We start from the raw sequence: 144179 nt of genomic DNA, 5'->3' as shown, positions 1-144179 counted from the left end.
CAAACATTAACTACCCGTACCCATCTCTAACTAGCAATACACACACTAACTACCCGTACCCATCTCTAACTAGCAATACAAACATTAACTACCCATACCAAATCCAAACTACCCTAACAACCCATATCTAATTCAAATAACCAATATTAAACCCTGACCAATACGAAACCTTAACAACTAACACAAATCCTAATTACCCATACCGTTCCATAACAACAAATGCAAAATGCTAACTAGGCATACCTCGCACGATACACAACACTTTAGAGGCGCTGTTTTGACTATGGCCATTTTGGCGATGACCTTTTAGGTGCAAGGTTTTAAGTCAGCGGTTCTCAATCTTTTTAGCTCCCAACTCTGCTTATGTTAAGGCCTTAGCTCGTTTGCTTGGGCCCCTGACATTCAACCAGGCACATTCGTGCTTACAAGAAATAAATGACTCACTGGTAACAATGTAAATATTTAATGATATGAATATAAGTTATAATGACAAACTAATGGAGTAATGACATTGAATTTGGAACATTCTAATATTTTGAATTTTTTAATTAAACAATAATTCTACACTTTGCTATCCGACCACGTGACACACAAATGCTCGCAATCACACCAAAACACACTGCTGAATCTAGTACTTAGTGTAGAACTCTAATCCCATACTAACTCCCAGTAAACACAAAGTAAAGACAAACTAAAAAGGCCTAGTAGACTATCACTATGGCATCGAAACCACTGCGAAACGCAGTCATGCATTAGATACTCACCCTAAACAGGGAACACAGAAGACTTTCAACAAACGTTACACCAGCATAACAAAAACACTCCATCAGCTTACAAGCAAGGCAACAAAAAGAAAGTGCGTTTAAAAATAGTGCACTTAATACACATTGGTGCTAGAATGCCATAATCTACGCACCGACAACTCCCACCTCAAAACTATTTTGGTTTTATTTGATATTGTACGAATAATAGTTTGAACTCTAACAAGTCAGAGTATCAGCCGAGAATACAACGAATGCTTAACTCCTCCATTATCATTAGTACTAGCTCCCGCGGACTTTTTTTTAGTTCATGAACAATACTATTATATATAGATGACATTTTCAGTTAGAGATCAATAGCACTAGGTCACATAGACATTTTCAGTTGAAGAACAAATTGACTAGGTCCCGTGATCACTTTTCGTTAGAAAACAATAGTACTAGGTTAATTGGACATTTTTAGTAAAAGAAAAATACTACTATATTCCATGAGAAATTTTCAGTAGTAGAACAATAGTGCTAAGTCACGTAGACATTTTCAGTTGTAGAACAATAGTGCTAAGTCACGTGGACATATTCAGTTGTAGAACAATATTGCTAAGTCACGTGGACATTTTCAGTTGTAGAACAATAGTGCTAAGTCACGTGGACATTTCCAGTTGTAGAACAATAGTGCTAAGTCACGTGGACATTTTCAGTTGTAGAACAATAGTGCTAAGTCACGTGGACATATTCAGTTGTAGAACAATATTGCTAAGTCACGTGGACATTTTCAGTTGTAGAACAATAGTGCTAAGTCACATGGAGATTTTCTGTTGTAGAACAATGCCAGTCTGGCCTGTCATAGATAAACGTCTTGAAAATTATTTTTGGTCATAATTTAAACTACTTTATTATTTTTTTGAAAAAAAATAATAGTAACAAATAACATTTAAAAAATGTGTTTAACAAGAAAATAAAAAATATTTTAAAAACAAAATTTATATTGATTATAATCGCTTCAGTTTATTTGTATTAGTCATGCAGTTAAATGTGTAACAGATCTAGACTAACAATGTGATTATAAATATTTTTACAAATTTTCTTTATTCAGAGCTATTTTATGCCTTTAGCTTTCTCAATACGCTATGATGATCATATCACTTGAATAAGCCAGTTGGGAAACTTTGGGAGGTGGGGGTAAGGAAGAGAGAATATCTTGTGGGATTTTACTATAATTTCTTTCTGAAAGCAAATTTTAATCTTGATCCGATCTTTTTGTCAGACAGACAGACAGACACAGTTACTATAAGTTTTGTAATAAAAATTGTCTAATAAGTTATATTAAAGGATCAATGTTGACAACTAAATAGAATACTATCAAAATAAGCAAAATATTTTTTAAAGCAAAGTTTTTATTACGAGTTGTGATATCAATTAATATGGAGGTGAGGTGTTTTAATGGTTATGGTAAATTTGTTTTTTATTTTAACGCTTCTGGGTCCATAAATCTCTGTTGGGTACCTGAGCTTATTTGTTAAAGTATTTGTCTGCTGTATGGGCAATATGCTAATCGCGGACGACGCAGTGGTAGTAGCACACTCACAAAATGAGCTTCAGTTACTAATGTCCCTCTTCCCTTAGGCCTATAAAGAGTATGGCTTAACATTTAGAACGAAAAAAAAATGTTATGGGACCACCTGACTCAGCACCAACATCCATCCCCAAAGACAATAGCAAGCTGGATGCCGTCAATGAATTCTGTTATCTTGGATCTACAATTCAAGATGACCTGTCTCTAGAAGAGGAGAGAAAAAAAAACGCACAAGGAAGGCTGCCTCAACCCTCGCTAGACAAGAGTTTGAAAAAAACAGAAGCTCACTACATACAGAGACAAAAAGGAGGACTATAAGGCATTCGTTCTGAGTACACTATTGTACGGCAGCGAGTCATGGACAAGGCAAAAGAGAAAAATAAACTCATGCCATTTTCGCCGTCTACGAATGATGAAAATCAAATGGAAAGAAAGAGTGCCCAATACTAAGATCCATGTGTGAACAGGTATTCTCAGCATCTTTACAGTCCTCAGACAACGCCGCCTGCACTGGCTTGGACATAGTCGCTTGATGGACGACAAGCGCATTCTCTACGGGCAACTCACGTCTTACACAATATAAACTGGTCACCTCTGTTACATGGATGTAATAATAGGGACCTTAAATTAGTGAACATTGATACTGATCATTGGGAAGACATAGCCCTAGAACGCACTAGATGGAGGAGAAAGTGACAAAAAAAAGCTATAGGCAGCGAAAATAATGGGCCTCAGCTCTGAACGAAAAGCGTGCCTTACAAAAAAATGGCCAGCTCCTCTACCACTAAAGCGAAAGCCAACTTAATCTGCGATATTTGTGGACGAGAGTGTCTCTCTGAAATAGAGCTCCACAGTTACATGAAAAAAATGTTCGAGATGAACTATAGTCGCTCTACGACTGAAGGAGGCTTACAATAAGGCGCTTGGAAGTTTTGGTAGCCACATGACACCTAGCTCGTTAACCGTCAGGTAAAGAAAAAAAATGTCCTCAAAATCATCTGCCTTATAGATCGCAAGGTCTAAAAAAAGGAACAATAATATATCTGTGCTATTATAAATATTTTTACCAATTATTTTTTGTTTAGCACATAAATAATTTTTTTAAAATGAAAAACCTTACTTTAATTTCGAAATTTCGAGGTTACAAGCCTCCTAAAGGTAACACTGTAACACACTAACCACTGTGCCATTGAAGTGCTTATAAAACCTTCTTTTTTATAGTTTTCTTTTGTTCGATTCAAAATGTACAGTGGCAGATTTTTTTTTTTTCAAAGTAATAAGGGGACTAATTTAACATAAACTTCATCATTCAGGTACAATTTATTTCCCTTGTTCGTTACCAAATAATATGATTAGTTAAAAATAGTCTATAAACTATTTTTTTTATTTGATCCGAAATCTGATGTGGGAAAAATAACGTGTAGAAACTTGTTATCAGAGTGACAGACGGACTTTGTAAAAATTACTTAGAAAAGATTTGCAATTTGATTTTACATAACTATTGGTGCACAAAAATTATTATATTCTCTTTATATTCAATGGCTTGATACGTACTTCGGTATTTAGTAGCCCAGACACACCAAAATCTCTCATTTTAGAAAATTTCACATCTTTATAATTCTCTATTGACTTGAACCAGGTTGTGAATACGGTGACAAAAAAGAAAATTGTCAATCATATCACTGTGTTAAAGAAAAAAGGACATGCTGTGGCACTTGTAATTACGGTACACCTTTTACCCCAAACACCAGAAGAACAATACCAACGAGGATCACATCAAAGAAACCACTTCTGATTCGTAATTCGCCAAAAGTGTTAGGAGGTAGGCCAATTTGGTACGTCTATTGTTCACGTTACGCATCTGTATACATCTGTCTAGTCTAGATCAGAGGATAATAAGAAGGAGGGGGGGGGGCGGGGGACAAGCGTGCATGATGCATCGGGCGAGGCCCTCAGGGGAGGGGGCGCCATACGCAGCCTATATTTTAATTTCATTGTGATGTTCATAGAAAAATTGGGGTTGGGGCGCCAATGATTTAATTTCACGTTTTACTCACTACACCTTAGGTCTAAATATAATGGTATTATGATTATTAGGTACTATGATAATGAATATATATTTCGACAACGTTGGATAGCATTTTGATTGTAAACACTGTAGAAGTATATCCGCTCGGTTAAATCAGACTATACAAAAATGTATCAGATTGTATTCTTTATTATATTAGAATTAAACTTAGTAAAATCACTTTTATTCCGACATGTCTTGACCTTTGTATTTTACTTTTAGCGTTTGAGGCACTTATGTTCAGCTTAATTAACATGAAATGTAACCCCCTCCCCCCCAAACACACACACACATGCATAATAATAATAATCTTTACGGTCCGTAAGGAAATTTCTAATACAATTTGCGCATAACAACAAACAAAACATTATATAACTATAAAAAAATGAAATGTACATTCACACCAGACTCACTTATAATTAACATTCGAAAAGTTTATATCACATTGTCTCTATTTAATGATTTGATTGCCATAGGAAGAAAGAGTGTTTGTGTCTGTTTGTCTTTGCTATCAGTGTCTTGTATCTCTTTTGTAATGGTAAAATCACAAAATCCTGACCCAAAGGATAATTTATTTTTTTTAGATCCTTTAAGCTTTTTTATGGATGCTTTTCTCAAACAACTGCCTAATAGGATTTTTGTGTTTTTTTTTGCTAATGATTTTACCAGCAGCATTTAGGATTCTATGTAGTATATTTTTATATTTTTATTTTAAAGAGTCTACCTCAAAAAAACAGGCATCGGAGGGGGTTTAGCGATACTGTACAGCAGGGGTGGGCAACCTTTTTGTATCGAGGGCCGCATTAAGACAAATTTGGGAATTTGGGGCTGCAAATGAATCTATTTATGAACTTACAACTTAAAAAAATACGCTAGTTAACTTTGTTTATTGTCTTTTTAATTCGTACGTATACCGTATTATAATTCACTTTTCATTTTTTCACACTCCCAATTGAGGAATTACAGCAAGAGTTAGCAATTTGTGAAACCAATTTTAAGAATTTAAAAACAAATTGCTATTGTACTTTTACATCACAAAATTTAAACACAAATTCCAGTTGTACTTTATTGTAAAATATTCGACTGTTTACCCTTGTGCGTAATGTTCCGAAACAGTGAAACTAGGTTACTAGTTGTTATACTTGTGACTGCTTTCAAATTACAGTCAGTCAGCATCGACCTGTGATTACACTTGTTTAGTTTCCACAAAACAATACTTGTTGACATATGTCTTTGTACCCAAATAATGTAAAAATTTAGCAGCAAACTTTATTAAGTGTGGAAATACAGCTTCTGGCACCCATAAACCCTGTTAGAAGTACTGACTTGAACTTCTCGTTCAGAAGTTCTTTGAAGAGCGTCTGAAAAGCTAAACAGCTGTGCGAACTTAAGTATATTTTATAAGTCTTAATTGGAGCGTAACAGTGTGCGAATTTCGGATGTATTTTTATACTTCATTGGTCTCTAGATTATGACACTAATAAATAATAAATATTATTACGATTCCCTCTATTATGCCTTCTGTAAACACTGAACAACACAAAACAGCTAACACAAGAAATTGACAAGAGTTCCAAAGTACAATGTGGTGGTTTGATGACCCAATACATCAACAGCCTATACTTCGCAATTGGCTACACTAACACCAAATGTTTAGATGTACTAAACAGAACTACCTACTAAACTCTCCTAGTCTCACTGTCTACTCTAAGACAGCTACATTCTCGAGGACTCACATCGTGCCGCACTGTCTTGTGTGCCTTGCTGACCTGGACTAAACTTCCTTTTCTTACACACTGACACTGGTCTGTGTAAATATTATATGATATAACGTCATTGTTTGTTGTTTATGTTTTGTGCGAAAGCAAAAGGATTGAGCGAAAAAAAAAAGATAGTTTTTCTATGTCTACTAATAATCACAGTCTCGTTATTATTATAATTACTTTTAATTAATGTCTACAGCATGTTAATGTTAACATGGGCGTAGCCAGGGGGGGGGGGTTTGGGGTTCAACCCCCCCCCCCCCGAAATGAAATCCCCCCCCCGAAGGGGGGGGGGGAGTCGGAATTTAATGACTGATTTTTTTTGCTTTGATTATGTTTATTTTAGGTGAGTTTTTAATACTAAACCATCACTTGCCCCAGCACAACCAAAGGGGTTTTTACTTTAAAACCCCCTACTAGGGGGGTTCGAGTTTAAAAACCCCTACCAGAGGGGTTCGAGTTTATAACCCCTACCAGAGGGGTTCGAGTTTATAACCCCTACCAGAGGGGTTCGAGTTTAAAAACTCCTACCAGGGGTTTTGTGTTTAAAACTTCCTACCAGGGGTTTTGAGTTTTAAACCCTCTACCTGGGGTTTTTGCAGTTAACTCCCCCTCTTCTATAAAACAAAACAAAAAAAAATGCAAACGAAAATCTACTAATTCCAAGAGCACAGTTAAGGAAGATTTTGATTTTAAAACCCCCTCTAAAATTTACAATAAACCCCCTCTTCAATATAAAAAAAAAGCTAATTACACACTCAAAATGTTATGAGCGTAGCTAAATGGGTTTTGACTCAGATTTGAGTTTAAACCCCACTTCAGCGGGGTTTGAAGGTAAAAAATACCTCTTTAATAATAAAAACAAAGCAAATTATGCATTTAAAATGTTATCAGTGTAGTCAAAGTGTTTTGAGTTTAAACTCTTCTCCAGTGGAGTTTGAAGCTAAAAAGTACTTCTTCAATATAAATAAAAGCAAATTACTCACTCTAAAATCTACGAGCGTAGCCAAAGGGGTTTTGAGTTTAAACCCCCCGCCAGGGGGGTTTGAGGATAAAATATACATCTTCAGTGTAAGAAAAATAGCAAATTACGGACTCAAAATGCTATGAGCGTTGCCAAAAGGGGTTTTGAGTTTAAACCCCCATTCAGAGGGGTTTGATGCTAAAAATACCTCTTCAGTATTAAAAAAAAGCAAATTACACACTAAAATTATTTGAGCGTAGCCAATCTAATCGGGGGTTTTGTGTTTAAACCCCTCTTCTACAGATGGCTTTTTTTTTAAGTTTAAAACCCCTCCAGATGGTTTTGAGTTTAAGATCCCCCTACAGAGCATTTTGAGGTGGAAAACCCCCAACAGAAGATTTTGACGATAAAACTTCTCTTTTCGATATAAAATCTAAAGCAAACTACAGTCACTTAATTCCAAGAGCGTATTCAAGAGAGGTTACACATTTTTACCAGTGGCAGGGCTCCATTAATAAACTGCAGTGAATAGTCATCTGCCGAAATTGAAAAACACAAAATGTGGCTCAACAAAGATGGCTAAGACAGATTTTAGGAGTCAGTTATAGAGATCGGGTCTAAATCAAGGAAATCCTATGCCGAACTGGGAGTCGACCCATTAGTAGGATTGTGAGAGAGCGATGCATGAGGTTTGCTGGACATGTTCTTCGACAAAATAAATTACGCATAAGAAGAGTTGCAATGATATCCTAGTACAACTTGACGCCACTCATTCATGGAGGCCTCATGGCAGGTTGTAAGAGGCTTCAGACATTACCAGTGACAGATTTTTATGGAAACAGCTTGACGTCAAATGCTCCGAACGGCGCAGTAAGAAAGCACATTAGGTTTTTGAAATAAAACTTTTTAATAGCAGGAAAATGCAGTGTATATACCTTAGAATATGCAATTTGTTGGCTTTCAATACCAGAAATAGAGCGTGGCGGCGGGGCTTCGCCCCGCGCTGGTGGAGCTCCTAGCGCTCCCCCCAGGCCCCTTGCTATTAATGGCGGGGAATCTACAATTTTATGTAAACAGCTTAACAGCAAATGCGCCGAACGGCGCGGGAGGGTCTAAGTCAGTAAGAATATCACATTAGGTTTTTGAAAAAAAACTTTTTAATAGCAGAAAAATGCACTGTAGATACCTCAGAATATGCATTTTGCTAGTTTTCAATATCAGAAATAGTGCTTGGCGGCGGGGCTTCGCCCCGCGTTGGGGGAGCTCCTAGTGCTCCCCCAGACCCCATTGCTATTAATGGCGGGGAATCTACAATTTTTCCCCTAACTCATGGAAGAACCTATTCTAGGTCACAATAAACGTCTTCCGAAAGAATGAAGGGTTAGAATGTTGGCCTAATAAAAATAATGTACACACACACATAAATACATATAATTTTTTTTTCGCGAGGGGGGGGGGGAAGAAAAAAAATCCCCCCCCCAAACCCCCCAGAAAAAAATCCTGGCTACGCCCATGAATGTTAATATTTAGGGTTATCTGTATATGACAGATTTAAATTCTTCTCAAGAAAGCAGAAAGATGGAGAAACGTTTGAACAGTATTATACTGAGTTAAAGAATTTGGCAAAAGAATGCAAGTTTGAAAACCTTCAGGTAAACTTATCAGTGATCAATTGGTATGGGGCATACAGTCGAATCGAGTGAGAGAGAGACTTCTGACAGAAGTAGACCTAACTTTAGAAAAAGCAGCAAACATAATTCGTGCTGACGAGCATACCCAGAACCAAATGATATATATGAAAGGACTAAACGTAGACGCTGCTTATAAATTAAAGAAGACAGAAAATAGAAAGCCAGTCAAAACTTCACAGGAAAAAATGGCAAAGAATCATGTAACAAGTATCATTAGAGATTGCAGATCTTGTGGTGTATCTCATGGAAAATTCTATTGCCCAGCATTCGGACAGACATGCCGAAAATGTAAAAAGAGAAATAATTTCGAGGTAAATGTCGTTCGAAACACTTCAAGGCTGTTGATTTACTGGAAGATGAAAGTCAGACAAGCCAAGTAAATGAGTTGTGGTTTGAGGCAATTGGTACTGACAACAATGTCAAAGTTTGAATGGTTGATTACAATATTATGGGAAAAATAGTAAAATAAAGATTTACACAGCAGCACAAGCTAATGTCATATCAGAGTCAACTTGGAACACTTTAGAAACTGATAGCCAGTTAAAGCATTCAAATACTACCCTACGAGCATTAGGGAATAAAGCATTTGAGCTGAAGGGAGTTGCATCGGTCACATTTAAAGTCGACAATGTGGCGGTCGAAGATGATCTGTATGTAATCAAGAAAGAAATAAACTCAGAGTTTAAGGTATCAAGACACCTATTGCTTTGAAACTATTTGAAGCAAAAGAAAACGTCGAAGTGCATGATGTCAAGTTCCACGAGAGTTGATGCAGAGAAGTAAACTAACAACTCCTAGGTCAGCTTCTCTATTGCATGAAGATGATAAACTATTACGTGGTCAAGAGCAATTGAAATCAGAGCGCAACAGAAAAGTTTCCCGAAAGTGATTAGAAGACAAAATAAATTCGTCGCAAAACTGAATCTGATGTTAAACTAAGGTTATTGAGAAATTATGTCAGAAAGGGTTGGCCAAAATTTAAAAATCAAGTGCATGAAACAGTGAAAGTGTTCATTTAATGACAGTATTTATGAAAAGAATGGAATATCCCGTACTATGATACCGATGAACACATTGAACAGCAAAATGTTAGACAAAAAAAAAACAGATAGTTATAGACCAACGTCTAGAAAATTTCTTGTGCCGGTCAAGACGACCAGAAGTGGTCAAATTTTTAAAGTTCCTACTAGATATCAGTCTTAAAAACTTTAAATGGAAGAATGTGTTAATATTATATGATATAACTTCATTGTTTGTTGTTAATGTTTTGTGCCAAAACGGAAATAAAAAGATAGTTTTTCTATGTCTACTTTGATAATCAAAGTCTCGTTATTATTATCATTACTTTTAATTAATGTCTATTGTCTAGAGTATGTTAATGTTAATATTTATCTGTGACAAAGAACAGGTCTACGCAGGCTTTCGATGACATAACCCAACCACTAGTATATTTCCGTGTACTTGTAATACAGCCCTTTGACCTGCGATTTTCAGTAGGTCGCACACACAATAACCCTATCGCTCCGCCACAAGAGTTACAACACTGTATCTGTATCTTAATACTGTGTAACGAGGCCATGGGAGTAGCAAGGAGTGGGCTCTTGGGGATCTAACCACCACCCCCCCCCCCCAAAATGAAATCCCCCCCCCCAGGAGGAATGTGGAGTTTTATGACTGATTTTTTTGCTTTGATTTTGTTTATTTTAGATGAGATTTTATGTTAAATCATCACTTGCCCCAGCGCAGCCAAGGGAAATTTGAGTTTATAATCCCCCTCAAGGTGGTTTTGAGGTTAAATCCCCCACTCTTCTATAAAAATAATTAATGCAAACGAGCCACCTAATTTTATAAGCGTAGCCAAGTGGATTTAGAGATGAAAACCCCCATCTATTTTTGTATGACAAACCCCACTATTCAAATAAAACAAAAGCTTACAATAGTCATCATATTATTTGAGTGTATCCAGGAGGGGTTTTGTGTTTAAAACCCATTGCAGAGGACTTTAAACAACCTCCAAATGATTTTGATTTTAAAATCCACACCAGCAGGGTTTGAAGCTAAAAACCATCTCTTAAAAATAAAATTAAAGCTAACTAAACACACCAAATTCTACTAGTGTAGCCAAAGAGGGTTAGACTTTAACCTTCCCCTCAGGGCTCTAAGTATAAACTCCCTCCAGATTGTTATGTGGTTAAAAAAAAGTCTTCATTTTTATTCTTAAGTAAACAATAGTAACCAAAGTCTACAAACATAGCTAAAGGGGTTTTGAGTTTTTTTTTTTTTTTAAAGAGTTTTTTAGATACCCCACAAGAGATGGTTTTAATGATAAAACTTCCCTTTTTGATATAAAATCTCAAGCAAACTAGTCACAGAATACCATTGGATTAGCCAAGAGAGGTTATACATTTTTACCAGTCTCTGAGCTCCATTTAAAAGGTGCAGTGAAAAGTAGATTTTTTTTAACTTAACATTTTAATAATAATAATAATAATAATAATAATCTTTATTATCCGTAAGGAAATTTGTCTTACAATTTGTGCATTACACCAAACAAAAAACATTATAACTATAAGAAACCAAAGTGTACATTCACACCAGACTCACTCATAATTTACATGTGACAAAGTTTATACCAGATTGTTCTTATTTAATGATTTGATTGCCAGGGGAACAAAAGAGTGTTTGTGTCTGTTTGTCTTTGCTTTCGGTGTCTTGTATCTCTTTTGTGATGGTAAAATCAAAAAATCCTGACACAAAGAGTGATTCTTTATTTCGAGGATCTTGTTAGCTTTTTTATAGATGTTTGTCTCAAACAACTGCCCAAATGGGGTATGTTTTTTGCCAATGATTTTGCCAGCAGCATTTAGGATTCTATTAAGTTTATTTTTATTTTTAATGCTCAGATTGCCATACCAGGCAGTGATATTGAAACTTAAAATATTGCAGATGTGAGCGTGATAAAACATAGCCAAGGCCTTTTCGCTAACATTAAACGAGGACAGTTTTCTTAGTAGTCGTAATCTTTGCTGCCCTTTTTTGCTGATATAATAGCAGGATAATTAACTGTAGACACATCAAAATATGCATTTTTTAAATTTTAATGCCGGAAATAATTCTTTGCGGCGGGTGTCTATATGGGTGATGTTAAATGAATGTGAATAATTGTTAAATTAAAGTGAACAATTAAACGAAATAATTTTTAGTATGCGATTCATGAATGAATATAAATCTATGCCTATCTCAACTTGGCTTCGCAGCTTTCGTAAACAAATGTAGTCTCTTAAAAATGCTTTAGAAAACCAAATTTGAATGTTTATTCGATCAAAATATGAAATGAATGAACCATAATCAGTATGTTCATTTGTTAAAGTATAAAACTATCAGTGCAAAGAGAAGTTTTATCATCTTAGAGTTGAATTAGAGATTTAGATCTAGGGATGGGATTATAAAGTAAACAATTAAACGAATGAATTTTTAGTATGCGATTTATTACGGTATTGCCTCTTGAAATAGTTTTCGTCAGGAAATCTGTAGTCACAGATATAAGGAACTAATTTATGTAAAAAAAAATGGTTTTGAAACACACATTTGTAGGTTAATTTTATATTACAATGAAATCAATGGATCTTCTTTTGTATTTTCGTGTGTTAAAGTAAAAAACTATCTGCGCAAAGTGTATTTCTTAAAATTAGATCTAGATCTAAATCCTTTCGATTTTTTCTCATGTCAACTTTGTAGACATGGCCTAGATCCTTAAAATACTATAGCTGTAATAGAGTCGGACAACTTTATTTTTTTTTTAGGGTCTTAAGTTTGTTTTTGGGCTACAATACATACACTACGGTCTAAGTCTGTACCCAAGAAACATTCCTGCCAAGTTTCATCAAGATTGGTCAAGCGGTTTTGATGTCTATTAGTAACATACATACATACATACACCTTACATTCTACTTTATAATATACTAGACATATGTTACCCGCGACCCGCGGGTCTTTATTTGCTCATTACTTTCGATATAGTCACTGAGAGTGTTTTGTAAACAATTAAACAAAATAATAGAGTAATAAGTAAAGCGAATGTGTCAATGTAAAAATAGTGTGAATGAAGCTACCAAATCAAAATAGCTAATAGGCTTAAATCTATTTTTTTTTCAAATTAAAACATTTGCTTGTAGGCCTACATATATTTGATTAAAATTTGAGATGAATAGACTAAATTTTGTATGTTCATGTGTTAAAGTATAAAGTAGATCTTGAGGTAGACATAGATTTCAATCTACACTAATCTAGAGTTAAAAATTGGCTTTTATAGAGTTCATTCTGTTCTGAGCATGCGTGAAATTTTTTTCATGAATGAATATAGGCCTATCTCAACACGGCTACGCAACTTTAGCGAACAGCGAACGAATGTATTAAAAATGCTTTAGAAAAACAAATTTGAATGTTAATTTGATTAAAATATGAAATGAATGGACAATAATTAGTATTTTTATGTGTTAAAGCATAAAACTATCTTTGCGAAAAGAAGTTTTATCATCTTAGAGTTCAATAAGAGTTTTAGACCTAGGCCTAGGAATAGACTCAGTCTCAGTAGAGAGATGTGTTAATGTGTAACCATTTGCCTTGGTAATGTCTAATGAAAGAATGTTCGCCAGGAAATCTGTAGTCACAGATATCAGGAACTAATTTATGTAAAAAATGCTTTTGTCACCACCTCAAAGTTGGTGCCATAGAGTAGAAACCCTAATTCTGTATTGTGTATGTTAATTCCATATTGTGAATCTTATTCACAACCCATGTTACACTAAGGTGAACACTTTTGACCTTAGGTGAACCAGAGAGTTAAAGGCAGTCAGTCCACATAGAGATCTGGTAGCAAGCACTTGTATTGAGTCACTTAAGATATAAGCAGTAGAGTTAGATGTTTAAAGTAGTTGGTTATAGAATAAGTACTAAGTTGTGATATTCGTATATTACTGTTGGATTAATACTGACCATTCCTGGGTCGAATTGTATGGTGTATTCACTATGTGGTGTTATATTAAACTTATTGTATCTGCTACACCCAGCGTCATTTCATTATTCAGTGATTTGTAACAAGAACCCAATGTCACCACCACGCCTACATTGATAACCACAGCCACATTCAATACTATATAAAATCACTCAGTGACATTTTTGGTGTCAGAAGTGTCCAAAGTGCAAGTCATTTATTGTCAGAAAATGACATCTTTGGTGTCAGAATAGTGTCAGAAGTGTCAGCAAACGATATTTTATGATATCAGAAGTGTCAGATCTACTAACTTAAAGGATTTATGAGCACCAGAGGAACAAGTCAAGAATTTTTTTCTATTGCTGTCAGAAGTATTTTAATACTACAGTTACTTACAGTAACATTTATACTGATATTTTTTGAAGTTGGCAAGTGAACTATTTAGTAAACACAGGAAAAAGTAACTCTAGAATTTTTTTTACACAAATCATGACGCCTACATTGATAACGAGCAAGAAAGCTAAAACCTGATTATTATAGACTCTACTATTTTTCTCATTTGGTCGTTCAGCGACACATTCAACATTATAGAGATGACCTAGATCTACATTTATTGAGACCAGCACACAATTTTTCAAGTGAGATTCACGTGATCCAAGAGTGACATTATTCATTATTATTATCTTCAGCTAGTCTAACACTCTAACTCTAACAGAAAACAGAGCTGAAATTGAAAGTTAACTGTGCCTACTATTTCAACTTGTAATTCAAGATTGAACTTTACATGAATTGCAACTAATCCAGAATTTATTAAATTTTTTGACTACACACTTGGTATGTAGATCTACTACTACATGTCATGTTGACCTGCCATGACACAGTTACCATTAGCAAGCTATTTTTTCATCTGTGATGAACTGAACAATTTGAACTGTTCCTGTCTGAGCTGTATTTTCAACTTTTCCAGTTGACTACTGTCCTAAGTGTCATTTATCTGGAAGCCTGATTTATGTGGTTGTACTTTTACACCAGTTGAGATAGCTTTAGGAGCACAGCATTGTTCAAAGTCACTTTAACATCCTAAGCGAAAGAGATCAAACATGATATGCTGAGACAACCTGGATACTACAGCCTGTGTGGGTGAAACTAGACAACCGTGATACTACAACCGGTGTGGGTGAAAATCTAGTACTACAAGTCATTCAAGTCATCGTTTGAAGACAGCTGATATATGGTCAGTCGAAGTAGCTGACATATTCAAGAATCATCTACATCGAGTGCTCGTCATAATTCTAATGACACACTCCTATTGTCGCTGTCTAACAGCACATTTAATAAGAGAGCGCTCTTACTCTTAGACCTCTCTTGTCGTCACTACCTAAGGTCATTTTTAGTTATTTATATTTGTTTCAGCAACTGTACGAAACAGTGGATTACCTATCAAGCACATGAATTATTTATTGGATTACTTGTCAACTATATGAATTGTTTAATGGATTATCTGTCAAACATATGAAGTATTTATTGGATTACTTATGAACTGTAACATTGTACTGTGGATTTAACAAGTGGATTACTTATGAAATGTAACATTGTACTGTGGATTTAACAAGTGGATTACTTATGAACTGTAACATTGTACTGTGGATTTAACAAGTGGATTACTTATGAACTGTACTATTGTGCTGTGGATTTAACAAGTGGATTACTTATGAACTGTACCGTTGTGCTGCGGATTTAGAAAGTGGATTACATATGAACTGTACCGTGGACATATTTTATGTGGAGCATCACCGGAACTTTATGTACAAGTCAAGCATCAAGTGAATATTTAAGGGAAGTAACTTTAATTACCTTTAGTATTAATGAATATTGATTAGTTCTCTTGAACTACACCACAATTTTTTTTCATTGTTTACATTTGTATTTATATATACATTTGACTTTAGGGACTAAATTTAATTATCTATTGAGTCTGAGCATTTATATTTTTTTTCAAGTAAGCATCCAGGTATTGGTAGGGACTCTTTAGATAAAGTAAATACTTGATCGTATAGCTGTATTAGTCAAGTTTGTATTTCGTCAAGTATCTATCATATTGTTAAACTCTTGTATTGATATTGTCTTGTTTACATCTGTTGAATTTTCTTTTTGCGTCATAGTTATTTCTCATTGTAATTCTTTTGTCTACTATTTCTACTATCTTGTAATGTCTCTTTAAAGCAGACTGTTTAGTATCTATAGTGTATTTATGTTTGTCTAATTATTTACTTATTGATATATATATTTATTTTACTTCTTATTTCAACCTATTTTTTATTATTATCAACACTACACTACACACTTGATACACTATGGGATATATTTTGATTTGAGATTGTGACAAGATTGATTGTATATAATATATACTTTGAGCACATTGAACTATTTGGATACTATTGATACATTGATCACTATTTATCAGACTAATAAGGCTCACATAATTGTGAATTACTTGTTGCAATAAACTTTTACATTGCAAGGGGAGATACTAGAAATACATAATCACATAATTGATCAGTAAAGTATTACATTACGAACTAGACAAAGTACCAAGAATAACTTAAGATACCTCATAACCTCAATTGTTTCGCACAAAATATATATCTACTATTATCTGTAATTGCTATTTGAGCAATAATAATTATTTATCGTACAATATTCATTTACAACTACCTAGTGTACACATATCTATTAATTAACTATATTACTAATTGGAATCTTTAAAAATGGCTGAGTATGAAAAACTAATAGAGATAGTGGATAAACTAAAGTTAAAAGAAGATGATAGAGCTGCATTCATTAAAATTGAAATAGATAGAATTAGAGTAGAAAAAGACAAGCAACGGGAAGAAAGGCTACATGAAAGAAGACTGAGAGAGAAAGAACAAGAAAACTTAGAGAAAGAAAAAGAACGCCAGCATGAAATAAAATTAAAAGAACATGAAGAAAAAATGGCAAAGCTAGCAAAAGAAAATAAAGACAATTCAGCAAGTCAAACTTCATCTCATCATCAGTATCATAGCAAATTTAGGAACTTTGATCCAAAAGAAGACACATTAGAGAATTTCATTATTCAATTTGAATACATCTGTCAAACAGCAAATATGAATAGTGCACAAATGGCTCAACAACTTCTAGCTAACCTAAGAGGTGAACCACTAAACATCATCGACACACTAACTATGGAGCAAAGAAAAGACTACAACACAGTAAAACAAAGACTTATTGAACATTTTGGCAAAACGGAGGAGCACTATCGAAAACTTTTTAGGGAAATAAAACTAGCCAAGAATGCAGATTTAAAAAGAACAATACATGACATGCGCCAGAACATGACAAAGTGGCTACAACTCGCAAACTGCAACTTAGATGACCCCAAACAGATCTTAGATTTTTTTCTCATTGAGAATGTGCTAATTAATGTTACAGATGCAGCATTCTCATTCCTGAAGGAGAGAAAAATAAAAAATGAAGCTGAATTGATATCAAACTTAACAACATACAAGGACTCCCACCCAAACATCACCATTGACAAAAGGGAATTATACAATGTAGCTGCAACAGTGACAGAAAACCATCCAAGAACTACAAATAAATTTAAATATGCCAAGAGCATACAATGTTTTTTCTGTGGCATATTGGGTCACACCAAAGCAGAGTGCAGAAAGAGAATGGCATCAGAAAAACAGCAACATGTAAATAGAAACCATAGATATGGAAGACATAACAGAACTTTCCAGAGCTTCAGTCCTAACTATAATAGATCCTATCAACAACAATATAACAGAAGAACATGGCAAAGCTACAGTCCAACTAACAGTAGATCACATCAAACAAACAGAAGATGGCAAAACAACAGAATGTCTACAAGAGATCAATTTCAAGATAGACAACATACTTACCACAATAACAATCATACCAGACAAAACATAGCAGCTGTAGCAACTGAAAGACCAATAGAATATGAAACAGTAGCATATATACAGACAAAGGTAGCCAAATTAAAAGTGTATCCTGCCTATGTGGATGGCATTAAGGTATATGCATTACGTGACAGCGGCTGCACCTCAATCATTGTAAAGAAATCACTAGTAAAACCTGAACAGATACTTGAAGACAAGGTCACACTGACTTATGCGAATAAAGACTTATGGGAAGTATGTGAAACAGCATTAGTTTTCATTGAATCACCATGGTTCACTGGTCAATACAAAGCCATAGTAATGAACAACCCAGCTGAAGAACTAATTATAGGAAACATAGAGAATATAGTTGAACTGTCTGAAGAAGCCTTAGTAAAATGGGCTAATAGTGTCAAGCAAGAAAACATTGAGTTAGCATCAACTACAAATTCTCAAGAGCACAACAATGTCAGTATAAATGAAGCAACTAAACATAATCAGCCAATTACAAATACAAATAAAATAGATGTAGAATGTCAAACTCATTTGCTAACAGAAGCATCTAAACTAAATAAAGATTGCCAAACAATTAACACACAAACAAATGATAGTGAAATACAAACAGATGAAATACAAATAGATGATAAAGATAAAGCTGAAAAACAAGAAATACAAAATGACATTAACACTAGCTCACCTAAAGTAATAATAACAGAGGAAATATTAGCCTTGACATTTAAAAATAGCAAACAGATAGAAGTATATGATCTAGAAGTCAATTATCAGGATGTTGTATGCATAGTTGATGAAGAATCCACAATCACTTTTGTAGAGCCCAATTTAGTAGAAAAAGAAGATTATTTGAATGATATAGCCATTGTAACCTTACCAAACTCTAGAAAGATAGAATGTAAAACTGCCATTGCTGAAATCAAATCACCATTTATAAAAGGGAAAATAAAAGTTGTAATACTTGAAAATACTATCAGTCCAGTAATTATTGGATCTTATCCAAAAGTTAAAGTGCATCAAAAGCCAGTAATACATAAAACAATATGGTTTTATGACCTGTCTGATTCTGATTTTCAGAAAGAAATTTTTCAAATAGTACAAGATATAACTTGTGATTTTGGATATAAAAAAGTTTGGAAACATCCAGAACTTGGAGAGTCAATGTGGGTACAAATAAAAAACTTTGGCCATTACAAAGAGTTATTACATAAAATATATGGAACACCAATTAAGGGACTCACAATTAACATCAGTGTTGTTGACTTAATACATCGCATCTGGTAAACATTGAGCATTATTCTGTAAACATTGAGCATTATTCTGTAAACATTGAGCATTATTTTGTAAACATTGAGTACTATTTGTAAACATTGAACTAGAACTAAGACTTCATTTTTTTTTTAAACTCTATTTGTAAACAAACTTTGGAATTTGATCACTACATTGTAACCAACAATTTTTTCACATTCTTTTGTCAACAAGAATAACATTTTAGTGCTCAACAATGTAAACAAACATTGAATTATTCAGTACCTAGCTTAATTTTTTTCCATACAATGTAAACATTATTTTTTCTCATTGTATTGAGAACAACTTGGACAAATTTTTTTTTCTACAGCTATTGTAAACAAGATTGGAATTTTTTTACTATGTCATTTATCACAATTATATAACTTAGTCACATTTTTCAATACTATTGAAAAAAGGAGATTGATTCATAATGTAACTTATTTATTCAATGTCAATTAGTGTAATTAAATATTGACATACACTTGTAATTTTTTGAAAACATTTTTGTCAAACTATTCTTATGGACTATATTTTTGTAACAATCATTGATGTAAACAAGAAGATTGTTGTACAAACTTTTTGATATTTCAAGTGCTGAAAGAGACACTTGATATTATTCTTTTAAATTGGACTTACACATTTTTCACAACAGATTAAAATGAATACAACTAAACTAGTAGGATGTTATGCTTGTATATATATGCTTGAACAAATTAATGTAAACTCAAAGATTGTATCACAACTGACACATTTTCTCAGTTGAATCTTTTTGACAAAAGATTTTTTTGAACTTTGTACTCAATAATTATTTGATAAACAATGTAACATTAAACTTTTGCCATTACTAGCTACAAATTATTTGAACTGTCATATGGAGAAATACTTAATTGAAACATAAGGTGCATGTAACAAGCACTATGAGGGATACTTATTACTTTGATTTCATGTTGATACTTTTGATCCAATATTTTGATATTTGAATTATACATATTTACTTGTGTAATATTAATGCACAACAATTTTTTATGGAGATGTCAAACCTCATATTGAAGTAAACAGATACATTGAATTTGTAACAATGATCATTAATCAATTTGATCTTGAATTTTGACACATATATTTTGAATTTTTCTATACTTATCACTTACATATTGAGACTTACTTGTAACATTTTCTACATATGTACATATTGTACTATTGGTGTCAAAAAACCAGACTTCTAAGATTGCTATAGTGTCAAAGATTTTTTTATAAATAGATATTGTGAATAAAAACTTGTATTAATTTTTCACATTGTGACATAGGAGATTGTCATTGAAATTTTCGTCACACTTTGCACATATTATTATGAAAAAGACTTGTAAATATTAAACACATTTGAATATTGATGTATATATTAGAACTACATGTAAAGAATTATTTGGGATGTTAAGTATTTGACTCAGAGAATTATTTGAATTGCCTTACAAGAATATGATGAATTAGAGAATTTTGCCCTTGTATGAATTTTTTTTGATTCAGCAAATATTTTGTGTAACACTGTCATATTATATATTTTATTGCAAGTTTGTAGTTCTATTTGAACTCTGCAATTGTACATTTCATAGACCCCAAGAATTCCAATTGATCCTACTTAGGATAATTATGTCGTCAAGCTGAAAAAAATTTCTTCAAAATTTTTTTCAAAAGGGGGGTGATAGGTAATGTCACCACCTCAAAGTTGGTGCCATAGAGTAGAAACCCTAATTCTGTATTGTGTATGTTAATTCCATATTGTGAATCTTATTCACAACCCATGTTACACTAAGGTGAACACTTTTGACCTTAGGTGAACCAGAGAGTTAAAGGCAGTCAGTCCACATAGAGATCTGGTAGCAAGCACTTGTATTGAGTCACTTAAGATATAAGCAGTAGAGTTAGATGTTTAAAGTAGTTGGTTATAGAATAAGTACTAAGTTGTGATATTCGTATATTACTGTTGGATTAATACTGACCATTCCTGGGTCGAATTGTATGGTGTATTCACTATGTGGTGTTATATTAAACTTATTGTATCTGCTACACCCAGCGTCATTTCATTATTCAGTGATTTGTAACAAGAACCCAATGTCACCACCACGCCTACATTGATAACCACAGCCACATTCAATACTATATAAAATCACTCGGTGACAGCTTTTGAATAATCTAGTGGATTGGATTTAGATGTATGTTAAACTTAGCTAATGATCCTTTCACGTTATTTCTCTTTCGCTACGAAAATAAAATTAGGTTTGCGAAAATGGGTTTACCCGAAGTCGATACATTCTTATCTATTAAAAACAAAAAGAGCGATAGCTTTGTTAAATGAATGGATTATATAAGTGACCAATTAAACGAAATAATTTTTAGTACGTGATTCATGAATGAATATAGATCTAGGCCTATCTCAACTCGGCTTCGCAGCCTTCGTAGACGAATGTAGCTTTAGAAAACCAAATTTGAATGTTTATTTGATCAAAATATGAAACGAAAGGACTTTAATTAATATGTTTATGCGTTAAAGTATAAAACTATCTGTGCTAAGAGAAGTTTTATCATCTTAGAGTTGAATTAGAGTTTTAGATCTACGGATGGGATTATAAAGTAAACAATTAAACGAATTAATATTTAGTACGCGATTCATTACGGTATTGTCTAATGAAAAAAATGTTCGTCAGGAAATCTGTAGTTACATATATAAGGAACTAATTAATGTAAAAAATGCTTTTGAAACACTAAATTGAAGGTTAATTTTATTATATAATGAAATCAAAGGATCTTTTTTTGTATTTTCATGTGTCAAAGTAAAAAACTATCTGCACAAAGTGTATTTCTTAAAATTAGCTCTAGGTCTAAATCCTTTCGATCTTTTCTCATGTCAACATTGTAGACATGGCCTAGATCCATAAAATACTATAGCTTTAATAGAGTCGGACAACTTTATTTTTTTTTTTAGGGTCTTAAGTTTGTTTCAGGGCTACGATACATACACTATGGTCTACGTTGGTACCCAAGAAACATTCCTGCCAAGTTTTATCAAGATTGGTCAAGCGGTTTTGATGTCTATAAGTAACAAACATACACCTCACATTCTACTTTATAGTATAGATATAATAATAATAATATATAAATAATATATACAGGGGGGGAATCTAAAAATCCACACCGAAAAAAAATCATATCGTAAATAGAGCTTTGCTCTTGTAATGCAAATGTCGTGAATTTGATCCTGATTGGCCTTTTTTTTTCTCCTTTTTATTTTTGTATCAATAAAAATATATAAATAAAATAGGATTTGATTTAAAAAAAACAAAAGTCTTTATTTGCCCTACAGATGGTGAACCAGACGATTTAGACTTGAGACAGACCTTTGTGCTAGCCTTAGTGTCTATACTGTGACTATTGTTCGAGATACATTCTCGAGGACTCACTTTGTACTGCACCGTCCTTAATGCCTTGCTGTACTGGACTGAACTGTTCTTTCTAAAACACTGCCTCTGGTCCACGAAGGCTATCGATCATATAACCATAGTTACCATACTACTAGTCATATTTGCGTGTACTATTAGTACAGTCCCTTGCACATACACAGCCGCTGACCTGCGTCATTTACCTGAGTGACTTGTGCCAGTAGGTTGCTTATATTTTAGCCTTATCGCTCCGCCACAATAGTTTCAACACTGTATACTAATACTGTTAAGCTGAGCTGATTAATTGGCTGAACGTAAAATGCTTGTAAAATATTATACATGTTTTGAATGTTGCTTCAGAATTGAAGATAATTTACTTCCTAGTCTCAACCTCCAGCAGGAATACAGAGGATGACTGCGGGCAGGGTATAAACCCGGGACCATCACCACGAGACAACCGAAAGACAAGACCAAGCATCTATCCTGCGTAAATAGAGCTTTGCGCTAATAACGCAAATGCTGTGAATACGATTCTTATTGGTCATTTTTGTCTATTTTTTTAAGCAATAAACATATGAATGTTTAATGTATTATATTATTTATACATAAAATGGGGTTTAATAAAAAAAAAAAAAATTTTACTTTGTTTTCTCTACAGATTGTAAACAAGGAGATTTAGACTTGAGACCAGAACTGTGTCATGACCCTAGTGTCTGCAAGAATTATTTTTTTCTATGCTGTGAATATTGTTCGAGATATTTTACACTTCCAACTAGAACAACCATTGCACCTAATGGTAGAACATTTGTAAATGCATATATGAACGAAGACCTGTGGTAAAGCACTTGGCTTTCGAATTTCGGATCCCGGGTTCCAATCTTTGGGATTTTTAATTTTGGGATTTTTAGGGCGTCTCAGAGTCCACCCGGCTCTAATGTGTACCAAACATTAGTTGGGGAAAAGTTAGGTTGGTCGGTATGCATGACATAATCGCTAATAGTAAGCCACATAAACAGATGACCTTTACATCATCTGCCCCATAGATCGCAAGACCTGGAAAAAAAACTTTATGTATCAACGTCACACCAACACACACACTCACAGTTTAGGTTCTTTAAATACATATAGTATTTTTTTTAATGAGTTTCTGTGCTGCAGGGTGTAATAACTGTATAGAAAACATGAATATTAATTAAAAATGTCATTTAGTTTATAGGATCGCAATTTATTAAGTACTGGTTTGAAGGGCGCTGTTGTTAATTCGGTTATCATTTTTTTTAGGATCCTAATCAATCAAATGCTAGCTGTAACGGTCACTGTTATTAATTGATTAGTCAGTTTTTAAGGATCCTAAATCATTAAGGTTTGGTTTAAATTTGAGGGTCAGTGTTGTTAGTTTAGGTGTTAACTGTTGATCGATCCCAATTCATTTAGTGCTGCTTGTCAGGGTCAATACTGTCAAGTCAGTTGTTAGCTGATTTGTTTAGACTTGTCTGCATACATGTCCTCCAAGAGCCATACGTAAACAATACAAAATCAAATTTGACTTAAAGAGACATTCTGTTCCTAATAAGATTTGCTTTAGTAGAAACAGTTGTAGGTTCACTACTATTTCTAACTTGCATAAATGATTTAGGGGGAAAAAGTCAGACTATTTGCAAACGATAGCCTACTGTTATAGCAAGCAATAGAAAAAAGAATACTTCTAAAATAAAAAAAAAAAAACTTGTTAAAACGTTTAACCAGACAGACATACTGATAGAAAGACACACAGTATGAAAGAGTGGGATGAAATCATCTTTGTAAAAACAACGAAAGATACAGAAATTTTACAAAGAGAATTTAATGATGCATGAATAGGAATGGTATTGGAGCATGTCTTTCTACCTAAAAACATGTCAATTATTAAGAGTAACAAAAAAACAACAACAACAAAAACAATGACCTTCTCAAATACCAACGTTGTAATTAAATTATTTTCGCTTCGATTGGTCTTTTGAAATCGAGATAATTTTTCTATTTTTTTTTTTAAATCACGGCATCTACTATATTTTATCATCTCACAACTTATTTGTAGAAACAAATTTAAAAGTTCCACTTTAAGACATGCAGTATTAATGATAAACTGCACAAAAAAGAGAACCTTGTGCTTTGTCACAAGACTATTTAAAATATATATTTACTGGGGACCAATTTCAGATTTTAAACCTGTTGATTAGTTATTCTTTCAGATTTTTCAAAAATAAAAAATGTTTTAGCAGACAAAAGCATCTAATTTTTTATTTATGATTTATTCTTAAAGTCCAATTATAAAACAACTCTCTGTACATAGTTTCTATAACTGTCCTTTGTATAAAGTCTCTATAACTTTCCTCTGTATGTAGTCTCTATAACTTTCCTCTGCATATAGTCTCTATAACCTTGCTCTGTATATAGTCTCTATAACCTTGCTCTGTATATAGTCTCTATAACTTTCCTCTCTTTATAGTCTCTATAACCTTCCTCTCTTAATAGTCTCTATAACCTTCCTCTGTATGTAGTCTCTATAACTTTCCTCTCTATATAGTCTCTATAACTTTTCTTTCTTTATAGTTTCTATAACCTTCCTCTGTATATAGTGTCTATAACTTTCCTCTGTATATAGTCTCTATAACCTTCCTCTTTATATAGTCTCTTTAACTTTCCTCTGTATATAGTCTCTATAACTTTCCTCTCCTTATAGTTTCTAGAACCTTCCTCTGTATATAGTGTCTATAACTTTCCTCTATATATAGTCTCTATAACCATCCTCTTTATATAGTCTCTATAACCTTCCTCTGTATATAGTGTCTGTAACCTTCCTCTGTATATAGTTTCTATAACTTTCCTCTCTTTATAGTCTCTATAACCTTCCTCTCTATATAGTCTCTATAACCTTCCTCTGTATATAGTCTCTATAACTTTCCTCTGTAAATTTTTAATGTCATATTTTCTTGACTAATGACCATCTCATTTTATAAAAAAAAAAAAAAATCTCTTTTTCACATGAACATATAACTATTGTAATAAATTATTTAAATGATTTAAATGACTATATATAAATGATGTTATATAGCACAACTTTCATGCTTAAAGCATGCTCGGTGCGCTACGGTCTAATCTTTTTTTGTGCTGCCTTTAGGCGCTCATTAAACACAACTCTGATTAAACTAGAGTTCGCTTTGTTAGATGACTACGGCGTATTCTAGAGGGATAGACCTCACAGACCTCACATTTACCTCACAGCCACACATTGTAAAATTTAGTTTGGCAAGCAGATAAACTTTTCGACCGTGATAACGACACAATTGTTTACGAACTATCCATGTATCTATTCTTCTTTCTAAATATGTAAATTTTTTTTTCATGAATAGCAATTGGATATGTCTAGTTTAATGCAAGTTAATAAATAGGCCTATTATCCAATGCCAGGACATTGAAATAAATATACGATGTCATGTTAAGTAATATTTTTTTTTCAGTCACAACTACCACCAAGAAAACTTCACCCAAAGGTAGTTAATGAGCCTCCACATGCATTGACTGTGACATTGAAACCTTTGTAATAGTGTTAATATAAAAGTTGAATCCTAATAGCAAGGCAAACTATTGCTGAAAAGACGGAAAGTCCCACATCTCTGTACTTTTAGAGTCGTCAGGTGAACGTTAACTCTACAACCAGAGCAACCCTTAGCTTTCCGCCAATCGTTTCCGCATTCGCTGAGGCACGATATCCAATAATGATATTCCTCTCAGAGAATAAAGTCCAGCGTCGGGTGATGATTATGGGTCGCTAAACTGAGAGGCGATAGTGATGGTCATTATCATGGAGTATAGATTGTACATACCAGACGTCGTAATGAGCTATATGTATAAACTTTGAAAGGTCTAAAATAGTATGATGTCGGATTTTCACTATCTTTTCCAACTTACAAAATCTAAACGGGACGGAAGGATAGACGGACAGACATTTCCCACAAAACCAATAGCGTCTTTTCCGCTTTCGGGGGCCGCTAAAAAAGAAACAAATGACGTCATAGCCTATTGAAAAAAGCAGTGCAATCAGATTGTGAACATTTTTACTACTAAAATAACTAACTGTGACATATAGACGTTATACTGTGTAGTAATGTGTATATTGTTATTCTCTGCAGATTGTTCCTCAGGAAACTTAGACTTTTTACCAGAACTGTGTACTAACATTAGTATCTGCCTGACAAACCGATCACTGTGCTGTGACTATTGCTCGCGAGTGGAATATTCTACAGTCTCATGGACCCCCGAGATAACTACACCCAAAGGTAGTTGATGAGCATGCACTTGCTCTGACTGTGACATTTTAATCCTTGATAATATTTTAAATATAAAGTTGTAATTTAAATCCAAAATGCAAAGCAGACATATTAGTGTGTTATTTAAAACATGAAAAGTCGCAAATCTATGTACGTCATACCCTTTTAGAGTCGTCAATTGAATGTTAACTCTAGCAGAGCAACCCTGGGCGTTCCGCCAATAGTTTTCGCCTTCGCAAGTTTTTACTGCGCATGCTCCAATTCCGAGGTGAGACCTTAAATAATACTAATTCCTTTAACAAACTAATGTCCAGCGCAGGTGAATATTGTTGGTTGTATCACATACTGATTTAAAATTCACTGTGGCATGAAGTGAATTTGTAGTCAGTCAATATCTCGTGCACTATTTCACAAAGAAAATTATTGGTCTGTAACTGACCACAAGGTGAAAACGTTAGTTTACTGTGGGTTGCAGCAGAGTAAAGAGACATGTTATCTCTCTGCTATGAAATATATTTTGTGAAGTTAAATTCGTTTGATCATGTAGATGTACTTATGTTTGATGATATTCAAAATATTGCTTTCTGTAATCTTATGGCTAGCTCAGCCAGGATATATTTTATTATAAAACTTATTGTCTGCTGATACCTGCGTTTATTTAGTGTATTCAGAGATCTATGTAGTTGTGTAAGTTATTAAAATTATTCGCGATAGCTGCACTAAACCATTACAAAAAGAACAACCAGGTCTACTAATACTATACAAGACTACATACTCAAGATGACCTGCAGCTAACAGGTTACATGTCGCGTAACTGAGAAGCAATAGTAATAATTATTAAGGAAAATAGTAAATAGATTGTAAATATTGTGACGAAGTAATAAGCTATCGGTCTAAACTGCCCACAGGTTGTGACGTCGCAGTAAGCGTTAGATTTTCTGTAACGATTGGTCTCGACTGTACACGAGATTTTTGACATGTTTCGAGAGAGGAAGAGTAAATAGATTGCGAAATTAGTTTTAAATGATTGTAAATTAAACAATGTTTACCATACATGTGACAAAAATGTGTATGACAAATAATGTATATCATATGAGTGATACTTTTTGTGTACAATATGCTTGAAAAACTATTTGCCTGAAATGTGATAAAATGTGTATCATTGTAAATAGAGGGGTGTGTACTTTGCGTAACAAAAAAAAAAATCAAATAAGCTACTTCCCGGCAGACAACAGCTATGTCTATTTCAGAGTCAACAAAATAGTTAATTATTTAACTGTATAGAATTTAGCGCTTGTTATGTATAGAGAGAGTAATTCTTAAAGGACTACGGGCACGACATGGCCTAAATTGTGCCGATGTGCCTAAACTCAAAACTCAAACCCGATTCCAAGCGCTTTACCCCTCAGCCAAAGCATCTCCATATATTCAGTTAGCGTAAACTTACATTTTCTACAATAATAATTATTAACATATTAACATTAAAATCCATACATTCAAAATTAATAACATGTTACATGTAATAAAGAGAAACTAAAAAAAGATTATTCTTATAAAAATAGATAAATTGGCAACACGAAAAAAAATGCTTGACCTACTTTAAGCTACAGTTGTGTACAAATGACTTAACAAGACTTTCCCCTCGCAAGTAAAAATTAATTTCTCTATTGTCATTTGTCATACAAACTAGACATAGATCTAGCTAGATCTAGACTTAGACTAAGATATAGTTAGTTATACAAGAAAATGGAAATCAATAACTATTAGCTAACATGAAAACAAATAAAGCGTCTAGACCTGCTGTTACACAGCTAGATTACTCAAAGAACTAAGCAATGAGCTAGCCCCAGTGTTTAAAATATTCTTCAGGCATCGCTTAACCAGGGCAAAGTACCAAAACACTGAAAAGAAGCTAATGTCACCCCCCTATTTTAAAAAGAAGAAAAAAACTGACCCAGGAAACTACAGACCAGTATCAATTACCAGCATCACATGTAAAATCCTAGAACACATAATATGCAGCAACATCATAAACCACTAAGACAAACATAATGTCCTCACACCATACCAACATGGCCTTAGGAAATATAGATCATGTGAAATACAACTAATAGGACTAATTGATGATTTTCAAAAGGTTTAGATAATAGTGAACAAATAGATGCTATCTTACTAGATTTTTCTAAGGCTTTTGACAAAGTTGCCCACCTAAATTTGCTTAAAAAAATAAAATATTTTGACATTAATGGTCCATATTGCATCAGTAGATTAACGATTTTCTGATAGGGAGAGAACAAAATGTAATAATAAATGGCTCTAAATCAACACCGATAACATTAAACTCAGGAGTACCACAAGGAACAGTATTGGGTCCACTACTATTTTAAATTTACATAAATGATTTACCAAATTGCATTAGTTCAGGAACAAAAGTCAGATTATTTGCAGAAGATTGCATAATATATAGAACAATAAAAACAACACAAGACACAGATATTTTACAAAAAAAATTAGATGAATTACAGAAATGGGAATCAAATTGGAGCATGTCTTTCCACCCAGAAAAAATGCCATTTGTTAATTAAGAGTAACAAAAAAAACAACAAAACAAATTAATTGCAATTATCTTATTCATGGTAAACCAGTAACATAGACTAAAAACGCAACATACCTAGGAGTTATAATATATGAAAAACTGTAATAGAATCCCCATATTGATGAAACTATCAAAAAATCAAACAAAGCAGTTTATTAAAAAGAAATATTTATAAATCAAATAAGAACATAAAACTAAAATGTTATTTAACCTTGGTTAGGCCAATAATAGAATATGCATCCTATTTTTGGGACCCCTCAACTCAAGAAAACTATAAGAAACTAGAACAGACACAAAAAAGAACAGTGAGATTCATAACAAATAAATATTTGCATTTGACTTGAGTAACACCTTTAGTGAAATCACTAAATTTAGAAAGCCTTTAGGACAGAAGACTCAAAAGTAAAGTAGAATTATACATAAAACACTGAAACATAAACTTGAAATACAAAAACAAAATTTAATAAAATACTCTGAAAGACACAAAGATAAAGGCACGTTCCTCATCCCATATGCTAAAACAAGTTTGTACAAATATTCCTTCTTCCCTAGTGATATTAGAGCATGGAAAGGGTTTCCTGAGCTAGCCAGCAAAACCAGTGACTTGGCAGAATTTAAGTCATTGGTTAATATTCATGACTAAATGCATGTCACGTAGGACGTAATCATCTTCTTTTTTGAAGCAACGTCTTTATTATATAAGTTAATAAGATATGATAAGATCTAGAATCTTATCTTTTTTTCTTATCTTATATAATCAAGATCTAAGTCTATGTCGAGAACTAGATTTAAGTCTAGATCTCAACTAGATCTAATTTTAGATATAGATTTAGATCCAAGTCTATATCTAGATCTATTAAGTCTAGATCTCAACTAGATCTAATTTTAGATATAGATGTAGATCCAAGTCTATATCTAGATCTATTAAGTCTAGATCTAGATCTAGAATTAGATATTGAATCTTGGTATAGAATCAACTATATCTAGACTAGAACTAGTATTTGATGTGCACGTTTATTCTTAGAATTAAAAGACCTAGGCCAATGTTATAATCATGAATATTCGGCCTTTTGTTATTGGGTAATGGAGTACTATGTTGTTCGCATCCGATTCATTTGTTAATGTGATACTATTGTTTACATAATAAAAAAGAAATCTCCACCCCCATGCAGTCAAAAAATAAGTTATTGTCTTAATAATTAAAATTTTGCTCAAATTATTAATATTTTATTATAAATATATCTAGATCTTATTTGTATTTAGTTTTATTTAGACTATCGAGTTTTGGCTTTATAATGAGGATATGTCAAAACTGTGCGCTATAAAAGTAGTTGGTTATTTTTTAAACTTAAAAGTAAAACGGAGTTAATATCAAAATTCTTTAAAAAAAAACAACATTTAAATCAGTATTCCATTCAATGAGTTAGTTAATAAATGAAAAAACTATTTTTTAATGATCCATTGACACTTTTTTATATTGTGACCTTAGATTCAGGAAACAAATGACATCATCGCCTATTGAAAAAAAGCGGTGCTATTAGATTACGACCATTTTTACTACTTAAATAACTAACCGCGACATATAGACGATATACTGTCTAGTAATGTGTATATAATTGTTTTTCTCTGCAGATTGTTTCCCAGGAGACTTAGACCTTTTTCCAGAACTGTGTACTAACATTACTATCTGCCTGACAAACATATCACTGTGCTGTGACTATTGCTTGCGATTGCAAAATTATAAAGTCACATGGACCACCAAGATAACTACACACAAAGGTAGACCTTTTACCAGAACTGTGTACAAACATTAGTATCTGCCTAGTCGTCCCCTCAATACCACCGTTTCCACCCGGGTGCCACGATAAGGCAGGGCAGCGAAACCTGGGCGTGAATCCACCAAACTTCTAAGAAGAAACAATTGACATCATATAAAATAAGCAAGCGACAATTAAAGAAATACTGAACAAAAAATAAAATTAAATAAACAAATGACGTCATCTCCAATTGAAGAAATCGGCGCTATTAGATTGTGAAGATTTTTACTACAAAGCTAACTAACTGCGACATATAGACGATACAATGTCAAGTAATGTATAAATATTGTTATCTCTGCAGATTGTGCCCCAGGAGACTTAGACTTTTTTCCAGAACTGTGTACCAACATTAGTATCTGTCTGACATACCGATCACTGTGCTGTGACTATTGCTCGCAAGAGGAGAATTATACAGTCACATGGACCACCAAGATAACTACACCCAAAGGTAGTTAATGAACCTGCACTTGCTTTGACTGTGACAATTAAATCATTGATAAAATTTAAAATTTAAAGTTGTAATTTGGATCCAAAGAGCAAAGCAGACGTATTAGCATGTTATTTAAAACATTCGACTTACATCACAGCCTTTTAGAGTCATCAATTGAATATTAACTCTAGCAGAGCAAACCTGGGCGTTCAGCCAAACGTTTTAGCCTCCGCAAGATTTTACTGCGCATGCTGAAATTCCGAGGTGAGACCTTAAATAATGCTAATTCCTTTAACAAACTAATTTCCAGCGCGGTTGAATATTATTGGACGTGTCACATACTGGTTTTAAAACTCACTGCGGCATGAAGTGACTTTGTAGTCAGTCAATATCTCGTGCACTTTTTCACAAGGAAATTATTGGTCTGTAACTGACCACGAGATGAAAATCTCAGTTGACTGTGGGTTGCAGCAGAGTAAACAGACATGTAACTCTCTCTGCTATGAAATATATTTTGTGAAGTTAAATTCGTTTGATCATGGAGATGTACTTATGTTTGATCATATTCAACATATTCATTTTTGTAATCTTGTGGCTATTTCAGCCAGGATATATTTTATTATAAAACTTGTTGTCTGCTGATACCTGTGTTTATTTAGTGTATTCAGAGATCTATGTAGTTATGTAAGTTATTAAAATTATTCGCGATAGTTGCAGTAAACCAGTACAAAAAGAACAACCACGTCTACTAATACTACACAAGGCTACATACTCAAGATGACCTGCAGCAAACAGGTTACAGGTCGCTTAACTGAGAGGCAATAGTGGTCATTATTAAGGAAAATAGATTGTAAAAATTGTGACGGCGTAATGAGCTATAGGTCTAAACTTCCCAAAAGGTGTTACGTCGCATTCAGCGTTCAGATTGTCTGAAACGATTGGTCTCGACTGTACACGAGATCTTAAACATATTTCGAGAGAGGAAGAGTAAATAGATTACAAAATTATTTTAAAATAATTGTAAATAAAACATTATGTTTCATCTGTGTGATCAAGATGTATCATATGTGCAATAAATTTTGTGTATTATATGTGTGAAAAAGAAGGTGTATAATATGTGTGAAAAAGAATGTGTATCATATGTGTGACAAAGAATGTGTATGCTATTGGTGATAAGTATTGTTTATACGTTTCTTGCGCTTTATCATGTACATAAGGTGGCAAGACCACACTTTAAACTGCGATGTTTTTGCGGACGCCGGTATGGACAGTAGGGAGGGACCTCTTAAGGTCCGACAGTTATGCTGGGCAGGGCCGGTACCCAGTAGGGGAGACGAACGTATGCAAAAGGCAGCTTTTTGGTGAGCTAAAAGGTGGTCGACGTAACAGTGGCGCCCTACGGAAACGCTTCAAAGACCAGCTTAGGGGTAAACTTTCCTTGGTTCAGAACCTCGTTGCATGCGGCATCTGAGCGAGACTGCTGGAGGTCACTCACGAAGGCCACGGATTACACATTTTAGACCAATAGAAAATCCGCTGAAGAGGATAAATGTAGACGACGAAAAGAAAATCTAAATCGACCATCTGTGGACAATGATTATGCTTGCCCTGGTTGTGGTGAAATATATAGGTCAAAGCTGGGGTTGCGCATCCGCGAGAAATACTGATTTCTCTCTAATCTTCAAACTCGAAGACAAGCCTTATCATTTTTGGCATCCCCCGTAAGGGGAAAAAGCCGCTATTAGGTTTGTGCAAAATGTCCGTCTGTCCGTCTGTCTGTCTGTCCGTCTGTGTCACTGTCTTAGTTGACATTGCATGATCTAAAGTTCACGTCATGTTAATAGTTTAAAAGACACGTGAAATACCTGATGTAGAAAACAGGAAATAGAATGAATAAAGTTAGACTTAGAGGTCGGTCAGTCAGTCAAGTCAAGCAGACAAGTGAAGTCAAGTTAGAAGTCAAGTGTTATCCTTTGGACCGTGTGGTCAAGTAATATTTTAGTCCGCAACGGACAGTAGCGACTTAGAAAAGTCTGTAGTAATTTCAGTTAGAAAGTAACTTGTGGGCAGTTGTTGCCAGTGGTCTTTTGAGACGTGTATTAGTTAATCTATATTTTTACACAATGTTACCCGCTGAGATGCGGACGTGATTTGTGACTAACATATTGGATACTTTTGATACCGCTGTTATGCGGATAGGATTGTTTATTAATTCTTGACCTGTAGCACTAACAAGGAGTGCAGTGTCTTATTATTATTATTATTGTAGTAAAATAAACTTCATGTTTGTCTGCTGAAACGGACTTAGGTCAGTTTGTACTACTTTTCTTGTCACGTGTCAAGAGCACATCAGGAAGCAAGAACTCAGTATTACACGACATTCGCATTCCGCAACCTTACGCCATTAAACCTTTCATTGACAGTCTGTCAGACTCAGATCTCGAAAACTAGAAGAGATATGAAAAATATTATTTCACCATTAAATGCGGCTTGAAATGTTTAGGTGCAACGGCTACTTTTGGTTTTCTAAAAGCAAACCGTTTAAGTTATAAAATTAATTATGCAAGCGATTTTTTCATAAAAATACACCAATTCTAAAACAATTACGTAAATGTAAGGGAGGCAATGTTACAATATGCTAACAAAGATGGTCAATTTTTGTGTATTTTCAGTATCGCTAAATCAAATATGTTTATAAAATGTACAAGAAATGTTTACAACAAATATAAATATAGTTAAATGTGTTTTTTTCTGGTCAACTAGCTGCGAAAATTAATAGAAAACATTTCTGTTTGTTTATAAAGGCAAATTATGCACTTTGTATGTAAATGTCACGCACATTTTTTAAAATAGACTTTTTATGCAGCGACTTTCGTGCAGTAGCGTAACGTCGCACCATGCTATGGTGCTAAACCAATTCCTTAAACTTTTTTTAAAAAATCAGATTTTATTTATTTTTTGTTTAGTGCCCCTCATCCGAATAAAAGAAGTTATTTTTGTGAGTTTTGTCTGTTGGTCAGTCTGTCCGTCACGATTAGATTAACAAATAACAATAAAAGAAGGCTATTGTAAATCTCATTTAACCATTAATTTTTCAAACAGGAATATTGCAATAGTTTTAAGTATCTATAATAGATTGTTCCGGATGTTTTGTGAAAAACAAATCAATGCCAGTGAACATTTTTTGCTCTTCTAAATTATATTAGATTTTATTTTCATGCTTAAACGTTGCAAGAAACACATGATCTTTAATTCATTGTTCCGGTTTTTTAATGTATATAGCATATAAATGCTAAATAAAAATATCTATACCGATTTATATTTCAATAACTATAAAGTTGTTCCGGGTATTGTTTTATTAAAAAATAAATTATGTCAAATGATTGCTTGAAATCGCATAATTGACTAAAATTACACTTATATTCTTTGACACTATGTCACTGTAGTTTATTTATCCATATCAACTGTTCCGAATTTTTAACTTAAAACAAATTTATGTCAAATGAATTTATTTTTTTTTAAATATCGACAATAGGTTGTTCAGGATTTTAAAATAAGAAAGTAATTTACTAGAAACAATTATTGTTACATACAAAAACATATGACATAAAATGAAGTTTATAATTCATAATTTCAGTCCAATTAAATACTTAATATGTTTCTGTAAAAATAACCACATTAGAGTATGTTGCTAAATAACACTGACGTTAACAATACTTCGATTTACTAACTTAAAACAAAGATTCATCTCTTGTAGCAGGTTTCTTTTAACTTTCTGTAACAACGATCATGGTGATACAAGGATCTTCCAACCAAGAAGAATGTTAATCAACGATTAGTTTAACAATGTTCAAGGTAGCACCAGAACTCACAAGACAACAATGTAACGCTAACAGTGAAACACTGAAACCCTATAGAAAACAAATAATATAGATCCCTATTAAAATAACGCATACAATACATTGTGGAATAAAACTCACCCTAAATAGAGGTCAAATAGTCCTATAAGAATATATCCAAGGCAATTGCTAAGGCTGTTCAGTGACGTAAAGCACATGGATAATTCAGGAACTCAAAAGATACAGCTTGCCTCTGTAGCGCAATAAGGCGTGAATCCACCATCTTAAAGACTCAACTGAAGTTGTACATAATACTTGGAACACCAAGGCCAGCAAAAGCAAACAAAAGCTCCCTTTCACCAACCTGCAACCCGCAACCCTGTTCGACAGGGGATGAGACTCGGGGTTAAACTAGAGTATTTAATGCGTTCATCTCGAATGGGCACGGACACTCCAGACTCGCGTGCTAGAGTTGCGGCAGAAGGCGCCCAACTGGATTCCCCAGTCGTATTCATATACTCTACCAAGCTGCCCGTGCAGGTCACGCCATTTATGAAACGAACCCTTGAGGGACGGCGCCTGGATATTGGCAGGTCTTTGAGGGAGCTTTCTTTCATCCCCGCTCAATGAGCTCCCCGCTCAATGGCAATGTTCTCACACCACCTTAGTCACTCCCGCGAGAGCCTTTTTTCGCCACACATTTGGCCTAGTCGTCCCCTCAATACGACCGTTTTCACCCGGGTGCCACGATTAGGCAGGGCAGCGAAACCTGGGCGTGAATCCACCAAACTTCTAAGAAGAAACAATAAACGTCATATCAAAAAAGCAAGCGACAATTAAAGAAATACTGAACAAAAAATAAAATTAAATAAACAAATGACGTCATCGCCAATTGAAGAAATCGGCGCTATTAGATTGTGAAGATTTTTACTACAAAGCTAACTAACTGCGACATATAGACGATACAATGTCAAGTAATGTATAAATATTGTTATTCTCTGCAGATTGTGCCCCAGGAGACTTAGACTTATTTCCAGCACTGTGTACCAACATTAATATCTGTCTGACATACCGATCACTGTGCTGTGACTATTGCTCGCAAGTGGAGAATTATACAGTCACATGGACCACTGAGATAACTTCACCCAAAGGTAGTTAATGAGCCTGCACTTGCTTTGACTGTGACATGTAAACCCTTGTAATATTTAAAATATAAAGTTGTAATTTGGATACTAATAGCAACGTTATCTTATATTCTTGTTATTGAAAAGATGGAAAGACATTTTTGTATTTCATAGTCTTTAGAGTCGTAAGGTGAATGTCAACTCAACCAGAGCAGACCTTAGCAAGCCGCTAATTCTTACAACCTCCGCAAGTTTTTTATTGCGACGTCGCAGTGATCAGACTTTCTGTATTAATTGGTCTCGACTAAACAAGAGATTTTTAAATATATCCAGACAGTAACAATAAATAGATAGCACCAAAAATGATTATGCTCTTCCATTGTACATCTAAAAATGTGTATCATACGTGTTATAAAGGATTTTTATAATATGTGTGATAAAGAATTTGTATTATTTGTATGATAAAGAATGTGTATAATTTGTATGATAAAAATATATATCATTCAACATCACCTATCCCATAGTCTGTTCGACCATTTGGCATTGCATTAGATCAGTCAACTGTCTCTCTCCATTTGTCATTTGTCTTAAAAATAATTTCATTTACTGAGAGGCCTCCCCATTCTTTGAAGTCTTCCCATTGCTTTATCTTCTTATTGTAAAAATCGTGTATCATTTGTATGATAAAGAATTTGCATCATTTGTTTCTACCTGTCACGTACACAATATCTTTATTTAGCTCGTCAGCAGAACTTGAGCTGCCTCGGGGAATTAGCTTTCATGCAACAGGATCATGTTCAGAATAAATGTGATTGGTTTTGAAATATTAATTGTTGTACATTGAGCTGCATTTATTGGTTGGCCTTGCAGTGTAGAGTTGTTGGTCACGTGATTACGCTGTAGAGCTCAAGGAAGGTTCTAGATTGGGCTAGTCTTGTATGGAACGTGTTAGAGAGAACATTTACTAGAGTCTAGTATTAGAACTCAATTATATTAATAGTGTAGATCAGTTATTTTATTCAAGTACATTTAACCATTGTAATTATTTGTGAATAGCTTTTTCAAGTTCTGAATTAAAGTAATTGTTTTAGACGAAGAGAAGTTTCTTTATTGAATATAATAAAATACGTAGATCGGCTTAGCGATTGGCAATTTCTAGATGATCCTCTTATCAACTGGCAACATTCTGAATGATCGTATTATCAACATAGATCTAGCTACTTCTATACGATCATCTTGTTAAAAGAAGATTTCAAGATCCTCGGCAATCACGATCATTGATAGTGTGATATAGATCAAGATAATCTTCAACGTGACATTTATCATAGTATCTTCATAGATCTTGACATCTTACATCCACAATTGATGATTGTGACACTACCATTTGTGTGATAAAAATGTGTATCATTTATGTGATAAATAATGTGAATCATTCGTGTTTAAATAATATGTATCATTATGTAAAGAAAGGTGAGTACTTTGCGAATTAAAGAAATATTAAATAAGCCTGTACAGGACGACAACGACTTTGTCTGTTTCAAAGTGTAACAGTCCAATTTGACATTGCCTAATTTAATGTTAATGTCATGTTAAGAGTTTAAAAGACACGTGAAATTCATGATGTAGAAAACAGGAAGTAGAATGAATAAAGTTAACTTTGAGTTCAGTCAAGGAAGTCAATTGGTATCCTTTAGACCGGGTGGTTAAGTAAGATATTTTGGTCCTGGACGGAAAGTAGCGACTTAGAAAAGTCGAGTAGTGATTTCAGTTAGATAGTAGTAACTTTTAGGCAGTTGATGCCAGTGGTCTTTTTGAGACATATATTTCTATTATTACTAGTATTATTCTGGATTATTCTGTACAGTGTTACCCGCTGAGATGCGGACGTAATTTGTAATCTACTCTGGAGAGTTTAATGTATTGGATATTTTTGATATCGCTGTTATGCGGATAGGATTGTTTATTATTTCTTGACTTGTAGCACTAACAAGGAGTGCAGTATTATTATTATTGTTTCAAATAAATTGTATATTTGTCTGCTGAAACGGAATTAAGTCAATTTGTGGTATATATGTTTGTCACGTGCCAAGAGTACTCCAGGAAGCACGAACCCAGCATTCCACGACATTCGCATTCTTCAACATTACACCATCTATCGTCATTTACACAGACTCAAGAAAATAAGGGCAGGGGAAACACTCAAAAATGATAGTTTTGTAAACAAAAAAACGATTTTTTTAGTTTTTACATGTTTCAAATAGTTAAACATGTTTTGCACGTATTTTACTTAAAGACAACATTGAAAAAAAAATTAATATGTAAAAAATGCATTTAATAATGGTCACTTTTTCATAATAAGAGCTGAAAATGACAAAAAAATACCCATTGTTTTTACTTGATTTTCGTAAACAATAATTAAAGGGAGCCCGCCATGTTTGGCCTCATTGGAAAGCTTGTCCTTTTTCCTCAAAGGTCAGACTATAAAAAGACATCCAATGAAAAAAATGTTATTTAAGTCTGAACATTCTTCCCTATAATATAAATGCGTATTTTGACTATAAAAAGAACTGCTAAGACCTACATATCTTCTGTTTACAAACAGGAATAATACGATTGGTTCAAAATGATCACATGATGCTTTTTTTCTTATACCATCGGTTGTCAATGGACGCTTTACCACAGCTGAAATAAACACATTAGTTCTTTGTAGATTAGATTCTATAACTTTGCTTAATTCTTTTTACATTTTTAGATCTAATAATTTCTCAGATCAAATAATATTTTAAAAGGAATCATGTGAATTTCCTAGATCTAGATATTAACATTGGTTTAAACAAGGAATTTACGCTGGAAATAGATCCGAAAGAGTCTCAAGTCTAGAGTTAGAGTTACTGTTAGAGTCTACAATTAGAATAGTCTAGATCTTCTTGACTTGATCTAGATCTATTCTACTACTTTAACAGAATGATAATCTAACTAATCTAAGCATTGGAAGTTCAATATGAAAGCAACAATCTAGAAGTAGACATATTATAGAGATCTAGATCTAGACTTATTCTAGATTCTAAAGGATCTAGAATTTAGATCTAGAACTTAACAATATGGATTTAGACTATAACTAGGACTATACTGGGCTACTGGGTATAAAAGGTAAATGTAATGTAATGTAAATCTAGTTCTCAATTGAGATTTATATATCTTAGACTCTAATTAAGTAATATAACTATTATAGATCTAATGTAGATATAGATCTAATAGGACTGAATAACTTTAGATCAAACTCAACAGTAGATAGTATATATACGGTTAGACTACTATATTATATATAGTATATACTGTAGTTCTGGAGTCTAGTCAATCTAGATCTATAGAACCTAATCTAGTTATAATAAATAAATCTATAAAGATATCTATTAAGTTGTTGCACACAAAGATAAATGACATAAATTTTAAAAAACATTCGCTGTAGATGTAAATAATTATTGAGGCACAAAACTAACCGAATTCAGTTCTTCTTTTTTAAAGCTTCACATTTCTATTGACTTCATCAGTCAATTGTTAATTTATTGTTCTACTGATATAAATTTACAGCATTTTCCATAAGGATTCTTATTGAAATTATAATAGGGATGTTTCACAGAAATATTTAGATGGCCACGTCAACGACAATTTGTCATTTATTGAACCACACCAGATTTTGCAAACATATTTCGCAAACATATTTGACTGAACTATGTGACTTACAGTTTCAAACCTTCTTTGCAGGCTTTAGAAAGATTGCAAAACAAAAGGAAATATAATTTTAAATAATTGAAGCAAAGTACAAATTCATTGTGTCAAAAAGGATGTCTTTCGGCTCAGCTAAGCTCAGCCTTCGAATCAAGTTCTTGGTCTTTTTTATTTAGCAGTACTTTGAGTAACTTTGAAAATATCAGAACAATACTTTGTAAGGCTTAAAAATAATGAAGATAAAATAAAAGCTCTCAAGCTCTTAGTAGTGTTTATGTTTAGTGTTTATGGATCATTAGTGCAAGACATTAATTATGAAAACATAATAGTTCATTGTTATTAGCTTTACTATAAAGCTGGACATTTTTTTTTTATTCTATAAGATACCTTATTAATTGTTTTTATATAATGTCTAATAATATTGCATTTAATTTCAATACATATATTATACCTTTATAAGAAAAAGAAAAAAATTCATTCCATTAATTACATTAAAAAATGTAAGTTTTATGGACTTCATTGACAAAGTTTTTACTTTATAACTTTTTTAGTTTTCATTGAACGTAAATGAAATGTTCACATATTATAGCCCTAAAATGTCTTAAAAATAATAGCTATAGTTTTGTAAATTTATTATTATAGTTTTTGAGATATTTTGAATTTTCTTAGTTTTTTTGACGTTTTCTCAAAATTTCGTATTTTCATACTATTTTTGCTAAAACCTTTTTTATTTATTGCTTTATTCAAATGATTTTTTTCTACATTTATTTAGTTTATATATAACAATAAAAGTATCAGATCACTTTTTTGATAATTGGGGTAATGTTAAAATTGTTTGCACTTTTCTTGGTAAAAAACACTTGTCAGTATAGACAGGGCAGAAAAAAAATTCTAAAAAAAAAATATTCAAAAATGTAATCTACTACTTCAATAGCAATTATATTTGCCTACATTCCTGCAAATTTTCAAAAGAAAATAATAAGAAATGCACAAGTAGATAGCTTTTATATAAGAGTACGTTTACAAAACAAAATGGCCGCCGTTGCCATAGCAACAACATTTTCAAACTTTTTTTTCTAGTTTTTTGATAGGGTACTCATGCATAACATTCCTGTATAATATCGTTAGATTTGAAGCACAAATAAAATGTGTTCTCTAAGTATCCTTTGTATGCATATTAACTGCTTGTACCTTTAACACAGATGGCATTGTTTGCAAACTTTCTTTTTGCTGTCTGAGAAGATGCTACAATGAACCTCACCACTAATATAAGAAACGGAAGCTAAATTTATGCTCGTTGAGCATGGCATATATTTACTCATACATCCACCTCATCCAAATCCATAAACTCTTAAGTAACAATTTTTGTACATGTGTTACTGAAGTCACATTAAACCGTCTCGCTTTTTCTGTTATAAATCCACGTACCAAATGAGAAGGACGAGAAAATATAAAAATGTCTTTACAATGACTCATTATGCAGGATATACATTTTAAATATGTACCGATACGTGTTTAAACATTGGTTCAATTTCCTCATGAGCATTTATTAAAATAATCTTTTCTTGTATAAGAACTAATTTCTCTGTGACAGGGATCTGAGCTTGTTCACGCGCAATAGGGTTAAATATCCAGTCGAGAATATCCAAATGAAGACTTTCTTTAAATCTTTGATAAAGTTCGACTTAGAATAGTCAATCATTGTTGATTATTATTTAAATTATTAATTAGAATAGACTTGCTTTATCTAAGAAGTTATTTCAATTGTATATTAGTTTCATTTTTCCGTGGACCCCTTTCAGTCGTCTCGCGGACACCCGGGGCTCCAAGACCACAGTTTTAGAATCAACAGCTCAATTGGTTGCTTAAATTTTGTATCTATAACATAGCATGTCAAATTTAAAATTGAAAAGAAATACGTAGTGGAAGCTGTACAGAGTAGAATAGTCGAGACTTTGTAATGTATACTATTTGTTTCTTTTAACAGAATGTGTACTGGGAAAGCCAGACTTAAATCCAGAGCTGTGTACTAGCCCAAGTGTCTGCCAGACACAGCCACTGATGTGCTGTAATTACTGCACCTACAATTCTGGAGCCATTTTTCATCTATACAATACTTGGATTTATCGTTGTTTTTACATTAATTGCATTTTCTTTTTGTCAAAACAAATGTCAGCTTAATAGATCTAGAAGTCCAATGATGTCAATGTTTCTCATATTTTTTTCAACAAAATGTTTCACAATTTATTGTTTATACCTTTTTTATATCTTTATCTTTGTAATACACAAGAATATTTATCATAATACAACAATGTCTTTTTCACATTTGTTAATTGTTAAAAGTTGCCCCTGAAATTTTAGGACTTATGGAGATTTCAATGTGGTTCTGCAAACTGTTTTCCATTTGTCAGACGATCAAATTCCATGATCTTAACTATCTAATTTGTATGCTGCATTGAATGAATACTTCTATAAGACCATGCGTAAAGTAAATTACAGTATGAAACTTAAAAAATCGAGTGGTAAATAATTATTTGTATGAATACCTCTTTAGTCATGCACATTTAAAAAATATAAATCACCGTGTTGTTTTTCAAACTTGGCAGTCTATCCCGTAATTTGTTACTTCTGTTAAAAAATCACATTAAACTTTCGTTTTTATTGTGTATGTGTAGCACTGAGATTTAGCAGATGATGATATATAGCTTAAAGTTCGTTCCGTAAGTGTTGACTTTGCATCGTTTCCTAATCCTTTTTCTTGTAATGGTGTTTGAAAGCGTACACATTCCAGAGCTTGCATATTGCTTAACATGTCTATACTATAGTTTATGATATATGTTCATAAGGGGTAGACTGGCTCCAGCTCTGGCTTATTTTTGGCCCATTTTTCAATAACGGCCATATTCCGATCCGACGAAAAGGACAGCATGGTAGTGTCGGGATCTTCGATCTTAAAAAAATACACCATATTACCTATTCATATGTATAAAGCAGACGTGATCTTATTAGTGTCTGATACGTAGGCCCAATGTTTAAACGTTAACATTTTTTTTTAAATTAAGTTTTTAGATATATGAATTTGTACCTAGTATTTTTTATTACAAAGACAAATAGAAATGTAACTTTACCTTATAAATGTGCATTATATATTTGACAGGCATTTTTTAAACTTTATTCGTCCTGAGCTTTGTGTGGGTTAGTTAACATGTTAAATTTCTAAATTACTTTATGCTGACCAGACATAGGTAGAGATGAACAACTTTCACTCATTTTATTTCCTTAGCTCTGGGGTCGGCAACCTATAGATCGCGAGCCACATGCGGGTCTTTGGATGGGAAGCTGCGGCTTTTTAGTTCTAGAAGAAAGTATTATTTATTTTATCGAAAATATTTTTTTTCAAATATGTCTAAATCGTTTAACTAAGATTACGCACCAATTCTTTTTCTCAGCCATTTGTACTCACTTTTCACCACACCCCTCCCCCATTATACGCGTCGTCACTGTCGTCAGTCCGTCGGAAGCTTTCGAATGACTGACGTTGTCGTCGGATGTTCTATGTAGGTTTTAATTCGCTTTCGACTCAGGACGAATTGGTGTCTTCACCACGTGCTTTGACTGTGACGTTTAGTTTGTTGTCTTAAGGAAATGAAGTAGAAGCGAATTATGTTCTCAAACTTAGACGCAATCTAAAAGTAAAGCTAATCTGGCAAACTTTACGGTACCACTAGAAATAGCACACAAAGGCAAATCATTTACAGATGGTATGTCAAAAAGACTGATTTCTACGTGCATCTGAAGAACTGTTTCGTGATGTCCAGAAAAACAAAATTAGAAATCTTGAATAAAAAATCAAAGATTGGCAACTATCTACTAATACAGTACAAGATAGAATAACAAAAATGTTATCAAATGTAACATATTTGCAGTTGGAAGATATTCAACTTTCTTCTGTCTTATCACTTTTTATGGATAAGACATATAGACACGAAACAAGTTACCCATTTTGTCAGATAAATGTCTTCCAAAGGTCCAAAAGAAGAACTAGTCTCGTGACAAACTAGAAGGAAAGATAGAGCATGCAAAATACATTGAAGAAATCAGATCGATTTAAATAAAATCGTCGTTAAATAACACTTGATTGAACCAGAAATACCACGGGAAAAAATAAAGAGACAACTATTCTTTGGAGCAAATTAACCATGAAATTCCTACGTCTCATCATCCAAGTAGCCTTTTTTTACGAAAACGATTCCATTCGAAATAGTCAAGGTAATAAATTTGGTAATCAAGATTGTTAATAGCATCTTGTGAAATGCACCATACCATCGTTAGTTTAAAGATTTGTTAAAAAAAATGGAGAGTCAGTATTCCGACCTCCTTCTTTACAAAAAGTGCGATGGCTTTCCAAAGGTTTTGAAACGTTTTCCTTTGTACTTGAATGAAATAAATACATTCTTAACTGAAAAAAGCATTAATCACCCTAAATTAAAGAACGACAATAGGTTTTAAACATTCTACTGTATAGTATAACAGTGAAATTAACTGAGCTTAATCTAAAACTGCAAGAAGAAAAAAAACTGGTGGTTTTGGTGGAAGAATTGATTTGTTTTGAAGAAAAATAAATTCTCTTTAAAGTTACACCTTTTTTAATTTTCATAGCAATATTGCAATAAAACCAGTTCAACTCTTGAACGAATTACTTTAGCACGGTTATAAAAAAAAAGTTTTGAGCAGTTTAAAACCAACAAAACCATTCTAGCAATCCTGGTAAATCCTCTCAACACAAATAGTAACAAAATCCACATTAATCCATATGGAATTGATACTGGATCTCTAGAAATACAATTGATCAATTGCAAAAGTAAAGCTTTTTGTGGAGTGGGAAATTTACAGAGTTAAAAATCAAGTTGGTAAAGTTGGAGCTCCAGAAATGTATGTACGTAACGCAACAAATTTGACAGCTTTAAAAGTCCGCGAGCTGATTCGGCACATGGGATAATCTACATTAAGGCATATTGAGGTGAAGAAGTTGACATTTCTTCCATTAAAAAAAAAAAATTACTGAAGTACTATTTATTGTTGGCAAAAACAAAAATGCTGTGGCTCTTTAGAAACTTTAAAATATTGTCAATTTTAATATTTGGCTCTTCCGAGTTTAAAGGTTGCCGATCCCTCCCCTTAGATCATCACATGTTCCTAGATACACAGGTGACCACATTAAATAATGTCAACATATTGACACTGTCTAGACGTCACATCTTAACTTTCGGAGGAACTGAGTTTTGTTTTCTTGAAAAAAAAAGAATTATTGGGCTGGAGTTCAAGCCAAAACTCTAAACAGGTAACTGGGTAATGAATATGCTAACTTGGAGATAAATCTCAAGTAGGGCGCTAAACATGTCACACCTTAACACGGGTATCTAATTTGCTTACTTGGAGGCATTGAAAAATACTGTAAAGATAATTTTTTTATTATTAAATGTAAAAAAAAACAAAGAAATGATAATCGATTTTTGTAGGGACAAGAAAGAAAATGATATTGTTTCTGTAGCTGGAGAGACTATTGAAATTGTGCAAACCTTTAAATACCTTGGTACTATCCTAGACAATAAACTAAATTTAACTACAAATACTGATAATATCAGCAAAAAAGGGCAGCAAAGATTATGAAAACTGTCCTCGTTTAGTGTTAGCGAAAAGGCCTTGGCTATGTTTTATCACAATCACATCTGCAATATTTTAAGTTTCAATATCACTGCCTGGTATGGCAATCTGAGTATTAAAAATAAAAATAAACTTTATAGAATCCTAAATGCTGTTGGCAAAATCATTGGCAAAAAACAAACCCCAATTTGGGCAGTTTTTGAGACGAACATCTATAAAAAAGCTAACAAGATCCTCGAAATAAAGAATCACCCTTTGTGTCAAGATTTTGTGATTTTACCATCACAAAAGAGATACAAGACACCGATAGCAAGGACAAACAGACACAAACACTCTTTTGTTCCCCTGGCAATCAAATCATTAAATAAGAACAATCTGGTATAAACTTTGTCACATGTAAATTATGAGTGAGTCTGGTGTGGATGTACACTTTGGTTTCTTATAGTTATAATGTTTTTTGTTTGGTGTAATGCACAAATTGTAAGATAAATTTCCATACGGATAATAAAGATTATTATTATTATTATTAATATTAAAAAGGTTGGACTAAAAATCACATTCCTAAACGAGTGACGTTTCGCTGCACCTAATACGTGTAATAATTCATTGCCAGTAAGTCAGTAACATTTTTTTTATATAGACGAAAGTACAAAGCTCATATTTGAGTATAGCTTATTAGCGTAAAAGAAACTGGTTAGTGCTATCTTTAAAGGGAGAAATAAGTATCTTCTACTCATTGTTTAGTCCATGGCTCTAAATTTATTGACAAACATTAACAATTTCTGAACCAGAATAGATTAACACATTTGCTAAGACGGCATATTAACACTGTAAATGTCTTACACTGATGACTTTTTTTTCCTAACAGGCCTATGTTAATTTCGAATCGCACTCCCACTTTCATAGGTAACTGTATTGTTAATATTTTAGAAGTGTCAAGTAACTCCTGTTAAAACTGTTATTACTTTCACTATGTATTTAGCCACCATCAGATGTAACCCGTAGATGCAAGTATCAGAAGCGCTTTGTGGCCTTCAAAAGACAATCCTAATGACCAGTTGATGGTCTCAAATGCATAAACTCATACATCTGCTTACTACACAACCCAGCTTGTTGTTGTCGTTTTTATTTATCTTCGAAAGCGTTACATTAGTATAGGGGTTGTCAAATTACGTCCGCCGAAGTGTTTTATGTGGCCCGCGAACACATAAAGAAATCACATTACACATGTACAAATGCAAATATATTAAAAATAAATAATTGTAAATATCTATAGAAATTATTGAAGCTTTTGATTCATATCACTTATAATGAAGAAGCTAAAGAAACAATGTCCCTAAACGTCATTTTAAAAAGTTCAAAGTAAACGAAGACTATTTGAAATGGCCCATTTCGAAAAATTCAGTCAAAGACACAAGCCCAGACCAGTCTGTTTTCAATGCTATGATAAAACTGTGTTAAAAGTGTTGGGTTGGCTTGAACAAGATGGCAAGGGTAACAACTGATGGAGACCGTGCTTTGACTGAGAAAAGCAGACTTTGTAATAAAATAAAGAGCAACACCCCAACCATAACTTCTAAACTCATTACGGAATCGTTTACACAAATCTGTTATGAATACATTTTACAATACAATGCAGAGCATTGACTTTAGGTATATGTAAACTATGCATCCGTGTAAGGCCTACGATTGCTGAGAGCACAGCAGATATCATCTCTGTGGCTCTATTTTTAGAAAAAATAGCAAAACTTATCCTCACTATTGTTGTTGAAGTACATTAGGTTTTTAATAAGCTGCATAATTTTAGTTGTCTTTTTATCGCAGTTAATTTATATTTTTCTATTTAATTTGGGGCCACCAAATTCACTTCGCCTACCCTAGGAACTCCAATTTTCTCAGACCGGCCCTAACGGAAAGTTCCGGAAAGTACTTTAAGATTTGGAGACAAAACATTCGATGTTCGATAACACAATAGTATCCGCTGGCCTAGCATTAGAAGAATAAGAAATCTCAAGGAAATTGTTATGCTCCTTGAAGAACATTGTCTGTGACCTCGTTACTAATATTTCTAATGAAGAGTTGAAGAGAGACTTCAAGTTTATCTAAGGTAGCATTGCAATTAGTTGTTTGCACACGAAATGTATGTGCATCTTAACTCTTTCCAAACAAAGCTATTCCATTTCTTGAGTCCAGCAAGTGAAATTAGTTTTTATCATTTTCCTTATTTGAAAGGTGAAACTATTTCTAGTGAAATTGTTGAAATGTACAAGACTTATTTGTATTCTGATTCAGCTGATTCAGCTCCAGATGACATACCTCCAAGCAAATTATGACCTGAAAGTGAAGTTCTAGTCAGTTCTTTAGCGGGAGTTCATGGGTGCCAGAAGCTGTATACCCGCACTTAAAAAAAAAACTTGCTACTAAACTTTCACATTATTTGAAACCACATTCATTTGTGAACAAGCTTTTTTTTTGTTTGAAAATTATCAAGTGTTAGAACAGGTCAATGCTAATTGATGAGCCAAAATCTTCAAAATATCAAATATCACTTATTGACTGTAATTTGACAGCAGTCACAATGACAACACCTAGAAAGCTAGTTCCATGGTTACGGAACATTATTCACGAGAGTAAACAATATAAGATAAGATAAGTACAGCTACATGTTTGTGTTGAAATGTTGTGATTGAAACAGGCAATTGCAAAATTTAAAAAAAAATCATATGTAAAATTAGTTCAAGAAATTGCTAACTCTTGTTATAATTTCTCAATTGGGAGTGTATATATATATAAATAAAAAAAGGAAAAAATAAATACATAAAAAATACGAAACTAAATGTAATATAGGCTATCAGATCTGTGTATATTTAAAACTAGAATCTGCAACTTTTTATTTTCATTAAAAAGCGCTTGTGGAAGCAAGGTCTACTTTTACTTAGAATCTAGCTAGCAGCATTGACACATATTTGGCTTATTTATCCACCATCTGGTTGAAATCTAGATCTATATCTGTATATTTACATTTTACATTAATATCTGCCAGATAAGCCAATTGCTATGCTGTGACTCTTGCTCACGAGTGAAAAAATATTGTTTACATGTTTCGGATGTTCCTTCAGAGTTGAAGATAACTACTTCCTAGTCTAAACCTCCCGCAGGAAACGGGGGATGGGAGCGTGCAGGGTTTGAACCCGGGACCATCGATAAATCTGAATGACAGTCCACCGCGCAAACCGCACGATTAGGCAGCTAACATAGTCACAATTAAAACAGAGTTTATTTCTCCAAAAGGTATAAATAAGTTTTTATTTGCATTTTGCGTGACATTTGAACCCTTGGAAATATCAAGTTGTAATTTCTGATCTTAACAGCGAAGCAATCTTATCAGTGTGCTGCGGTTGCTGAGAATAATTGTTCCATCAACTAAGAGGCAATTGTGTTCGTTGTCAAGGAGTAAAGAGTTGACATGTTGGGAAACGTCTTATGTAACGGTCACAATGGTGGGAGGGGTGTATATATATTTGTTACGATTTGTTACAAGGAGATAGAGAGTCTGATAATTTCTTACGTAACAAAAACAAAATATTCAAATGAATTAAAACCTATTTTTAAGTTATTTTTATCATTTTAACTCTCGTGTTTATGTTTGTTGTGTTCATAACAACCAAATCTATTTTATGTTTGTTAACGTGCTTTATACATTTAAACATATACTGTGGTTCATTGACTTTCGCGGGTCCAACTTTTACTTACCACGATATTGAGAAAGAGTTTATGTGTGCGTCTGTGTGTCTTCGTCGTGGGGTAGGAGTGTCGTCCTTAAGTTTCGCCTCTGTAATCCTCCTCCTCATCCTCAAACTCCATTTGAGTGAGGGCTTGAGGGGCTTAACACTTTCTCTCCGAATCGACGATACCATCGTTGATTTGACCTCATTAAATTACATTAATGTTTAATTTTATAAACTTGACTTTGTATTATATAAAAGAAATATGAGCCAACAGGACAGTGGACTGTCCTGCACTGTGCTATAACAGCTTGCTGAGGCCTGGACAGCCTCCACCACGGAGTAGTGCGGTCAGGGCGCCTCATGCGCTCCCAGACTACACTGGCTTTTTGGGAATGGCCCCAGCACTCAAACCACTTTTCCATTTTTTTTTTTTATTATAGCCAGCGCATAGTGGAAACTTACAGCCTGTTCCGTGGGTGCAATAGTGTTGCCAGTCTGTACCTGCCCAAAGGTTGAATGGGTCAGACTTAGTGGGGTAACGTAAGTTCAGGGCTGCAGAATGAAGTAAAACGTCTAAGCCTGTGCGATAGACACTTTGCAGTAAATAAATTGCTACATAGTGATATTAAATAGATCTAAAAGAGTTTCTTACTTTAATTAGAAGTTTTTAGTTTTAAAAAAAAAAATAAATTCATCAAGGACGGGTTTTCAATCAATATTAATGGAAAAAAATCCCACGTTTTTTGTTTTTTTTTTATACACGGGTTATTCAGCGATGATATATTTCTTAAAAATATTTAAAAAAATGAATTCCATGAGGTTGATGTGATTTTACGAGTGAATCTACACCCTGGTCAACGAGCTTATATTTTTCTATATTAGTGGTAAGGTTCAATGTGGCAATTAATCGACGTACCAAAGACAAGAAAACATTTAACAATGTCTTTACAATGACTCATAATGCATGATATTAATTTTCAATACGTTTATAAACCAGAATTTGTGGTATCCTTGTCTAAACATTGGCTCAATTTCCTGGTTCATGCATGCTTAAATATGTATGTATTAGAAGAATTCCATCTGTGACAGGGATCTGAGTTTGCTTACGCTCAAAAATGGTTTAATACCTAGTCGAGAGTAACCTAATGAAGATATCTTTAGATCTTTGATTTAGGTCAACTTAGAATGGTTCGTAATAATTCAATTTATGAAGTTATTAATTCGAATAAATTTGCATTTTGGAAAGAAGTTAGTGTAATCGTATACTATTTTCATTTCTGTCGTATCGTTGTACCTGAGGCTGCAAAGACCAGAGTTTGAGAACCAGCTACTCAAAAGGTTGCTGCTTAGATTTAATATGTGTAACTCTGGTCACTGCCAGTAAATCAGCAACTAATTTCTTATGTAGACAAAAGAAGAAAGCTCAGATTTAAGTATAGCCTATTAGCATAAAAGAAACTGATTAGTGCTATCTTTAAAGGAAGAGCTAAACACCGTCTACTCATTGTTTGGTCCATGGCACTGAATGTATTGACAAACCTTTCTGAACCACCACGGATTAACTCATTTGCTAACATAGCATATTGACACTGTAATAATCGTACAATGTTGAATTATATTTCCTAATTTGTTAATTTCGAATCTTACTACAACGTTGATTTGATAACCATAGTCTTACTATTTAGGAGTGTCAAGTTACACCATGTAAAAACTGTTATTACTTTCGATATGTATTTATTAACAATCAGTACCAGGCCTTAGATGTCTGTACAAGAAGAACCTTGTAGCCTTTAAAACACAAGCCTAAAGACACAGTTGATGGCCAGAAATGCATACGCACCTACATTTACAAACCACACAGCCCAGCTTCTTCTTTTAAATCTTCGAATGCTTTACAGTAGTACAGTATACACGAATATATTTAACGCTGACAAACAAGTTACAGAGATAATCCAATATTTTGTACTAAATTTATATTAAAACATTACTAGCAGTACACACCCGCCACGCCGTTGATTTAGATAAGCTTTATTCATAGATACGCGCATTGGTGCACAATTAAAATCTAAATTAAATGCTGAATTAAATATTGTTTCAAATGTTGGTTTTTTAAATTGTTTGATACCAACTTGGAGTGATCGTTAAATGAACTTGTGTGTTACCCGTGCTTGTAATCGTGCTAGTATTTGTAATCGTGTTCGCATTATCGTAGTCTGTGAATCGTGACCAGTCTGTACTGTGTTATTGTGTGTATCAGTCGTGTTTTATTGAAATAAAGCCTTGTTTCTAAGGTTATGAATTGACTTAGTATATTACAATTTATTTCAATACAACCATTCTTAAATGGACAAGTTTTTGCGTCCCAATAGACTGGATGCTGATCCTAGTTCAACTAATGCTTCAGTTACATGGAAACATTGGATTTCTTGTTTTGACAGATTCGCAACGAAGGTAGGGGCTAGTGAAAGCGAACAGTTTGACCTGCTATGCAACTTTGTGTCTCCATCCTTATATCAGTATATTTCTACCTCTTCTAAATACTCAGAAGCAAAATCTATTCTTGAGAATTTATTTGTGAAGGCCCCTAATGAAACATTGGCCCGACATTTGCTTGCAACTTGCAAACAAGAAGTCGATCAAAGTCTTGATCAATTTGTACACAAGTTGAGAGTGATGGCCAGAGATTGTCAGTTCCGAGCTGTCAGTGCTGACAAAAATGAAGAGGACGCCATTCGCGATGCCTTTGTTAGCGGCATGCGTTCGAGTGTAATTAGACAGAGGCTTCTTGAGAAAAGATCCCTTGACTTGAAAATGGCTTTAGATATTGCCAAGACTCTCGACATGGCCCAAAAAGAATCCAGTTCGTTTAGTACTCCGTCTCAATTGGTAGAGTCATCTCTTTCGTCATCGGCAATCTCAACCAAAGAAATGGTGGACTCAGAAACAATCGCAACAGTGAATACTAAATGTTTCTTTTGCGGAGGTAGTCGGCATCTCAGAGCGAAATGCCCTGCCAAAGACTGCATGTGTCATTCGTGCGGGAAAAATGGACATTTTTCGAACGTTTGCAGGTCTCGCAACACTCCTATAACCAAAACAAAAGTCAAAACATCTCCTAGCCACGAGATTAAAAGACAATCTTGTAAAGATTGTAGCTGCATTAAGGACTCTACACATCTAACATCACTAATTGCTACTTCGTCTGTACCTGGTTTAACTAAATCAACAGTACACATCTCTGTAAATGGCGTGAACCTAAAAGCCCTAATTGATACAGGTAGCGGGGAAAGCTACATTTCTTCAAACATACCAAGAGAGTACGATTGCTCAGTGACACGTTCAAAGCACAAAATTTCTATGGCGTCATCTCAACTGTCAAGCGTCACAAGAGGCCACACGTTTGCATCGCTAAAATACAAAAGGGAAGTTTACAATCAATTCAAACTTTCGTTACTAGATGAACTTTGCACTGATGTAGTGCTTGGGTTAGATTTCCTCGCATTACACAAAGAACTGATAATTCCATTCAACGGTGGTCGACCTGCATTTCATGTTTGCTCGCTCAATGCTGTTAAGGTAGAGGCACCACAATTGTTTGCAAATTTATCCCCTGATTGCAGACCTATTGCTACTAAATCTCGTCGTTACTCCTTCCAAGACACACAATTTATTAAAGCTGAAGTTGAGAAATTGATACGAAACGGTATCATTGAACCTTCCAAATCACCTTGGAGAGCTCAAGTCCTTGTCACGACCAATGAGCGGCACAAAAGCGAATGGTCGTTGATTATAGCCAAACTATAAATAGATTTACTTACCTGGACGCTTACCCCATGCCTAGAGTGGATGAAATGGTAGAGAAAATTTCCAGGTATGAAATCTTTAGCACATTGGATCTGGAGAGTGCTTATCACCAAATACCTATCCAACAGAGCGAAAAGAAATACACAGCCTTCGAAGCTTGTGGTAAACTCTACCAGTTTTGCAGAATACCCTTTGGGGTCACTAACGGTGTAGCTTGCTTCCAGAAAACCATAGACACTATTATAGAAAAAGAAAAGTTGTCTGACACGTTTGCCTATGTCGACAATGTAACAATATGTGGTACAGATGTAGACTCCCATAACAAAAATCTGTTGCATTTTCAGAAGGTAGCTCTGGAATACGGAATAACTTTCAACGAAAGTAAAAGTGTATTTGCTACTAAGAAGGTAAAGCTGCTTGGATATGAAATATCCAAAGGGCATTTGAAGCCGGACCCTGATAGATTTCAAGCTCTGCGAGATTTGCCACCTCCAAAAGATCTGAAGTCTCAGAAAAGGATTGTAGGACTTTTGGCATATTATGCTCACTGGATACCAAATTTCTCCGACAAAATGTATCCTATAATGAAAAATCAAATTTTTCCTGTACCCACAGAAGTAAAAACAGCGTTGGAAGACTTGAAAGAAGAATTGCAGAAAGCAGCAATTTTCACCATAAAGTATGACCATCCTCTAATTGTGGAAACTGACGCTTCTGACATCGCAGTAGCTGCCACTTTAAATCAGGAGGGAAGACCTATTGCATTCTTCTCTAGAACTCTTTCACCTACTGAAAGGCATCAATCTGCCATAGAGAAAGAAGCCACTGCAATAATTGAAGCCATACGCAAATGGAAGCATTATTTGTGTGGCAATCATTTTACCCTTATTACGGACCAGCGGTCTATTTCATACATATTTAAAGACACTCATGACAAGAAAATTAAAAACGATAAGATACAAAGGTGGAAATTGGAACTAGCAAGCTTCAAGTTCTATATACAGTATAGACCTGGGAACGCCAACACAGAAACAGACACCTTGTCTAGAGGGCACTGTGCAACCATGACGAAACAAAGTAGCCTGAAGACGTACCATGACTACCTGTGTCATCCAGGTGTCACTAGACTTCTACATTATGTCAGGTCAAAGAACTTACCCTTCTCGGTTAAAGAGGTCAGACAGACCATTCAACAATGCAGAACCTGCAATAGAATTAAACCGCAATTCTATAAGGAATTTGCAGGTACACTCATCAAGGCCACACAGCCGTTTGAAAGAATAAGTGTTGACTTTAAAGGTCCTTTGCCATCAGCTACTCGCAACAAGTATTTGTTAACAATGATTGACGAATATTCGCGGTTTCCATTCGCTTTTCCCTGTCCTGATATGACATCTAAGACAGTAATAAAGTGCTTCGACCAGTTATTTTTCCTCTTTGGAACACCCAGTTACATCCACTCTGATCGTGGCACATCATTTATGTCCACAGAAACTACAGAATATCTACATTCTAAGGGCATAGCCACTAGCAGGACAACGCCCTATAATGCCAAAGGAAATGGGCAAATAGAAAAGCTGAATAAAACATTGTGGCAGGCTATTTTATTAGCATTGGACTCAGGGAAGTTGGAACTATCACAGTGGGAATCTGTGTTGCCCCAGGCACTTCACTCAATTCGATCATTACTGTGTACTTCTACTAATGAAACTCCACACGAACGGATCTTCAAATTCAACAGAAGATCGCCAACGGGAACATCCTTGCCTACTTGGCTACAGAACCCAGGCAAAGTATTACTAAAATCCCCTGTAAGATCTTCAAAATTTGACCCATTGGTACAAGAGGTTGAACTTATTAGCTGCAACCCACAGTACGCCCATATACGATTTCCAAACGGCCGGGAGGAGACAGTGTCGCTTAGGCACCTGGCGCCAAAAGAAAAGTTCCACGAACGACTATTTCGAACCAGAGAACGGTATTCTGCCTCAAGAGGTCGGTGACTCTTTGGATCTCTCACCAGGGAGTCGCTACGGGCCTGAAACTATCAGTAATTCACAGAGTCCCACCCCAATGATGTACAACCAGCCAAAAGTCATCAGTGACTCACAGGGGAGCCACCCAATGCCAGAGGCCAATATTGACTCGAATCCCGTACAGGACAGTTACGACTTGCAAGGAGAAAAGTCTACGCCAGAGATACCTCCGGATCCTTCCCTTCATGAGCATGGTTATAACCTAAGACCCAGAAAGAAATAAAGGAGGGGTGAATGGAGTGATCGTTAAATGAACTTGTGTGTTACCCGTGCTTGTAATCGTGCTAGTATTTGTAATCGTGTTCGCATTATCGTAGTCTGTGAATCGTGACCAGTCTGTACTGTGTTATTGTGTGTATCAGTCGTGTTTTATTGAAATAAAGCCTTGTTTCTAAGGTTATGAATTGACTTAGTATATTACACAACTTATCTTTGGCTGTAAATGTTTGATACAAACTTATCTTTAGTTGTAAGTTTAATAAAAAACAACATTTTTTTCTAATGACAACCTCATTATACATCTCACGACAATTTAAGTCACACTTTATAGAGCCCAGATGTAGATTTAGCTGTAAAAGTATTAAAATGTGTACGAAATTTACTTTTAAAAATTATTTGCATTTCTAACACTTTGATTGCGGCCCAGTTTGTTGGTTGTTACTTTGGATTCTTGTTCACATGACTTGTGTCTCACTTAGAACGACAAACATAACACATTATTTACCATTCAACGCTCTTGTCAGCAGACAACATATAATTATTGATAACAAGATTACAAAGAGAGTTTGTGTTACACAAACTCAGTGGCGGCCCCCGTCGAAGTCGGATCCCTGTCGGATCTGCATATTCGCAAATAATATTCAAGAGGTGATTTAATTTTGATGTAAAATGTTTTACACGTTTCGGATGTTCCTTCAGAGTTGAAGATAATTACTTCCTAGTCCAAACCTCCCGCAGGACGACGGGGGATGGGAGCGGGCAGGGTTTGAACCCTGGGCCATCCATAAATCTGAACGACAGTCCAGCGGGCAAAACCGCACGACCAGGCAGCCATCCGATGGTCAAAAGTAATAATGTTTCAAAGATTCATTTGCCGTAAATTTAAATTTAAATTTAATAAAAAAATAGTAGATTAGTTTTAGTATATTAAAACATTACAATATTGATCAAAACGTTTGGAAATGAAAATCTACACTTTTTTTTTACACTTTAAGTTTAGAAATTGAAATTCTACATCTTAATCTAGTCTATTTTGGTCTAAACTAGATCTAGAAATTCTAGATCTAGACTCTAAAATAATTTTAATTAGAATATAAATCCAGATCTAGATATACTGTAATAAAAATCTAGATCTAGTTTAAAAAATCTAGATTAGATCTAAATCAAGATATCATTCCTTTTTTAAACGCGAGTCACATAACGAGGCTTAATAAACATTACTATACCGAGTTCTTTTTTCATTTCATTTGAAGAATTAATTCCATATAACGTCATAGGGAAAAAAAACACTACGTCACACGGCCTAGCTAGACTAAAAATCGCCTTCATCTATAAGAGCCATTTATCGAGTGTTCATAGACTTTGGTGCTCAGAGTGCGTTCTTTAAGCATTTCATTTAAAGAATTCATTCCATATGACGTCAAAGGAAAAAAAACACTACGTCACACGGCCTAGCTAGAATAAAAATCGCCTTCATCATTACGAGCCTTTTATCGAGTGTTCATAGACATTGGTGCACCGAGTGCGTTCTTTTAGCATTTCATTTAAAGAATTCATTCCATATGACGTCAAAGGAAAAAAAAACACTACGTCACAAGGCCTAGCTAGACTAAAAATCACCTTTATCAACACGAGCCATTTCTCGAGTGTTCATAGACATTGGTGCACCGAGTGCGTTCTTTTAGCATTTCATTTAAAGAATTCATTCCATGTGACGTCAAAGGAAAAAAAAAAACACTACGTCACACGGCTTAGTTAGACTAAAATATGTTTTCATTAATACAAGCAATTTTTTCGAGGGTTAATAGACATTGGTGCACCGAGTGCGTTCTTTTAACATTATTGTTGTTTAGAGAGAGAGTAGTCCTTAAGGGACTGCAGGCACGACATGGCCTAAATTGTGCCGATGTGCCTCAAATCAACAAATCAAATCAAATCAAATCTTTTAAGATTACATTTAAAGAGTCCATTCATATGACGTCAAAGAAAAAAAATTCCATTAACTCACAATAGGCTAGTACCGGTACCATAAAAAAAAATGTCTTTATTTACACGAGATATTTAACGAGGGTTCATAGACATTGGTGCACTGAGTTCTAATAGATATTATTTAAAAAGGATCAAAGCCACATTGTTTTTGCGTTTTGTCTGTCAGTTGGTCTGTCCGTTATCTTGATATAAAAAAAACAACTAAAAGTTATTAAAAATTGATTTACCTTTATTTTACGTTTCAAAACATCGCAATAATTTTTAGGTATAAACACAATTGAAAAGTTTATATAATAGATTGTTCCGGATGTTTGTATAAATAGTAAAAGAAAAAGAGAATTTCAGATAAATGTAATACCGTTAATTAAATTTTTTGGATGGTCTCGTATAAAAATTAGATGTACTACAGCCACGTGGAGAGATTTTCATACCTTACTTTATTGTTTGGATTCTGTTTTCCTTAAAAATCGGAACATAATATTAACGATAATTAGATTTTTTAATGTTTTAGGTAGAAAGTTTAATGTACTGTAAGAGAGTAGTGAGATAAAATATTTTTCATAAAAATCCGTAAAAACATTATTTCGTAAATGAGAAGATTATTTGTTTATTAATTAGAAGAGGGAGTTCAAACAATTATTTGGCGTTAGTAGATTTTTAAATAAATTCGGAAATTTCTGGCGACGATTTGTAAGAAACAAAATCCGGAACTTTCTTTATCGATTACAAAACTTCTATGTTATGTTTTACAAGAAAATTAAATGTCTAAAAAGTAATTTTCAGTAATCAATTCAAGTAAATTACTTTTTTTAAAAGCTTTATGCGATTTCAAACAATCATTAGGCATAATTCATGTTTTATAAAACAATATCCGGAACATTTTTACACTTAATGAAATATAAGTCAGTATAGAGATTATGATTTAGCATTAATATGCTATTTACATAAAAAACGGAACAACATATTATTGATAATGTGTTTTTGCAACGTTTAAGCATGGAAATTGAATGTAATATAAGTTAGAAGAGCAAGCAAACATTTGTTGGCGTTGATTAGTTGTGCACAAAAACAATCAATTTTAGATACTTAAGGGGAGGTATCCCTGAAAATCTTATTTTTGTTATTTCTGAAGCTAGGCCTTTGAAATTTGTTATGGTAACATATAATGATATTCTAAAATAAATAATGCTAAAAAAAAAGTTTTTTGAATGATGGTTGCCATGGTAACGGCGGCGATATTGTTTATTGTATACAAATTAAAAGTCTGAATTTTGTAAAAACTATTGATCAGAAATACATGAAATTGAATTAAAAGATAAGAAAAAAGGATCCTCTAAATTGATACAAAGTCAAAATTAAAGATTTAAGTATGTTACATTTTTTACAAATTTTTGAATTTTTTGTATTTTTTAGACCTAAAAAAACAGGATAAATATTAATTAAAAATTCTTTTTTAAAAAAAGTAAATAAAATATTGAAAAATAATCATTGTACGAGTAAAGTTAATGATGTCCTTAAGAAGTGTTTCAAATTTCATCAAAATCTATCAAGTAGTTTAGGAGAAATTCCTAGTAAAGCACAATGACATGTGCAAAAACTAACATTTTGAGAAAAATGAGTTTAAAGTATAAATTTTATTAAGATTTTGTCTCATAGACCTTACAAAAACATTTAAAAAACATGTTTTAGACACAGATTTAAGCAATAAAAATGATTGTAATGTAAAGAAAAATGATTGATCTACTTAATTATGTTATTAGTTAAAAATCGATATCCTAGACCTAAAACTCAATTTTCTCTAGGGATACCTCCCCTTAAAACTATTGAGATGTTATGGGAGGAACATTAAAGGGTAAATCAGATTTTCAATAGCTTTTAGAGTTCTGGTTTTTTAAATCTAATCGTGACGGACAGACCGACCAACAGACAAAACGCACAAAAATAAGCTTCTTTTATTCGGATGGGGGCACTAAACAAAAAATAAATAAAATCTGATTTTTAAAAAAAGTTTAAGGAATTGGTTTAGCACCTGATCATGTTGCGACGTTACGCTACTGCACGAAAATCGCTGCATAAAAAGTCCATTTAAAAAAATGTGCGTGATATTTACATACAAAGTGCATTATTAACCTTTATAAACAAACAGAAATGTTTTCTTTTAATTTTAGCAGCTAGTTGACCAGAAAAAACGTCTTTAACTATTATTTGTATTTGTTGTAAACATTTCCTGTACATTTTATAAACATATTTGATTTAGCGATACTGAAAATACACAAAAATTGTCCACCTTTGTTAGCATATTGTAACATTGCCTCCCTTACATTTACGTAATTGTTTTAGAATTGGTGTATTTTTATGAAAAAATCGCTTGCATAATTAATTTTATAAATTAAACGGTTTGCTTTTAGAAAACCAAAAGTAGCCGTTGCACCTAAACTTTTCAAGCCTGATTTAATGATGAAATAATATTTTTCATATCTCTTCTAGTTTTCGAGATCTGAGTGTGACAGACGGACAGACGGACAGGCGGACAGACGGACAGACGGACATTTTGCACAAACCTAATAGCGGCTATTTCCCGTTACGGGGGCCGCTAAAAAACAATACATAGGCAATCCAGCCATAAAGACGCAATGAACAATTAAATATAAGTTCCAGAACAAATCATAGGCCCAGAATACAAATCATTTCAAAAAGACACTTAGTACAAATATCAATACAATAGTATATGTCCTTCCTCTCTGAGCACCAAGTAACAACTAACTGTATGACCGCATGGTCAGATTTAGACCGAGGCTTTCACGTGAAATAATTGTGATAATAAGTGTATGTGTTTTGCGTGGCTGGTAGTGCAGTGTGTGTGCCTGTGTATGAAATGACCAGTGGACCTTGAGTGTACATGCTTGAGTGAACAGCAGTGTGTCAGGGACTGTGTGTAAATTGAAGTCAGAGTATAGAGAACAAGTGGCTGGAGTAAAGAGCATAAAGAAGGACGATTAAAATCATTGTGTTTATTGAAGCTCGTGTTGTTTTAATCTATTACATGGTGTCAGAAGTGGGTTAAATCTTATCCCAACACTTAAGGCTTCAGATGTGATCATAAATATGAAATCACCATTTGCTCGACATGGTATTCCAAGGGAAGTAATTAGTGACAATGGACCCTCATTTGCTTGTCAAGAATTTCAGAAATTTTCTAAAAGCTGGGGATTTAAACACATTACGTCTAGCCCCAGATTTCCACAATCTAATGGTATGGCAGAACGGGCCATACAAACAGTGAAACAGCTTCTAAATAAAGCTAGAACGTCGGGTAAGACCCATATATGGCCCTCTTGCAATTTTGAAATGCTCCATGCCCTGATGGACCTTCACCTTCACGGCTGCTCATGGGCCGCCGTCTGAGGACAAATCTTCCGACAACGGAGGCATATCTCAGACCTCAAATCCCAGACAAAAAAGAAAATGCTTGGAAAAAAAGGAAAAGTAATCAAGCAAAATATTACAACAAAACAGCGAGGCGCACCGAGCGACCACACATTCAGCCTGGGAGCAAAGTGTGGATGCAAAAGAATCCTGGCGATTTATGGGAACCAGCAGTGGTCATCTCAGAAGCGGAGACCCCGAGATCATACTGGGTAAAAACACCGAATGGGATAACTTACCGAAGAAATAGAAGGATGTTAAGAGACACATGTACAAAATCAAGGGTCATGCCTAATATTTTTGAAATGGACACCCCAGAGACAGTCATTAATGGTCAAACCACACAGCCAGAGAACGTGAGCGATACAAATGTGCAACAGGAACAGACTAACACTACCAATCCGCCGCCTGTAATAACTCGATATGGTAGGCAAGTTCGGCTACCAGTACGTTACCCTGACGCTGATAATTAGATACATGTATATCTTTTTATTATTATGCAATTTGTATATAATTAATGTCTATTTGTAAACCTAGACTGTTGTTTTTTTACTACACAATTTATAATTTATATTGTTACTATTGATAATATTAACAATTGAACATTCTGTTCTGTTAAACATGTATTCAGTTTACTCATTTATTTATAGTGAGATAGAAATCATTTGTATAGTCTATTGATATCTCAAAGCTTTTAAGGAGGGAGATGTGCTAGTAAGTGTATGTGTTTTGCGTGGCTGGTAGTGCAGTGTGTGTGCCTGTGTATGAAATGACCAGTGGACCTTGAGTGTAGATGCTTGAGTGAACAGCAGTGTGTCAGGGACTGTATGTAAAAGGAAGTCAGAGTATAGAGAACAAGTGGCTGGAGTAAAGAGCATAAAGATGGACGATTAAAATCATTGTGTTTATTGAAGCTCGTGTTGTTTTAGTCTATTACAATAATCAGGCATGTTTATGTTTGTACATTACACCTCGTCACAGCGATTCTTTAACATTGCTGTGACACACTACACTTCCGCTACGCCCGCTGATTTATATTGTTTTTTATGGCTCGAATAACCCCTTCTTTTCTCTGTAATTAAAAAAGGCCACTTTTTAACGATCAATATAACATACTAACACTGCTAAGAAATTATGTTTGTTATAGCAATGGCGACTAAAATCAAAGGTAGTTGCATCTTACGAATAGCATTTACATTGATGTGTTTTTTCGCATTTCTTTTATAATTAGCTCAATAAACTTTGAGTAAAACTATATGACAAATAACAGTATACACAGGATACGCCCGTTTATTTGTTCTCATGCTTTATTTTGTTTATTATCACCGGAACACCGCCTTCATCTTTTCTTTTTCTAAATTGTAATAAACAGGAAACTTTCTAAATATCAACCTAACATACCTTTTTAACACATGAATTAGTGTATATGTCAAAATGAAATTTAATGGCCCGCTCTCCCATTCCTTTCTTCTTTTCTCTCTCTCTCTCTCTCTCTCCCCCTTCTTCTCTTAAGCATTAGACATCCCCGTTTTTTTTTTAATCTGCGCATCGTAATATTAACATCGACTTTTGACTTGATTTAGGAAGACCCGCTCCATAAGGCTATCCAGATCATCTGCTCCTTATTTTTTATACACTTCTAAAACTGTGTGGTGCCCCAAACATCCAACAGACTAAGAAATGGGCAAAGATGAATAAAGAGAACAGGATTTTGACGATTTTGCTTTTTAGACGGTGAATTCAAGTATCTGTGACGTTGAATCGATTCCAATCTCTCGCTATATCGTTCTCTCTCTCTCTCTCTCTTTCTCTCTCACTCACATTTTTTTCTTTTCTCTCTCATCCTTTCTCTCCTATAAAAAAATTAAGAATCGAAATGCTGCCCTACATAGACTCTTGACCTAAATTTTAACGGCCCGCTTTAAATGCCACCCTAAACACAAATTACTTCAGGCTTGCGATTTATAAGATTGTAAGCATTAACTAGCTTATAAATAAGGGAATAAAGACAGAGAATTTACACTTCTGCTGACTTGCAACTATGCCTTAACATTGGACAGGCTTTGGAAATCATTCCTAAAGCAGGTTATAAACGAAAACAAAATACGAAACTAAATCATTATAACAGATCTGGATACATTTAAAACTAGAATCCGGAAATTTTTATTTTTATTATAAAGTTTTTGTGGAAGATCTAGATCTATCTACTTTTAGTTTGAATCTAGCCTAGTATTCGAAACGCTGTAGCGTAGACTTGTACTTATATAAATCTAGATCTAAATGTTTATCTTGATCTAAGTGTAATAGATAAAAAGCTAGTTACAAACCATACATCTGCAGAATATATAAAGTATAATAAAGTGTAAAGTATATTTTAATTATTCATAAATTTAATATTCTAGTCTAGATATAGTCTATGATCTGAAATAATCTTAAATATATAGACTTTGTTAATATGTCGACTTTTTCTAGGCAGGAGAAGGGATTTATTCAGATAAACTTTAGCCTGAAGGCGTCCAAAAGCAATACCGGCCCTGGCCAGACGGTTTTCAACCTCGCTTGAAAAGCGAGGCTTCATTTGATACGATGCTTCCTAGATATGTCAAGTGGTCTACCACATTCATGTTGGGGTCTAGAAGATCATTGTCTACCAAGCTGTGGCTGACATAGAAGACAGCATCTGATTGCATGTGACCTCAGAATAAGACAGCTGGAGGTCAAAGGCCGCAGGATACACATTTGAGACTACAAGAAAATGCGCTACTGAGGACAGACACAGACGGCGAAAAGAAAATTTTAATCGACTACCGGCGGACAATGTTTATGCTTGCCCTGGATGTGTCAAATATCTAGGTTACAGCTAGGGCTATACTGCATTCCTCATTAATCATCGGACTCAAAGACATGCCTTATTATTATTTTAATATATCGACAACAAATGCTAGTGTTTAGTTGTTAATTAATAGATGTAGGCTACACTAATCTTAATCTAATTCCTAGGATACACCAACTAGTGCATTGCATAATAATGAATCATTAAGAAAATCTACAACACTGTCAAAAATATGTAAACAGACAATTCCAGAGCGTAATGGAAATGGAAATCAATCTCGATAGTGCTCATAGCGACATTAACAAAAAAGAATTTTGTCTGAAGCGAATGAGGCTTTAATGGTTTGGCGCGGCCTTTGAATTTCTGAAACAAGGACCTGTTTGAGATCATTATTTTAATAATAAATTTTACATGATTCTGTTCTAAAGGTTATCTTAATTTGCATATTTGACTATTTACGGTACATGTGTGCGGCATGTTGCGAGTGCAATTTTATCATACTTCAACTTATCAAGAATTAATTGCGATGAAAGATGAAAAATTTGGAACTCACTTGTTTTGAAATTGCTGAATAGAAATAAATAAATTTAAATAATATTATTGATAGTTTTGCGAGAAAACACCTAATATTTATTTGTAGTATTTTTTGTTTTGTTAAATGAGGGATTATTAATTTTGTTTGCAAATTAACAATACTTCTAAAATGAATACAAAAGTTGTTGTTTTTTTTTAAAGTAATTCTTTCCGATGTTCGTTTTCAAAAAGGGAAGGGGTATTCATTATGAGAAAATGCCGCACTGGGCATCACATACTCTAACTGCTAAATTAAAAATCCCAGTCTTCTTAACCCACTGTTAGGAAGGCAAGTGCTTTACCACTCAGCCATCACGACTTTGTATTTTATCCAGTTGTAATTAACTTTATACACACACGCGAACCTTTGCTGTGAATAATTAAAAATATCTATATATACATATAATTATTATTGCCTAGCAGGTTGTGTATAATATCGACATTTCATGTGGATACATCGTTTTTTTTGTGGTTTTTTTTTTACAAACTGTAGGCTATGTTTTAGTACCAAGATTACTTTTGTTTGCATGTTGATATATGTACGTTTGGAAAATCTCTTTATTGGAAATTTGTCTGTTTTAAATGAACCCAGAAACAGACAAAAATTAGAGGGGGGAGAAATGTCAGGACTGAGTTCTGGTCAGCCTGGGTCTCCTGTTTACTGTAGAGGAGAAGGGGGGCAATTCAGGTTGTTGATTTCAAAACTGTTATTGTTTTGGGTTGTTTTTATTTGGTGAGATGTTTTGTTGAACATAATGTAACTGATGATAAAGGAGTGTGTTTTTGTTCCTAGTCCAGGACAGTTGGACTTTTTTGGATATATATATAGTCTAAGTGTAGACTCTAACTATTTTTCTGTATTATAGTGCAAATAATGTAATTAAACATGTTCTATGTCGGTAAAGTGGAATTCTGAATCTTATTTTATCCTTGTATGTGTCATTATGGTATTGCCCAGGACTTGGGTACATTTAGCATGACACATACATATATATTAGAGAGAAAATGAGTTTTGACAGGAAGACAAGTGCTTTACCACTCAGCCATCACGACTTTGTATTTTATCCAGTTGTAATTAACTTTATACACACACGCGAGCCTTTGCTGTGAATAATTAAAAATATCATTTTTATTCATTGTATTTTATATCATTTCGCTTGTGTCTGCTTAAATAAAGAATTAGAACAGGAACGGCTAGCTAAAGAAAAGTGAAGTGTTAATGTTTTTAGTGCCTAATTAATTATTTCGACGGTTTAACGTCTTATATACTTGAAATGCAGTGTGTAATAATGCAATAGGGACGTTGGCGTTGGTTCGACTATGTGTAGATAATTATTCATTTGCAGGTGCATGAAGTGGAGTTTGGACTGTGATTAACTTTAAAACGTTGTTTACGACATATGAACATGTAATTTAAGGAACATAAAGAATAAAGATCAAAGGAGAATATGTAGCCATTTGTGGCTGGCCATACAAAAGGTTACCACAATAGTTATCCAAGTATGAACACTAAACTCCAATAGTCATTGACTATATCATCTTTTATTTCCTCTCTCTAAACTCAGAGGGTTTTTTTTCTCGTGCGTGTTCTAAGCACGGTTTTAGAGACCACCTGTCAATGTCATTATAAAGCTGTGACTAACGATGAAATGTAAAATTCATAAAGCTTTAAAATTATATATATCTATTTTTTGCATAAGATACTTTTGGTTAAAACGTTTTATTATCATTTGATACTCATTGAATTTTCCAAATATTTGGATGTAAAGAGATATAAACAAGCATTCTATGTCGACAGTTTTGAATATGGAGAACTTTCTGAAGTGTAATGTTGTTGTTATTTTCTCTGTCTTCATAAGTCGAATTTCAGGCACTAAAGGTCAGTATGATTTATTATTATAAATATTTGTCTAGTAACTTATTAGTATGTTGCCTATTTATTAAAAACTGGTTGAGCAAATACGATATTTTGACCTGTTATTACTTTCCTTCTTCCTAGAACAACAAATCAATTTTTACGGAAGCAATGTATTTCACCCAAACGTATCCACCAAGAATCTAACAGATATTTCAAACCATTTTTTTTATTATAAATATATATATATATATATATATATATATATATATATATATATATATATATATATATATATATATATATATATATATATATATATATATATATATATATATAAAGACAATGGATGCGCCCAGTTGAATCAATGGCTTTGGTTTCGTCTTGAGACGGGGCTGAAACTGGTGTGACTGATCAAGCCGATTATGGAGCGGCAGAGTTTGCCACATTTCATGAATGTCTCTACATCTGACTTAGGGCTAGTAGACAGTGCAGTTTTCTTCTTCGTTCTCTTGACAGATGCAGTTTGTTTCTTTTGCATTCGGCGAAGTTCGTACCAGCTCGCACAGTCTGTTTCCATGATGTGCGGTCTTGGGCTATCTTCTCCCACATACTTTGTTCAATGCCCGTATTTCTAAGTTCTCGCTTAAAGACATATCTGTACATTAGTCTTGGACGGCCTTTCGGTCTGACTCTCTCTTGCAAGTATAGTATGTCTTAAAGGATTCTTCCATCTGGCATGCCAGTGACATGAACAAACCAGCTTAGTCTTCTCTGTGTAAAAAGTGCATAGATGCTGTGCATATTTGCCCGATTCAGAACGTCCTGGTTAAAGACATGATCCCTCCATACATTACGCCAGTTAAGTTGTTTTAGCCGCTTTGCAGCAGCACCAAGGTTTCCTTTCCGGGGCGCATTCCTATGGCTTACATAAGGGGTCATGGTCCCTCTCAAGACCTTGCTAATGAGATATATAGGAACTCTTCGCGTTACATTTTACACCAAATCAGTTGCAGAAGCTTTCGGAGGGAAGTTGATACTCCCAACGCCTAAGGGGTTTCATTCCTGATTTTTTTTTAGGTCGTCTCCTGAAGCCTTGTTAGCGCAAGGCACCGGTCAGAGTACCCCTCTCCTAGATGAATGGTTTTACTAGGCTGACAAGCTCCATCTGTCCGAATCTCCCGGTTTTTGTGGCACCAGGTATCCGCCTTCACCCCTTCACCTGTTAGTAAGAGCAGTTTCGTTGGGCTTAGTATCTAAGCAACACGAGCAAGAAACACACCTGAAAAATATGATGAGACTATAGGAACAATAGATAACTTAATACAATCTTCAATTGTTCTTAAGCTCTACACTAGCAGAGTGGTTATTGTGTAAGCTTAAGAACCTGAGAAGGCTTGAGCCATGAGTTTTTTAAATTCAAGTCGTTCCCCCTTTTTTATAAATGCTTTTTATTGTTTTCTAGATCTAATACAAAATCTAATTATATGACAAATTCAGACTAATTGATTCAAAGAACGCTTAATATAAGTTTGTTTTTGTTTTACGTATTTTCTTGTTCCTTTTCTGCTCACAATTGAAAAAAAAAACTTGTTTGTTGAACGAACTCAACGCGTTGACATAGTAGACTGTGGTTTGAACGTTATACTAAATATGTCATGCCCAAAAGGATGACATGTCTCTAAAGACGCTAACTAGACAAATCAGAAGTTTAAAAAAATGTCAGAAACAAAGTTTATATCAGCCCACTTTGTCTGTCTGTCTGTCTTGTAAAAACTTTGTACGCGTTTATTTCTGTATTTTAAAGGTTGTCACGGCGGCCGCGATTGTCAATGGGGATAAGCTCCAATTTTTCTATAAAAATACTCCTATTCTGACAACTAAGTCCAGCACCTGGCCTGGTATTAAATCTGGGCGTAGTAAAGGGGGTTTTGAATTTAACATCCCCAACCAGGGGTTTTAAATTTAGCAACCCCCACCAGGGGTTTTGAGAATAAAACTCACTCTTCTATAAACAAAATAATGCAAACGACACTGACAAAATTCCATCAGCGTAGCCAGGGAAAATTTGTGTTTTAAACCCTTCCAGAATTATTTTCACTATATATCTACTCTTCGATATAAGAAAAAAAGCATACAACAGTCACCAGTTTTGATAATCGTAGCATAGAGGGGTTTTAAATTAAAAAAAAACCCTTCCAGAGAGCTTTAAGGTAAATCCCTACCAGAGTGTTTTGAGTTTATAATCCCCTTTCTGTGAGGTTCTAAGCTAAAAACCGCCTCGTCAATATAAAATTAAAGCATAATACAGTCACAGGGTTGAGTTTAAACTATTCAATTCCCTTAAAACCCACCCCCCTGCAGATGGTTTTGAGTTTGAAACCAACCTATAGAGAGTTTTGAGGTTCAAAATACCATCTTTGATATTATTCTAAAGGAAACTACAGTTATCTAGTTTTATAATTGTAGCTACGCGGTTTGAATTTGTTAAAAAAAAAGAAACTCCAGAGATATTTTTTTAGTTTAAAACCCCCAACAAAAGGTATACAATCTACGGCAAACTACAATTACCAAATTCCATGAGCGTAGATAAGAGGTTACAAATTTCTACCAATCGCTGGGCTTCATTAATACATTAACCCCAAAAACATTATTACAGTAGTGCAAGGAATATTAGTTTTGATTTTAACTTAAATACTTAGATATTTAATAGCAGCATAATATTCTGTAGATACCTAAGAATGTGCATTTTTCTTGTGGTTTTAAATACCAGAAATAGTGCTTGGCTCGGGGCTCCTCCTCAAGAGGATCCAGAGCGCTTCCCCAAACCCAGTTGCTGTCTAGGACGGGGTGTTTACAGTCCTTCCGCTAACTCCAGAAGACGATAAACGTTTTCTGAAAGTATGAAAGGTCGGAGTGTAAAAAAAAAATATTTAATTAAGGTACACACAATTTTTTACAAGACAGAGAACCAGACAGACAGAGCTGATATAAGCTTGATATTTTTTTTATTATTTCTTTTTGCATTTGAATTGCTTGCATAAGATTGATTTGCTAATGTTTATTATGGTCATTGAAACAGGGGTATTTTTTTTCTATAGTTATGTTCCAATATGAGGCGAGTGACGACACTGGTGATCAAATGCCTGACCAGTTCAATGTGACTTTTAGCACAGAAACGAAATTTCTAACCAAATTCAATCTCAAGCGTTCTCAGAGTTTTGACGTTAACATCCCTCTCTATACTCTCGACCTCAATAGGGAAGGATTTTTTCAAAAACAAAAAGTGAAACTCAGACCCACAAAGGTAACAAAGATACTAATTTTGATTTAGTTTGTCTAGAATTAGGGCACATTGTTTAAAAACAAAACATAAAAATCAGACATTATACATTATGACTTGTTAATGTAGGAAAATTATAAAAACAGTTCGGTACTAGAACAGAATACGATAGTATTTATTTTGAAAGCATGAGACAATTTTTAATAAAAATTTTAGACCTTTCTGCAATTTCTTTTTTTGATTTAAAATTTCTTTATAGGTTTATAAAACTTGACACAGTTCTCGAAAACTGTTCTAACGAATCTTCTAGAAATTTTTACTCTTGATTTTTATATTTGAGATAACAATAACTAGCTAAAATGCCACACTGAGAAAACCTTTAGTTTGACCGATATAATTTTTAAAAATATAATCATTTAAAATTCAATTTAATCTTGACCATCTTTATTTTGAACAAACACATCCTTGAAAATCTCCGTACGTAGACCCTATTCATAAATAAGTTTGATAAATTATCAGAAGCTCAAGAGCATTTTACGCACCATCTTGTCAGTCTGAATCTATAGACATGTCATCATAATTTAATATACTGTTGTTTAGAGTATAATACATTGGCTTGACCAGGAATTATTTTAAGTGTATTGGAGGGAATGAGGACTGGACATGTTCTGTGGATACCAGACAGAACATAAAAACTGATCAATAAAACATGCCAAATTTTTGAAACAAATTGCGTGTAAAAATTACATTTCTTAATGTTTTTATTCCAAATTCTGCGATATCTATACAGCGAATACATCTGCTATGTCAAAACAGACGATGGAAAAACAGAGTTCTTCAACATCAAGATATTGTGTGATACCAGGGTTTATCACGTCATCTTTTCTTATCCTGCTAGCCAATAACCAAATTAAATGTATAGCTTTTATATAGTTTTATGCTGATAACATGCTCAGAGCGCTGTGGTGAAATCCTATTTGTGGATCAGAATGGGGAGATCAGAGATGGTATCTGGGAGAAGTTTTTTAGGCCCTCAGTCAACACAACTCTGCTCAAGTCGGGTGTCGAACCTCGAGCTTCCTTTATAGGTAGCCAAGTCAGGCCAGGTTTAAACGTAATTAGCCTCTCGACAGCGCAATGTATTTTTTAACATTTGTATCATGAGAAAACAATACCACGACTTTGTCTTCGGAATTTCGTGGTGCGAACCAAACGAACTATTGTGCCTGGACATGAAAGCAATATAGCAACACACGAGATTGTTTGTAAATATATACAAGAGATAGCGGAGTGCCTCGACACAGATGCGCCCAGAAATTGACCTTGAGATAACGCTGTATAAAATCAAATTTATGCGTATTTTCTACTTTTACAGAGCTAAAATAAGTTACAAAAATTAATTTCTTTTTTTAGAAGATGTGGCATGCTAGATGGGGAAAGCAGGTGTCGTCTTTACTAAATCAGATAGAAGACCTATATCCACCTTCTAAATGCAATTGTATTTACAACAGCCACGTACATTAAGTCGCTCTGCAGCGAAGGATCCTAGGAATAACTTGCGTAGTTCTTGTCACCAATTGGGAAATACTTTCACACACGGGCGTCTGCCCTATAAGTAAATTGGTTAAGGAAAGTCGAATGAGTTTTGTTCATTATGTCCTTATCCAAGAAGAAACATGTTTAACAAAGTCAGCCGTTGCATAAATGTCGAAAAATGGAAAACAAATACAAGGCCGTCCAACAAACGTGGCGTCTAAACTTCTGAGATCTACAACTGGAGGGCACCAGCTGGAAAATGACTGTGAAAGTTGTCTATGAAAAATCTGATCTATCTCTAGGAAGAACTTAAACTCTATGCGTTAAACGGCGGAAAGTGATATACATTTCTATTTATTTTAGTATTAAAAGAAAACTATTCTATGTATGGTAAGTAATTTGTGCGTCCTATCTTTAGATAAGCTCAACTTATTTATTACTACTCAATTAATTCTATTGTCATTACAAGGCTATAGGCTACTACCATGATACTAACCACAAGGCCGTGTTTTGTATTAAAAGGTCACCAGAGACATTGTCCAACAATAACTTTAAATTTCACTTGGTAAGTTGTGCCGATTATTACAATTATTATCATTCTTATTATCTTTGAAACGAAAGAGTATTCTTTTTCTGGCGTTGCAAGCGTCAAGTTTCGTTTCAGAGAAAAAAAAAATTCATCGTATTCCTTTTATTAATTATTAATTATTATTATTATTATTATTATTATTATAATAATAATTATTATTATTATTATTATTATTATTATTATTATTATTATTATGTTAGAAATGAACGAATAGTCATTCTCTGGGGCTGCCAGGGTCGAGTTTCGCTAAAGAGAAACAAAATTCATCGTAGTCCCTTTAACAGTTTCCACTGAGGAATTTTCTGGTGATGTGGCAGGTCTGCAGCAATACCGCCCTCTGACAGGCAACGAAGATGTTCCTAGGAATGTTAAGGGCCTTGAAGGTGTCTGTGAGGTCAGTTGTTATTATCCCCTCGGTTGATATAACAATGGGGTATATTGTTATTTTGGACAATTTCCATAGACGCTTAATCTCCAAGCCTAGGTTCCCATATTTTCTTTGTTTTTCTATCTCAGTTTTTCTTAAATTATGAGACAGTGGTACGGCGATATCGATAATGGTAGCGGTTTTTTCTTTTTTATCGATAAACAGCAGATCCGGATATTATTATTATTATTATTATTATTATTATTATTATTATTATTTACAGTTTTAAAAAAATTGATTAGAACATTTTTTTATAAAGTATTTGTTGCCATTTAAAAACGAATTATTTTATTCTTTTCTTTATAATGCCAAACAGAGGTTAATAAAGACCTCGAGATGCACTTGATATGGTAACACCATTATTGACATTAATAATCTTAGAGACAGGGCTGAAGACTAGTAAACAAATTGTGTATTTCTTGAATTTGAAACAATTTCTCCCAGATAACCCTACCCCCTCCCAAAGTGTCCACGTTAGAAATGAACCAGAATGCACTAAAGATGAATGAGTCAGTAAACTAAATTTAAAAAAAAAGTAACAATTTGTAATTGATATTTATTTGTTGCATTACAAAGGCTTTAAAACTCTAATTGTTTCAGAAATCTCTATTCCAAATGGACAACTCTGAATACCTGTTTGACTCTGATAACAAGACGCCTAAAAAGTCTTGGAGAAATCTGTCCCTCGAAGCGTATCCTAGTTCCACAAGGAATGAATCTACTACACTTCGCTCAAGGACAACATTTATTTACTATGTTTACAAGTTAAAATTGCTTAAAAGGACAAGTTTAGATCTGTTTGACACACGAATACCACGTATGTCACGTGACTTCACATGTTTTGATGTTTTGTTTGAGTTAGACAAAAATCGCTATTTATTTAAAAAAGATCATCTCAAGTGCGATTTTGTCCTCAATAGCATAAAGCAGTGTTTCTCAAACTGTAACCCTAGTGTTTCGCAAGTCCTGAATAGGTATTCCACGAACTACCTAACTAATTAAATACTAGGACATCATGTGAATTAATCACTCTAAAAAAAAAGTGCTTCGCTAAATACTCAAAATGTGCGCAATGTTACGGAGAAAGTTTGGGAAAATCTGGCATAGAGACTAGCAGCTGGCAGCTCTGACGAAGGTGAAGGGACATAAACAATGGTTGCCCCATGAAAATTTCAAACTCAGGCTCAAAAGGCAAGAAAATAATTAAGAGATTCACGTTAGACAAAGACATCATTATGACTAATTATGCAGGCTTTAACTTGGTCAGCAAAAATGTCTGTACACATCATTAAATCTTTGGGATCGAAGTCATTGCATTTCTATACATACAGTTATAGGTTCAACATGAATCAGTCAAACCAATGGTTTGGTCATGTTACTTGCATGCCAGATAGAAGAATCCCTAAAAGACATACTATACGCTGGCACCTGAAAATCTTAAAATTAAAAAAAATATATCAGTCTTCACAAGGTTTCAAACCCGGGTTCTCCGGTTCAGAATCCAAGCGCTTTACCACTCAGCCAACGCGCTCCAGTGTTTTACTTTTCTCATTATAAGCCTATACGTAAATTCTATTTAGAATTTTGACGCTACTTATTTCAGAAAAGGAGACAAATAAGAGAAAAAGAAATGAAAAAAAAAGAATGGCTTTAAAATGGAACCTAAAGAAAAACAAAGCATGTAAAGGAATATATGGAGACATGGATACACACTAATTTTGCCAATTAAATATTAGTACAAATTACAAGATTTGGGATTTTGCTAAGCATTGCACGCAAAAGAAGATGTGAATTCTTCTAAATCTTTGCTTATGGATACTTCCATATTCTGTAATCCACACACATTGACAGTTTTGTAAATGTGGATTAATTTCAATGTATAAGAATCAGTAACACTAACACACTTATACTTTCGTGTACAAAATGTTTGAAAAATAAAATATATGAAACAGATATTATGTATATAGAATGTATAATGTAATAATAAATGTAATAGATGTAATGTCTGTCACAGCGCCAGAAGTAGAAAAGACTGTTCAATGGAATGTCATCAATCAGTCAACATCATGGTCAGACCCACTAAGCAGACGCCGCCGAAACGCAGTGCGTGACTACTACGTGGATGTAGTGGCGTTGATTGACAGATTACGTTTTGAATGGTTTCTAGAACAAGCTAAAAAGGATTACCACTCTGCGATACGGAATATTCGAGAGCACTATGCTATGGTGTTTAGCGGGGTGAGTTCTCACTATACCGAAACTCAAGAGTAATTATAACATGCAAAATATAATGCCTTGGTACAATGCTAGACAATAAACTAAATCTTTATGCGAAAACTGATTAAACCATAAAAAAAGGACAGCAAAGATTACAACTACTGAGAAAACCTCTTTTAATTTTAGCGAAAAGGCCTTGGATATGTTTTATCACGCTCACATCTGAAATTTTTAAGTTTTAACATCACTGCCATGCCTGGTATGGCAATGTGAGCAATAAAGAATAATAATAACAAAAAAAATTATAAAATCCTAAATGCTGCTTGTAAAATCATTAGCAAAAAAAAATAACTCATTCGGGCAGCTATTTGAGACAAACATCCATAAAAAAGCTAAAAAGATTCTAGAAATTAAAAAAAAATACACTTTGTGTCAGAATTTTGTGATTTAACCATCACAAAAAGATACAAGACACTAATAGCAAAGACAAACAAACACAGAATCGTATTTGTTTTCCTGGCAATCAAATAATTAAATAGAAACTATCTCATAAAAACTTTTCACATGTAAATAATGAGTGATTCTGGGGTGATTGTACTTTTCGGTTTTTTAACATTGTACTTTTCGGTTTTTTAACATTATAATGTTGTTGTTGTTGTTTTTTTTGTATTGGTCGTTGTTGTAATGCACAAATTTTAAGAGGAATTTTCTTATAAACATTAATGATTATTATTATTATTATTATTATTATTATTATTAACTTAAACCAAAGCTACAGTAAACAACATGTAACTATTTTAATGACACCAGATATTGACGTGTGTAAAAAATACACACATGCATGTAGTCAAATATAGAATAAAAAGAGAAAATGGATTGAATCTCTCTCTAAGTATAAAGACATTTTATAGCCAGCAGAGCCGCTAATGAACTGAGAGAAAGTAGAAAAGATTAGAAAAGTTGTAACAAGTGTGTTATCAGTAACGAAACAATATTTCGAATACAAAAGAAACAAACAAATATACTTTTCTATGAGTGCACTTAATGGGAAATAATTGGAAATGTGAAGCATTGAGTTTAGATTCAACCTCTTAGAATTGCTTTAAAATATAAAATTTACAATGTCATTAAATCATTCATGCATTTTATTTTTGTAAGATGACTAGTAGAATGCTAAATTTACTCAGTGTGCAAATTAAGAACTACCTACTTATATTACTGTTAAGCAATACTAGCAATCTGTGGCAAGTCAAAAGCTTGCTGTCAGAGTCACTCATACTTATGACCGCATTAATTATTATTTATCATTATTTATTTATTTTATTATTTCCCCGTCCTATCCCCAATTTCTTCACCCGCCCCACCTTTACTTCTTCGAGCTAGACTTGGTCCGCCACCTTGGCGTCCTTTCATTTATCTTCCCTTGACCGGGGTAATGATAAACACAGTCTGACAGCCGCAGTTCACACCACCTTGGGTGGAACGCAAACCAATCTTTCTCCCCCCCTCTCCCACGTCTCTCTTTCATCAAGGATATTACTAGGGTCAACACGCCTCTCGACGCTACAAGGTGCGACTCCTATTTCAAGTCTAATTCACCCACGTGTAAGATAATTCTTAGCCTGGACAGGACATTTCCTGTTTCCGCCCACATTTTCCAGGCCTATATATAAGGTAGAGTAAATCAAGCCAGACCATCTTATTTCTCTATCGCTGTCAATCGAGTCTGGACTACTTCATTTATTCTTACTCTTAGAGGAATACCTGGTGGTAAGCCAAACTTAAGCACAAGTTCCATCTTAATTACTTTTGTGTATATTTCTCAATGGATATTATCATGTGTATTTTATTATCTCATTTATATTTAATTAGTGCATTGTGTATTTCTCACTGGCGTAAGTAGAAAACATAAACATGTCCTATGTATGTATTTATGAATTGCATTAATCTATTAATGCTACGTTGCATCAATTGACCGTTGATGCAACCATGTATATATTTGTACATCTTATTTTATTTCCTTTATCTCGGCTGACCGCATTGATAATTTTACTAGCGCACTAATACTACGTCTAGAAAAGAGATATGAATTATCTCCCCTGTAGTGAATTATCTACCCTGTACTCATTTACTCTAACGAGAGTTGCGCCCCTTGAATGGGCACCCTCTCCATTCAAGCGCGCTCCATTGTTCTGGGTCGACGGTCGTATGTAGACAAACCGTCATGGTCGCTGACCACCGCCCATTCCCCCACTTTTTTTCCTCTTCCAACTTGTGTGGATTATTTGAGACTATTATTTCCCCTTAAATGTACATTTTTATATTATTATTTCCCCTTTTATGTACATTTCTATATTGCTACTATCAGTCGTCTATTTTCCAAATCCCATTTGTCATCATCTCCCCATTGTGCTCTAAAGCAATTTCACCAATCTGACGAATGCACCTCAGTCGAGGGCATCTATAAGATGCATGTCTTTATTTATCCGCAGCCTCCCTCATGTGTCTGCCTATTTGCTATCGAGAATCACCTATTGTCTTTGTGCTTAGTGCTATTCAGCACTGCACTTGCCTAGTTATCGGATCACTCACCTGCCTATTCATTTGGCATTGTCTGCCTAGTCAATTGCCTATTTGATATTGAGTATCATCAACTGCCTACGTGGATCTACTTAACTCTACTACTTGGCGCTATTGGCCTTGCCCGCCTATTCGACAGCCCACCTGTCAATTTATTACCTGCGACGTCGCTATAGATCTAGATCTGTGCGAGACGTCATAGCTACACAAAACCCTAGGCAACTCACTGGACTTATCCTGTCAACTACGCCGCCCACGGCAGATCAGCTCTGCCCGCAGAACCCTTGTGCTCACGGTAGCCGGCCACCCGCCCAACTGTGCCCACTACAGATATCAGAACTTTGGATTGAGACTCCAAAAGAACTGTATCACCGGCGTCCCTCGACCCGCTAGAGCGCCACCTCCAGCTGCAGAACCTCACGCCAGGACACAGCCAGCCGCGACTCAACAGGACAACCAGCTAAGTTCAAAAGACAATTGATGATCTAAATTAGTATCAATTAGAGATAGATGCAAACCCTCCCCCGTTTTATTCTCTTATGTAAATAAATATTCTTCATTTTTAACCTTTGTATCTTTATTTCATTGCTTGACTCGTTGCGTGCCTGCTCCCGATTTATATGCTGACGGGTTGTTGTGTGATAGCTTTAAAAATAATCATCCCCTAGACATTAAACAGGCCAAATACACGTCACATTCCCCAACCTGTCACAAAATCATTAACCCACTTAGCTACATAAGATTTGCGTTCAAATCCTCTTATATAGGCCTACTACGAACATATAATATTCGAGCTGATAAATGAGCACGGAAAAATGTGCTATAAACTCTCCTCACAATCACCCCAGTAAGGACCACATCAAGAGCCCATCAGAAAAAAAGGAGATTAGAAAGAAGATTAAAACGGTTATTGGGTCCCACGATGACCTGCAGTTTACTGTCGAAAAACGCAAACTAAGAGATGAACAATCAAAAATGGAACTTTTCTTTACAGTAATATACCTTGCCCAAAGTCTAGTCAAACTTTATTTTAGTCTGTATTGAATTTTATAAATATATTTTCTAAATTGAGATAAGCCTTAAATTTATTGCTGCTTTGTACTTAATAAGCTTTACGTCTCTCCTTAAAGGAAACGCATATTGTTATGGCCTCATTCTGTTTTTTTTTCTTTTAGATTGACATGCTTTATAAAGGCATCAACCATCCAGATTACACGATTCATATTCGTCTGTGTAAAGTATTTATCCTTCAGGTATTAAATCTAAAATAATTATTAGATAAAATCGTTTAATGTATTTAGATCTACATATTTTTCCAAAAAAAAAAAAAAAAAGGCGGAGTGGGTTGTGTTAGCTCTGCAATTAATAGCATTTATGGCAGAGCTTTTATGATAATAAAAAAAAGTCCCCCTTTCAGACCTTGTGGTCTACAGGGGCGATGATGGAAAGTTTACTAGTTTCTGTGGCCCACAGTTAATAAGGCCAGCCAGCACAACGATCGACTGCCTTGACTTCTCCCCAACTTATGTTAGGTAGCCATTAGAGCTACGTGGAATCAAATTCGTCCAAAGATCCCGAAATTAAAATCACAGTCTTCACTGGGATTCGAACTCGTAAAAAAACAATATTTTATAGATGTATAGCCAAGTTACTATCATCATGCTGCTAATAATTATATGGCTCCTTCTCATGGGCGCCCGCAGGTTGTTTTTTTTTTTTTTTGCAGTGGGGTCAAAGTTGGTACCTATGGCTCAAAGTCGTAGTTTTAAGTTTTTTTATTACAGAGAATATAAAAAAAAAAAGAATTAGTGCCCCCTCAAACCCCTCCCTACCTATGTGATAATAAGTTTACTGTAAATAATTGTTTCGTGAAATAATAAAAAAACTAACGTTAAAAAACTATATACTGTTTATCCGTGTGGCCCGTGCATCCCGACGGTCGATTAAACAAAAAATGCAATCGCTGCCAAAACTGTCAATAAACGTATTACTGAATTGCTTCTCGTTGCGATAGACAAGCCGGCCATGAATGCGTATCTGACATTTCTGATATTGTTCTGTACGTTGCAGATCTTCAATCTTTTTAGGATGAAGACATAACAGGTTGAACTGAGCATTTTATTGCTTGAAAAGTGAGACGTTAATGAAGAAACTAACGAATCAAGATACAGAATGTAAAGCCGTGTTCTGGAATAATCCCAAAATACAAACATGTGGTTTTAGCTCGGTGTATCTGTCGACTAGTCCCAAACGAGTCGATAAAAGGATATCTAAATCGACCACCTGCGGACAATGATTATGCTTGCTTTGGATGTGGCAAAATATGTAGGTCACAGCTGAGGCTGCGCAGCCACGGGAAATACTGCATTCCTCACTAATCTTCGGACTCGAAGACAAGCCTTATTATCTGTCAACTGCAAAGTCTCAGCAGAACCAACTCATTACTAAGTTTTTCTACCAGCAGTGTCACCTTACTCAAGGTGCCTTCTCTCAAGTGTTTCTTAGCATGGTCAAGTTAATTTTTGATTAAGTCATTAATGTGACTGCTGATGTGTTGTTGAGCGGCCGCTTGTTCTAAGATGGACAGACTGCAACATTGCGGAAACTGGTTCAAGAACGGGTTAAGAATTGACGACAATTAAAAGAAAAATTTAAGAATAGCAAACAAGAGCATCAGGCACTGATTACACATATGCAGATTGTCTGGTTTCACTTACAATCGTTATTTTAAAACAGTCAAAGATCTTCTCAATCTTGTGACTTAAAGCGAGAATAAATTCGAGTTTTTCTGTCCATTGTCTCTCACACAAAAGAGATACATTTAGCACCGACGCTCTCGCTTGGGACTGTTACGGAATAGATAGATAATCTTCTTGACACCAACAGCATTACATAAATTTGCAACGTCATTCAGATCAATGATAATAAGTTTAATTCTGTGGGACGCGCAACGAACAAGGTCTGGATATTTTTCACGAATCATTGCCTGAACACAGTTCTGAATGCTAGCCATCACTGTGTCGGCCGTCGTAGCCTTGGCCGCGTAGTTTGTCCATGTCTAGACTGTACATAATTTTTTCGCTGGCAATGACGTTAGATACAGGCACTGCGTCTCTCTTACCAACAGGGACAAAACTTTTGATTTCTTCTCGAATACAATTGCTTTCAACAAATTCAAGTCTCGAACACATCAATTCAGTGCCAGAGATAGAGATAATTTTACAACGACAAATGAATCTTTGAAACATTTTACTTTTGACAATAAAAAAAATCATGTATTGAATATTTCTTGTGAATAGGCGGATCCGAAAGGGATCTGACTCCAACGGGGGCCGCCTTTGAGTTTGTGTGACAACACAAACTCTCTTTGTAATCTTTTTTTTTTTTTTTTTTTAGGGCTTTTTCAACTTCTTATAGTCCGACAGTCATATGGGGGACGAACATATGCCAAAGACAATCTTTTTTTAGTGAGCTGAAATTTAGTCGGCGTAACAGAGATGCCCCAATGAATCGCTTCTTTAGAATACTCACGCTATGTTTTTAAGTCTCTTAGGAAAAAAATGTGCCATTTTACTTTAATACAAAGTGTATGTTTTAACCAATAAGGTAAAGAGTTTGTATCATTTGATGCTTCATACTAAAGCCAGAATAAATATACTTATTGCAATATTAAATATCTCGACGTAACCATTTTAGAAGTTACACCGCGAAGACTTTCTTCCAAGCCAATAATAACCCAATAGTTTGACACAAAAGATGCAAAGTAAAACGACACGATGTGAGCTCTGGTTTTTCTACACTAATCGCCATGTACAATTACATTGAGAATTAACAGAACGAAAAAGCAACTCTTCAGATTGATAGCCTTTACCCGATAGCCCAATTTCGTGATTACACAAATATTTCCAAAATTACTTCGGGTAAATATCTTTCCTTAACAAATTATTCAACCGAGAGAGGGTTGGTCATATGATACATGATAATTAAATATTTTGTTTGGCAATAAATAAAGAAATACCTTCTATATTATTGAGCTATATTTTTTATGTGCGGAGTTCTTCGACTTAGATAAGCTGTTTTTTTAAGGAATTTTTAAATAGTTTGCTTGTTCAAATAACTGAATAATATTAACAGATGTTCTTCCCCAGAAACCCAGTGCTGCAAATTTTATTGACAAGTACGCTTCGGGTGATAAATTGGACGCAGATCAGGCTCTAGAAGCTCTCGAAAAATTTTTTCAAGGTGCTGGGAATCCAATCGTCGGCATTTACGATCACGTGATGCTGTTTACTGGGTAAGAACTTTCCTAGCATTTATTTATAAAGGGAGAGAATTGGGGTGTCAAAATTAATGCATACGTTGTCGAAAGAGCATTATCTAACTTGCTTTAATTTGTGTAAGGTTAGAGATGGGAACAGAACTAGAGCCTTACTTATTGTCGAACGTAATCAGAACTTTTATACTGCTCGAACCTATCGAATGTTACTTACCAGGGGCGTCACTAAAGGTGTGCGGTCCGTACCGAGTGATGCCTACCAGTGGCGTAGCTAGGGTGGGGGAGGAGGGGGATAATTTAAAGATCCCCCGTGCCCTAACTTGAGGGGTCCCCCAAATGAGTGTCTGAAATTTGTGTTCAAATAAATTAAATATTACGTCACTTTCACTGTCAAATATCTGCGCGCAATTAATATATAAACCTGAGTTGCAAATACGGGAAGCTGCTGAAGAAATTAAAACTCTTTCATGCTTTCTGCATCCATCGAAAAAGCAAAAGAAGATAGTGATTGCTATAGATTTCCTGTAGTCAAAATAACCAGAAGAAAGAAAAGACTTGATGGGGAATTGAGCTCGGATACGGGACTGTCAATAAAAATGCAATTCAAATGTGTTGCGACAGAAGTGCTGGAGATGAAGGACAGATTCCAAAGGCTACTAAAGGCACCCAGACTAAAATCGTATTTGTCTATGTCTCTAAGTGAACCATCGAGATTGATTTCCATCTGGTGATTGAATAATGGCGACTAAAATTCATATTTATTATGACGTTGTTCTTATGGGGTTTTTATTTCATGAACAACACGGTCTAAGGAAAGTATTTTCATCAGTAGCACTTTCTCATGTGTGGGTATAATTTTTTTCCTTTTAGCCAATACGTCTTTGATGCTTTGCAGGACAATGTACCATCAAATTTTGATCTAGATTTTAAATGTTAGGTGTACTGTGACAAATAATGGAGAAATATTTGCTTTTTATACTTTCTGTATTTTTTTTTTCGTGAACACTTATATTACAATAAATTCGTTTTTATTTTGTTGGGACATAAACTTATTCGGTCTCTCAGGAATGGATTGAACTTGGATAGTAATTTCACTCCAGGATATTTCGTTGAGTTTGTACTGCTAATTCTTCTTCAACTCGTTCGTGATGCCCACGGATTGCCAGATTCTGCTTGAAGAGAAAACGCAAGTTGTCCAAGATTCTCTACAGATAATTTCTCCACATTTTTTTCTCATGCTTATTTAAATCTTAAGCCTTGCTGTCATTTTTGTTGCCTAGTCACAGACAAACTTCAAGTTCCCTCCAAACAAGTGATATGTGGCTGAGAGGCTAAAACAGCTTGGTGGCTTGGCCACCTTGATTTACGACTCTAGCAGGGTTGTGTTTGCTGAGCGGTTGGAAAACCTAGCAGATAGCCTCTTCCCCCCATTGGTCCACAAAAGAGATTTGACATTTACTAATTAGTAATTCAAAAATAAACGAACCCATTATAAACTTGTCCATAACAAGTGCATTGAACAATGTAAGGCTTCAAAATAAAAAAAAGTGTTGCCTTCTGAGATTTAACCAAAGCTGGTACAATTTGAGTTCCAGCTCCCGTCACCTCTGCGTGGAGTCTCCGTGGAAACATCTGCCCGGGGAAGTAGAAAGGCCAAGAACGAGAGCTCCCAGTAACCTACCACTGTATTTTCTAGCGAGTGTACCTGCACGTGATGCACGTGGTGGGGATGTGAGACTTGGCTCCCAGTGAGCTACCACTGTATGCTCTAGCGAGTGTACCTGCACGTGGTGGGGATGTGAGACATGGCTCCCAGTAAGCTACCACTGTATTTTCTAGCGAGTGTACATGCACGTGGTGCACGTGGTGGGAATGTGAGACATGGCTCCCAGTAAACTACCACTGTATACTCTAGCGAGTGTACCTGCACGTGGTGGGGATGTGAGACATGGCTCCCAGTTTGTCTACGCTGGTTTTGGTCTATGGCTATTCAACAACGAAAACGACAGAGTCGTTTTCAGATGAATGAAGAATAATAGATTATCCATTTGTATGTTGCAGCTATGACCTCTTTAGATTTGGAAGTTCTGGTAAAAAAATTTACACATATGCAGGTAAGTGCTATAAGTACTACTATTGAAATCTCAAATTAAGTTCTATGTATTGCAAAGCTTAGATTAACGCTATCTGTTTGTCTGACTATGTGGAATCTTGTACACGTTTTTTTTTTCTTAGCCGAAATACTCATTTTTTTTTATTACAGCAGATAAATCAAATAAAAAAACTAAATAATTAATTCGTTAATTATTTGTATATGATAAGTATAAAAAAATAATTCTGTTGTTAAAACGTCATTAAACAACAATCGTTTTTATCAACTCATTCTGTCTGTCTGTCTGTTTGTCTGTCTGTCTTGTAAAAAAAGTTTGTACACATTATTTCACTTACTCAATTCTCGGAGTAAGCTGATGTTTTGCACAATTATTTCTTTTACCAGACAAAACAAAAATTAATAAAAAAAAAACATTACCCAAATAGCTAATTAACAATCGGCAATTACTTATTTTAATTGGAATCTGTGACCAAGTAAACACAAATTGTACTTGACTGTTTTGGTGTTATAATTTGAATTAGTCTTCGTAACACTTTGTAGACAGAAAAGTTTGAAACTTACAAAAGATAACTGTTACGAGTAGATTTGAGTAGGAATAATATACCAACAAACTCCTATATATACTCCTATATCCTATATGGTAGATCATGGAGACTTTAGTCTTGATTAACAATTAATCATATAGCAATATTAAATTCCTTTACATTTATCCATTCTTTGATCCCATAGACATAAATAAATATAGACTGGCCGATAAAAGAGTTTTATGAAACGAAAATTTGTGACTTGCAATTTTGTGAACTTTATTATACAGCATTTATAAGCAGTATAAAAGTTAAGTACTTATATCTATTTCAGACATAAACTATATAAGTATTACAATATTTTCACTTATGTTTTGTTTTTAATCTCTAAGACTGAAGATCACTCGAGAAAAGCTACTCTGCCTCATCGTGGCGCTCGTGTGGAAACGGCCATTAGAGGAAGTGGTTAGGCTAAATGGGTAGCAACACAAGACTCCCTTGGGGATGCCCACGGGTAGACGATAGTCCACCCATTGCACGGCGCGGAGTTGTAAAAGAGTCCCCACAAATCTGTCACAAATCCATGCGCCGTTCCTCAAGGGACCGTTGCATAAATGGCGAGTCCTCTATGGTTAGCTTGGTATAACGAAGGAAAATGGCGGAGGCTCCCGGTGTCCTCGGCCTTCGGCCATGTTCAGCCAAGCATGAGTCTGGGGCCAAAGGCATTGGAAACAGCAATGCTTTACATAGGCATTGACTCGGGTCTCTCTCAAACAGAACTGTGTTCACACAGATTTTTTTTTTCTTTTTACTGTTTGGCGTTTAAACAGGTTTTTTGCATACTTAGGGCTCAAAGAGCCTTCGGCTCAGCCCTTGGACGATCAACAAGACTGAAGATAATGCAACTTTTCAGAATTCGGAAATCCGAAAACAATAGATGTACATGTTTTCAAGTTGCATGAAGTTACTTCCTTTTGCCAGTCTATATTTATTTATGTCTATGTTTGATGCCTTTTCTATCTCTTCCCTTTCAACCTCGAACCATAACTGGAAATCAGATTCAACAATAACTTTAAAAAAAATATTCTATTTTGGTAAGAATCTCCCTGACACAATGTTATGCATATTAGATATATATCACCCCTTTCTGCATTGGTCCAGATAAGTGACAGATATAGCAATGTCAGTCTACATATATTACTAATGTAATATCATGACTGATCCAGACAGATTGATACATCCATCTTAGCTTAATAAATTATTTAAATTAATTTTATATTCCTTTGTTCCTAATTTCTTTTGAAAAGTTACACTTAAAATCCTCCTCCTAGATACTCCCTCCCTCCCTCCCCTGTTCGAATAGGTCTGCGAATGCGACAGCTTTGTTCTAAAAGCAAAATTTCATCATTCTTTAGGTATTGCTTATCAGGAAACAGTTTGCCGAGACGATGGAACTAGCTGTAGTATAATAGAAGATCTCACAGGACCTGATATAAGAGTAATTGCACATGAACTAGGGCATGGGTAATCATTTATTAACAACACTTTTTTTTTTGTTTCAAATATTTTTTTTTTAATTCTTTTCTTTAATCTATTTAATAGACAGGTTAGTAAAATTTAATAAAACTATCTCATAGTCCATGACAATACAAAATCAATAAAGTAAAATAAGTGGCCTGTAGGGCATGTGATGTAAAGGTCATTTGTTTCTGTGCCTACAATTAACAAGGGTATCATGTGACCAGCAAAACAACCAACCGCCTTTACTTTTCTTCAACTAATGTAAGGTATCCATAAGAGCTGGGTGGAATTAGAGGGCCCCCGTTTCAGAAGCCAAGCACTTTACTGCTTAGCCACCGCTTCTAGTAAACAAATATTGGTAATATATTTATGTTAATGTACATAGAAAAAAGAAACTTTCTGCAGTATTAAGATATATGGCAGTTCGAATTTCGGTGAAGACAGGGATTTGGGTTTTAAAATCTTTATGACGATAAAGGTCCACAAAACTCTAATGGTTACCTGATATTAGTTTGGGAAAAGTAAATAATGTTGGTCATAGTGTTGACGTCAAACCACTCTCCTTAACCTTTGGCTATAAACATAGATGACCTTGATATCATCTGCCCCTTAGATGGCAAGATCTAATAGAGGTATCCATCCATGCAGCCTTTAGGCGCTCAGTAAACACAACTCTGCTCGAGTCGAGTGTCGAACCTTGAATTCCCTTCATAGGTAGCCTAGCCAGGTTCAAGCGACACTTAGATTCTCAACCACGCTTCCCACATTATTAAAATTACATTTATTATAATTTTTTTTAAAAATATTTTGAAAAATATTTGTCTTGTTAAAACTATTGCGGCCTAAGCATATCATATGTACATCGATATAAACCTTTATTGAGAAATAGGTAATAGGTAAGATAACATTTTGTTTTTATTTGTTCCAAATTTGAATGCCACGATCTCTAGCGTTAATCTCTTAAGAAGAACATAAACGTCCAATAATTAATTTTTTTTTCTTATTTTAATTTTATCAATAATATTGGAAAAAAAAACGGAATTCGACACAAATTGAAATTTGTAGCCAAATATAGAAAAAGAATCGAAATGAGTTTTATATTTGTCACTCTCCAAATAAACAATAATAAATGGAATTTTTTTTTGAAAACAAAGAAATCTTCAGGTTTTATATAGTAGGCCTAATATAAGTTGGTCTGTAAAGTACATCTCAACCAACTTTAAGCTTGAGATCAAGGAAAGCTCTTTTTTTTAAAGCTTATATCCACTCACTCTGTCCTTCTGTTTGGTAAACCAGTTTGACCAGGTTTTTCTCCCACTTCTCATTCTCCGATTAAGTAAAAACATTGTACAATTATTTATTTGTCCTGACAATTCGTGAATCAATCAGAAAAAAAGTAATCAATAATTAAATTAATTTTTGGTGATTTATTATTTTGTTGGATATCGAAATGAGGAGAATAAATGCTACTTAATGAGAGATACGGCTGTATATGTGGATTTGATCCTATTATTACGTTTTCAACCATTTTTTCCCATTTATCGAAGCAAGTTTTAAATTGGCTTAATCATTCATAGTTGATTCATACATAAATAAATCCAATCCATAAATTAACCAATTGGTTACTCAATAAGTACTAATTATTATTTTTTAAATATAGAAGAAAGGGAGATAAAACCTGCTTTTTTTAAATAAATGGCAGTAATTAATAGTTCTTTTCTTTAAATAACTTTTTTTTCTATTTTTTTTTTCTTTTGCTTATATATAAATGTTATATCGACTCACTTTGTCTGTCTGTCTGTCTGTTACACAGTGACGTACTGTTTATTGCTCCCACTTTCCAGTCTCGGGTCAAGATGAATATTTACAGAATTATTCATTGTACATAACAAAACACGAATCAATAAAAAATTAATTCTGATTAATAAATTCTTTAGTAGTAATGATTTTATTAATATCCTAAAGGTGAATTTATTGCATTCTAAGGTATTGTTTAAACATGGATGACCTAACCTTCTACAGCCTTTCAGCCGACCACGACGGAGAGAACAATTCCTGCTCTGATTCTGACAGATACATTATGAATGCCAACACGTTTGGGAAGCAAACTCCGGAGACAAAATATAATCTATGGCGATTCTCTTCCTGCAGCGTCAATTCCTTTACAACTTTTTTGACTAAGACTGTTAGAAACAGGTTGGTTAGGGTTGTATCAATATTACAACAGATTATGAGCGAGCGGCCCGTGCAAAGAGATAAAAAAAAACACGTTAGTCTTATTACATTCTTTTTTCTGTGTTAGTTTTGGTACATTTAATCCAACGTGCTTCTTAAACCGAATATGTGAGGGTGAAGTTTTGAAATTAAGGGAAAAAATGGTTTATCTTGGGTGTGGGTTTCAGTTAGTTTATAAGCTGGAAAACTAAAGAAATTGCAATCATTTTGTAAACATAAACGAACTGGACATATGGCAATGCAGGTGTATGTCCGGTTAGCAGCTTCAAAAGGACTTGTGGGGAAGGGGCCGCAGATCGGATTACTTCCTACCACCAAATAATGGTTTTAAAAAATGTATGGTATTAGATTATTACTTGTATAATAATAATAATAATAATAATAATAATAATAATAACTTGTTTGAGACACACCTCGCTATATACTGCGCCGCTGTGGCTGTCACGGAGCTCTCTGGACAAAAGACCTTCGAGCTAGGCCCAATTAATCAAAGACCAAAACAACATGTGCCAGCATGGAAAAGGCGCCTTGAAGACAATATTAATCAACTGAGAAGCCAAATGGATACAATTGGACAATATCTGGGAAACAACCATTCCGCGATAATACTTAACAAAATAAAGACAATACTAAAAACAACTGGAATCAAATTGACGGACTGTGATAGCTTCGCACGACTCTTATGTTTGAAAGATACTCTGAGACAGAAAGCTAAACTATAGGGAGCTAGGTTAAAGCGCTACAACGAAACCACCAAAAGAAAGAAGCATAACGCTTTATTTCAGCACACGAGAAAACAGTTTTTCCGTAAACTAGCTGATAATGGTGCTGACAAAATTCAAACCATTGATAGCACTAAACACGGCTCCTTTACCAAATTACTGGGCGGCGCTTTGGTCCGACCCGCTACATTACAATGTGCAGGCTGACTGGATTGAGGAAATCCAAACTAAAAACAACCTAATACCAGAAATGCCTGATGAGGATTTCACAGCTGAGGAAGTCTCCGCAGCTATTTCAAAAACCCACAACTGGACTGCTCCTGGACCGGACAATATACACATTTTTTGGCTGAAAAAACTTACAGCCGCACATGCACCACTAACATCAAGTTTTAACGAGCTAATATCAGAACCGTCTTCAATGCTGTTAGAACTCACTGAAGGGAGAACATCTCTCCTCCCCAAAAAAGGGGATCCGAACCAACCATCAAACTATCGCCCTATCACTTGTCTGTCAGTGGTGTATAAACTATTAACTTCACTTTTAAAAAGTAAAATCTATAAATTTTGTTCTGCCCATAAGCTACTAGCAGATGAACAACAAGGTTGCATTGAAGAGTCGATGGGCTGTAAAGTACAGCTAACTATAGATGGTATTATATTGCATCAAGCTAATAGAAGAAAGAGAAATTTACACATGTGTTACATCGACTACAAAAAAGCTTTCGATTCAGTTCCGCATGATTGGCTATTAAAAACCCTGGACATCCATAGAATCAACCCAAGAATAAAACAACTATTAAAAGTCTGTATGAATAATTGGAAGATAAACCTGCTCCTAAATCGTGATAAACTAGGTTCTGTGCACATAAGAAGAGGTATATACCAGGGTGACTCACTATCTCCACTCTGGTTCTGCCTAGCGATTAATCCTCTATCTACATTACTCCAAGACTCTACAAACGGTTTTAGGGTTGACACTAAATGTACAAAATGTGTGTCCCACTTATTATACATGGATGATCTAAAGCTATATGCAGAAACCGAGCAAAAATTACACACCTTAATCAAAACGGTAAAATGCTTTAGTGACGATATCTGTATGTCTTTTGGCCTGGATAAGTGTGGCATCATAAGCATTAAAAAGGGCAAGGCAACGAACACCAACATTGCATTTGAAGGCATCGAGGAATTGAACTCCGCCTCTATTTATAAATATCTTGGAATAAACCAGAATGCCAAGATAAACCATAAGAAATTAAAAGAGGACTTTCTTAGCAAATATAGGCAAAGAGTTAATAAAATCCTCAACACCAAACTGTCTGGCAGTAATCTCATCACTGCAATTAACAGCTGGGCCGTCCCTGTGCTCCTTTACACGTTCGGTGTGATCAAATGGACTGACACCGACCTACATGACATTGACAGACTCACTAGAAAATTATTAACCAAGTTTCGATACCTACATCCCAAGTCCTCCACCATAAGGATATAACTGCCCAGGAAGGATGGGGGTCGTGGATTGCAGAACATCTTCAAATTGTGTAAGATGCAAGTTTTAAAAATACGATCAAAACTGCTCGCCTCCAGCAACAAATTAGTTTCCTTCCTACGGAAATACGACTCCGATGCAACCCCTCTGAACCTACACAATGCTGATGTCAATATCGGTTTGGACGACGTAGGGCATGAGATTCGCCAATGGGAAGAAAAAACACTCCACGTAAAATTTCCGGCTTCATTACATGGGGACAACATCGACAAGGCTGCTTCCTTAACATGGCTCAAAGCAGGTCATCTCTACCCTGAAACAGAAGGCTTTGTTACAGCAATACAGGACAGAGTAATCAGGACAAAAAATTACGAGAAGCATATCCTGAAACTCAATGTTGTCGACAAATGCCGAAAATGTGGAAATGTGGGCGAGTCGATTGAACACATTATGGCAGGATGTCCAGCCCTATCAGAATCAGCCTACCTAGGTCGCCATAACCAAGTTGCAAAGTTAATACACCAACGCCTGGATTGACGTATAAATTGATCGGTAAGGACACTCCCCCTTATTATAAATACTCTCCGCAAGAGGTTCTCGAGTCTACTGAACATCTGCTGTACTGGGATAGGCCTATTCTGACCGACAAAACGGTAGATTTCAATCGCCCGGATCTGCTGTTCATCGATAAAAAAGAAAAAACCGCTACCATTATCGATATCGCCTTACCACTTTCTCATAATTTACGAAAAACTGAGAAAAACAAAGAAAATATGGGAACCTAGGCTTGGAGATTAAGCGTCTTTGGAAATTGTCCAAAATAACAATATACCCCATTGTTATATCAACCGAGGGGATAATAACAACTGACCTCACAGACATCTTCAAGGCCCTTAACATTCCTAGGAACATCTTCGTTGCCTGTAAGAGGGAGGTTCTGCTGCAGACCTGCCACATCACCAGAAAATTCCTCAGTGGAAACTGTTAAAGGGACTACGATGAATTTTGTTTCTCTTTAGCAAAACTCGACCCTGGCAGCGCCAGAGAATGACTACTCGTTCATTTCTAACATAATAATAATAATCTTTATTATCCGTAAGGAAATTTGTCTTACAATTTGTGCATTACACCAAACAAAAAACATTATAACTATAAGAAACCAAAGTGTACATTCACACCAGACTCACTCATAATTTACATGTGACAAAGTTTATATCAGATTGTTCTTATTTAATGATTTGATTGCCAGGGGAACAAAAGAGTGTTTGTGTCTGTTTGTCTTTGCTATCGGTGTCTTGTATCTCTTTTGTGATGGTAAAATCACAAAATCCTGACACAAAGGGTGATTCTTTATTTCGAGGATCTTGTTAGCTTTTTTATAGATATTTGTTTCAAACAACTGCCCAAATGGGGTTTGTTTTTTGCAAATGATTTTGCCAGCAGCATTGAGGATTCTATTAAGTTTATTTTCATTTTTAATGCTCAGATTGCCATACCAGGAAGTGATATTGAAAATGAAAATATTGCAGATGTGAACGTGATAAAACATAGCCAAGGCCTTTTCTCTAACATAAAACGAGGACAGTTTTCTTAGTAGTCGTAATCTTTGCTGCCCTTTTTTGCTGATATAATCAGTATTTGCAGTAAAATTTAGTTTATTGTCTAGGATAGTACCAAGGTATTTAAAGGTTTGCACAATTTCAATAGTCTCTCCAGCTACAGAAACAATATCATGTTCCTTCTTGTCCCTTCGAAAATCGATTAGCATTTCTTTGTTTTTTTTTACATTTAATAATAAAAAATTATCTTTACAGTATTCTTCAATGTGTTCTAATTGTTTAAAATACTCATTTACGTCTGAGCTCTCTGAGAGCAGGGCAAGAAGAGCCGCATCATCAGCGAATTTTGTGAAGGAGCAACAAGAACTATCGGATTGAAAATCATTGGTGTACGAAATGAACCACAATGGTGATGTCACAGCCCCCTAGGGCGCCCCTGTGTTAACTATGCGTTCATTAGATATAACATTGTTTACCCTAACCCTCTGAGCTCTCTGGGTCAAAAATTCATTAGCCCATAGTATTATGTATGGACTAATCTGCAGCGCTTTCATCTTTTCAATGAGTAAATGAAGTTGTATAGTTTTAAAAGCTGATGAGAAATCAATAAAGAACAATCTTACATAAGTGTTCGGTAAGTCCAGATGTTTGTAGACACAGTTTAAAATATTTAGGATGGCATCGTCTACACCTTTACCTTTTTGGTAAGCAAATTGTAAAGGGTCTAACTTATTACAAAGATCATTCAGAAGAAACATTTTAACCAATTTTTCTAAACATTTAGACACAATGGAAGTAAGTGAAACAGGACTATAGTTATTCACTTCCTTCGGTTTGGAAACCTTTGGCACAGGTACAATTATAGATGACTTCCACACAGGTGGTATCTCATGGTTTAGTAATGAAGTAGAAAAAATATCTTGGAAAGGTTCAGCTAGTTGTTCAGCACATTCTTTTAAGATTCGCCCTTTTATTCCATCAGGCCCACCAGCTTTCATTGGGTTGACGTTTTTGAAAATGTTACATTTTTGCTCTTTAGTAATCGCTAATTCTAAGCAGTTGTTAACATTGACAACCTCAATGGCTTTGAGTCTTAGATAATTAAAATATTTCGTGTCGAAGCGACAATAGAAATCATTTAACTCGTTGGCCAATGTTTTTTCGTCCCTTGTAGCAAGATTATTTTTAATTTTGACATGTGCTCCTGCCATTTTGTTCATGATGCCCCAGGCCTGTCTCATGTCACTTGTATTAATTGAGTCTTCCAGCTTGGTGCGGTAGTTTCTCCTCCCTTCCTCAAGAACGACGTTGAGATTTCGTTGAGCAATTTTCCTTGTCTGTCCATCGCCACTCATAAATGCTCTTTTCTTTTTGATTATTTCCCGTTTTATTTTTGCAGTGACCCATGTTTATTGTTGGGGTATATCTTGATGCTCTTAGTGCTGACACACATGTTTTCACAGAATTTGATGTAATTTGTCACTGCGTCGACCCATTCTTCCAGATTTGAAGTGGTCTCTTTGAACAAATTCCATTCAGTGCAGTCTAGACATCCCTGTAGTTTGAGAATATTGTCTTGCATCCATTCTTGTACGTTTTTTTGAATGATTTTTCCTTCTTTAAGTTTTGTACGGTAAGTAGGCAGCAGTTGTATTGTTTTGTGGTCCGATGATCCTAGTGGTGGCTTTTCACGAGATGTGAATGCTCCTTGGATGTTACAATAACATAAGTCCAGAGTTCTATTTTCTCTTGTCGGACATAAAATGTGTTGATAGAAGGTGGGTAGGTCAACCTTCAAGGTGCATTTATTAAAATCACACAGTATAACTACTGGTGCGTCCGGTGACCTTGTCTGAAACTCATGCACTACGTCAGCGATGATTGCAGCTGCAACTTCCGTTTTGGCTGTAGGCGGAACATAAACCAGGACTATGTAAATAACACCAAAGTCTCGTGGCAAATAAAAAGGTCTCAATGAGAGCGCCAGTAGTTCTAGATCCGGACAGCACATTCTCTTTTTAACCGTGTAGTTGGTACAGTATTTGAGGTTGATGTACACACAAAGCCCCCCACCTTTCTTCTTCTTAGACTCAGCCGTTCTATCAGATCTCACGCAAGAGAAACCATCAATAGCAATCAGGTTGTCGTTGTCATCCTCCTCTAACCATGTCTCAGTAAAAGCCAATAGACAACTTTCCCTAAATACGTGGTAGTAGCGTATTTGGCACATATCTCATCTTAGCTAGAGTAATCGTAGGAATTTGTGGGCGAAAACCTCTTCTTCTTAGTCTTTGACGTAGTCCTCCTTTTTCCCTCTTTTCCTTGTACTAATAGAGGAAGGGTAGAAACAATTTATATGTGCATAACACGGTGGAAGAGGCTTCCTCTTTGAACGAAGTCCGAGGAGTTGATCTTTACTATAATGAATAGATCTAGTACTAGAACGGCCGCCATCTTGGCTCGCCATTTTTCTTCTTTTATTTCTAACCAAATAACCAAAGTTGAACAAGTCTAGATCTAGTAAAACGTTTAATGTAAATACTCATTGTGGAGCCCACCTTGAAAACAGAAGTCTTCATCTGTATAACTGATTACAAAAGAACATTCAGTATACATCCAGCAAAGAAATAATAATGAATAATGAAAGCACAAATGGCATGTCCCCACAGTGCAGCGCCATTTTGAAAAAAAAATAGGAACACCATTTATTACGTAAACACAAGCGGTGTTGCACTGACGCGCTAGTGTGCAAATGTACATATAATACTATTATGCCTATATATTGCTATTAATTTGTTTTGGAATCAATTTTAAAATCATATTTTCAATAGAGTTAGCCTATTTCGTGTCTAAACGTTACAGACGGAAAGACAAACAGACATAATGCTTAAAATTAAATTGTTTTATACCTGATGGGGGCACTACACCAAATTAAAAACAAATGTAATATCTAAAAACTTTTTTAAAAGAAACTAATTTATCACCAGACCAAGACGGTCGCCACGTTATAGCACTAAAGTCACAGCATAAAAAAAGCTATTTTTAAAAATGTGCTTGACTTTATAAAACGTCATAAATGTTTTCATTAAAATTTTGCAGCTAGGTCGCCGGAAAACACCCAGTTAAATAATACTTATATTTTTGTTTACATTGCTTTAAATTTACATATATTTAACTTAGTGATACAGAAATGCACAAACAACTATCATTCTTTGTTAACATATTATAATTATAATCTCCCTTTACAATCATGTATTGTTTTAGGATTAGTGTATTTTATAAAAAAAATTCGCTTGCTTATTTTATTTTATTAACTAAACGATTTCGTTCTAGAAAACAAAAAGCACATTAACTTTGTAAAACGCGACGCTTAGTAAAATAAGATTTTTCATGTCTCTTCTAGTTTTTGAGATCTGATTATGACAGACGGACAGACGACTATTTTGCACAAACCTAATAGATAGATAGATAGATAGATAGATAGATAGATAGATAGATAGATAGATAGATAGAAAGATAGATAAATAGATAGATAGATAGATAGATAGATAGATAGATAGATAGATAGATAGATAGATAGATAGATAGATAGATAGATAGACATTGTAACGAATCTCACTATCCAGACTCTCTGCAAACTGCACCGCACACCACCAACTTAAAGAACTTGACTACTCAGGGCTCCAAAGCAAAGTAACACTTTAATGAAAAATAAATTGCAGCGAATAATCTCCAATTGGTAACACGTAACACAGGCTGTACAAATATTTCTCTGTCGACAACCATTTTTGTGGCATTTTACTTCTTGTGTGACTAAAGAGGCCAATGCCTGATACACAGCTGCGATCGCAGATTGGGCATATGTAATCACCAGGCGCCTTTGCATTTTCAGCCTTCTTTCTGCTTCTATTGTGTATGACTTTTGCAATCCGAGACCTTTACTTTATGCTCTCTCTCCGTGTGGATCTATCCAGTGCCACTTTTTCCCAGCTGCTAGTGTCGATTTTGAAGAGCTTCATGTCGCTTTTGCATACATCTGTATACCGTAAAAGTGGGCGACCAGCGGCTCTCCTGCCTTCTATTAGATTGCAATACAGGATGTCCTGTGGAATTCGACGTACTGGCATTCTACGAACGTGGCCAAGCCAGCCAAGGCGACTGCTGCTGATAACAGAGCGGATGTCCTGGCACCCTGCTCTTTGTAGCACTTCCTCATTGGTTATTTTATCTTGTCATCTTCTTTTAAAGATCCGCATGAGGCATCGGAGGTGGAAGACATTCAGCGTTTTTTCCAGCCATGAGAAGGTCGACAACCATACCGCCGTATCAACTCATGCACTGGCCTCTCCGCCTCGTTCCGGGCTTGCACTGGTTTCCACATTTTAGGACAAACTTCATACTCTGGGCTTGATCGCAGACCAACATCAAGACGCCAGTCTTCTTGACTACTTAACAGTAATCCGCACTGTACCGTCGTAGTGCGCCGTTCAGAATCACCCTGCTGAACCACACCGAACTGTGCTGTAGTCGACCGGACTGTAGTGAAGCGAGCTGTAGTGAACCGGGCTGTAGTGAACCGGGCTGTAGTGAACCGTCCTCTGCACCCGATTGTGACACCTCGGCTCGTTATATAGGAACTTTGCTGGACTTCTAGAACCGGAGAGAACGCCGCTCGTTGGTCAAATAACTCCATCCCTCGTGACACAACACCGATCCTTCCAGAAAGACCTTCGTAACTCGTCACGGTTGACAGCTCGTCCAGCGCTGGCCTGAGGTGATTTGCGTCGGCTGTCTACATACATACCACTAACCCCATCTGTGCCTCCATCATGATTATCACAATATATATATATATATATATATATATATATATATATATACATATATATATATATATATATATATATATATATATATATATATATATATATTATATAGTAATGAATATTTATTTTCTATTAGTTTCAACTGACTAAAAAATTGTAGCCAAAATTTAAGTTTTACGTACTTTACATTGTTAAGTGAATTTTTATTCAATTTAAGACGTGGATACAACTGTCTAGCTTACGCTGTCGAAGCTTCAGATGACATTCCAGATGTATCTAATAAACTATTGGGTCAGTTAATTAAACCTAATCAACAGTGTCAACTAAATTTCGGAAAGGCTTCCTACTATTGCAAGGTAAGTAAAACCATTACTGAATTTTAAAAAATCAGGAGGATGATGAGGACAGTATAGAAGCACTATTAAAAATCACCAGCTGCCCTGGGTCGAAAACTTATCCCGCATGGGGGACGACCGCATCCCGAAGACTATCTTTTTTATCGGCGAGCGTAAACGAGTACATCGTAACAGAGGTGTCTCCCTCCCCATTAAGCGTTGAAAAGTTAACTCAGGCACAATGTCGCTTTCACTGGAATAGAGGAAAATAGCTGGCAGCTTCTAAAAGAGACAAGGCCAAGGAAAAGCCATTCTAGTAGACAGTCACATAAATGGTAAAGAAAACTTCAATGAACCCACTACGGACAACGTTGTAGTCTATAGCCATAGTTATAGTGGAAAATGTGCAAGAAAACAATTATCTATGTATCTATGTATCTATGTATCTATGCATCTATATATCTATGTATGTATGTATGTATCTATCTATTTATCTATCTATCTATCTATCTATCTATCTATCTATCTATCTATCTATCTATCTATCTATCTATCTATCTATCTATCTGTACATACATACATACATTAAATATATATGTATAGTTATTACATTATATATATACTAGTCGACCATCGGTGTAGCATACGCCGCTATTTTGCATGGCCGGTCTTAGGCCACTGCAACCTATGCGAACGCATTGGTCCCCCACTTTCAAAAGATCCGCACTTTCTCTGGACCCGTTCTAAATCAAGGTGTATAAATTATTAAATTAAACCATTTTATAACTTAAAAGAGATTTCCCGCGCCCTTCTGTCGATTAACCATAAGCTCCTGGAAATCTCCCGAAATTGCAAAATATACGAAAAAGTCCTTAAAATATACGAAAATATATAGAAAGAAATTGTCATTTTGGGGTGTCATTCAATATGGAAAACGCCAATCCTACGCTCGATAAATAAAAACGGCATTATGCATTAGCCGTAATTATGTAATCAGGAGAAAGAAGCTTCTCGCGCCTCAAACTAATAAAGAATTACTTGAGGTCAACAATTCTTAAAGATAGATTGAAACATTTGGTAATTCTTGCAATTGAGCGTGATCTATGTTGGAAACAGAATTATTATGATATACTGTAAAACTTCGCTACACGCAAGGCTCGTAAAGTAATTCTGTACTTAGAAAAAAATAAAAATGCATAGACGAATTTATTTTCTAATACAAACTCTTAAATTTCACTTATTGTCCGCTTCCCTACCCAAACTAGGCCCCGCGAAATCCGTTTCGAAAAGGGCCCCACAATGCTTAAGTCCGGCCCTGCTATTTTTGTAAAATGTTTGTTAGTAAAATGTTTTACATGTTTCCGATGTCCCTTTAGAGTTGAAGATAGTTTACTTTTTAGTCCAAACCTCCCACAAGACGAAGGGGGATGGGAGCAGGCAGGGTTCGACATTCCAGCGCGCAGCCATCCGTAGCGACGGTTGAATACCCACATGTTCTCTTATGTTCTCGTGGACTATCCGTAGAAATAAGAGAGTGATATTTCCTTTACTTCTTACTACTCGACAAAACTCTTGAGGGAAGAAAAGAATTATATATTTAGATATTGTAATAACTTAAGGGAGGCAACTCAACGAGACATCGATGTTAATTCACATGGAGACATGACAACCACATAGGACATCTTTCTTGAACACAGCATCTCCATCTCGGCTCTAGACCTGGGCGGAAATCGTTCTCTTCTTCTCTAATGTCAACATCCTTTCTAGTCTAGTCACTAATAGTGCGCACCTTCTGCACTATCTTGGATGGCGGTGTGCATGGCGGGGTTATAACCTTGCCCCCTTCTTAGCACTTTTCGTCCCGAAAAGAAACAGTGCAGTGGAGGTTTGACAGTTCAGGTGGAGGTTGATCGATTGGAGCCACACACGGCAGTGGGCGTGTTCCCCAGTAAGTCATCTGCACTGTTCTCTGCGGCCGTCGCTTTCTCTTCTTCCAGTTGGCCAGTCATTTCTTCAAACAATAACGTAATCATTTTGACACATAGAGAGATAGTGTCGAGCACTGTTTTCGTCAACGCAGCCGTTGATTGAGCACGATATTTCAGCAGACCCTCTCTCAAGGGAGCTGCAGGTTCACCTTCAGCCACGTTGCAAAACAAAGTCCAATGCGCCGCTGTCATCATCAGCTAACAGTCTAACGTCCAGGAGATAGGTGTCTTCAAGTCAAGTGGATGATGTCTTCCTCTTGACAGCTTAGATTTAGAGTGTGTTGATTGACATTCCTCTATGCCAATGTCGGTGATGATTGCAGAAGTACACAAGCTTTGTTGGTGGTTTTCTTGGCATCTAAATTGTATGTGTGATGCGCGCACGTAAAGTTAATGTTATACTTCTGGATGCAGTTGTCAAGCTTAAAATTTTCCTCGTAAGCAACCGCAGATAGCAAGAGGTCTTTAAGGTTCATAGCAACAGTCACATACACAAATGCACACTAGTAGATTGCATAATGGTATTAACACTTCACTATGTATCATTTAATGTATACAAACTTTTGTATCAGACAGCGAAATCTTTTTTTTTCTTCTTTTATAATGACAGTTGGTTCTATTTACACTAATTATCAAACACACAAATATAACCTTTTTTGTTTCGTAGGGTGCAGAAAATACTAGAATTGAAGACATATGTCATTCAATGTATTGTCGAGATCCCTTGAAATCTGGTGACTGTAAATTGATGGAAGCATATACCGGGACGTCCTGTGGCGATGGAAAAGTAAGCTTTCTTATTTTTATAGATTAACAGATTTTTTTTTCAAATCAGGGCACGCCTCATTATGAGTTACCATTCATCCATGGACCCCCTACAATTTTATTTTTACTTATAACATTATAATAGATTCATTCCATTTTTTAAAATTTAAAACTATACAAAAGTGGGGGCGGAGAGGTTTAACGCTTGGCTTCCGAACCTGAGGTCCTGGTTTCGAATTCCGTGGAAGACTGGGATTTTGAATTTCGAGATTTTTAGGGCGCCCCTAAGTCCAGCCAACTCTAATGGGTACCTGACTTTAGTTGGTGAAATTAAAGGCGATTTGTCGTTGTTGTGCTGCCCACTGCTTGTTAACTGTTGGCCAAAGAAACAGGTGACCTTAACATCGTCTGCCCCAATAAATCGTAAGGTCTGAAAAGGAAAACTTCACTCTTTTTACCATCAAAATGTAAGGCTATAAAGTGAAACGCTCCTTTATACAATATTTTATCCAGGAAATTCTAGTATCTATTACATTGAATAATAATAATAGAATATGCATCCTCTGTTTGGGACCCCCTAACTCAAGAGAACATTAAGAAACTGGAACTGACACAAAATAAAGCAGCGAGATTCATATTAAACGAATTTTCACATTTGACTAGAGTAGCACCTTTGGTAAAATCACTAATTATACATAAGACACTGAACCATAATCTTCAAATACAAAAACAAAATTTAATACCATACTCAGAAAGACACAAAGATAAAGGCACATTCCTTATACCAAATGCTAGGACAAATTTGTACAAATACTCCTTCTTCCCTAGTGCTATTAGAGCATGGAATGTACTGCCTAAGCTAGCCAGTGACTTGGCAGAATTTAAGTCATTGATTAATATGCATGACTGAATGCATGACGCGTACGACGTAATCATCTTCTTTGTTGAAGTAACGTGTGTATTATATAAGATAAGATAAGAATTGGACCAGCCCGTGAATTTTAGTATCACTATTACCCCCCCAAAAAAAAACACACACGCACACGATTCTCCTCCGCTACAAATAGGCCTTAAGTCTTTTGTACACTATTTGTTAATTCTTCTTCTTTTCTGTTCTTATTCAAACTGTTTGATTGGATATTTGATATTTCTTAAGGCTTGGACATTTTTTTTCACACTACATTCTGTGAATTCTCAAATAATATTTTAACGCACCCTAACATTTATTATTTGCACTTTCAATGAAACTGACCGTATTTTAACAGTCCCTCTTTAACCATTATATTCTAGTAATGTCTAGTATAATACTTATTGAAAAAATGAAAGCGTTGAAGATTAGTCCATAAATAATACTATAGGTTAATGAATTGTTTGACCCAAAGATCTTAGAGGATTAGGAAAATGATATTGTTTCTGCAAAGACTTTCTTTCAAGCCAGTAATAGTAGGCCTTCAATAGTTTTACGTAAAAGATGCATTTTAAAACTATAAGACGGACGTGAGCTGTGGTTTGTCTAGACTGTAGGAGGACTTAAGAGTCTTTATATTTAATCGCCATGTATAATTACATTTAGAACTAACAGAACACCAAAGCAACTCATCGGATTAGTTGTCTTTATCTGATCTTTCATTTTCGTAATTACAAAAATATTCCCAAAATGACTTCGGGAATTTAATCTTTCTTAGGAAATTATTTCATTATTATTTTTATTTAAGTCTTATTTAGACTATCAAGTGTAGCCCCCTATAATGAGGTTATGTTAAAACTGCGCGCTATAAAGTAGTTCATTATTTTTAAACTTATAAATAAGTTCGTATCAAAAATCTTTTTAAAAGCAACATTTGAATCAGTATTCTATTCAATGAGTTAATTAATAATGGAAAATATATTTTATAATGATCCATGAACACTTTTACTATTGTGAACTTAGCTGCAAATATTTTGCACCAATGTGCCAATAAATGCATGAAGCTTGAGTAATTAATAAAGAGTTCATGACCTTTAAAAAAATTACCTCCACTGAAGTTTTTCATTGAAAAGGGGTGTATTTTTTTTTTTTAATTTGCTTGCATATATAATTTAAAAAATTAGATGGTTTACTTTCGAAAAAGAAAAAAGTAGCCGGTGCATCAGAACTTGGAATGATCTAAAATATCATGATGTTGATTTTCATTTTCTCTTCTAGTTTCTGAGATCTAAATGGGACGGACGGACAGAAAGGCCACACAAAACTAATAGTAACTTTTCCCCTTACGGAGGCCACTAAAATTAAAGTTTAGATCTAGATTAAGTTACCTCATATTTACTAAGAGAATTCGTCGGACTTTTAGTTTTAGATTTTTAGATCTATAATACTTGTCTATATCAATCTTATCTTTTGTTATATATTTCACACGTTCCTTTAATCAGCCTTTCGTTTGGACCTAACGATGGTCCTGGGTTTAAACCCTGCCCTCTCCCATCCCTCGTCGCTCAGGGGGAGGTTTGAACTAGGAAGTAAATTATCTTCAACTCTGAAGGAACATCCCAAACATGTAAAACCAACAAACACAAATATTATCCGCTGCCATCTTCCGTCGTAATACGAAAGGTGTAGACTAGTCTGTTGATTATCTTCAATTCTGATAGAACGTCCGAATTATGTTAACCAGTTTACAAACAATTTTCAGTCGTAATAGAATATTACCTCAGATATACAATACCCATGGGCGGACCCATTTATTTTACTTATTAAGTGTAGTACATTATATTTGAAACTTGAAATAAAATAACCACTTTGTCTAAAGTCTATACTATGTAATACACTATAACTTTATTTGACTTTTACTTATGTATGTTTCAGATCTGTATGTATGGAAAATGTGTCAGCGACCCATACGCTCCACAAGTTGATGGTGTGTAGTTTAAATTATTATATATTCTATTTCTTAGATCTAAATTCTGAATTTTAAATTGTGTCGATGCGTTCACCAAAGAGAGAAGAGATAGCTGGCACCATAGGTGTAGCCAGGATTCGGTTTTCTCGGGGTGGTGGGTGAAACTATTTTTCTATACAGTCTTACTAAAATACAAAACTGATCCTTCTAGAACTTATCCTAATAGAAATAATCCTAGTAGACTTTATCCTAGCAGAACTTATCCTAATAGAATTGATCCCAATAGTTACGATCCGAATAGAAAAGATCCTTAAAGAAATGATCCTAATAGAACTGATCCTAGCAGAACTGATCCTAATAGAAAAAAATCCTAATAGATATTATCATAATTGACATGATCCTACTTAAGCTAATCCTTACGGATCTTATCCTTGTAAAATTGATCCAAATAGAACTGATCCTAATAGAACTGATCCTAATAGAAAAAATATTAACAGAAATGATCCTAATTGAAAATATTCTTATAGAAATAATCCTAATAGAAATGACGCTAATAAAACTGATCCTATCAGAATTGATCTTAACAGAAAAAAATCTTAATAGAAATGATCCTAAAAGACATGATCCTACTTGAGCCAATCCTAAAGGAACTGATCCTGGTTAATTAGATACGTCAGAATATGTTTTCTATTAATAAAATAAATAAATAGTAAATAGCATTGGCATAGACTGCTTGAAATGATTAATATATTTCTACTATAGAAGACACTAAAAATAATTAAATAACCACTTGTCACAATAAAATACTGATGTAATATATAGACACTGAAAATAGAGCCACATATAGGACATTTCGTTACAGTTCTAAACACGTACAGCTTTCTTGCTATTAGGTACTGATTCTCCATGACTCGGTACTAATGCTTATTTTAAATGTTTCTATTGAACTTAACGGAAGTCTCATAATGTTCCGCTCATTACCAAAGAATATGTCAATCACATATCACTAATAATACTCCTATATCCCATAATTGTGAGTGGACTAGGTCTATAAATATTTTACGATGTATATGAATGACTTACAAAACTAAATCTAATAATAGTTTGTTGTTTGTTGTTTTCCTAAAATTCAAGAGACTTGCGTATTCGGAGACGTACAAGAAGATCACTGCAAATCATTGATCAGTACATTTGTAGGAAACTGTTACCAAAGTAAACACTATGACCTCTGCTGTGGCACCTGTAACAATATGTCTAGGCCCATTAGAGGTAAATACAAACTTCTTAACGTCTTCTAATGTCAACTCCTGTGTAACAATAATAACCATACCTACCCGTAACCAACACTAACTAGCACATACACACTAACTACACATATCAAATCCAAACTACCCTAACAACTCATATCAAATCCAAACTATCAATATCAAGCCCTGACTACCTATGCGAAACCGTAACAACCAATACAAATCCTAATTACCTATACCATACCATAACAACAAAATGCTAACTAGCCATTCCTCATATGATACACAAAATCACAAGGGCGCGGTTTCGACGATGGCCGTTTTGGCGATGACCATTTAGGTGCAAGGTTTTGAATCAGCGGTTCTCAACCTATTTAGCTCCCCACTCTGCTGCACAACCCCCCCTCCCAACCGCAAAACTATTTTGCTTATTTGTTATATTTTACGAATGATAGTTTGAACTCTTAACAAGTTACATTATCAGCCTAGAACACAAAAAAGGCACAACTCCTCTATCCTCCTAGTGGGAGAACATTAGTGCTAGGTCCCGTGGACATTTTCAGTTCATGAACATTAGTATTATATCCCGTTGACATTTTCAGTTAGAGATCAATACTAGGTCACATAGACATTTTCAGTTGAAGAACAAAAGTAATAGGTCACCTGTGTCAACTAGTCACATTGTCATTTTTCGTTAGAAAACAATAGTACTAGGTTTATTGAACATTTTAAGTAAAAGAACAATAGAACTAGATTCCATGGAACATTTTTAGTTGGAGAACAATAGTGCTAAGTCACGTGGATATTTTCATTTCATGAACAATACTATTATATCATGTTGACATTTTCAGTTAGAGATCAATAGCACAAGGTCACATAACACTAGGTCAAATAGCATTAGGTCACATAGCACTAGGTCACATAGACATTTATAGTTAGACATCAATAGCTCTAGATCACAAAGACATTTTCAGTTAGAGATCAATAGCATTAGGTCACATAGACATTTTCAGTTGAAGAACAAATGTACTAGGTCCCATGGTCATTTTTCGTTAGAATACAATAGTGCTAGGTCAATTATACATTTTAATGAAAGGAACAATAGTACTAGATCCCATGGGACATTTTCAGTTGAAAAACAATAGTGCTATGGACATTTTCAGTCGGAGAACAATAGTGCTAAGTCACGTGTGTCGGGTGGGTTTCCAGCTCATTGATCTAGAAGTAGACATGCGTGCATTGAACTCGTGGATTCCTCCCTGTCAGGACGTAAGATTTTATTACTGAATATTAATGTGTCTAGGTATTAAAACATTATTAATTTGTAATGTGTATGTGTTATAATTACTTTATAACTTCAGCCCGACAGTCACAACATACACACTCAGTTGTGCATATACTAATAAACAATGTTATGATAATTTAAATTAAAATATAGATTTAATCTAATGATATTTATACAATGAAAAAGATATATGAACAAGGATAATGATAAAACAAATACAAGTACATAAAGATCTAGTATAATATGGTTCAATCCAATGCTCAATTAGTATTTTATGAAAAATAATATTAACCTTATTAATGATTCACTTCAAGACAAAGATTCAGTAACCAGGATCATTACTATACAAATAATTATGACAATCCAAATATCTTCTAGCCACAATCAATAGGTCAAATTCATAGTAGCATCAAAGCTCACAACTTCACAAAGTACTACCAGGTATGGATATAGCAACCCGCAATCTGGAATCAAGTTGACTATAACAGAGTCCCAAGCCTGCGTCCTTAAACAAGAAAAATACGCATTCCTTGAGATCGCCATTCACAAGATTATATGACCAACGAATTTAGAGCTACAACACGAAGAATAAAGTAAAATTAACTAACTTACTCAACACTGGGGAAGAAAACCCCAAAGAAAACTCCAACAAAAGATCTACCATCAGTACAACCACAACAGAAGCAAAGAAGGAATGACATCAACAAAGTCACTGGTTTTCCTGGCTAGCTTAGTTACTAAAATCTGGTACTTCTATACACATCATATCATCATCATCAAACTCCATTTGACTGAAGGCTTAAGAGGCTTTAATCATCTCTTGCAAAAGCCCTGGACAGAAACCCTGCTGTCTTGTGTAGTGCATACATGTCACCATACAGGTCAATAATTTTGGGTTTCCCAGACCTCTTCTTCCCCGCAGCGGGGGCACCATGAATCGAAATAAATTTGGCCATAGCCGTGAGAAATATGAGCCAACAGGACAGTAGCCTGTTCTGCAATGTGCTGTAATAGTTTGCTCAGGCCTGGAGAGCCTCCACCAAAGGGAAGTGCGGTCAGTGCGCCACATGCGCATCCAGACTCCAAGGGCTTTTTTGACTCGTCTCAGCACTCAAACCACTTTTCCATTTCTGGTTTTTGAATTATAGCCAGAGCATGATGAAAACTTACTGCCTTTTCAGAGGGTGGAATTTGCCCTCCTTGGTGGGCCAAGGAGTCTGCAATAGTGCTGCAAGTCACACATATGTGACTAGGTACTCACTGCATTATTACAGGGGTACCATAGCGCCGCTGTGTCTTGTGTGAGGCCATGATGACTGTCAATATTTGGGGGGGGCATGGTTCAGGGCTTTACAAAGCTTGTAGTACAGATTTTGAGCTACTGACCACAACAATCAGTGTAGCCCTCAAATGTCCCTCGCCGAGTTGAGAGTCAATGATCTTTAATGCTTCACAGACTGTCATGGTATCTGCATCAAAGCTGCAAACACTACCACATGGTTCAAAGATTTTTAACTGAGTGAGAGAATCAAGAAACTCGATATAGGCTCCATAGCTTGCTCTTCCAGAATCTATTGATGCCGACCCATCAGTGTATGCAAAAGTAGCACTTAGCTTAAAGGCATTAATGGTCTCCAGAGCTAGAATTTGAAGGTCGTTAATGAACGACTTAGCTTAATGGCATTAGGTTCTACTAGTTTCAAGCGTATGTCTAGGGTCGTTGGGCGACACCAAGGGGGAAGGGGATGAAAACGTTGAATGTTTTATCGGTTGGTGGAGAGGTCAGCTTTATCAGATAGTCTACTGGCCTGATGTATAAAAGATTGCATCTGAATACGTCTTCTGCATCTCCAACCATCCTCTAGTTTTCTAGCTGGGAGGTATTCATCCAGCCTTTTATAACGCTCAAAGCAAGTTAGTACTGACCTTTCCCTCCTAAGGTTTAGTGGACCTAAATTAGCCATTATTTTAGCCATGGATTAAATCCTGACCTGATGTAGATAAAAGTCTTTAAAATCATTTTTGGTCATAATTTAAACTACTTTATTATTTTTGTTGAAAAAAAAAAATTGTAACAAATAACATTTAAAAAATGTGTTTAACATGAAAATAAAAATTAAAAAAAAAATAGCTTATATTAATTGTAAACATTTAAATCAATTTGTATGAGTCATGTAGTTAAATGTGTAATGGATCTAGAAAATTATTGTTAATCAGTGCGATTAAAAATATTTGTACAAATTGTTTTTAGTTAGCGCTATTTCATGATTTTATCTTTCTCAGTACACTTTGATTCTATCACTTATTTGGACCAGTTGGGGAAAATAGGAGGGAAGGGGGGAGAAAGAATATCTTGATTGATTTTACTGCGTTTCCTTTTAAAGAGCAAATTTTAATCTTGATCAGAAATAAGGTGGAGAAATAATGTGTACAATCTTTTCACCAGACAGAGTTGATATAAGTTTTGTAATAAACATAGTCTAATAAGTTATATTGAAAGATCACCGTTGACAACTAAATTATAAAACTAGAAAAATAAACATTTTTTTTTAATTTTCATTAAATTAGTGGAGGCAAGATACTCTGTAGTTTAATGGTTATGCGCATGGCTTCCTTTATTTTTTTAGGGCGCCCCTGAGTTTATGAAACTCTAATGGGTACCTGAACTTATTTGGTAAAATAAATGCGGTTGCTGTGTGGGCAATATGCTAATCGCTTACGATGCAGCGATAGTGGCACACTCACAAGAGGAGCTTTAGTCACTAATGTCCCGCTTCTCTCAGACCTGTAAAGAGTATGGCTTAACAATTAGCACGAAGAAAACTAATGTTAAGGGGCCAACTACTATAGCACCAACATCCATCCTATTAGGCAATAACAAGCTCAAGCTAGATGCCGTAATTGAATTCGGTTATCTTGGTTCTCCAATTTAAAACGACCTGTCTCTAGAAGAGGATATAAAAAACGCATAGGGAAGGCTGCCTCGACCTTTTCTAGACTCAAGTCAAGAGTTTGGAAAAACCAGAAGCTTACTACAGCGACAAAAAATAGATCTACAAGGCATTCATTCTGAGTACACATCTGTACGGCAGCGAATCGTCGACCACATACACAAAGCAAGAGAGAAAACCAAACGTATTCCTTTGCGCTGTCTCCGAAGGAAATTGAAAATCAAATGGAAAGAAAGAGTGCCATACTGAGATCCTTGAATGAACAAGTGTTCCCAGCATCTTTACAGTCCTCAGACAACGCCGCCTGTACTGGCTTTGACATGTTCGCCGGATGGACGACAAACGCATCCCGAAAGTCATTCTCTACGGGCAACTCACGTCTTGCACAATAAAAACTGGTCACCCTCACCTCTGTTACATGGATGTAGTAAAACAGAACCTTAAATCTGTAAACATTGATACTGACCATTGGGAAGATATAGCTCTAGACCCCACTAGATGGATAGAGACAGTGACCAAGAAAGCTATGAACAGCAAAAAGCATCTCAGCTCTGGAAGAAAAGAGTGCCATGCGAAAAATGCCCAGCTCCTCTACCACCAAATCAAAAGCCACCTTAACCTGCGATATTTGTGGACGGGAGTAACTCTCCAAAAAAGGGCTCCACATTCTTATGAAAAAATGTTTAAGCTGAACCATAGTCGCTTCTACGGCAGAATGAGGCCAACAATAAGGAGGTTAGTAGTTTTGGTGGCCACACAACATTCAGCTCGTTAACCGTCAGCTAAAGAAACAGATGTCCTTAACATCATCTGCTCAAATAAGGAACAATAATAAGTCTGTGCAATTAGAAATATTTTTATCATTTATTTTTGTTTAGCACATAAATAAATGCAATTATAAAAAAAAACTGAAAGACCTTACTTCAATTTCAAGGGTTCAAGCCACCTCAAGGTAACACTGTAACACACTAACCACTGTACCAGGGAAATGCTTAAAAAACACAAGGTTTTGTAGTTATGTTTTGTTTGATTCAAAATTTAAAGTAGCGGTTGTATTATTAACTAAGTAATAAGGGGACTAATTCAGCATATAATTCCATATCATTCAGGTACTATTTCTTTCCCTGTTTCGAAACCAAAGTAATATGATTAGTTAACAATAGTTTATAAAATATTTTTTTTAAATTTCTTGTTTCGTCAGGTAAAAGAAATAATTGTGTGAAAGTTCAGATTGATACGAAATCGGGTGTGGGAGAAATAACGTGTACAAACTTGTTATCAGAATGACGGAGTTGATATAAACTTTGTAAAAATTACTTTGCAATGTATGTAAAAAACATAAGCAATTTGATTTTACATAACTATTGGTGCACAATTATTATTAAATTCTCTTAATATTGCATTGCTTCATATATACATACATTGGTATTTAGTTGACCAGACACACCAAAATCTCTCTTTTAGAAAAATTCACATCTTTATAATTCTCTATTGAACTGAACCAGGTTGTGAATACGGGGACAAAAAAGAAAATTGTCAAGAATATCACTGTGCTAAAGAAAAAACGACATGCTGTGGCACTTGTAATTACGGTACACCTTTTACCCCAATCACCAGAAGAAACATTCCAATGAGACCCACATCAGCGAAACCACTTCTGATTCGTAATTCGCCCAAAGTGACCAGAGGTAGGCAAAATTGTTAATATTCAAATCTGCCATGCAAGGGGCGTCTATTGCTCACGTTACACATCAGACTATATTTCTATGTGATGTTTATGGAGATGTAGGCGGGCGCCAACGATGTACAGTTCACGTTTTGCTCACTACGCCTCAGGTCTAGATATAGAGTGATTGTGATGATTAGGGTGCTAGGATTATGAATATATATTTGGAAAAGGTAGATCTATATTCGCTAGGTTAAACTGCCTAAAACAATTAATTCAGATTGCATTCTTTATTATATTGGAATTAGACTTTGTAAAATCAATTATATTCCGACATGACTTGACTTGTGAATTTCTCTTTTACCGTTTAAGACACTTACGTACAATTTAATTAACTAGAAATGTAGACCCACACACACACACAAACAAACACACACATACATACATAGACGTTGCAAAAGTAGTCACCAAGTTGCATCGCAGCAAATATTTTGTAACTTTCCACTCCCTTTAGTCATTATTATTTCTGAGTGGAAAACCTAGCACCAATGGGGTATGTTGGACTAATCCGTTTCCTTTCTTTGATTAAAAAGTATTGGGCCGGAAGTGGATTTTTCCTTATATATCCTTGCATTTTTCAGTTCTATTTTAAAATTAAACTGACATTATTATGCTATAATTTTAAGTGAGCCTGATAGAGAAAACAATTCTGCACAAAAACAAACAAACGCGTAGTTGGGATCAAACCCGATAGAGGCTATAAAAAGAAAAGACCTGAAACTAGCGCGTGAAATTACACATTTACAGTACTTTTTTTGATGAGTATTTTACCCAAGATCTGTGTTGTTTTTTTAGGACTAGCTTATTTCAAGTACCCGGCATTTTCCGATACACAATTTCATACACAAAGTAATTGTTGAAAAAAAATTGTAGTGATTTTAAACTTTAAATGATTAGCTGAAAATTTTGAATATTAGCTTAGCTATGCACTTGGAATTTGGGGATTGTCGATTTTTTTTGGCTTTGTTTTAGGGGGATTTGACTGTAAATCCCCCTGGTAGGGGTTGTAAACTCAAAACCCCCTTGGCTGCGCTGGGGCAAGTGATGATTTAGTATTAAAATCTCATCTAAAATAAACAGAATCAAAGCATAAAATCAGTCACTAAATTCCAATATACCCCCCCCCACCTTCGGGGAGAGGGATTTCATTTCAGTTGGGGGGGGGGTTGAGCTTACTTATTATTATTATTATTACTTACTTATAATATTATTATTTCGTTCAATTGTTAACAAAACACTTTCAGTGACTACATTGAAAGTGATACGCAAATTAAGTCCCGCGGGACGCGAGTAACATAAGGCTAGTTTTATGTAATTCATTGGTCCCGAGAATATGACACGAATAACTAATTAATATTGTTATAAACCTGGTGGTGGCACAGATGGGGGTAGTGGTGTGTGTGTAGTCAGCCGACGCAAATCGCCCCAGGCCAGCGCTAGACGAGCGGTTAACCGTGACGAGCTACGACTGTCAGCCGAGTCGAGTATCAACAGGACGGTTCGGGAAGGATCGCAGCGTCACGAGAGTTGTAGTCATCTGACCACCTAGAAACGTCGAGCGGCGTTCTGTCCGGTTCGAGAAGGCCAGTAGGGACCCTATATAAAGAGCGGAGGTGTCGTAGTCAAGTCAGTCGAGAAAAGGGGCTCAATACAGCAAGGTTCACGGCAGGGGTTCAGAGCCCGGTTCACTACAGTCCGGTCGACTACAGCACAGTTCATCGGTGTGGTTCTGTACGGAGCATTACGACGGTTCAGTGCGGATACTATCAAGTACAGTTGAGACGAACGGCGTCTTGATCTTGGTCTGTGATCGAGTCCGACACAACGAGCCTAGTGTGTGATGTCAGTCCTGAACTGTTGAACCCAGTGAAAGCCCGGAACGAGACGGAGAGGCCAGTGCAAGAGTTGATACGGCGGAACGGTGTTATCTGTCTTGTGTTAAGTGCTGTCAATTGTACAGTATTGGCTGTTATTTCTTCAACTATTAAAGTGTTACGTTACTTTGGAGCCCTGAGTTGTTAAGTTCTTTAAGTTGGTGTTGTATGGTGCAGTTTGCAGAGAGCCTGGATAGTGAGATTCGTAAAAATATTTTTAGGAATTTCTCTACTTGGCCTTCTGCAAACACTGATCAACACAAAACATCTAACACAAGAACTTGACAAGAGTTCCAAAGTACAATGTGGTGGTACGCTATTGGCTACACTTACACCAAATGTTTTGATGTATTAAACAGAAATACATAATAAACTCTTCTACTCTCTCTGTCTACTCATGGACTCGTACAGCTACATTCTCGAGGACTCACATTGTACCACACTGTCTTTACTGCCTTGCTGTCCTGAAATGAAATCCTCTTTCTGACACACTGCCTTTGGTCTACGAAGGCGGTCGATCCCATAACCCTACTAATGGTCATATTTGCGTGTACTAGTTATACAGTCCTTTGGAAATTGACAACCGTTGACCGGCGTACTTTGCCTGAGTTATGGTTTCAGTAGGTCGCAGACACATTAACTCTATCGACCAGGCAGCTATCTAGCGTAAAAAGACTTTTGCGATAATAACGCAAATGCCGTGAATTCAGATCCTGATTGGACATTTCGTCTTCTTTTAAGTGATAAACATATGAATATGTAATTTATTATATTGTTTATACATAAAGTAGGGTTTGTTTAAAAAAAACAAGAGGCTTTGTTTACTCTACAGATTGTGAACCAGGAGCTTTAGACTTGAAACCAGACCTGTGTTATGACCTTAGTGTCTGCAAGGATCAGTTTTATCTATGCTGTGAATATTGTTCGAGATATTTTACACTTCCAGCTAAAACAACCATTTCACCTAATGGTAGGAAATGTGTAAATATATATATATATTAACCAGTGGTAAAGCGTTTGGCTTTCGAAACGAGGATCTTGGGTTCCAATCTTTGGAATTTTTAATTTTGGTATCTTTAGGGCGCTTCACAGTTCACCCGGCTCTACTGTGTACCTAACATTAGTTGTGGAAAAGTAAAGGAAGTTGGTGGTTATGCTGGCCATATAACACAATCGCTAACAATAAGTTACAGAAACAGATGAAGTTTACGTCATCTTTCCCATAGATCGCAAGTTCTGGAAGAAAAACATTATGTATCAATCTGGACACCCACACACACACACACTCTCTCTCACACACACACACACACACATGATATGCTCTTGAAATACATACAGAAAATACATTTGCCTTACTTGTGTTAGGGGTCTAAGTCTAGCGTTAGCATCATCCAAAAGTTTTAATGCTGCACATTTGAAAGCATTCCAGCCAATGCAAAGTAAGACTATTTTTTAACCACATTATTTTATTTTATTTTTATGAAAGGAGTTACTACTGCAAGGTGTAATAACTGTATAGAAAAATACTAGAGACATAAATATAAATTTAAAATTTGTCAATTAGTTTATTGGATCCCAATTCATTTAGTACTGGTTTGAGTTTGAAGGTCAGCGTTGTTAGTTCAGTTGTGCGATGTGCCAAAACTTAAAACTCAAACTCAGTTGTTAGTTGTTCATAGATCTCAATTCAATAAGTGCTGCTCGTCAGGCTCAATGCTGTTAATTCAGATTTGAGATGCTTATAGGATCCTAATTAATTACACGCTGGTTGTAAGGTTTTTCGCAATTCATTTTCGATTTGTTTCTATTTAAACCTATAACTTAACTATTACAGTAATAATACTGTAGTCAAACTCCTATAACTTTACTATTACAGTAATAATACTGTAGTCAAACTCCTATAACTTTACTATTACAGTAATAATACTGTAGTCAAACTCCTATAACTTTACTATTACAGTAATAATACTGTAGTCAAACTCCTATAACTTTACTATTACAGTAATAATACTGTAGTCAAACTCCTATAACTTTACTATTACAGTAATAATACTGTAGTCAAACTGAAAGTCGATTTGTTTAGATCAGTTGTCAGCATACATGTCCTCCAAGAGCCATCATTAAACAATACAAAATCAAATTTCATTTAAAGAGACATTTTTTTCCTAATAAAATTTGCTTTAGTAGAAACAGTCGTAGGTTCACTACTATTTCTAACTTACATAATTGATTTATTATTATGCATTAGTGCAGTAGGTTAAAATAATCTTTGTACAATCAACGCAAGATACAGAAAATTTACAAAAAGAATTATATTATATACAAATGGGAATTGCATTGTAGCACGTCTTTCCATCCGGAAAGATTTCAATTATTAAGAAAAACAAAACAAAAAAAAAAACAAGATTACAAAGACAGTTTGTGTGGAAACACAAACTCAAATTCAGCCCCCGAAGTGGTCCACCCAGGCAGGCTTCAATATTTTCAGAAAGAACATTCAAATGGAATTATATCAAAGACAAATGAGAGATAAGAATGGAGAAAGAAGGTTGACAGATCTTGTGTAGTGCCCCAACGGTCCAGCAGATCAAAGGATAGGTGCAAGTGAATGCAAAGTTAGATGTGAACCTGGCCTGACTAGTTCCCCTTTCAGACATTGTGGTCTATAGGGCAGATGATGTAAAGTTATCTGTTTTTATGGCCTACGGTTAACGAGGTTGTCATGTAGCCAGCACAATGACCAACCGCCTTTACTTTTCCCCAACTAATATCAGGTACCCATTGGAGCTGGGTGGACTCAGAGGCACCTAAGGATTCCGAAGTTGAAAATCCCAGTCTTCACCAGGATTCGAACCCGGGGCCCCCTGTTCAGAAGCCAATCGCTTTACCGCTCAGCTACCGCACCTCTCCTGGCCTAACTGAAGTCTTATAATTGATGTTATTGTTTTCAAAAGGCTCAATCTCTTATTCGAATGCTCAAAAAAAAACGAAGAAATAAATTTCGCATTAAAGAAAGAGTTCACGAAAATGAAATTTACAAGATTACTTTTCGTTTTAATTTAGGTCTAACTTATAATGCATACTAATTAGCTTTTTCTCTTTAAAAAACTGCTTGCATAACTGATTTTAAAAATTAGATTTTTCGATTTCAGAAAAAAAAAGTAGCCGTTGCATCAGAATTTTGAATGGTCTAAAATATTGTGATATCGGATTTTCAATATCTTTTCTAGTTTACGAGATCTAAACGGGACGGACGGACAGACGGACAGACGGACAGACATTTCGCACAAAACTAATAGCGTCTTTTCCCCTTTCGGGGGCCGCTAAAAAACATACAAAAGAACAATAATATTATTTATGGTGAACTAGTTACATAGTATATTGCATTTTAATTGCTAGAATGGTCGAAAGTTTCTTCCGTTGAAAATATTTAATTACTATTCCAGTTGTTAGGACTTTGTATATCTTCTCTATTCATGTTTTAAAGAGACCAATATAGCGTTAAACATAAACACATTAGTCTCTTACTGCTCTAAATCGGAAATTAAACGCTTCACATTGATTTATGATTTTAAATCCAGGAACTTCCATTCAAAGCTTCAAATATAAGTATTAACTAGGTTACAAAGACAGTTTGTGTGAAAACACTAACTCAAAATCGGCCCCCGAAGTGGTCCATTCAGGCAGGCTTCAATATTTTCAGAAAAAACATCAAATGAAATTATATCAAAGACAAATGAGAGATAAGAATGGAGAAAGAAGGTTGACAGATCTTGTGTAGTGCGCCAACGGTCCAGCAGCTCAAGGGATAGGTGCAAGTGAATGCAAAGTTAGATGTGAACCTGGTCTAACTAGTTCCCCTGTCAGACCTTGTGGTCTATAGGGCAGATGATGTAAAGTTCATCTGTTTTTTTGTGGCCTACGGTTAACGAGGGTGTCATGTAGCCAGCACAACAACCAAACGTCTTTACTTTTCCCCAACTAATGTCAGGTACCCATTGGAGCTGGGTGGACCCAGAGGCGCCCAAGGATTCTGAAGTTTAAAATCCTATTCTTCACCAGGATTCAAACCCCCCGGGACCCCCGGTTCGGAAGCCAAGCCTCTTTACCGCTCAGCTGCCCAGAACTTTGAATGGTCTAAAATATTGTGATATCGGATTTTCAATATCTTTTCTAGTTTACGAGATCTAAACGGGACGGACGGACAGACGGACAGACATTTCACACAAAACTAATTGTGTCTTTTCCCCTTTCGGGGGCCGCTAAAAATGAAAAATATATTTCTTTTACTGCGCCATTAGGAGTTGTTTTTTTTAACAAAGCCTAACGACGATTTAAATATTTTAAAAGTCTTCGAGCCTGCCATATATAAATAGAGTTCTTAATATTTAACAATGACCTTCTCAAATATCAAATGTCAATGTTGTTATTTTTGCTCCGACTTTTGAAATGGTCTTATGATATCGAGATAATTTTTGTAATTTTTTTTTTTAAATCACGGCATTCACTATATTTTATTATCTCACAACTTATGAGTGTCGAAAATTCATAAGTTCCACGTTAAGGCCTTTAGTAGTAAAGATAAACTGCACAAAAAAAAAACTTGCGCTTTTGTCACAAGGCTCATTAAGAGATATTTACTGAGGACCAAGCTCAGATCTTAAACCTATCGGTTTCTTATGCTTTCAGACTTTTTTTAATTATAAAAAATGTTTTAGCAGACAAAAGTAAACAATTTTGTATTTGTGAATTATTCTTAAAATCCTGAGTAACTTTCGTGATGCAAATATAAAACAACTCTCTGTATATAGTCTCTATAACCTTCCTCTGTATATAGTCTCAATAACTTTCCTCTGTATAGTCTCTATAACCTTCCTCTGTATATAGTCTCTATAAACTTCCTCTGTATATAGTCTCTATATCTTTCCTCTGTCTATAGTCTCTATAACTTTCCTCTGTATATTTCCTCTGTATATAGTCTCTATAACCTTCCTCTGTATATAGTCTCTATAACTTTCCTCTGTATATAGTCTCTATAACTTTCCTCTGTATATAGTCTCTAAACCTTCCTCTGTATATAGTCTTTATAACTTTCCTCTGTATAGTCTCTATAACCTTCCTCTGTATATAGTCTCTATAACCTTCCTCTGTATATAGTCTCTATAACTTTCCTCTTGTATATAGTCTCTATAACTTTCCTCTGTATATGGTCTCTATAACCTTCTTCTGTGAGCTATTTCTTTATTACAAAACTTGCTATTGGACATTTTTAGAAAAAAAAAGATTATATAAACCCGCATTTCTAAATTACTCTAAAGTTCCTTGACTAACTGCTTCCTTTTTATGACTTACTGGATCTTCTGTACTAAATATTTTCATTTTAGTCCAAAATTGACTTTCTAAAATGTAAATTTCTAATATGTCATATTCTTTTGACCAATGACCATTTAATTTTCGAAAAAAAAAGTTTTCCCTCTACTCCACTTTAACATATAACAGACTTTGGTAATGAATTAATTAAATGATGTTATATAGCACATCTTTCATGCTTAAAGCATGCTCGGTGCGCTACGGTCTAATCTATTTTTGGAACAGTGGGGGAGTGGGTACTGGGAGAATTTCTTCCATGCTGCCCTTAGGCGCTCATCAAACACAACTCTGATTAAACTGGAGCTCGCTTTGTTAGATGACCACGACGTATTCAAGAGGGTTTGACCTCTCAGCCACACATAGTAACATTTAGTTTGGCAAGCTGATGAACGTTCGACCGTGATAACGACACAATTCTTTACAATCAACTATCCATGCTTCTTCTTTCTAAAAATGTACATTTGTTTTTCAAGAATTGCAATAGGGTTTGTTGCTGAAAAATAATAATATAAAAATTATATATGTGTCAGTCGCGAATAGCCCAATTTTCAGTAAAAGAAATTACAAAAGTCATTTCTCTATAGAAAAAGTTACGAAGGCTATATAAAATACAACCACAGACCTATATATACTACAATAAATATAGGTTTTTTATTGCAAGTTACGATTTATTTAGGTAGGTGCTATTTTACTATTTCAGACCAAGTATTAGAATAGAGATTAGAAAAACACAGGTTTGTTTCTTGTGCAACGCTATTAGCTAACACCTCATATCATCTCTCCATTAGTAGGCTCTATTTAGATCTATAATCTAATTCTAGTCTAGATCTATATATAAAAATTGAATAGATCTAGTAATAGTATATCTTATCTTATCTTATATAATACAGACGTTACTTCAAAAAAGAAGATGATTACGTCCTACGCGTCATGCATTTAGTCATGCATATTAACCAATGACTTAAATTCTGCCAAGTCACTGGTTTTCCTGGCTAGCTCAGGCAACTCATTCCATGCTCTAATAGCACTAGGGAAGAAGGAGTATTTGTACAAATTTGTCCTAGCATATGGGACGAGGAATGTGCCTTTATCTTTGTGTCTTTCAGAGTATTTTATTAAATTTTATTTTTGTATTTGAAGATTATGGTTCAGTGTTTTATGTATGATTGCTACTTTACTTTTGAGCCTTCTGTCCTGAAGGCTTTCTAAATTTAGTGATTTTACTAAAGGTGTTTCTCTAGTCAAATGTGAATATTCGTTTGTTATGAATTGCACTGCTCTATTTTGTGTCTGTTCTAGTTTCTTAATGTTTTCTTGAGTTGAGGGGTCCCAAACAGAGGATGCATATTCTATTATTGGCCTAACCAAGGTTAAATAACATTTTAGTTTTATGTTCTTATTTGATTTATAGAAATTTCTTTTATTAAATCCTAATGCGTTGTTTGATTTTTTGTAGTTTCATCAATATGTGGATTCCATGACAGTTTTTCATTTATTATAACACCTAGGTATTTTGCGTTTTTAGTCTGTGTTACTGGTTTGCCATGAATAAGATAAGTGGAATTAATTTGTTTTAGTTTTTTTGTTACTCTTAACAACTGACATTTTTTTGGGTGGAAAGACATGCTCCAATTTGATTCCCATTTCTGTAATTCATCTAATTCTCTTTGTAAAATATCTATGTCTTGTGTTGTTTTTATTGTTCTATATATTATGCAATCGTCTGCAAATAATCTGACTTTTGTTCCTGAAGTAATGCAATTTGGTAAATCATTTATGTAAATTAAAAATAGTAGTGGACCCAAGACTGTTCCTTGAGGTACACCTGAGTTTACTGTTATCGGTGTTGATTTAGAGCCATTTATTATTACAGTTTGTTCTCTCGTTATCAGAAAGTCCTTAATCCACTGATGCAGTGGACCATTAATGCCGAAATATTTTAATTTTTTAAGCAAACTATGGTGGTGAACTTTGTCAAAAGCCTTAGAAAAATCTAGTAAGATAGCATCTATTTGTTCACTATTATCTAAACCTTTTGAAAAATCATCAATTAGTCCTATTAGTTGTGTTTCACATGATCTATATTTCCTAAAGCCATGTTGGTATGGTGTGAGGACATTATGTTTGTCTAAGTGGTTTATGATGTTGCTACATATTATGTGTTCTAGGATTTTACATGTGATGCTGGTAAGTGATACTGGTCTGTAGTTTCCTGGGTCAGATTTTTCTCCTCTTTTAAATAGGGGGGTGACATTAGCTTCTTTCCAGTCCTTTGGTACTCTGCCCTGGTTAAGTGAAGCCTGAAAGAGTATTTTGAACACTGGGGCTAGCTCATTACTTAGTTCTTTGAGTAATCTAGCTGGAATACCATCAGGTCCAGAAGCTTTATTTGGTTGGTGTTGGCTAATAGTTTTTGAATTCCATTTCCTTGTACTACTATATCATCTATGTTGTCTACTTGGTTCAAATTCAGTAATATGTCTTTGTCTCCTGGGGCTGAGAATGCTGATGCAAAGTATTTGTTTAGGATGTTTGCTTTAGATTCATTATCATTATGTATTATGTTATGTTCATCTATAGATTCTATCTTGAGACTAGATTGCCGAGTCTAGCCTATGCTATGCCTATAGTATAGTCAGTTTTTATTAGAAAAAAGTCTAGATATTAATAAAGACTAAAGTTTTTTTTAATTATATTAGAGTATTAGATATAGACATAAGACATAGATCTAACAATACTGTAATACGTTTACTATACTCTATACTTAATCTACTAAACTAGAGATCTATCTACAATCTAGTCAATCTAGATCTATACAATATTCATTATAATACTTCTACTTATAATGACTTATTTAATAAGTTAGTACTTAGACATAGATCTATTATAGTTTATTAATAGATTTACTTTTCAATGCCTAGACCTAATAATAAAATTGCGAATGATGTCTATAATGACTGATTGTTATTTTTTTTATAATAATAGGCTTATTAAATCTAGGTCTAGACTCTACTTAAATCTAGTCTAAAATAATGACAGTCTAAGACTCTAGATGATTGAGAAGTACACATAGATATGTTTTTAATAATACGGTTAATAAATAGGCTAAATATCCAATGCCAGGACATTGAAATATATATACGATGTCATGTCAAGTAATAATTCTTTTTCTGCAGCTTGTGAACATTCGCATTTTGATATGATACCACAACTGTGTACTAGCTATAGTATCTGCCTGACAGCCCGAGCTTGGTGCTGTAAATATTGCTTAAGAATGGAGACGAAAGCAGTCACCACTACCACCAAGAAAACTTCACCTCAAGGTATTTAATGATCTGGCACTTGCATTGACTGTGACATTTAACCCCCCCTCCCTAATATTTTAAATATAAAGTTGTAATTTGGAACCTAATAGCAAGGCAAACTTAAAAGTGTGTTGTTGAAAAGACGGAAAGTCCTCCATTTATGTATGTCATGGCTTTTTAGAGTCGTCAGATGAACGTTAACTCTTCCAGAGTAACCCTGGGCGTTCCGCAAATCGTTTCCGCCTCGCAAGTTTATGCAGCGGCATGCTCAAATTCTGAGGCACCACCTGAAATAATGGTAATTCCTCTCGCAGAATAAAGTCCAGCTGTGGGTGATGATTATGGGTCGCTAAACTGAGAGGCGATAGTGGTCGTTATCGTGGAGTATAGATTGTACCTACCTGACGTCATAATAAACTATCGGTCTAAACTGCCAAAAGGTCAGGTCACTGTTCAGGCTTTCTGTAATGATTGGTCTCGACTATAAACGACATCATAAACATATTTCGTGACAGGAAGAGTAAATGCATTGCAAAATTAGTTGAAAATGATGATAAATCAAACAATGTGTATCATACGTGTGAATAAGATGTGTATCATAAGTTTGACAAAGAATGTGTATCTTTGTGCATAGAGGGGTGTGTACTTTTCGATACAAAGGAATATCAACTAAGCTTCTTCCTGGCAGACAATGGATTTGTATATTTCAGAGTAAACAAAAATGTAATTATTATTAACCTTTCAAATTACTTAAATTACTTACACATTACGCCCAGATATCAGTGTTTACAAATATGCACGAATGCAGGCTACCGACATTTTTTTAAAAGAGTTTTCCAGTCTTCTCTTTTTTGGAAGTTTTGTACTGCAAGATGTTCTTTCCATATTTGCTACCTAATGAAAACTGATAATTTGAGATGTTGTTTAAAAAATGTTCGTGTGTAATTTTGTCACGCCCTCAACCTTTCTTAAACTATGCTATGCGGTCATGGCCTAATGAACTATATTTAGAATTCATTAGAATATTGCTTTCCTTAAAAAAAAAAAACAACGTAAACCCGCATTTCTGATTCCTCTAGAGTTTCTCGATTGACTTCTTTCTTGTATGACCTACTTGATATATATTACTAAAATCTTTATGTTAAATACAAAATTGCCTTTGCAAATGTGAATTTTTAATATTTATATTTTCTTGACTAAAAAGGCTAGTTGTAGGACAATTTAATTTTTGTTATAAACGCAAAGTTTTCAGATAACTCGACATAAAGCTATAGATAACTAGAGTAGTAACATAACCTTTGGCGAGCAGCGAGTCAACTTGCAAATAAAAGATTTTTCTTACTATATAAATAATATTTAGTGCCATCTCAATTTAATATAGGCGATACAATGTCAAGTAATAAATATATTTTTATTACCTGCAGATTGTGCCCCAGGAGACTTAGACCTATTACCAGAACTGTGTACTAACATTAGTATCTGCCAGACACACCGAACGAGGTGTTGTGACTATTGCTCGCGAGTGAAAAATTATACAGTCACAATTACCACCGAGATAACTTCACCCAAAGGTAGTTAATTTAGCCTGCACATGCAATGAGTGTGACAATTAAATCCTTGATAATATAGTTTTAATTTGGATCCTAATAACGGAGCTAACTTCTACGTTGTTACTGAAAAGACGGAAAGTCCCACATCATAACCTTTTAATGTCGTCAGATGAATGTTCACTCTACCAAAGCAACCCTGGGAGTGCCGCCAATCGTTACCGCCTCCGCAAGTTTTGACTTGGCATGCTTAAATCCCGAGGCGCGACCTCAAATAATGCAAATTATTCTCGCAGAATAATGTCCAGCTGAGGGTGATAATTATTGATCGCTAAACTGAGAGGCAAATGTATTCATTATCATAGATAATAGATAGTACATATTGTGACATATAAACAGTATAGAAGGACTTCTTATGGTCCGACAGTTACTCTTATCCCGTATGGGAGACGAACGTATGCTAAAAGCAGTCTTTTTTGGTGAGTTAAATGGTAGTCGACGTAACAGAGGCGCTCCACGGAAACGTTTCAAAGACCATCTTAGGCGTCAACTTTCCTTGGCTGACATAGAAGAGAGCACCTGGTTGCATGCGGCCTCAGATAAAGACAGCTGGAGGTCACTCACGAAGGATACACAATTGAGATCAAAAGAAAATCTGCTGCCGAGGACAAACGCAGACGGATAAAAGAAAATCTAAATCGACCACCTGCCGAGAATGGTTATGCTTGCCCTAGTTGTGGCAAAATATGTAGGTCACAGCTGGGGCTGCGCAGCCACGGGAAATACTGCATTCCTCACTAATCTTCAGACTCGAAGACAAGATTTATTACTGTGACGTCGTAATGAGCTATCGGTCTAAACTGCGCACAGGTTGTGACGTCACAGTCAGCGTTCAGGCTTTCTGTAACGATTGGCCTCGACTATACACGAGATCTTAAACATATTTCGAGAGAGGAAGAGTAAATAGATTGCAAAATTAGTCTAAAATAAGTGCAAATCAAACAATATGTATTATACTTGTGACAAAGAATGTGTATCATACCTGTTACAAAGAATGTGTATCATACGTGTGACAAACAATGTGTATCATAACTGTGACAAAGAATGTGTATCATACGTGTGACAAACAATGTGTATCATACGTGTGACAAACAATGTGTATCATACGTGTGACAAAGAATGTGTATCATACGTGTGCCAAACAATGTGTATCATACGTGTGACAAAGAATGTGTATCATACGTGTGACAAAGCATGTGTACCACATTGTGCATAGTGGGGTGTGTACTTTTCGCTACAAAGAAATATCAACTAAGCTATTTTCTGGCAGACAACGGCTATGTCTATTTCAGAGTCAACAAAATAGTAAATAACAGATTACCATGTGGAATCTCTTAAATTACTTACACAGATGTCATTGTTTACAAATATGTGTACACGTAACGACATTTTTGGTATAGGTTATCCAGTCTGCTCTTTTGAAATGTTTAGAGGGTGTAGTGAAAACTGATAATTTGAGATGGTTTTTAAAATATTTTCAAATGTACTTTTGTCTTTCTCTAAACCGTACTTTAAAATATGCTATGAAGTCGCATTTCCTCATTCCTCTAATGTTTCTCGACTGATTTCTTTCTGGCATCACCTACTGGATAATTATTACTAAATACTTCATGTTTAATCCAAAAATATCTTTGTAAATGTAAATGTGATTTTTTTAATAATATATCTTTTCTTGACTAAAAAGGCTGGTCGCAGGACCATTTAATGTTGTAAGAAACGCAAAGTTTTCAGATAACTCGACATGAAAGTAAAAATAACTTAAGTATTAACATAAACTTTGGCAAGCAGTGAATCAACTTGGAAATGAAAAAAAAAATCTCTTACAAAATTAATAATATTATGTGACAGCACATTTAAATATAGTATCAGGACTTTCATTATTTAATTAATAAGTATTAAATTGTATTAAAATGTAATATTAATTTCGATGTGCGTGTGTGTAACAATTAATTATTTTTTTTGTACTTAATAACTCTATCAGTCCCGTAGTTAAGCCTAACAGACACACCATACACACCCAGCTGTACATACATTAATAAACGATGTGTATGATGATTACTAAATTTATTTCAATGATATTTGTACAATGACATGACAAATGACTAATGTGAATGAAAAGTACATACAAACACATATTAAGTTAATAATTCATAATTTCAGTCCAATTAAATACTTAAATAGTATTTCTTTAAAAAATTAGCCACCTTAGAAAATGTTGCTAAACAATACTTCAATTTCGTAACTCAAAACAAAAAATCATCTCTTGTAGCAGGTTACTTTTAACTTTCTGTAACAACGTTCATGGTGATACAAAGATCTTCCAACCAAGAAGAATGTTAATTAACGATTAGTTTAACAATGTTCAAGGTAGAACCAGAACTCCCAATACCACAATGTAACGCTAACAGTGAAGACTGAAACCTTATAGAAAACAAATAACATAGATTCTAACTTCTAATCTACACTAAAAATACAAACGAATCCCTTTTAAAATAACGTATACAATACAAAAAAAAATATCCGAGGCAATCACTAAGGCTGTACAGTGACGTAATTCGGGAAATAAAAGATGTAGCTTGCCTCTGAAGCGCAAGATGGCGTAAACCTACCAAACGTACAAGAAGAAGCAATTGACGTTATATCAAAACCAAGTCGAAGCGACAATTTAAAAATACAGCACAAAAAAAAATAAATAAACCAATGACATCATCGCCTATTAAAGAAATCGGCGCTATTAGACTTTGAACATTTTCACTACTAAAATAACTAAATTCGATATATAGACGATACAATGTCAAGTAATGTATATATTGTTATTTTCTGCAGATTGTGCCCCAGGGGACTTAGACTTATTACCAGCACTGTGTACTAACTTAAATATCTGCCAGACAAACAGATCACTGTGCTGTGACTATTGCTCGCGAGTTGAGAATTATACAGTCACATGGACCACCGAGATAACTTTACCCAAAGGTAGTTAATGAACCTGCACTTGCCTTGACTGTGACAATTAAATCCTTGATAATATTTGAAATATAAAGTTGTAATTTGGATCCGAAGAGCAAAGCAGACATATAAGCGTGTTATTTAAAACATAGAAAGTCACATCTATCTACGTCATAGCATTTTAGAGTAGTCAATGTGAATGTGAACTCTACCAGAGCAACGCTTGGCGTTCCACCAATCGTTGCCACCTAAAAAAGTATTTACTGCTCATGCTAAAATTCCGAGGTGAGAACTTAAATAATTCTTATTCCTTTAACAGAACAATGTCCAGCGCCGGGTGATGATTATTGGTCGCTTAACTTAGAAGCAATAGAGGTCATTGTTAAGGAAAATATATTGTATATATTGTGACGTCGTAATGAGCTATCGGTCTAAACTGACCAGAGGTTATGACGTCGCAGTCAGCGTTCAGATTTTCTGTAACGATTGGTCTCGACTATACACGAGATCTTAAACATATATAGAGAGAGGAAGAGTAAATAGATTGCAAAATTAGTTTTAAATAATTGTATATAAAACAATATGTATCATCTGTGTGATCAAGATGTATCACATGTGCGATAAATTTTGTGTATTATATGTGTGAAAAACAACGTGTATCATACTTATGACAAATAATTTGTATGATATTTGTGATAAATATTGTGTATAAGATTCTTGCGCTCCATCATGGACACTAGGTGGCTAGGCCGCACTACATACAGCGATGTTCTTGCGGACGCCGGTATTGACAGTATAGAGGGACTTTTTATGGTCCGGCTATTACGCTGGGCAGGGCACATACCACGTATGTCATACGAACGTATGCTAAAGGCAGCTTTTTAGGTGAGCTAAATGGTGGTCGGCGTAACAGAGGCGCACCACGGAAACGCGTCAAAGACCAGCTTAAGCGTCAACTTTCCTTGGTTGAAAGAAGAAAACACCTCGTTGCTTTCGGCCTAAGAAGGAGACAGCTGGTGGTCACTCACGAAGGCCACGGAATACACATTTTAGAACAATAGAAAATTCGCTGCCGAGGACAAACGTAGACGCGTAAAGAAAATCTTAATCGACCATCTGCGGACAATGATTATGCTTGCCCTGGAAGTGGCAAAATATGTAGGTCAAAGCTGGGGCTGCGCAGTCACGGGAAATACTGCATTTCTCACTAATCTTCGGACTCGAAGACAAGCCTTATTATTATTAATAATATTATTATATGTTTGAAAAAGAATGTGTATGAAATGTGTGATAAAGAATGTGTATCATTGTGCATAGAAGGGAGTGTACTTTTCGTAAGAAAGAAATATGAAATAAGCTACTACCTAGCAGAGAACGGCTGTGCCTATTTCAGGGTTAACACAATACTAAACCTGATATAGATAAATAGATTAACCTGTGGAATTAATTAGATAACTCAATCATTCAATGCAGATGTCATTTTAAGCGGCCCCCGAATGGGGAAAAGACGCTATTAGTTTGGTGTGGCCTATCTCTCCGTCTAGCCGTCTGTCATTTGTCCGTCCCGTGTAGATCTTAGAAACTAGAAGAGAAAAAAAAATCGGACATTATGATATTTTAGATCATTAAAAGTTCTGATGCAACGGCTACTATTTTCTTTTCAGAAAATGAACCCTCTATTTTTTAAATTATATATGCAAGCAGAGTTTTAAAAAAAATTACATCACTTTTAAATGAAAAACTTCAGGGAAGTATTTTTCTTAAAAGGTCACAGGCTTCTTCATTAATAAATCAAGCTTCATTCATATATTAGCGCATTGGTACAAAAAATTTGCATCTAAGGTCACAATTGAAAAAGTATAAATGGATCATTATAAAATAGATTTTCAATTTATTAACTCATAGACTAGAATATTGATTCAAATGTTGTTTTTAAAAATAATTTTAATACGAACTTCGTTTCAATTGTAAGTTAAAAAAAAACGAACTTCTTTTATAGCGCGCAGTTTTCACATATCCTCATTAGGCTTAATCAAGAGTCTAGATTTAGAGTCTAGAACTAGTCAAGAAATCTGGTTCTAGCCTAGATTTCAAGTCTTGCTCTAGTCTGAATTAGCTAGTTCTAGATTTTAATTCTATATTCTAGTTCTAGTTCTATCTAGATCAAGTCTAGATCTAGACCAAGAACTAGTCTAGAGATCAATCCTACATGTAGATCTATATTCTAGATTTAGATTATAGGCTATCATGTCTAGAACTAGTCAAACAATCTATAAAAATCTAATGAAAAATTATATATTCTATATTCGAGCCCTAGTCCAGACCTATTAAGTTAATAGTCCATAAAAAGAGGTTTAGATCTAGACTAAATGGACTCTAGATAAAGATCCACAACTAAATCTATAGCCTAATCTAGACTAGATATAGAAATCTAGAAATAGAATCTTGACTAACTAGAGCTAGATCTAGGTATTATGATCATGTGTATTAAGCGTACTATTCGGTCTTAAATTATTAGAGCGATAATGATCAGGATTAGTAGGCCTACTATTAGGTAATAGTATATCAGCCTATGCTGTTTGCATGGGAAACCTGTTAAATTGTGCAAGCTCATTTTTTTTATTTCTTACTACGTCTACTCCAATATATTAACCGAAATTGTTGGGAAGAAGTAGGTATCTTGAAGCAGTGGCGTCATTGGGGGGGGGGGGGTCGAGGATGCTGTCCTCACCAGTCGACACCATTTTGAGGGTGGCAACCAAGTGGTAAAAATTATATTCTGGCAAAGCAGACACATCGGAAATAATAATAATAAAATCTCAAGATATATCTTGAAGTAGTGGCGTCACTAGGGAGGGTTGCGGACCGCACCAGTCGACACCATTTTTGGTGGTGACAACCAAGTTGGAAAAAATATAACTTGGTAAAAGCAGACACATGGTAAAAGATATAATAAAATCTCTAGATATATGCCCAAATATGCTTTGACACATCTAGATGTTAGTTTAAGTGTTAGTGATACAGCACAACGTTGTACCATTTAAAGTATAACAAAAGAAACCTGTTTATATGATGTTGAGTTTGTTTATACTTTCAAATAAATATTATTGTAAAATTTGCAATAACATTTGAATAAATGTAATAAACATTGGAATTTTACATTTGAGCAAATATCAATAAAAGTTGGTAATCCGCTCACTGTATTGGCTCAACAAAAAAAACTAGCAATAGTGTTCATTGGAACATATTTCAAAAAAGTTGATGTGGAGGGGTGACACCCTCATCTACCGCACTAGGTGCAACTGACACTGTCATCATCATCATCAAACTCCATTTGAGTGAGGGCTTGAGAGGCTCAAATCCTCTCTTGCAAAAGCCCTGGGCCCTGTTGTCTTGCGTTGTGCATAAATGTTGCCATACAGGTCGAGAATTTTTTTGTTTCTCAGACCTGTCGAGACGGAGATCGGCAATTCTGGGGCAGGAAAACATAATATAAGGCACGGTTTCCTCTTCCTCCCCGCAGCGGAAGAACCGTGAATCGAAATTTGCCGCTCAATGGCAATGTTCTCACACCAACTTAGGCACTTACGGGAGCCTTGTTTTCGCCACCCATTTGGCCTAGTTGTCCCCTCAATACGACCGTTTCCTCCAGGGCGCCACTTGAGGCAGGGCAACGAAACCCGGGCGTGATTCCACCGAACGCACAAGAAGAAACAATTGACGTCAAATAAAAAACACCACGAAGCGACAATTTAAAAAATACAGCACAAAAAATAAAATAAATAAACGCAATTAGATTGTGAACATTTTTACTACAAAACTAACTAACTGCGAAATATAGACGATACAATGTCAAATAATGTATATATTGTTATTCTCTGCAGATTGTGCCCCAGGAGACTTAGACTTATTACCAGCACTGTGTACTAACATAAGTATCTGCCTGACAAACCAATCACTGTGCTGTGACTATTGCTCGCAAGTGGAGAATTATACAGTCACATGGACCACCGAGATAACTTCACCCAAAGGTAGTTAATGAGCCTGCACTTGCATAGACTGTAATATTTGTAATATAAAGTTGTAATATTTTAAATATAAAGTTGCAATTTGGATCCTAATAGCAAGACAAAATTATAAGCGTGTTATTGAAAAGACGGAAAGTCACACATCTATGTACACCATAGTTTCTTTGAGCAACCCTGTCGCGAATGTCGCAAGTCGCCAATCCTTACAACCTTGCAAGTTTTTAATTCGCATGCTCAAATTCTGTGTCGCGATTTCATGAGCTAATATTTTTTTCTCTCGTAGCGGGTGATGATTATTGGTCGCTAAACAAGAGACAATTATGGTTATTGTCAAAGAATAAGGAGTTTACATATTGTGACGTTGCTAAGAGCTATCTGTGTAAACTGCCCAGAGACTGCGAAGTCGCAGTGATCAGGCTTTTTGTAATGATTGGTCTCGACTATACAAGAGATTTTTTTTAATATATCAAGACAGCAACAATAAATAGACAGCACCAAAAATGTTTATGATCTTTCATTGAAAAAATGTTTATCATACGTGTGATAAAAAATGTTTATAATATGTGTGATAGAGAACTTGAATCATATTTGTGATAAAGAATGTGTATTATTCGTGTGATAGAGAATGTGTATCATTTGTTTGATAAAGAATGTGTAACATTTGTATGATAAAAAATTATATAATTCAACATCACCTATCCCATAGTCTGTTGGTCCATTTTGGCACCGCTCAATATTTGTCAACTGTCTCTCTTTATTCCACTCTGTCTTTGTCTTAAAAAGAATTTCAATCACAGACAGGCCTGTCCATTCTTTGATGTCTTCCCATCGCTTTATCTGTCTTCTTTTTTGTACAAATCGTGTATCATTTCTGTGATGAAGAATGTGCATCATTTGCTTTTATTATATGTGTGATAAAGAATGTGTATCAGTTATGTGAAAAAGATTTCGTATCATTTATGTGATAAATAATGTTTATCATTTGTGTATTAGTATTAAATAATATGTATCTTTGTGTATAGAAAGGTGAGTAGTTTACGAAACAAGGAAATACCGAGTAAGCCCTTTCCAGGCAGACAATAACTTTGTCTGTTTTACAGTCAACAAAATATTAAATCACAGATTATCCTTTGTATGCAAATTAACAGTTTGTACCTTTAACATAGATGTTATTGTTTGCAAACTGTCTCTTTGCTGTCTTGGACATTCCACAATGAACCTCACTACTAATAAAAGAAACGGACTCCAAATTTATGCTCGTTGAGCATTGCATATATTCACTCATACATCCACATCATCCAAGCCATGTTGTAATATTTTTGTTTGCAGAAGTCAGGAATGGCTGGCACTGGGCCTTTCTCTGTCACACAGATAGAGATACTGTACTGACCGTACACTGGTCATCTGTACAGGAAGCAGCATTGATTAGCTATTTTTACTACCCCGCCCTAACCCATATACAAATAATAAGCGGAAGTACAAATACTAATTCTGGCACTAGCCTATACAAAAGAATACATACAAATATCTATGGCCTGTATAAAGTAGAAAAATAAAAATACATCTAAAAATAGCTCTGGGAGCTCAAGCTCACATTTTATTTTAAACAAAAATTCTATTCTCAGTAAACACACATATGATAATTTCTTTTTACTTGTGTTACTTAGATAAATGCATATTATCTTATATATATTATACTTAAATAATATACATTTATCTCGCTTTGTCTCTTTTAAAATCCACGTACCAAATGATAAGGACTACGAAATATGAAAATGTCTTTACAATAACTCTTTATGCAGGACATGGGCATAGCCAGGGAAGAGGGTTTGAAATGACATCCCCCCTGCAAGGACAGATTAAAGAGTCAGTTATAGAGATCTTGTCTAAATCAAGGAAATCCTGGTAGTCGACCCCCTAGTAAGATTGTGACAGAGCTTTGCATGAGGTTTCGGGATACGTTCTCCGACAAAATGAATTACACATAATAAGAGTTGCAATGACATCCTAGTACAACTTGGTGCCACACATTCATGGAGGTCCTCAGAGCAGGTGGGAAGAGGCTTCAGATATTACCAGTGACAGATTTTTGTGGAAACCGCTTGACAGCAAATGAGCCGTACGTCGCGGGAGGGTCTAAATCAGTAGGAATAGCACACTAGGTTTTCGAAATAAAACTTTTTAATAGCAGAAAAATGCACTGTCGATACCTCAAAATATGTATTTTGTTGGCTTTCAATACCAGAAATAGTACTTGGCGGCTGGGATTTGCCCCGCGCTGGTGGATCTCTTAGTGCTCCTCCAGACCCCCTTGCTGGCAATGGTGGGAGTCAACAATTTTTCCACTAACTCTAAGATGAACCTATTCTATGGCACAATAAAAGTCTTCCGAAAGAATGAAGGGTCAGAATGTAATAAATATTATGTACACACACACACACACACACACACATACATATATATATACATTTTTTTCCGCGGAGGTTGGGGAAATCCCCCACCCAACCCGGGAAAAAAATCCTGGCTGCGCCCATGATGCAGGATATACGTTTTCAATATGTATGAGTGTGACAAGTCAAAAACTCGCTGTCAGAGTCATTCAAATTTATCACAGCATTAATTATTATTTTCCATTATTTATTTATTTTATTTTAATTATTTCCCCATCCTACCCCTAAATTATTCACCCGCCACACCTTTTCCGCTCCAAGCTAGACTTAGTTGACCACATTGGAGATAGCTAGGCCACGTCTTTCGAGTTATCTTCCCTTGACCGGGGCAAAGATAAGCACAGACTTTGATCTTATCGACAGGATGTCTGACGGCCGCAGTGGACACCACTTTGTGTGGAATGCAAGTCACTCCCCCCCCCCTTTCTCCCACGTCTCTCTTTGATCTAGGAGACCACGAGGACAAACACGCCCATTGACATTCCCAATGTGCAACTCCCATCTCAAGTCTGCCTCACCCACGTGTAAGATAATTCTAAGCCTAGGACATTTCCTGTTTCCGCTCGCATTTTCCAGGCCTATATAAAGAAGATCCAAATAAAATCAGACTCTTTCATTTCTCATTCGAGCTGAGCTATCGAGTCTGGACTACTTCATTTATCCTTTCTCCTAGAGGAATACCTGGTGGTAAGCCGAACTTAATCACAAGTTACATCTTAATTACTTTTGTGCTATTTCCATTGGATTTTATCATGTGTAGTTTATTATTTCATTTATATTTAATTAGTGCATTGTGTATTTCTCACTGTCGTAAGTAGAAAACATGAACATGGCTAATGTAGATTTTATGTATTGCATTAATCTATTAATGCTACGTTGCTCAATTGATCATTGATGCAACCATGTATATATTTGTACACCTTATTTTATTTCCTTTATCTCGGTTGACAGCCTTGATAATTCCACTATCGCACTAATACAGCGCTTAGAAAGGAGATATGAATTATCTCCCCTTTACTCATTTTACTCTAATGAGAGTTGCGCCGCTTGAACGGACACCCTCTCCATTCAAGCGCGCTCCATTGTTCTCGACCCACGGTCATATGTAAACAATCATCTGGGTCGCTGACCACCGCCCATTCCCCCCCCCTCTCTTTCTCTATCCACCTGTGTTGTTTATTTGAGTTCTAAAGCAATTTCACCAATCTGACGAATGCACCTCAGTCGAGGGCATCGATAAGATGCATGAGAGACATGTCCTAACTTGTCTTTATTTATCCGCAGCCTCCCTCAGGTGTCTGCCTATTTATTTGCTATCGAGAATCACCTCCTATTTGTGTGCTTAGTGCTATTCAGCACTGCACTTGCCTACTGAGATCTACTCAACTCTACCACGTGGCGCTATCGGCATTGCCCGCCTATTCGACAGCCCACCTGTCAAGCTATTAGGTGCGACGTCCCTATAGATTCGGATCTGTGTGAGACGTCATAGCTACGCCAACCCTCTGCAAATCACTGGACATATCCTGTCAACTACGCTGCCCACGGCAGATCAGCTCTGCCCGCAGCAACTTTGTGCCCACGGTAGCCGGCCACCCGCCCTACTGTGCCCACTACAGATATTAGATTTTGGGATTGAAACTCCATAAGAACTATATCACCGGCGTCCCTCTATCCGCTAGAGCGCCACCTCCAGCTGCAGAACCTCAAGCCAGGATCACAGCCAGCCACGACATCAACAGGACAACCAGCTAAGTCAGAGGACAAAGTGACATACTCTCTTATTAGGTGCAAGAGTGATGATTAAAGCTAGTATTATTTAGAGATAGAAGCAAACCCTCCCCCTTTTTATTCTTATATGTATATTTATGTAAATAAATATTCTTCATTTTTAACTTTTGTATCTATCTTTCATTGCTTTGTCTCGTTGCGTGTCTGCTCCCGATTCATATGCTGATAGGTTGGTGTGTGATAGCTTTAAAAATAATCATCCCCTAGACATAAAACGCGCCAAACACACATCACATTTCACCACCTGTCACAATGAGTAACCAGAATTTGTGGCATCATTGTTTAAACATTTGTTCATTTCCTCGTTTGTGTATATTAAAATAATCTCTTCTTGTTTAAGAATAAATTCCTCTGTGACAGGTATCTGAGTTTGTTCACGCGCAAAACGGTTCAATACCCAGTCAAGAATATCCAAATAAGGAATGTCTTTAAATCTTTGAATAGTTCATAATAGTTGATTATTATTTAAATTAAGACCTACTTGTTTAAAACTTTTTTAGATTAACTGTTATTCTAGCAATTGTGTTTATGTTTGTAATGTTGTTACAGCGCCTTGAGCCTACATTTTGTTTGTTAACAGCGCTTTATAAATAAAATTATTATTATTATTATTATTATTACCAATTGTGTGAGCTTGCGCTCCCAGAGCTAGTTTTATATGCAATTTTAGCTATTTTTTAAATGTATGTTTGTTGTATAGGTTAGAGCTATTTTTATATATTTTATTTTTATAGGGTAGTGTCAGATTTTATAATTGTACTTCCGCATATTTATATAGGTTAGTGCGGGATAGTATAAAAGGGATGTACTACATGCTGTCTTAAAACAGTTGAGTGTACATTTGACCAGTGGTCAGTACCATATCTGTCTGTGTGACAGCTGAAGATCTTTGTGGTCTGTCGTCTAATTATATTTTTATTCCTGTACCTGGGACGGCCTGTAAGTTTGTAACTATTTTATTTTTTTTACTAGACCTATGTCACACTATGTGTAAGGACAGTAAAGTAGTTATTTTATTTTCTACTTGGACTATTTGTCATAATAGTTGGCAACATGCTGTATTGAAGATGGCGGCGTCCATCAGTCATAATAGAATATAATAAAGTTTTGCATTTATGTTTTGCAGGCTATTACTGCTGTGTTACTGCTTTTAACTGCTGCTTTTAGCTGCTGCAATTACTCTGCTGAAATAGCTGCTGCTTATAACTGCTGTTGTAAATCTATTCTAATTCTAGGGAATCTAGTGTTATTTTCTAATTTTGTTCTGCTATAAACAGCTATTGATAGATCTAGTATTGTGTTATTCTTGCTGTAGATCTAGAATCTAGTGTTATTTTGTTTCTGCTATTGATAGTTTTGTTAATGTTTCTGTAGATCTATTATAGATTTAATTCTAGGGAATCTAGTGTTATTTTGTTTCTGCTATTGATATTTTTGTTATTGTTTCTGTAGATCTATTCTAGATCTAGAACTAATTCTAGGGAAGCTAGTGTTATTTTGTTTCTGTAGTGACTAGTGCAGTGTTGCCTAAGTCAGTAAGTGGCTTAGTTATAGTCTGTTTCTTGTTTTAGCTAGTTAGTAATTAGTTTAGTCTAGTTAGTAAGGTACTAAGAGTAAGGTGTTCTTGTTTTAGTGTTAGAGTTATGGGTTGGTTATAGTAGTAGAATATTGTAAGTCTAGGCTAGTTTATTGTAGTGTGTTTATTGTAGATCTAGGTCTAGTGTATTAGTTGGAGTGATTTAGTTAGATAGTTGGTTTGGTTAGTTTGTTAGTGTTTGTAGTGGTGTAGATTTAGACGGTTTTAGTTAGTTGATGGGTTCAGTAGTAGTGATTAGTCAAGTTAGTGTATATATTATATTTTATTTTTGATTTATTTTTGTATGTAAATAAAGTTTCTTTTTGTTTTATTTATCGTAAACTAAAGTTAGTTATATTGTTTTCATTTAGCTAAGTTAGTATAGTTAGTTGTCTGGTTAATTAGGTGACTCTAGTCCCTTGGTCACCATACCGAGGTGCACAGATTGAGCCCACCCAGTAGCGCAAACATCTGCCTACTGTTCGTAAATTTTAATGTTGAGCAGCAGAGAATACGTCTCTCCCACTCGCGCCTGCCTGACCTGCTCACAATTGGAATAAACTTGCTTTTTTTGTATATTAGTTTCATTTTTCTGTGGACGCTTTCAATCGTCTCGCGGACACCTGGGGCTCCAAGACCACAGTTTGATAATCGACTGCTCAATTGGTTGCTTAAATTTGTTGTGTGTAACCTAGCTTGTCAAATAGTAGTGATAGTAATAGTTCTTCTTCTTCTTCATCGTTCTCATTGTTATGTTGGAGTCTTCATATGACTAGACCAATACATGAGATGAACTGCGCAGTGGTTTCCAAATCAGGGAGCTCTCCATATAGTTTTCTTTCTAGTGGGGTGATTTGGGGCCAATGTCTTATACGGGCCTCTTGGTAGAGAGAGCAGTTTTGGAGGACGTGGTCGGCATTTTCTGGTGATACTCCACATGGGCAGATTTCACTGGTTCCAATTTTGAGCTTCCGGAACGTGTGTTGTCGCATTCTGTTGTGTCCGGTCCTGAGTCGAAAGATTAGACGTTGGTCTTGTCGGGATAGCTTATAGTAAGCATCATCTTTCTTGTGATTTGGATGGGAGCTCGTCCATTTCTCATTTATTTTATCTACAATTAATTTCTTCATTTCTTCTGGATAGAGTGCAGAGTTTACTTGTGAGTTTGTTCTCCCACTCTTGGCGAGTGTGTCAGCCTTTTCATTTCCTGCTAGTTGTAAGTGAGCTGGTATCCATTGAATAACAGTTTTTTTGCTGTTGTTGTTGAGCTTTGTAAGTGGTGTTCTGAGGTTTTTAATATAAGGGGAATCAGAGTTTTGCAAGCTTTGGAGGGTTGTTTTTGCGTCTGTTAGAAAGACAATCTGACTGCGAGGGGAAATTGGGTGATTTGCTAGCATGGTAGCAGCTTGTGCTAGTACTTCCCTTTCTGCTCTGTGACTGTCAGAGAGCTCTCCAGTTGCAAAGGATTTTTCTAGTTTTCCTCCATCTGGCCATTCGATAAGTATTCCAGCTCCTCCATTTGTGGTGGCTTTATGGGATGAGCCATCCGTGTAAACTCTGATCCACTTACTGCTAGGGTAATTGGTATGTAGAAAACAGTTAACTATTTCCTTGAGCTCTGTTGGTCTGTAATCATATTTTCTTTTTATGTTTTCAATACGGTCCCTTATAGTAGGAAGAGGGCTTTCGTCCCAGGGTGGAGATTCATTATAGTGTATCGAGGATTCCAGATTAATTTTTTCAAGTTGGTGTTTCTTTTTTAGGTTTAGAGATTCCTGTATGAAATTGGTCCTTTTGAGACGGTTTTTTGTGCCAGTTTTGTGGATTTTTGTTCTGAGTGGGTGCCTCTCCAAGGTTTCCAATTTAGTGAATTGGAAAAGGATTTTTATTTCTCTTCTTTCATCCAGAGAGATCAGGGCAGCGGTTTCCTCCATAGCTCTTATGGGTGTTGTTTTGATTGCTCCTGCCATTATCCTTAGACCAATATTTTGAACCTTGTCTATTTTTCTTAGGTTGTTTGGGCTGCTGAGCCCCATGCTGTGGCACCATATTCTAGTACAGGTCTTACATAACTGGTATAGGTCTTTTTCAGGATGTTGTGATTAGCTCCCCAAACTGTGCCAGCTAATTTTTTCAAGAGGGATAGTCTCTGGATGCCTTTACTCTGTGTTTTATCTATTTGGTTTTTCCAGGTTAGTCTCGGGTCATAGGTGACTCCAAGATAAGTAGGGCTGTCATTTTTTTCTAAAGCTTCCTTATCTAATGTTAATTTTATTGTTTGTTGTTTTGTTGACATTGAGAATATGGTATATGTTGTCTTTTTTGTGTTAATGGACATGCCCCAGTCTTTGGACCAATTATTGAGTTTATCAAGAGCATCTTGTAATCGAAATTTCGATGTTCCTACATATTCTTCTGTGCTAATTAAGGCAAGGTCATCTGCATACATGCTGCTCTTAACTTTTTTTGGTAGGTTTTGAATTAGATCGTTTATGAATATTAGGAAAAGTGTTGTGGATAGGACTCCTCCTTGGGGGACGCCATTTTTTATACCCACTGTGTGGCTTCTTTGTCCTTGCATGCAAACTAGAGCTTTTCTATTATTTAGGTATTCCTTTATCCAGTTGTACATTCTGTGGGATATGTGATGCTGGATTAGCTTGAGCAAGAGACCTTGTTCCCAGACTTTGTCAAATGCTTTTTCTAAGTCAACACACACAATTGTTGTTGGTTTCTTTTCTTGAAAGCCGTCTTCTATTTCTTGTGTGATGAAGGCAATTTGATCTTCTGTTGATCTGGGCTTCAGTGAGTAGGTTATTTGACTCAAGGATCCATGTCAGCCTTCTATTTATCACTCTTTCCATCAGTTTGCAAGTACAGCTAGTGAGGCTGATGGGACGGTAGCTATCCAGTTTATTTCTTGGCTTGCCGTGCTTTAGTATAAGGATCATAATGGCTTTTTTCCAGATGTTTGGAATTCTGCCAGATTTCCAGCTAGCATTGAATAATTGTAGCAGTTTTCTTTTGGCTTGAGGACCCAAGTGAAGAAGCATGTCATTTGATATTTTGTCTGGGCCCGGGGCTTGTTTTGGTTTGAGGACTTTTAGGATTCATCTAGTTCCTTCATTTTAAGATTAGTGGTCATTCCCAAGGAGTAAGCTGGATTGTTTTCTTTAATTTATCTTCGATTTCTGAGTTTACATCTTTATTTCTACTTTCATTAATTTGTATTTGTCCTACGCTTTGGAAAAACTTAATGAATTCATTTGCTGCTTCTTTCCCTTTCAGGGGTTTGTTGTCCTTTTCTATTACTATAGGAGTTGTTCTGTTTTCTTCCTGGTTGAGACATTTGGCTATACGCCAGAGTTTGTGGCCATCTCTATCTACGTTTAGTTGTTCTGTTTTTTCATGCTAACTTTTCCTCATGGCGGAAAGGTAATTTTTCCTGAAAACTGCGTTAGCTTCTTTTAGATTTATGTTATTTTCTATACTAGGGTTATTTTCTACTGTGTTTCTGGCTTCAATAGTGGCATTGTGGAGTTGTTGAAGGTGATCAGACCAGTTGGGGATATAATCTTTTCTTGCTCCTCTAGGAATTGATTCCTTAGCTGCTAGGAGGATTGCTTTGGAGAAAGCTAAGAATGACTTATTAACCTGATTTGATTTGCAGTTTATTGAAGTTGTGTATAGGTCTGTGAGCTTTGAGAATAGGTGCCAGTTGGCTTTTTTTGTAGTTCCATCTGGGGATGGTGGAGTTTTCTGATATTTTGAAGGAGGTATCGATACTGATCAATATGGGTCTGTGGTCACTGGTGGCTAGCTGGTTTGCAACTTCTCTGGTGCACTTTTTGGATAAGTTGTCTGTTGCAAAGGCTAGATTTGGAGTGGTTGATGTTAGCCAGGCTCTTGAAAAAAAGGTTGGTTTGTCCTCAGGTTTATTTAGCAAGATAAGTCTGTTCTCTGCTTGCCATTCTTCAATTTCTTCTCCCCTGGCATTTAGGTCTGGGTATCCCCAGCTCTGAGAGTGACTATTCATATCTCCTAAGATTAGACAGTCTTCTTGGTCAGGTATTTGTATGTGGTCAATCTCTATTTCCTTGTCTGGTGGGAAGTAGCAGTTAAATAGATTAATATTTCCATCTCGGAGAATTAGCTTAGTTCCCATTATTTCTGATTCTGAGGAGTTGGGCATAGTTATGTCTGTGGTAGGGATGTCATTTTTAATGAGGGTGAGGATTCCTCCTTTGGGTCTGATTTCTCTATCTTGTCTGATGCAGGTGTAGCCTCTAATGGAGAAACGAAGATTACTGTTCAAATGAGTTTCTTGGATGCAAGCTACATCAATTTCTTTCTCATGCAGAAATATTTTTAGAGCTTCTTTTTTCTTTTGGATGCCCTCTGCGTTCCATTGTAAGATTTTTAGTCTTTTGGTCTTGGAGTGTTGGCCAGTAGTATTTACTTTCTTGTCCCTGCTCCTGGCTCCACAGGCAGAGATAGAAGAACCACCAGCTCACTTGTGTGGGCTCGTTCGAGGCGGAGAGCCCGGCCCCCTACCTGCGCGGCGGGATTCCACAGGCAGGACGCCACATCTATTAGAATCGTTACTGAACTCCAACATAGATGAGGTTGCGTGTCAATGTGTTATGCGCCAGGAGACCCATTGACTCCGACTTCAGCCTGCTTTTCTTTCTGGGTGTGCTCCCATAGCCTTTGATCATCCAAGATCATCTGCAAGGCAGCAGGTGTTTATTTTCGGAGTTTTCTCTCCTAGATGAACTGCTATCCCTAGCTAACGGGTTTCATCTACCCGGGTTTAGAGTTAGAGCGCCCTATACTTGCTTTTTGCAATCATTTCCCTGGATTTCTGAGATGTTTTTAGTAAATATTCTAACCACTGGAATACTTCACCTCATCCTCCATGACTGCAAACCAGTTGGTCCGCGGCTGTTTATTTGCTATTCACAGCTAACCCTTATATCTAAGGGTCTTTCCCCTATCCGCCACCTGGGGACGCGCTAGGTAGAAGGTGGTAGCTCCCCCAAGATAGTAATAGTAATAGTAATTGAAAAGAAATACGTTGTGGAAGCTGTACAGAGTAGAATAGTCGAGACATTGTAACGTATACTATTTGTTTCTTATAACAGAATGTGTACTGGGAGAGCCAGACTTAAATCCAGAGCTGTGTACTAGCCCAAGTGTCTGCCAGACACAGCCACTGATGTGCTGTAATTATTGCTCTTACAATTCTGGAACCATTTTGTCATTATACGATACTTGGATTTATCATTGGTTTTACATTACACTTCATTATCTGTTTATCAAAATATTTGTAAGCTAGATAGATCTAGAAATCCACTAATGTTTCTCAAATTTTGATAACAGTGCATTTTACAAATATTTGTTTATACCTATTTTTTATCTGTATCTTTGTAATACACATTAATATTTATCATATTACAGCAATCTCTCAATGCACATTTGGGCACCATTATAATTGTTACCAATTTCCCTTAAGTGTTAAGCATTGTGGAGATTTTAATGTTGTTTAACAAACTGTTTTCCGTTTTTTCCATGATCAGATTTCATGAAATTTACATGCTGCATTTAATAATAAATTATTCTAGAATACAATGTTTAAAGTAAATTTACAGTTGAAACCTTGTAAAAAGTGTTGTAAATAATTATTTGTGTTAATATTGCTAAGAAATATACAATCAATTAATATTAATAATAACTCAAATTTACTCAAACATCTAATTTTTACATGTTATTTATAAGTTATGAAATAGTCATATGCGTATTTAAAAAATATAAAGCACTACAATTTTTTTTTACAATTATTTTTTTACTTCTGTTCAAAAATCACATTATACTTCCGTTTTTTATTATTTATGTGTAGCACTGAGATTTAACAGACGATATGTAGCTCAAAGTTTGTCCCATAAGTGTTGCTTTTGCATAGTCCTTTCCTAGGGATGCACCGGATAGTAGCTCCGGCTTCGACTAAATACCGGCTAGGCCGAATGCTTAAAAGTACACTATAGTACATACATGTCTATTAATATTTAAAAAATGGACGTGGTTACTTTTATAGAATGTAGACCTATTAACGTTTATATATATATATATTTTAATTTACTGTGTTTCAAATCTATGTATATACATCATGGGCGTAGCCAGGGGGGGGGGGAGTCGGAATTGAGTGACTGATTTTTTGCTTTGATTTTGTTTATTTTAGGTGAGATTTCAATACTAAACCATTACTTGCCCTAGCACAACCAAAGGGGTTTTGAGTTTAAAACCCCCTACCAGGGGAGGTTCGAGTATAAAAACCCCTACCATGGGGGTTCGAGTTTAAAAACCTTTACCAGGGGTTTTGATTTTTAAACCCCCTACCTGGGTTTTTTGCAGTTAACTCCCCCTCTTCTATAAAACAAAACAAAACAAAAAATGCAAACGAAAATCCCCTAATTCCAAGAGCAAAGTTAACGAAGATTTTGATTTTAAAACCCCCTCTAAAATTTACGATAAACCCCCTCTTTAATATAAAAAAAGCTAATTACGCAATCAAAATGTTATGAGCGTAGCTAAATGGGTTTTGACTCAGTTTTGAATTTAAACCCCACTTCAGTGAGGTTTGAAGGTAAAAAATACCTCTTTTTAATAATAAAAAAAGCAAATTATACACTAAAAATGTTATGAGTGTAGTCAATGGGGTTTTGAGTTTAAACTCCCCTCCAGTGGAGTTTGAAGCTAAAAAGTACCTCTTTAATATAAATAAAAGAAAATTACTCACTCTAAAATCTATGAGCGTAGTCAAAGGGTTTTTGAGTTTAAACCCCCCGCCATCTTCAGTGTAAGAAAAAAAAGCAAATTACGCACTCAAAATGCTATAAGCGTTGCCGAAAGGGGTTTTGAGTTTAAACCCCCATGCAGAGGGGTTTGGTGCTAAAAATACATCTTCAATATAAAAAAAAAGCAAATTACACACTAAAATTATTTCAGCGTAGCCAAGCCAATCGGGGGTTTTGAGTTTCTTCTACAGATGGCTTTTTTTTTAAAGTTTAAAACCCCTCCAGATGGTTTTGAGTCTAAGATCCCCATACAGAGCATTTTGAGGTGGAAAACCCCCAAAAGAAGATTTTGACGATAAAACTTCTATTTTCTATATAAAATCTAAAGCAAACTACAGTCACTTAATTCCAAGAGCGTATTCAAGAGAGGTTACACATTTTTACCAGTGGCAGGGCTCCATTAATAAACTGCAGTGAATAGTCATCTACCGAAATCGAAAAACACTAAATATAGCTCAACAAAGATGGCTAAGACAGATTTAAGGAGTCAGTTATAGAGATCGGATCTAAATCAAGGAAATCATATGCCTAACTGGGAGTCGACCCCTTAGTAGGATTGTGAGAGAACGACGCATGAGGTTTGCGGAACATGTTCTCCGACAAAATGAATTACGCATAAGAAGAGTTGCAATGACATCCTAGTACAACTTGACGCCACTCATTCATGGAGGTTCTCATGGTAGGTGGGAAGAGGCTTCAGAAATTACCAGTGACAGACTTTTAATGGAAACTTCTTGACGTCAAATGCTCAGAACGGCGTGGAAGGGTCTAAGTCAGTAAGAATAGCACATTAGGTTTTTGAAATAAAACTTTTTAATAGCATTAAAATGGACTGTAGATACCTCAGAATATGCATTTTGTTGGCTTTCAATACCAGAAATAATGCTTGGCGGGGGGACTTCGCCCCGCGCAGGGGAGCTCCTGGTGCTCCCCCAGACCCCCTTGCTAGTAATGTCGGGTAATCTACAATTTGTTCACTAACTCATGGAAGAACCTATTCTAGGGCACAATAAACGTCTTCCGAAAGAATGAAGGGTGAGAACGTAATAAAGATTATGTACACACACACACATAAATACATATAATTTTTTTTTCGCGCTGGGGGGGGGGGGGGAGAAAAAATTCACCCCCCAAAACCCCCCCCCCCCCCCAAAAAACAAAACAAAACAACTTTGCTACGCCCATGATATACATCATACATATTATAAAACTTATAGAAATGAAACTGTACATTATAAATGCTCATTACATAAATAGGAGCGATGGCTTCCACATTTTTCAAAACTTTGTTTGCCCTGACCTATGATTGAGTTAGTAAACATTTTATATTAGATGACCAGGCGTCTGTCTAGCTGTGCGGTTATACCTTCATAGATAGACATGAAAAAAGCCCATCATTTTTTTTAGCTCATCACATTGAGATAGACATGTGACCACACTGGCTTAGTAATGTCCACATTTTCTCGCTGGATATCTTCTTTTACTATCCAACCGTATCCGACTCCGGATATTAAAAAGTGCTACTTGTGCGGTCACACACATATAATTTGCAAAAGAAAGCTGCTGCGACTGGAAACTTGGTTATAAAATTCAGCTGCATGAGGTTTTTTGTGAATCACGATAAATGTTTGTAAAATGTATTAAATGTTTCGGATGTTCCTTCAGAGTTGAAGATAATCTACTTCCTAGTTGAAATCTTTCGCATAACCCTTTACAAAACAATTAGATAATCATTATATGACAAGTAAGGCCAAGTTTACATCTAACCATTCCTTCACCTATCCCTTGGTCTGCTGGACCGTCGGGGTACCACACAGGTTCGGTCAACCTTCTTTCTCTACTCTTGTCATTTGCCTTTGATAACATTTACTGATATTCTTTCTGAAACTATCGAAATCTGCATTTTTACCTGCCTGGGTTTGAGGTCGATTTTGATTTCATGTTTCCACACAAACAGTCTTTGTAACCTTGTATATTGTAATATAATACAATATAACAAAATGTCCATTTGTAGTATTAGTACGTCCCGTTTAAATCGCAAAAAAAGGAAAAATATTGAAATCCGTCATCACATTTCTGATCTGTAAAAGTTCTAGTGCGACAGACTTTTTTTTTTACACGTTTAATTTGTTAAAATAAATACTTTTTCGTAAGAATACGCCATTTTTACAACTATTCACTATTATTAGTAAAAAAAAAAAACATCCACTTTGTCATGATAAATACAGTTGGTAATTTTTATTGCATATTTTCATACAAATGTATGCAAACGGTTTTGCTTTGATTTCTAAAATACTGTTATAAAAAGCAAAATAAAATTTAAATTACAACGGAATGTATAGGTAAATTCCCCTACTCCATGTCAAACAAAATATTTAATTGCCTAATTGTTTAATTTTTATTGATTCATGTTTTGTACAATAAATAATAGTTGTTTAAAGTTTTAACTTGATCCGAAAATGGGTGTGGAAGAAAGAAAGTGTACAATTATTCAAAGGGACAAAACCACACATATTTAATCATATATGTGAATGCTGATGAATTAATCTCACTTGTTGGTATGTAACAAAATAACAAAACAATTACCAATAATGAACTGTTTTACTTTTCTTTTTAATTTATGTCTTGTCTCTATGGCATTTTATGTCTCCAGACGATCTTTTCCCTCTGCAACTTCTTGTGTGACTAAAGAGGCCAATCCTTGATACACAGCTGCAATCGCAGGTTGGGCATATGTAATCACCAGGCGCCATTGCATTTTCACCCTTCTTTCTGCTTCTGTTGTGTATGACATCTGCAATCTGTGACCCTTCCTTTATGCTCTCTCTCCATGTGGATCTATC

At 35.2% G+C, this 144179-nt stretch overlaps 2 protein-coding genes across 6 annotated transcripts in view; both read left to right on the top strand.

The window, feature by feature from the left end:
- Nucleotides 1–42749, top strand: part of LOC106078253 (uncharacterized) — a 115174-nt gene extending 72425 nt beyond the window's left edge. Inside the window, exons 15-21 of one of the 4 annotated variants that reach the window (XM_056031562.1) lie at nt 3974–4156; nt 23149–23286; nt 26663–26809; nt 31029–31175; nt 31515–31661; nt 36487–36633; nt 42323–42748. In XM_056031562.1, coding sequence (XP_055887537.1) covers nt 3974–4156; nt 23149–23286; nt 26663–26809; nt 31029–31175; nt 31515–31661; nt 36487–36633; nt 42323–42516 — 1103 coding nt within the window. In that variant the 3' untranslated portion in view covers nt 42517–42748. Of the gene's footprint in view, nt 1–3973; nt 4157–23148; nt 23287–26662; nt 26810–31028; nt 31176–31514; nt 31662–36486; nt 36634–42322 lie in introns of all 4 variants that reach the window. The other 3 variants (XM_056031561.1, XM_056031563.1, XM_056031564.1) reach the window with 3 other exon arrangements.
- A 20619-nt stretch (nt 42750–63368) lies between these two features.
- On the top strand, nt 63369–140194 carry LOC106076033 (uncharacterized). Of its 2 annotated transcripts, XM_056031565.1 has the most exons (22): nt 63369–63563; nt 66406–66486; nt 69564–69769; nt 71751–71846; nt 72898–73114; nt 74312–74535; nt 78270–78347; nt 81243–81388; nt 83432–83484; nt 85423–85531; nt 87551–87724; nt 96580–96718; nt 99353–99472; nt 102293–102344; nt 103461–103595; nt 109315–109497; nt 112242–112379; nt 119956–120102; nt 121509–121655; nt 124518–124664; nt 128522–128668; nt 139627–140192. In XM_056031565.1, exons 2-22 carry the CDS (start codon nt 66414–66416, stop codon nt 139818–139820), a joined length of 2925 nt encoding a protein of 974 aa, XP_055887540.1. In that variant the 5' UTR covers nt 63369–63563; nt 66406–66413; the 3' UTR covers nt 139821–140192. The 2 variants fall into 2 exon arrangements, with proteins under 2 accessions (XP_055887540.1, XP_055887541.1); XM_056031566.1 differs by lacking the exon at nt 128522–128668 and having other exon boundaries at nt 139627–140194.
- The last annotated feature ends 3985 nt before the right edge of the window (nt 140195–144179 follow it).

The sequence above is a fragment of the Biomphalaria glabrata genome, chromosome 6 (genome assembly GCF_947242115.1).
Source record: "Biomphalaria glabrata chromosome 6, xgBioGlab47.1, whole genome shotgun sequence".
NCBI lineage: Eukaryota > Metazoa > Mollusca > Gastropoda > Planorbidae > Biomphalaria > Biomphalaria glabrata.
This window is presented reverse-complemented; position numbering and strand designations above follow the sequence as displayed.

Excerpts from the sequence above, each read along its gene's own strand:
- LOC106076033 (XM_056031565.1), top strand. The coding sequence starts at position 66,414 with ATGGAGAACTTTCTGAAGTGTAATGTTGTTGTTATTTTCTCTGTCTTC. Across the intron at positions 78,348-81,242 it reads GTAAAGTATTTATCCTTCAG|AAACCCAGTGCTGCAAATTT; the intron begins GTATTAAATCTA and ends GTTCTTCCCCAG. Across the intron at positions 124,665-128,521 it reads CGAGATAACTTTACCCAAAG|ATTGTGCCCCAGGAGACTTA; the intron begins GTAGTTAATGAA and ends TATTCTCTGCAG.